Raw genomic sequence first — 144,179 nt, forward strand, 5'->3', positions numbered from 1 at the left:
TCAAGTAGAAATGGGGGCAGGAGCATTATGGCATCTTGCAAATCAGGGAAATACATCATACCATACATTTCCTAACATTTTCTCCTAGCAATTCTGGGCACAAAAAACACCTGTGCATTGCTGGTGTCCAGTGTTGCTAAAGGCCTCGGAAGAAGAATTTGAAATGTAAAACATCTGTGCAGAGTGATTTTGGAATATTAGCTGAAGTGAAATGGTGGAATTTTAAATTCCTTAAGTTTCCTTGGATTGACAAAGCAGGCCCACTTACACTGTGGCTGGGTCCCTCCTTCCTACCTGAAACTGATGCACCATCACTGTCATAAATGGCCTAGGCACCCATTATTAATATGGAAATACCTCAGCAACAGCAATTTGCATTTATATAGCACCTTTAACATAGAAAAGTGCTCCTCGGCACTTTGGGTCAAAGCCACACCCATGGGCCCACATGAGTTCAAGCTACAACTCCCTGGACCTTTGGGATTCCTGCCACTCAGTAAATTTGCACAGCCCTTTCATGTTGCCATTGGTTGTCCATGGGGAAGGAGAATAAATTGCTTGCTTGAGTAAACAAGGTCATTTGCTTTATAATTCTGTGTTCAGCCAATTGACTTATGCAGTTAACATCCACAGTAGTATTCTGCAACGAACCTGAAAAATAAAAGTTTAGAGCAGTTGTGTACCTAACAGTATCATGTCTTTGAAGAAGTTTCATTGCAGAGCTGCTTTGTGCCTGTGCTACAAAATCTGTCACAGCCTCATTTGTGAACTTGAACATAAGTAACAGGAACAGGAATACGTCATTCAGCCCTTTGAGCCTGCTCTACCATTCAATAAGATCATGGTTCATCTTCTACCTCAACTCCACTTTCCTGCTCCAGCCCCATATCCCTTAGTACCCAAAAATCTTTTGCACTCTATCCACAATATACTCAAGGACTGAGCAGCCTTCTGGCATAGAGAATTCCAAAGATTCACAAGCCTCCCTGTGAAATAATGTCTCCTCATCTGAGTCCTAAATGGCTGACCTCATATCCTGAGACTGTGACCCCCCCCCTAGTAGACACTGCTTTTCTGACCTTGGTGTGTGTGCTCTTGCCTGTAAATGTGGGTGAGGGTATCATTGGGTGGGCAAAATGTCATGTTACTATATTATTGTCTCATAATCTTTATTTGGGCATTGCCATTGTGATGCACAGTCACTCCTGCAGCTACACTCTTTTTCAGTAGATGGAGCATCATAAGCTGCAGATCCTCATACCCATGTTGACAACACCAATGTTCAGAGTGTCATATTTCCAGGATGTCGCCAACATTAAAAATCTGGAATAATAATTTTATTCATCCCCACTTTCAGTTCTACACTCCCCCACCCCACCCCATGTCTTTCTGTGTTAAAGGGCAACACCACAGGAAATTCACTAGTTGGAAAATAAATGTGAGTATTATTTTTAGCCTGAATGATATGGTCTTACAGGGTGACGCTTTTTAACATGGACAAGAAAATATGGTGGACAGTTACATTATATCACTGTTGCAAAATTATACCTATTAATACTGTGGCATGCTATCCAGTTTATGTGTCGCATACAGTTGCACTTTGAGAGAATAATTCACATTTCCTATTAAGGACAGCATGTCAATTGTTGCTAGACACATGAATGACTTCATGTACACAGTTACATACCAATGTTAAAAACTCTCATTGCCTCTGCATCTGTCCTGCTGATCTCTACTGAGGTGCATGTGTTCAAAACAAGTTTTAATGCCATTTCCATGCTTAATGTAGAAGTAGATGGTGCAACAACTGAGTCCTGCAATGTCGCTTGTGGTTGCTGGCCGTATGCTGAGGCACAAATGTTAAGGGCAACGCTAACATTTAACCGCAATGCTTCACAACCCAGGCACAACACTTCAACCACAGCACCCTTACTAAACCTGAGCCTCATTATGCACTGGTCTTCCATCATGCAAGATATTCGCTCCCTGGAATATCTCCAGTATTTTAAGCTCTTTTTGGCCACTATCTCCTGCTTATGAAGTATGATACAACTGTTATATTTTCACTGGTTTTACTGGATATTTATATATCTGATTTATCTCAGAGCAATGCCGATATCACACTTGTATTAAATCATCAACTGGTTTATTTACAGCACTTTAAAATATCTCAGTACTTACAAGATTTCAGTACAATGTCTCTATCAGAACACTCTTGTATTTACCAGAACATTGTAGCCTGTAGTTTCAGTTTCACACACTAGGCTTAAGTAATCAAATAATGAACACGGATCAGTAAACAGACTAATACAATCAAACCCAGATCAATCAAACACTACAACAATTTGCACTATTATAGTGCCTTCAACATCGTAGAATGTTCCAAGATGCTTCACAGAAGTGTTATCAAACAAAATAATAACATGGAGCCACATAAGGAGATTTTAGGGCAGATGATCAAAGCTTTGTCAAAGAGGTAGGTTTTAAGGAGCGTCTTAAAGGAGGAGAGAGAGGTAGAGAAGCAGAAAGGTTTAGGGAGGGAATTCCAGAACTTAGGGCCTGGGTGGCTGACTGCTAATCGTGGAATGATTAAAATTGGGGATGTGCAAGAAGACAGAATTGGAGGCGGAAAGCACTTAGAAGGTTCGAGGAGCGAAGCAATGGCGGGATTTGAAGACAAGAATGAGAATTTTAAAATCAAGGAGTTGCCGGACCCCGAGCCAGTTTGGTCGGCAAGCACAACAGTGATGGGAGAATGGGGCTTTATGCGAGTTAAGATACAGGAAGCAGGGCCTTACAAGTTTATGTGGAGTGGAAGATGGGAGGCCAGCCAGGAGAGCATTCGAATAGTCAAATCTAGAGATAACAAAGACAAGGATGAGGGTTTCTGCAGCGGATGAGCTGAACAAGGGTCAGAGTCAGGTGATGTTATGGAGTTGGAAGTAGGCGCTCTTGGTGATAGAGCCAACATGGCCACTGCAGCCATTCTGTAAGGGTGAAAAATTCTCTGTACAATTCAGTTCTAATATAGTTATGCTCGTATATCCAAATCTTAAGAGTAACTTCGGGATCTTGAGCTCTCAGCAAGAAGTCATGAGCCTAGAAAGCACAAGTCAGAGAATCAGAGTGACAATGTTTCAGCCTTAACTCTGACCTGCACTCCCTGCGGGAATGGTTTTCTTGATGGGGATTGAGGAATAACCTCATTACTCCATGATTTATTTAAGTAAATCGCATCCAGGATGAAATTTAAGTTGTGATCATTTCTTTTTACATTGCTCTATGAACCAAACCGAACACATTTCCAAAAACAACTTTTAACACACAGTAAATAAACCCGTATCAAGGCTGTTTTTTTATTATCCTCCTATACATTTTAGATTGTGAGCAAAAGTGAGATAAAGGCAGAAGAAAAGTCCATTATATCCTTTGCTCACAATTTAACTCCATCTCGTCTTTTGTTTATTTGCTTTCTGGCTAATAATAATTTTGGTTTGGTTTTTCTGTTGGGATTCTATGAAATGGAATATATTTCATTGGGTACAGTAGGTAAAATATAATGTAGAACATCATTTTAACTTCTGCTTCAGAGAGCCCCTCCACCATACCAGTGTACCAATTTGTTCTCCCATTCCATCTATTCTTTATGGCTTCCTGGAGGGAGAATGCTAAGTCAGCACCAATTACTGTTGAGTTATAGACAGTTTCCTGTGATAGACTTGTGCCCTCTGGGAATTGGATTAAGACTATGTAAAATCATTTCACTGTGGACTCTTTAACAGCCATCCAGATAGTGAAGATTTTTGAATTCTATCATTCTGATACAAATCCGCATTCCAAAGGTCAAAGATATTTTTCCCCTCCCAGTACCATTGTTATAACTAATTTACCAAGTCCACTGTTAGAGTCACAGTGTTGTAGAACAATGGCATTAAGAACTGAGTATGTGAACATCTACAAGCTTCAGCAAGCAGTACCATACAAAGTTAAATATTTTCATATATTGTAAAGATTAAAATTGATTAAATATTTGCAATGAGATTTGCAACATCTTACAACATCTTTATTATTTATTTATTTAGAGATACAGCTCTGAAACAGGCCCTTCGGCCCACCGAGTCTGTGCCGACCAACAACCACCCATTTATACTAACCCTACAGTAATCCCATATTCCCTACCACCCACCTACACTCTGGGCAATTTCCAATGGCCAATTTACCTATCACCTGCAAGTCTTTGGATGTGGGAGGAAACCGGAGCATCCTACGAAAACCCACGCAGACACAGGGAGAACTTGCAAACTCCGCACAGGCAGTACCCAGAATCGAACCCGGGTCCCTGGAGCTGTGAGGCTGCGGTGCTAACCACTGCACAGCTTGTACCATGCAAACACTTTTTTTAAACATGATTTAAATACTTCAGAAACTCACTCACAAATGTTTTACAGAATGTCATTCAGAGGGTTTTAAGGACAAAATCAATTCATGGAATCACTTTAAAAAAAACTGAAAAACAATTTTGATATGTTCAGACCAAACAAAATATTCTGATTGAAAAGGTACAAGTCTCAGTCCTGAATTTTATTTTGGCTGTTTTCATCCTATAATCAAATTCTATGTAAAGCAAATGAAGGGGAACTAATTGTGGTATTGCTTTAAGAGGTGTATTTGAAATGTCTATCCATCACAAAACAGAATATGCCATACAGACCCATGTGATCTATAAGCACTTTGTTGGAAGCAGCCACAAAAAGAAGACATGTAACCTACCTTCCCAGTATTGCTGTATATAAGTTAGTATTTTCAATAAAAGAACCCATCTTTTAGATTCGCCCATCTTGTCTGTGTGATTGGTGTGTTTGCGTCATGAAAGATGAAAAGTAACACTAATGATTGGGCTTTGCAGGTTCCAGGAGAAAAATGGCGAATTATAAAGTCATCATATAATTACATATTACACAAATGGTTAATCATTTAAAACAATCATTAATGCCACACTGAATTTACTGGAACGAACATTAACTTCATTGTTTTCTTTCAGTCTAGCAAACATTATCAGTAGTTAGTTAAACTGAATATGGACCAATATCCTTAATTTTTATCATCAGAACATGGCCTCGTTAAAATTCAGCAGACTTTTCTGAGAGTTTTTGATGCGAAGATCAATCCAAAGATTTCAAGAGCATGGTATTGGCATGTTGGTGCAACTGTATTAATAACACATGAATGGCAATTTCAGTGTGGGTTTAACTCATTTCCCATTATTTTAGCTTTAAGAGCTATCTAGTTTCCTGAAGAAAGTCAAGGTCATCAGCCTTCAGATTAATTACCAGAACTTGATGAAATTACTACTTGGTAAATATGCCCAGGATTATATTTGGACACTAAGGGGAATCAAGGGATATGAGGATAGAGCAGGAAAATAGACTTGAGGTAGAAGATCAGCCATGATATGGGGGAAAGCAGATATATGGAGGTAGGTCGCAGAGCAGCCATGATCCTAGTGAAGAGTGGAACTCGACCTACACCTGTTCTTATGTTCCTATCTTGTTGAATAGCAGAGCAGTCTCAAAGGGTTGTATGGGAAATTCCAGTTCTTATATCTCAAGTTTCTTATGTTTATGTACTTAACAGCGTAAGGACCCTTTTAATGACAAGGTTTATGTTCCTGCATTGCCACTCAACCTCTCCTGCCCAGAAAGGGAACATCTGAAACTGTGGAGCATCATTCATGCAGGTAGTAAATTGTTCTTCGAGATGTTTTAAATTTAAAATTTTACATTTTCTTTAATACTTTTCCTTTCTGACTCTGCATCTCTTAGTCAATCTTTCCTTCCCTCTCTTTATTTATCATTCTGTATCTATTTCATTCTCTGTCATTCCTCTGCTTCTTTCTTTATCCTTAAATCTTATTGACTAAGGAGATAGACTGTTCTCATCATTCACCAAGGTCACAGATGCCCTGTTGGCCCACTGCGTCATTACCAGCTTGCAATTCCAGCAATTTGCAACATGAGACATTTTCCAGCTGGAGAAGGAGAACATCTAACAGGGTGTGCCCTGCTCCAGCAAATGCTGGCCCATTATAAAAATTATTGCTGGTTTTTATACTTCAGCTTAAATCAGACTATAGTTTCAATATTTAGATTGAAATTGTATCAGAAGAGCTTAGAGGACATCACTACACCTCACTAAATATGCCCCAAAATGGTTTCACACATATAACATTCCTCACAGTCATCTGGTAATAGACTCATTACACAGTGTTTGCAAGGACTATGTAAAGTACAATGCAAGCAGTAAGCACATTAAGAATCTAACCAAACTCATGTCTAATCTTAAGTGAATGTTGAATTGAATCATTAAGACACAGTGGGTTAGAAATTGGATAGCCCCGTTTTTTGGGCAGAGTGGTTGTGATTCACAACATGCCCGCACTCATGAAGATCAAGGTGGCCACCATGAAAACGTGGTGTGCCCAGCTCATCTGCATGATTGAAGTATAGGGCTGAGCAGGTCCTGTGATGCTATCTATGATCTCACACAGTGGGGGTGGGGTAAGAGAATAGATGGTGGCGGGGGGGGGGCACCATCGTTGTTTACAGACGACGTGGTACAGCCAGGCTCTTCTTTTAAAAGGTAGGCTGCACCATAAAGGGAATTTGCACAGAAATATTACTGCAATGTAAATTATTGCAATGTGAACACCAGGAAATAGAGAAAGCTCCATACTGGCGGATACAGCACTGGAGGCATGTGGGCAAGACGCTATGGTTCCATGATGGACTAGCTTCTGAAGGGAGTTGGAGCAGTAAGCCAGGAAGGTCAATTCCCAGAGTCTGGATCTGAGGACCTGGGAGCCATTCCATAAGAAGTCCAATGTGCTTACACTGGTGGTCAACATTAGTGAATGAATCTTCATTTGATATCTCCAACCCACCAGAACACCAGCCTCTCACGCTGCTCAAGGCACCACCACCCATTACTTTGCCATCAGCACTCCCTGACACTCAGGACTCATGCCTAACATCCAGATACTCCCCTTACAAACTTATCAATGCCGTCAGCCTCAAACTCACCTCTCACCTCAACATAACTCCAACTATTCAGCTGTGCTAGGCACATCATCCATACACAACCACTGACATTCTGCCCTCTCTCTTGCAGGACAAGGTGGCATACAATAGAGGGGAGAAGAGCAGAACTAGCAGAGCGCAAGGCCATCTGTATCTATAGAAGAGATAGTTGTCCACATCATGTGGCCATCTGCGACAAGGCCCATGGCATCCGATGTCATTGCGAACACTGAAGATGATGACATGTTCCTACCTTATTCCCTTTCTCAGCTCCTAGCTCACTTTAATTTTGCTGTATGGCATGATGAGCAAGCTGCTGATGATGTGACATAGACCTCTTGCTTCACATCCCCTCACATCAACCTTCCCATTATGAGGTCCTGCTTTCAGACACCTAAGAACTGCTATCTACCCAGCCACAGCAACCCCAGGAAGAGGAGAGAAAGCACAGCACAGCGCTAATGAAGAGGCCCCAGCACTTAATCTGACACTTGCAGTCACCAGCTCAGATAGTACATGTACACTGGAGCTAGCACAGAGTTGGGATCTACACATGGTGACTCATCTGGGCATGAGTGGTCTGCAGCCAGTTCAGGGTTCATTTGCTAGCTCACCAGAGGACAAGGTGACAGCCAGGTAATGGAACAGAGGACTCAGATGAGGGCCTCGATGGGGAGGAATACAGGAAATGCTGGTGGACATGCACATCGAGATGCTGGATGAATTGTCTGGCCTGAAGACAGCCTTCTGCCACTGTCAAGGAGCCTGGAGGAGTCTGGCTCCAACTTGGCAGAGGGAATGCTAGTTAGCGTGCCCTCTCCACAGCCTATGCTCCATCTCTCTGACATCCTATGGACCCACCAGAGGCACAGCCACTCACTGCTGCTTCCATGCCTTTGTCTGAGCAGGTCACCAAATTCCCACCCACCACCAACATCCCCCCCCACCCCCCACCCCACAACTGTGAGGATGCAACAACACTCTTTGGCAAATCCAGGAACTCACCAAAATACCTCCAAGAACACCCCAGAGTACTTCCCGTCACTTTGCAATAGATACATTTTCAAAATATTACCTTACCTGCAAGTTGGTTGCCTGGCCCTTTAAATACAGAAATGCAAGGCCCATCTTGTAGCTTCATGCTCCTTGCTTGCAGAGTGAACAACAAAGAGGCTGCCTTCACATTCATAGAAATTTGGATTCCTGGCATCACATCATCCGTCAGGATCGCGTCGATTCAAGGCCTCCGATTCACGCGAGGCCGCACCTACATGTGCCCTTCTTACTCAGCAACACCATGCAGGCTGCACAGAAAGTGGCCAGCAGCAGACGTAGAGTGGTGCAAGGCCTCCACAGCACCATTACAAGTGGCACAACGCAAGGCAATTTCACACTGTGTCAAGTGACGTCCTGTGATAAATGATTATTTAAAATGTTTACCTTCCATGCTCAGAGGTGGTGGGAGGAGCAGGGAGGGGGTACACAGATGTCACCTGTGCTAATATTTGACTATTTGCTCTAAAATTGTAACCACATTTTTTTATAAATGCATTTACAGTTTTGCTACAGGTCTTTTATTCTTTCATGGGATGTGGGTATCACTGACAAGGCCAACATTTGTTGCCCATCTCTAATTGCCCTTGACAACTGAATTTAGAGGGCAGTTAAGAGTCAACCACATTGCTGTGGGTCACATGTAGGCCAGACCAGGTAAGTGCAGCAGATTTCCTCCCCTATAGGACAATAGTGAAACAGATGGGTTTTTAATCATCAATGAATGGCTTCATGGTGAAGTGATTTATGACTTTGACCCCTTATAGGGACTAAACCAAATCAGGAGTACATCCCAATGAATCTCCTTTAATTAAGTTCAAACCAGACAAACTCTTTTAGACACAAAAACAAGAAATGCTGGAATCACTCAGCAGGTCTGGCAGCATCTGTGGAAAGAGAAGCAGAGTTAACGTTTCGGGTCAGTGACCCTTCTTCGGAACTGACAAATATTAGAAAAGTCACAGATTATAAGCAAGTGAGGTGGGGGTGGCGCAAGAGATAACAAAGGAGAAGGTGCATTTTGGACCAGGCCACATAGCTGACCAAAAGGTCACGGAGCAAAGGCATTAACATATTGTTTGCCTTTGCTCCGTGACCTTTTGGTCAGCTATGTGGCCTGGTCCAATCTGCACCTTCTCCTTTGTTATCTCTTGCGCCACCCCCACCTCACTTGCTTATAATCTGTGACTTTTCTAATATTTGTCAGTTCCGAAGAAGGGTCACTGACCCGAAACATTAACTCTGCTTCTCTTTCCACAGATGCTGCCAGACCTGCTGAGTGATTCCAACATTTCTTGTTTTTGTTTCAGATTTCCAGCATCCGCAGTATTTTGCTTTTAAACTCTTTTAGACACTTATTTGGGTCCAAAGAATTGAACTAGCTTTCCCTCAAAGAAAGAAAACTAACAGAGAATATCACATCTTTCGGATAGACTATTTTGAATTAATTATGGCTAAGTCATAAATATCCCAGATATTATAAGGGTCTGGAAAAGTCTCTTCAATAAGTATCTATCCACTTAAAAAGACATAGAGAGGGGGTTCTTGTAGTTGTATACAGAATGCTACATGAGACGATTTATTAACTTTTATATATTTATTAAATAATTTAAGATGCAATACACTTTTAAGTGGATAAGTATATTACAATATCAAAGATTACTGAGAGATGTAAAACATAATCTTATTTCTAATATAGAATTCAAAAGTTCAACCTTGACAATCTTACAGCAAAATATCTTAGAATATCCATCAAAATTCAAAGTAAACTGTTACCTTAAATTCCCCAAGTAAGCCTCCTTCTTGACAAGACAAAACACTCTTGGTTAAGAGCAGAATTCTCTTGTCATGCAGTGAGCAGTTCTTACCAGAGGTTGAGAAGCATTGATGAGGAATTTCAAAACCTCTGACTTTTCGATTCAAAACGCTCATGTTTATACTGTTTCTAATCTATTAACTCATCTTTTGGAATGTCGGTGTTACCTTTCTGTATGTGTTTTTCGCGCTTTCATTATCCATACATGGTAATATCATTAGCTACTTATTCCCTATTAATTATCTGCTGAGAATTACCTTCTCATGAAGTTGTGAGCTTTTATCTGGTCAAAATGTTTGTAGTGTTTTATAGTAACACTAAGACTTAACTCTATAAATGTGTTTCATACTTAAAAGATTTTAAATTAAATTTGTGCAGTCACTGTTTTTATCCTTTTTGGGTTAAATTGGGTTTACGTGGCATCTGTTTTTGTAGGTAACATTCCATTTTGTGATTGATCATCTGTGATGGTTCTTTGATGCTACCTCGTACCATCTCCTTAAGTCAGTCTGTCTATATCATTAACATTATCAACTAATTAGGATTATAGTTATCAGAACGGACCATGCATAGCCTGTCTCATTTAACTTAAAAGGTGTTTCTGGTACACATTCCATTATAACAGGATGTTCATGGATTTTTAACTTTTTAAAAGGGAATTTCAGTGAGTCTTGAAAACTGACCATTTATTCAATCTTTAATTCTAAAAGGTATAATGTGTTAATTATATCTAAATTCTACCTAATTAAGCCTATTATACCTATATTTCATCACAATGGCAGCATTACTGAGACTAGCTTTCAATTCAGATTTTTATTAATTGGTTGATTTCAAGTTCCACCAACGGTCATGGTGGGATTTGCCTCAGGGTATTAGCCTGAGCCTGCTAGGTTACTAGTCCAGTGACATTACCACTACACCACCATCTATTTCCTCAGTATTTTAAGTTCTTCTCTATGTTGTTGCTAAAATGATCATTGAGGCTACACACATGATCTCACTAGAGAGGAATACAACTAGATCCCATGAGATTGATTTTACAAATGTACACTACCAGGGAAAGCCTCAACCACCAGGAGCACACAAAGGAAATTACAGAGACAGTTCAGACCATTTTCCATCCACTAATTTTCTATAAGTAATAAAATCATAAATGTGTTCTTTATAAAAACATTTAAAGATTTTGTTACATAGTGTGCACAGTGGAAATCTTCCCTCAGATGAGCAACCAATCCCTTTTGAAGGACATCATTAAGTAGTCTGGACATGCATTGTTAATGCTGATTTATGCTTTAACAGCGGGGAAATAGCACTCAGGTTTCTAAGTTGCTCTGAAGTGTCCACCTGTGGTGGAACCTTCATTCACTGCTAGTTAAAATGTGCTATTAATTACTATTTTCTGGCTTGGTTTCAAAAAGTGCTCCTGCAATAAAAATAGAAAAAAGAACTGTTTGGTCGAGCATATCCCCTCTGATACACAATAAACAAACTATTCATTATTCAATCCCACAACCCCGGACAGCCTGCTTCTACCTCCTTCCCAAAATCCACAAACAGGACTGTCCCAGCAGACCCATTGTTTCAGCCTGCTCCTGTCCCACTGAACTTATTTGTTCCTATCTTGACTCTATCTTTTCTCCCCAGTCCATTCTCTTCCCACCTACATCCGTGACTCTTCTGACGCCCTACGTCATTTTGACAATTTCCAGTTTCCTGGCCCCAACCGCCTCCTCTTCACTATGGACGTCCAATCTCTCTACACCTCCATCCCCCACCAGGATGGTTTGAGGGCTCTCCGCTTATTTCTTGAACAGAGGCCCAACCAGTCCCCATCCACCACCACACTCCTTCACCTGGCTGAACTTGTTCTCACATTGAACAACTTCTCCTTCAACTCCACTCACTTCCTTCAAGTAAAAGGTTTTGCTATGGGTACCCGTATGGGTCCTAGTTCTGAAGAAGGGTCACTGACCTGAAACGTTAACTCTGCTTCTCTCTCCACAGATGCTGCCAGACCTGCTGAGTATTTCCAGCATTTCTTGTTTTTATTATCCTAGTTATGCCTGTCTTTTTGTGGGATATGTCGAACATTCCTTGTTCCAGTCCTACTCAGGCCCCCTCCCCCAACTCTTTTTCCGGTACATTGATGACTGAATCGGTGCCGTTTCCTGCTTCTGCCGAGAACTAGAAAACTTTATCAACTTTGCTTCCAATTTCCAGCCTTCTCTTTACATGGTCCATCTCCGACACTTCCCTTCCCTTCCTTGACTTCTCTGTCTCCATATCTGGGGATAGGCTGTCCACTAATATTCATTATAAGCCCACCGACTCCCACAGCTACCTCGACTACACTTCTTCACACCTTGCCTCCTGTAAGGACTCCATTCCATTCTCCATCTCCGACGCATCTGCTCTGATGATGCTACCTTCCATGACGGTGCTTCTGATATATCATCCTTTTTCCTCAACTGAGGATTCCCCCCGCCGCCCCCCCCTCCCTCACTGTGGTTGACAGGGCCCTCAACCATGTCCGGCTTATTTCCCACACCTCTACCCTCACCCCTTCCCCTCCCTCCCAGAACCGTGACAGGGTTCCCCTTGTCCTTACCTTCCACCCCACCAGCCTCCACATCTAAAGGATCATCCTCCGCCATTTCTGCCACCTCTGGCGTGAAACCAAATGCATCTTCCCCTCCCTTCCTCTGTCAGCACTCCGAAGGGATCATTCCCTCTGCAACACCCTGGTCCACTCCTCCATTACCCCCACCACCTCGTCCCCTTCCTACGGCACTTTCCCCTGCAATCGCAGGAGGTGCAATACCTGCCCATTTACCCCCTCTCTCCTCACTATCCAAGGCCCCAAACACTCCTTTCGGGTGAAGCAGTGATTTACTTGTACTTCTTTCAATTTAATATAATGTATTCGCTGCTCACAATGTGGTCTCCTCTACACTGGGGAGACCAAACGCAGACTGGGTGACTGCTTTGCGAAACACCTCCGCTCAGTCCGAAAGCATGACTCCGAGCTTCCAGTTGCTGGCCATTTCAACACTCCCCCCTGCTCTCATGTTCACATCTCTGTCCTGGGATTGCTGCAGTGTTCCAGTGAACATCAACACAAGCTCGTGGAACAACACCTCATTTCCCAATTAGGCATACTACAGCCTGCCGGATTGAACATTGAGTTCAATAATTTCAGAGCATTGCAGGCCCCCTTTTTATTTTTATTTTTAGTAATTTTTTCTTGTTTCTTTTTTATGTGTTTGTTTCATTTTAGTTTGTTTAGTTTGTTTCTACTGTGCCTACCCAATTTTTTTTCATGTTTGTGCTTGGGGCCAGGCTGCTCAGTTTTCTGTCCATTATCACCCTCTCTGTACTAATGCTTTGTCTTTCAGCATACCATTAACATATCATTTGCCTTTGCTCCATGACCTTCTGGTCAGTTATTCTCTGTAACCTTGTCCTATCAACATCTTCTCTTTTGTTATCTCTTGCCCCACCCCCGCTTTACTTGCTCAAAACCTTTTACATTTCTAATATCTGCCAGTTCTGATGAAGGGTCACTGACCTGAAACATTAACTCTGCTTCTCTCTCCACAGATGCTGCCAGACCTGCTGAGTATTTCCAGCATTTCTTGTTTGTTTATTCATTATTCATTATTCATTTTGCACTTTTCGGATAACCTCATAGCTCCAGGATGCTGCCCACATTATTAACCTTCCTCATGAATAACAGTAAGTATGGGACAAATCCTCACCATTTCCTTCTTCGCTTGCTTCAATGTCCCTATCTCTTTAATCTCTTCCAGTGCCACAACCCTCCAAGATGCCTTCACTCGTCTAATTCTCACCTCTTGAGCGTCCCTGATTTTAATTGCTCCACTATTGGTAGTCGTGCCTTCAGCTGCCTAGGTTCTAAGCTCTGGAATTTCTTCCCGAAACCTTTCCTCCTCTCTACCTTTTTTTCCTCCTTTAAGGTGCTCCTTTAAGGTGCTCAGTAAAACCTACCTCTTTGAGCAAGCTTTTGCCCATCTGCCCTAATGTCGTCTTATGTGGGTCACTGTCAAATTTTGCTTTATAACGCTCCTGTGAAATGCCTTGTACATTTTATTATGTTAAAGGTGCTATATAAATACAAATTGTTGTTGTCCACATTTTATGTTTAACTAAATGAATCATGCTACTGTTCTGTATATAACTGTTTTCGACACAAACCCAACCCCAAAAGATGATAAGGATGGGAAGGAAGTTAGAAAGTTGAAGCTCCCCTTAAGTGAGCTAAGCAGGATGAGTTACCTGAAATGGAAAATGCGACTGTTGGGGTTGCTGTTCTGGGTTAGTCAGCCATGGTTGTTGCAGTTGGTGTGGCCTTCCAAGAAAGGAGCAGAGGAAAGCCATGGGCTCATTCAAGAGGAGTCTAAGCCTGGCCATGAATAGGACGGGCAGCAAGGCTGGGGAACGATGCCAAGGTGGGAGAGACTTTAACCATCAATCCCCCCCCATTAAAATTGAGACTGTGTTGCTGGAAGTTTTGCTGCAATTGTTGGTTCCTGATTGATAGCTTTGAAAAAAGGTTCAATGATCCAATTGGTAGATTTTGCGTGAGTTGGTTGTTTATGAGTGTGGCTTGTACTACCTGTCTATTGGTTTTTTGATTGCTATGTATATGTATCGATCTATATTTATGGAAGTCAGTATGGTTAACTTGACAGACAATAGTTACTCGAGACACTTCAGCTCAGCTACTGTAAACCATATTTCACAAAGGTTACAGATTCTGAGATTGAGACTGACTGTTGACTGAACATAAACTGCAACTTTCATTTTATTACCGTACCAGTCAGTAACATTCTGTTCTGTTTTGCAAAATAAAAGCATCCCCTCCAATGGGAGTAAAAGCAGTTTGAGTAACTAAGTTTAATATTCCTTGACTAGATATAAAGGAAGAAGAAACGACTTGATTTTTTTTTTGATGGGCGGCACAGTGGCGCAGTGGTTAGCACCGCAGCCTCACAGCTCCAGCGACCCGGGTTCAATTCTGGGTACAGCCTGTGTGGAGTTTGCAAGTTCTCCCTGTGTCTGCGTGGGTTTTCTCCGGGTGCTCCGGTTTCCTCCCACATGCCAAAGACTTGCAGGTTGGTAGGTTAATTGGCCATTATAAATTGCCCCTAGTATAGGTAGGTGGTAGGGAAATATAGGGACAGGTGGAGATGTGGTAAGAATATGGGATTAATGTAGGATTAGTATCAATGGGTGGTTGATGGTCGGCACAGACTCGGTGGGCTGAAGGGCCTGTTTCAGTGCTGTATCTCCAAACTAAACTAAACTAAAACTAAACTAAACTTGCAATTATAAAGTGCCTATCACAACCTCAGGATGTCTCAAAATGCTTTACAGCCAGTGCAGTAGATCTGAAGTGTAATCAATGTTGTAATGTAGGAAATGGGGCACAGGAAGATCTCAAACCAGCAGTTAGGTAATTACCAGATAATCTGTGTGAATAATTTTGGTTGACGGCCACTTGCTCTTCTTCAACATAATACCAGAAGATCTATTATGTCCATCTCAAAGGACAAACTGGGTCTCTGTTTAATGCCTCATCCAAAAGACAGTACCTCCAACTGTGTTATATTCCCTCAGTACTGCACTGGGGTATCAGCATGGATTTTGATCTCACGTCCTAGACTGTGACCTAAACCCACAACCTCTTGACTCAGGGGGCAAGAGTGCTACCCACTGAGCCACAGCTGACACAATTGGTCACTAAGACTATGAGGACAGATAATTAGAGAAACAGAAATTGCAGTTCATCAGAAAAATGTTCATCATTTATTTAAAGAATAATTAAGGTAGCACTAGATCTGATAACACAAAACTACACAAAGGGAAATGTTCCTGCGTTAGAATGGCCTCGACATGGCTATTATTTGAAAATCAGCTGGGTCGATGCATGCACCTGAACCTGATTTTTCTTCCATTAAACAGAGGTCAGACAGGCAGATTCTTTTATAGGCGAGTGCTCCGACCTGGTCAACATTCTCAATATTCACTGCATTTGGACAGTCCAGTGTGACTGGGAACAGATGCAGGAAGGACTTCCATCGTACCGATAGACAGGAACCACTGGAGTCTTCCCTTGTATCTGTTGACAGGAACCACTGGGAAAGGTAAAGCACAATGATCCTGTGAATTTTGACAGCCTAGCTGAGCTAAAATAAACTGCTGATTGCTTTCCACTCTTAGCTTTCTCTTCTGTTCCAGCTGACACAATAATAAATTAACTTTATTTGCTGAAGTCTTTATTTCCTGCAGTGAAGAATCAATGACTTGCTGATGTCATGCTGTGAAGTGCATCACCTTAAAGCAAAGAGTGCAGAAGAAAACTAAATAGCAGCCATCATGGAATAAAGCTGATCTCATTTATATGTCTGAATATTGAGAACAAATAAATAAGTAATTACATATATAAATATATAAAAATAACTTGAATAAATAAGAATGCTGCTGTAGAACCCATCAGATTAATGTTCATAAGCAGGAACAATTGTTTTCTGAATTACAGCAATTAATTTTAAACTGATTTATTGCAGTGTTATTATTTGTGAAGTTAAGAAAACTGTCAGTACTGTAATTAACTATTACTGACAAGCTTGGCGTGTAGGGAAACACATGTCATGTTGTTGATGGTTTGTTATACAACATATACAATAACACTAGCCTAATTTTTCACACTGTTTACCGTACTGATTCCATTAAAATGAGCTGTGTGCTGCACACAAACTGGCACCAAAGCAATAACAACCTGATGGAGTGCACAATTTGAATGTAGTTTTTGTTACAATAAAAGATGTCCTTGTGACAACAAATAATCCTGAGTTATGTAACAAACAAGCTCTTGATAATGATTAACACTCAGAATAAATGCCCCCCACAACCACCACTCCCACAGGTAAATGTAAAAATAATAGTGATAACAAAGTGCTTATATCTGTTTTGCCAATTTGATCAAAATCAATTTGTGCTCTCTACCCTCTTCTCATTTTACGTCCCAATGTATTTTTCACTCAGTTCAGCGTCAGAATACATTTCCAACGTATTAGGGCTGATTGTCTCTTTCAGCATGGGCATAAAACTGACTGTAGCTGATTGGCTTCCCGTTTACACCCTGCCAGAATATCCTTCCCATTGAAGTTAATTGATGGGTGTATTTCAGGTGGTCAATTGTTCAGGAAAACTCAACACGGGGATAGAAATTGGACCTTATTGTGCCCATTTTACAGGCCAAAACAAGGGCTAATTCTGGAGACTAACGTCCTGCATCCAAAGGATGCTTGAAGGACAGTGGTGATTTTTCAAGCATCCCTGGTGCCCATCCAAAATAGGTGTTTAGCCCCTTACATAAGTCCTAATGCTGGTTTAGGCCCTTTCGCTGATATTTGATGTCAGAGTGGAGCAGGAGCTAGGCCTGCTCTGTTTGAGATTCGCAAGTAGTTGCTGGGGGAATATGACCAAAAGGTATGTGATATTTAAAACAAAAAGTATTGCTGAGGTGCCAGGAGGAGCACGAGTGTTCCCCAACTCCACAGTTAACCTATCTCACCTCCTCCCTTGTTGCCATTCCACAGCCCTCTCCCAGGATTTATCTTCAAAGTTCTGCCTGTGAGGCAGGCAGTCCAAAATTCATTTCTTCAAACAAGCAAGCCACCTTTAAGAGTGATGTCCCTTTAAGATCTTCGTATGCTAATGAGCTAAGTACCAGGATGTAGTCATGTGACTCAAAGCCAGAGTCACTCTGCAACTGTAACACCTAGAGGAAGGTTCTGTAAATAGTTTGCTCTGTACTGTATATAATAGTTCAGCTGTAATAAACCTGTTTGAGATCTTCAACCAACTGGACTCCACGCATCTTATTTATGTTGCATTAGACAGCATAAATAACTCATTATATGGTGGCAGCTATGGTGAGAAAGAAAAGAAACATCTAAGGTGAAGACCATGGGTAAAACAGCTCTGAAAATGACCTTTCCTACAGCCAAAAAAGAGAAAATTCAAAAGAAATACTGGCCCAAAAGAGTAAAAAAAGAAAGAATTTACCTCCAGCTGTACAAAACAGAACAGAATGATAGGCTGCAATTAATTTGGGTGAGTCATTGTGCCCAACGGTCGAGGGTTAATGGTTTTACATAAACAAGCTTTGAAGGGTTTAAAAGATTGATTTTTTTCTAAAGACTCCATGAAAAAAAAAGGGAAGACCCGACTCTTCTCCCAGGCTGATTGGGGTCAGCGCCATTACAGGAGGCATCTGATTGCAAAAAGCACAGGAAAACCCTAATCACTTCAGAGCTTCCATCCATGCAGCCACAGCTATAAAATATCATTAAACCACTCCAGTGTGAAGAACATAAACAAACCCTAGCAAAAAAAGCAATTGAACTGCCTAGTGAACAGCTGTGTAAAAAGACAGGCTTAAGTGCTACAAGGAAGATAAACACAGAGCACTGTCAAACACCTGCTCCTCTCAATCCAAGCAGCTAGTCTAAATAACAGAGAGTTTCTTAAAGGGGAAAGAGTGCAGAGCCATAGAACAAGTCTGAAAGCAAGTTTTAAGCAAAAGAATAGCAGGAAGATAGGTACCACATTTCCGATGAATTGGAAGGCCACGGATATCCTATCCGAGTTCCAACTTTTAAAACAAAGAATGAAGTTATGCTTCATTAACTAAGCTGTTACAGAACCAGAGAAGCAGGCTGTAAAAATTCTGATGGCAGTTGGAAATAAAGGATTACACAGAATCAACAACTTTGGTTAATCTGAAGAGGGCCAGAAAGATCATGCAAAGATATGGAAAGTGCTAGAAGGTCAACTCTGATAAGAGTGAATTTAAGAATTCACCATCTGGAATTGATGTCCCAAAGGCAACAACCACAGGAATCAATAGACCAGTTCATCAGTAGATGCTGTAGCAAGGGCAACAAATTCAATTTATCAGAATCTGAGCTGTCAGAGAAACTAATAGAGTTGGTGATTGTCTCAACACTCATTGAAGCATTTCTGAAAGACCTCTTGGAGAAAAAGAAAGGTCACAGCATTGATGCTCTGCTAGAAGATGGCACGCAGGAAATATGAAGCCATTGTAGCTGGACAACACCACCTGCAAGCACTAGGAGCAGCCAACAGTATCAGCACCAAACCAGGTTGAAAAGAGCAATCAAACTGCGTGGTAAGTGTGGTTGGGCCCACTCACTGCAAAGTTGTCCTGCAGTTCAAGACCTGTGCAAGGCATGCAGTGCAAAAGGACACTGGGCCCACCTGTGCAAGAAATCTGGCTTCAAAGAAGCAGCCAGAAGTCACAGTAGGACGCAAGCAAGCAGAAGAGAGGTGCAGCAACAGGACAACAGTAGCAATGAGAACTCTAAAGACCTGTGCAAATGCAAGCCGATACACGAAGTGCACAGTGAAACAGACCTGAGACAAGACTCACAGCAATTCTCAGTCAAAAAATGAGAAAGCATTTCACATTGTGAACCTGACAGATCATGTTAATGAAGTCAAACAACTGGAAGCTTTTGCCACTATTAACATCACATGCTCAAGGAAAGCTGGCAAACACACACTCAGGGTTAAGATTGACACGGGCACTAGTGCAAATATCCTACCAGTCCGAATCCTGAAGGATATGTACCGGAGTTGCTGGAAATCAATGAAACAATCGACAACTGCAAAGTTATCTGCATACAATGGGTCACCCATCTCTTGCAGTGGCACACTAACAATGCAATGCAGCTATGGCAAGTTAGCAGATATTTTACTTGGTAGACACGAGCTGACCAGCAGTGACAGAACTACCAGCGTGTAAGGACCTCAACATCATAACGATCCACTAGGTCACTAAGCCACCCATTACAGCAGAAGAGACCAAGAGTACCCACATTGAGTCAATCCACAAACTACGACAAATGTAACCGGACAGGTTCGACACCATAGGAGATTTCAAAGGCGATGCCGTACTGCGCCTCAGGGAGGATACAATTCCATCAATCGACCCTCCAGGAATGCGCAGTGTGCACATACAAGAAAAGCATAAACGAGAGTTCAATGATATGGAATGCAATGGCATCATCCATCGTGTGCATCATCACACAAACTGGTGCAGCTTAATTACATGCATATTGAAGAAGGATGGAGCAATCAGGGTATGTCTAGATCTGAGGCCTCTAAACCTCTCCCTAAAGAGATTCCCCACAAGATGCCGACATTAGAGGAATTGAATCCCAAGTTCACAGGAGGCAAATTCTTCTCCAAGTTGGATGCTGAACATGAATAATGGTCGGTACACCTAGCTAAGTAATCTCAAGAAGTCACCACCTTCAGGATACCATTTGGTAGATATTGCTTCCAGAGACTACCCTTCCGCTTATCTTTCAGTCAAGATCTGTTTCAGCAGCATATGGACAAAATTATAGAAAACACGCTTGGCTGCGTAGGCATTGCCGAAGACATTGCGGTAATGGGCAAAACCAAAGAAGAACATGATTGAAATCTCCATTCACTGATGGCAGTAGCTAATTGCAAAGGGCTCGTTTTTAACAGAGGTAGTGCCAGGTGAATGTAAGTCAGATCAATTTCTTTGGCTCCATCTATTCAGGTTGCGGAATCCATCCTGACCAGGCAAAATCGAAGATATAAGGCATATGCCTATCTCACAGTGTCTGCAATACTCCAATTGCACACAGTGGATTCGAAAGAAGAAACTCCAATGATGAGGTTGTGACAGAACAAAAGAACAACAACCAACACATTGACAACATGCCTGTGAACCAAAAACAGCCAAGGGTGAAATCCACATCCCCAGAAGGTTATACCATAACCAGATCTGGAAGAGTTGTCAAACCAACGAAACGATATATGGACTCTTAAGCTTCTATACATGTGTGAATAATTTTGATGTTATCTAATTTTATGAGTTTTTTATTTGTAGCATACGAGACTCGTCTTTGGAAAGAAAGGTGTGATCACCTTTAAGAGTGATGTCTCTTTACGATTTTAGTATGCTAATGAGCTAAGTACAGGACATAGTCATGTGACTTGAACCCAGAGTCACTCTGCAACTGTGACACCTAGAGGAAAGTTCTGTAAATAGTTTTCTCTGTACTGTGTATAATAGTTTAGCTGTAATAAACCTGTTTGAGATATTCAGCAGCTGGACTCCAGGTATCTCATTTATGTTTCATTAGACAGCATAAAGAACTCATTACAGACATCAGGCCTTTTGTGTCAAGTGCAAGATGTGATGTGCACAAAGTTATACCCCAATTATTTTATTGGCCTTTATGAACATGTGCATCACCAAAGAATATGATTTTATCTAATGTAAGTGCTGTTGCTTAACTTGTCTTCCTTTCCCTTGGCCTTGAAACAAAATAGATTTGCAATTACTTTAAGGATACTCAAGGATTCCAACATCTCTCAGTTGCTTGTTCATTTCAAATTGGTTTTGTCTTCCAATCCTATGTGACATTTTTTGTTATTACTACAGACACCAACAATGCCAGTTAGGACTACTTCCAGCTGTCAGCTTTAATAGATGTTTTTGGAATTAGCAATAAAGCTCTCCCAGCAACATGATTTCAGATTAACCCACAGGGATGACACAACCTCAATGCATCAATTAATTTGCTGTCTCAAAGCACCGATATTTGCATCTTGGTGTGTATTAATTGGTCACCTGTATATGATGCTTCTTGTTCCTGTCATGAGTAAATATATTAACACTGTGTGTGACCTTTTACATTAATGTGAGATCACTGGGAAATGATACACAGTCAATTTAGGTCATTATCCACAATAATTAGATTTGAGGAAGCTAGAACAAAATAAAACCACCCACCAGTCCTGTGAAGGCCAATGTCAAAACTGCTGCCGTACACTTAATGCTACATCAATTAACTCTCTTAACAGGAATCTGACAAAACTGACAAATATGCAATTATAAAAGAGATTAGAAGTAAAACAAAATTTTAAAAAAACTTATATGATCAAATGTTGAGTCCTATCAAACATATGGAAATATTGGCCCCATAAATCTCAAAGGAGGTTAAGTGGAGGGATGCTGCTGCTGACTCTGCCAAAGACTGAGAATCAGAGTGCAGGAACTCCATCTTCTGAAGTTCACTTGCTTCCTAATGCTGAGCACTCCACTTTCATGGGACATCCCAGAATCCCTGTAAAATGTAGGCTGATATAGAGGTGGAATTTGTTGTGGGATGACCTTAACAGGACCACTTAAGAAGTTGTAAGTGAAGGTCACCAGAGGAATTGATGTCACATCACACATGACCAAAGAGTTGTGGGTGTAGACCAACAGAGTGAGGTGTGTGTAGATGTGCTCCTGCAGTAGCTGTATATCCATGTTCTAAAAAAACACTTTTTCTTTGGATATTAATTGTTGTCCTGTGAATCTTAAAACAGTTCACATACCAAAGGAACAAGTACTACAAGTACTACACGTTGACCACAGTGGGATATAATTTTTCTAAAGACCACCAAATATTATATCGTGGCAACATTTGATTTTTTTTTCTGAGTAACAACTAAGAGAAAATAAGGAACAGCTGATTGCCTACCTAGAGTGGCTGAAGATCTGGAAGGAGAGTAGTTGGCAGGAGACCCCACAATAGTGCAGTGAGATAGGACCACAGACAGGACCCCGGGAATTGTTGGAACTCTGTGAGTACAGTAGACAATTTACAGTGATTGGAACTTTCGACTAATCTAGCTGTGGGTCGAAATATTTGAAAAGTAGTACAGCCATAACTGCTTTAGTTTTTCCAGTTTTCTTTGCTTTGTGGGCAGGGCCTAAGCCAAAAAGAGCAGGAAGGGCTCAAGAGTGCCACTGGAAGTCCAGCACAAAGTAAAAGGCTGGTTGTGGCAGCTGCCAGTACTGTAAGCTGCAGCTATGCAGAAAACAAAACCGCTGTCAGTTTTTAAAAAATGAACCAGCCTGTGTAAGCAAAGAAAACTGCTTTCCCAATTTAAAGAAAACCAAACAAGCTGTGGAAACAAAGAAAGCAGTTGCTGTCCTCTCAATCTTAAAAGCGGCAGGCTTTTAGACAGTGGAACTGTCTAAAAATGGAAACAGAAAGCCTGTAAAATAAAAGACCTGTAAAGCAGAGAGACTGTGAAAGAAGTGTGCCTGTGAAAAAGAAAACCTGTGAAAAGTCCTATATCTATAAAAAAGCAGGATTATCCAGGTTTTCAGGCATTCATTTATGGATTGGAAGATGTCGAACATAGCGTTTGAATCTAAACTGTTTCGGCAATGAATGGAACTGTGTTGCTGGATCAAGAAGTGAGCAAACCAGCAAAACAAGCTGTGAAGATCAAGATAGCACTGGGCAACAAGGGGCTGCAATGGATGAACATATCAGGAGTGTCAGCTGAGGATCAGAAGGACACTAGCAAGCTATGGACATTCCTAGAGGAGCAACTCGAGATGAAGGTCAATTTCTGAGTACATAGGCTTGTGTTTATGACCTACCAGCAAAGGCAAGATGAGTCTATTGACCAGTTGTGATGGTTTACGACCAGCTTTAATCATACAAGGTCCAGACACCCAATGGTATGATTCTCAGATGGAATCAAAGTCAACTCAAGAGAGCTGTATGACAACACTACATGTGGCAACCCTGTGGCATCATGGACATGGTCAAAGACAAAGCCAGAAGATTGCTGTACAGAGGCTTTGAGCACAGAAGAATGAAGTGAATTATGACTTTAACCCCTTATAGGGACTAAACCAAATCAGGAGTGCATCCCAATGAATGTCCTTTAATTAAGTTCAAACCAGACAAATTCTTATAGACACTTATTTGGGTCCAAAGAATTGAACTAGCTTTCCCTCAAAGAAAGAAAACTAACAGAGAATATTACCATCTTTCAGATAGCCTATTAAAAAAAAATATTTATGGCTAAGTCATAAATATCCCAGATATTATAAGGGTCTGGGAAACTCTCTTCAATATGTATCTCTCCACATAAAGAGACACAGAGAGGGGGTTAGTTTAGTTTAGTTTAGTTTAGAGATACAGCACTGAAACAGGCCCTTCAGCTCACCGAGTCTGTGCTGACCATCAACCACCCATTTATACTAATCCTACACTAATCCCATATTCCTATCACATCCCCACCTGTCCCTATATATTTCCCTACCACCTACCTATACTAAGGGCAATTTATAATGGCCAATTAACCTATCAACCTGCAAGTCTTTGGCATGTGGGAGGAAACCGGAGCACCCGGAGGAAACCCACGCAGACACAGGGAGAACTTGCAAACTCCGCACAGGCAGTACCCAGAATCGAACCCGGGTCCCTGGAGCTGTTCTTGTAGTTGTATACAGAATGCTACATGAGATGCTTTATTAACTTTTATATATTTATTAAAGAATTTTGCATGCAATACACTTTTAGGTGGATAAATATATCACAATATCTAATATTACTGGGTGATATAACACATAATTTTATTTCTAACATAGAATCCAGAAGTTTATCCTTGCTAAAGCAAAATAGCTTAGAATATCCAGCAAAATTTAAAGTAAACTTTTACCTTAAATTCCCTGACTAAAACATGGGTTGAGAAGTATTGTTTGAGGAATTCAACACTTCTAATTTTTTGCTTCAGATAGCCTCATGTTTATACTGTTTCTAAGGTGTCATATGACCTTTTAGCATATTGGTGTTACCTTTCTGTGTGTGTTTTTCTTGCTTTCAAGATCCATATTTGGTAGTATCATGAACTAACATCTCCAATTAATGTTTTACTGGAATTCCCCTGTTTTTGAAGTTGTAAGCATTTATCTGGTCAAAATATTTACAATTGTACTTTATTGTAGGTTGAACTCTCTTTGTGGGTCAATTTGCCTACATTTACCAACACCGTCAATTAAGTTATTTTATGGCTACCTTTTACTGGTGTCACACAGGATATTTCACTGTGTGTGTTTATCCTCCAAGTCCTTGGCAACAGGAAGACTGAAATGGATTTCCCAACTAATTCTATTGTAACAGGGACTGAAATTTTTTAACTCTACCTTCTTAAAGGGGAATGTCAGTGTCTTGAAAACTGACCATTTATTCAATCTTTAATTCTAAAAGGTATAATATATTAACTATATCTAACTGCTACCTAATTAAGCCTATTATACCTATATTCCAGCACAGGAAGAGCAAGCTAATCAGAGTTCTGAGTTACCAGAGTTTCAGAGAAGTCGTCAAAATGAGTTCAGTTCTGGGAAGAGGTTTACTATAACAAGATTGGGATGAATAAGAAAACCTCCCCTACATTTTAGAGAACATTAAACTTGCGGACTTGTAAATAACATTTCCTTTTAATCATGCATAGTTAGTCTGACCTGCAACATCATTGCATATTGTACATATGTTTTTATCTTTGGAAAAAGAGGGATGTTGTGAGACAACCTTAAGAGGACCGCCTGGAGAAGCTGGTAATGAAGGTCACCATAGGAAGAGATGGTGCGTCACACATTATCAGGGAGTTGTGGGTGCAGCCCAACAGAATTACAGAATTGAGTGTCTTTGGCATTCATATAGAAGCTGATCATTGCCTACAGCTGATATTGCCAAGAGGCACCAAGGAGATAGAAAGGGACCAAGGATCAAACTTTGAAACTCGAAATGACCATGTGGAGGCAGGAATGTTCTTTCCTGGAAATGTGTTTGCTGCATTGCTCTAAGCCATTTGGTCCTGGTGCCCTCTGGACATTTAGTTACATACAATGTGTGTAATTAACCTCCACATTTTATCATATATTCCACTGACATTTTCACCAGGTCTGGGAATTGTCCACCATCTTCAACTGTGAAAACAAAGTAAAGAAATCATTTATCGCATTGCCATTTTCTGATTCCCATGAAGATATGCCCAAACATGTCTATTATAGGACCATTCTGGTCTTTAATAATCTATCTACTTGACACATAGCTAAAAAAAAAACTTACATTTCTATAAAGGTATTGAACAGAAGGAAATAATCCCCAAGGTCCTCCAGAACATAATCATGCACAGTACAAGCATGAATGACATCATTATACTCAGGGAGATCAACATAGAGAAATGAAAACTTTCCAATTTCTGACGCCATTATGTGCTTCCATGTTAAAGATGCCGCAGTTAGTTCCGCCCAATGTGGTTTGACGTCAACTTCATAAGAATCCCAAGAAGAATTTGATTTTTGTGAGTTCTAACTATTTGACGAATGAAAACCGCAAAAATTTTCAATCAATGAATAGACTTCTGTCAACTCAATCAGAGTTTGAAAATAATTCTGAAAGTGCCCTTGATGGCAATTTATTCCATTCCAACAAGAAATTAGACTTTCTCTGACTTTGACTGTTCTTTATAATGAAACCATTAAAAATTTAGTTGTGGGGATGCACAATAAAACTCATAATGGATTTCGGTTGCCCATTTTATGCTTCATTTGGGACATCAATGTTTCTATCCATGTGCATCCATTGTAAATGGAAATAATCAACCCATCAGGGCATAATAGCACAGTGGCTATGTTACTGGACTCGTAACCTGGAGGTCTGTACTAATGATCCATGTACATAAGTTCAAATCTGACCACTGAAGCTGAGGAATTTAAATTCAGCTAATTGAACAAGCCTGGAATTAAAAAGTATCAATAATGGAGACCATGAAACTACTGATTGTTAGAAAAACCCATCTGGTTCACCAATGTCCTTTTGGGAAGGAAATCTTCTGTCTGTACCCTGTCTGGTCTATAGGTGACTCCAGACTCACAGTAATGTGGTTGACTCTTAACTGCCCTCTGAACGGCCTAGCAAATCACTCAGTTGTGCCAAACTGCTATGACTACATATATAAGAACAAAACTGGACAGACAACTTGGCATCAATCTAGGCACCAGGCATAACAATGGTACACCCAGCACAGTCAACCCTGCAAAGTCCTCCTCATTAACACCTGGGGACTTGTGCTGAAATTTGGAGATGGAAAAACCTACTTGATCTCACCCTCACCAATCTACCTGTTGCAGATGTGCCTGTCCAAGAGAGTATTAGTAAGAGTGTGCAGCACAGGACTTGTGGAGATGAAGTCCCATCTTCAAATGGGCAGCACAGTGGTTAGCACCGCAGCCTCACAGCTCCAGCGACACGGGTTCAATTCTGGGTATTGCCTGCGTGGAGTTTGCAAGTTCTCCCTGTGACTGCGTGGGTTTTTGCCGGTTGCTCTAGTTTCCTCCCACAGCCAAAGACTTGCAGGTTGATAGGTAAATTGGCCATGATAAATTGCCCCTAGAATAGCTAGGGGATGTGGTAGGAATATGGGATTAATGTAGGATTAGCATAAATGGGTGGTTGATGGTCGGCACAGACTTGGTGGACCGAAGGGCCTGTTTCAGTGCTGTATCTCTAAATAAATAAATTGAGGACACCCTCCAACATGTTATGTAGCACTATATTGGGATAAATTTGGAACTGATCCAGCAGCTCAAAACTGGACATCCTTGAGGTGCTGCAGCCCATCAGCAGAATTGTATTAATTCACAATCTGTAACCCCATTGCATGACAAATTCCTCAGTCTACCATTACCATCAAGGCAGAGGAACAGCCTGGTTCACTGAATTTTGTAGAATATCATGTCAAGAACAGCATCGGATGTACCCAAAAGTGAGGTGCAAAGCTACAACATTGGATTACATGCATGCCATAGATAGCTAAGCGATCTCACAACCTGTCGGGCATGGTGGTGGATAACTGAACAACTAACAGAAGGAGCCGGCTCCATGAACATTCCTGTCTTCAATGATGGCGTAGCCCAGCATGTGAGTGCAAAAGACAGGGCTGAAGCATTCATAAGTATCTTCAGCCAGAAATGCTGAGTGAAGGATCCATCTTGTCCTCCTCCTGAGCTCCTCACCAGAAGTCAGTCTTCAGCCAATTCAATTCACTCCACGTTATATTAAGAAATGGCCGAGCACCTTGGGTACAGCAAAGGCTATGGCCCCGGCAACATCCCAGCTATTGTGCTGAAGCCTTGGGCTCCAAAGCTAACCATGTTTCTAGCCAAGTTGTTCCAGTTAAACTACAACACTTGACAAAGGGGAAAATTGCTCTGCCCACAAAGAGCAGGACAAATCCAATCCAATTATCATCCCTTCAGTCTTCACTCAATCATCAGCAAAGTGATGGAAGATCTCACCAACAGTGTTATCAAGCAGCATTTACTCACTAATAAAAAAAAGTCTGTGAACCATTTTAACCAAACCTCAGTACATTTTCAGGTCTAAACATAGGCATTTGCCAAATTAAAACTCCTTAGTGATATATTTCAGTTATTTAGACTTAACATTGGGATTATGAAGGCTTCATTACACCAACATATAAAATACAACAAAAGAATATTGACTTGCACATTTTCCACCATGTAAGTTCATATGGTTCATTTGGCATTTGAAATCTCCTTTCAATTTCCAACCATTGCATATGTTGTAAATTGTTTGATCATTGGTTTGTCAATAATTGTCTAATCTTCTCGAGAATCAATTAAATTAATTGAGCTGTTTTACAACTCTAACTATTCTATTTGTATTTCTATCTTATGTTCTGTAATATAATTGCAAAAGTAATGCAGAATATGTATGGCTTTGTACTGAGATTTGTTCTGCCTGTTGATTATCATCAGTAAGGCGTGCAGTCACTGGCTTGCATGTATGTTTGGGGAGCCAGATATTGGGCCTCTCTGACACCACATAAAGGCAACCATTATCTCTTAAGGGGGAGGTGCACTCTGGCTGCAGAAGCAAGCAAGCAGGTGGAAGGAACAATACAGCTGCTGGACCTGGGGTCCGTGCCTGCAGGTTCACCAATGCTGCCTTGGAGGCCCTGGTCCAGGCAATGAAAGAGAGGAGGGACATTGCCTTCAAGGGATAGGATGCCCTCAAAATAGCAACTCCACGACAACTCCTCAGATACTGAAGCAATCCGTGCCTGCCTGCAGCATGACCTGGATAACATTCAGGCTTGGGCTATAAGTGGCAAGTAACATTTGCGTCATACAAGTGCCAGAAAATGACTACCTCCAACAAGAGAGAATCTAACCATCTCCCCTTGACGTTCATAGAGACATAGAGTCATTTACGGCATAAAAGGAGAGGCCATTCAGCCCATCATGTCCATGCCGGCTCTCAGCGGATTAATCCATTCAGGCCCACACCCCACTCAACCCCCGTAGCCTACAAGTTTATTTCCTTTAAGTGCTCATCCAATTTCCTTTGAAGTCATTTATTGTCTCTGCTCCCACCATCCTCATGGGCAGCAAGTTCCAGGTCATTACCACTCACTGCATAAAAAAAGTTCTTCCTCACATTTTCCCTGCATCTTTTGCCCAAAACCTTCAATCTGTGTCCCCTAGTCCTTGTTGCATCCTCAATGTTTGTAACACCTCCAAGTTTGGTATCATTGGCAAATTTTGAAATTCTACTCTATATTCCAAGATCCAAGTCATTTATATATATTAATGGCATTGCCATCGCTGAATCACTGACCATCACCATACAGGGGTTTACCATTGACCATAAACTTAACTTGGCCAGCCATATAAATACTATGGCTACAAGAGCAGGACAGAGGCTGGATCCCCAAAGGCTGTCCACCATCTACAAGGCACAAGTAAGGAGTGTGATGAAATACTCTCCACTTGCCTGGATGAGTGCAGTTTCAACAACATTCAAGAAGCTTGGCACCATCCAGGACAAAGCAGCCCACTTGATCGGCACCCCATCCACAACCTTCAACATTCACTCCCTCCAGCACCGGTGCACAATGGCAGCAGTGTATACCATCCACAAGATGCACTGCAGCAACTCACCAAGGCTCCTTCAACAGCACCTTACAATTTTGTGACCTCTACCACCTAGAAGAACAAGGGCAGCAGATGCATGGGAACACCACCACCTGCAAGTTCCCCTCCACCCCTCACACCATCTGATTTGGAACTTTAATGCCATTCCTTCACTGCCACTAGGTCAAAATCCTGGAACTCCCTTCCTAACAGCATTGCATGTGCACCTACACCATATGAACTGCAGCGATTCAAGGTGGCAGCTCACCACCACCTTCTCAAGGGCAATTAGGGATGGGCAATAAATGTTGGTTTGGTCACCGATGCCTACATTCTATAAATGAATAAAAAAAGTGTTGACAGGGCAACTGAATGCCAGGAATGGCTACAATACTGAAAAAAGGTCAATGACCTCAGCAAGTTATCAAGGTAAGAATACTGCTTTCGTACTCTTTGCTCACACCACCACCACCTCCAGCCTCATCGCTCACAATACTCTGCTCCCCCTCTTCCCTTCACTGTTCTACAATTACTACATCATACTTCACGATACCTCCTTTCCTTCACAATCACTCACCACTATTGCAACCCTTAACTCAGATTTGACACACTACGTAACAGTTACTCTACCATAATATAAAAGCAAAATACTGCAGATGCTGAAAATCTGAAATAAAAACTAAAAGTGCTGGAAATACTCAGCAGGTCTGGCAGCATCTGTGAAGAGAGAAGCAGAGTTAACATTTCAGGTCTGTGACCTTTCATCAGAACTCACAAAGGCTAGAAAAGAATAAGGTTTCGAGCAAGTGAAGGGGAGGGGCGTAGGGGAGAGAACAAAGGGAAGGGCAGAGAGCAGGAGAGATTAAATAACAGAGCTGACCTGGGACAAAGGCAAAGAGTGTGTTAATGCTTGTGGTGAAAGACAAAGCATTAGTCCAGAGAGAATGTTACTAGCAGAATAATGATCAGCTCTGGCTACATGAAGAACAGGCACATGGTTAAAAAATAAAATATTAAAAAAGCTGTAGAGTGCCTAATTGAAAGATCAGGTGCTGCTCCTCGAGCTTGCGTTGATGTTCATTGGAACACTAGAGTGGGCCAAAGACAGATATGTTGGCATGAGAGCAGGGGGGAGTTTTGAAATGGCAAGCAACCGGAAGTTCAGGGTCAACTTTTGGACTGAGCGGAGGTGTTCCACAAAGCGATCACCCAATCTGCGTTTGGTCTTCCCAGTGTAGAGGAGACTGCATTGTGAACAGCGAATACAGTATATTAAATTGAAAGAAGTACAAGTAAATCCCTGCTTCACCTGAAAGGAGTATTTGGGGCCTTGGATAGTGAGGAAATAGGAGGTAAAAGGGCAGGTATTACACCTCCTGCGAATGCATGGGAGGGTGCCATGGGAAGGGGATGAGATGTCGGGGGTAATGGAGGAGTGAACCAGGATGTCGTGGAGGGAATGATCAATTCAGAATGCTGACAGGGGAAGGGAGGAGAAGATGCGTTTGGTGGTGGCATCACGCTGGAGGTGGCGGAAATGGCGGAGGATGATCCTTTGGATGTGGAGGCTGGTGGGGTGGAAAGTGAGGACAAGGGGAACCCTGTCACGGTTCTGGGAGGGAGGGGGAGGGGTAAGGGCAGAAGTGCGGGAAATGGGCTGGGCACGGTTGAGGGCCCTGTCAACCACAGTGGGGGGGAATCATTGGTTGAGGAAAAAGGAAGACATATCAGAAGCGCTGTCATGGAAGGTAGCATCATTAGAGCAAATGCACCGGAGACGGAGAAACTTGGAGAATGGAATGGAGTCCTGAGAGGAGGAAGGGTGTGAAGAAGTGTAGTTGAGATAGCTGTGGGAGTCAGTGGGCTTATAATGAATATTAGTGGACAGCCTATCCCTAGAGATGGAGACAGAGAAGTCGAGGAAGGGAAGGGAAGTGTCAGAGATGGACCATGTAAAGGTGAGAGAAGGGTGGAAATTGGAAGCAAAGTTGATAAAATTTCCCAGTTCCAGGCTGGAGCAGGAAATGACACTGATACAGTCATCAATGTACCGGAAAAAGAGTTGGGGGAGGGGGCCTGAGTAGGACTGGAACAAGGAATATTCGACATATCCCACAAAAAGACAGGCATAACTAGGACCTATGAGGGTACACATAGCAACACCTTTTACTTGAAAGAAGTGAGTGGACTTGAAGGAGAAGTTGTTCAATGTGAGAACAAGTTCAGCCAAGTGGAGGAGGGTGTTGCTGGACGGGGACTGGTTGGGCTTCTGTTCAAGGAAGAAGCGGAGAGTCCTCAAACCGTCCTGGTGGGAGATGGAGGTGTAGAGAAATTGGACATCCATAGTGAAGAGGAGGCGGTTAGGGCCAGGAAACTGGAAATTGTCAAAATGACGTAGGGCGTCAGAAGAGACACAAATGTTGGTAGGAATAGACTGGACCAGGGGAGAAAAGATAGAGTCGAGATAGGAAAAAATAAGTTCAGTGGGGCAGGAACAGACTAAAACGATGGGTCTGCCAAGACAGTCCTGTTTGGGGATTATAGGAAGGAGGTAGAAGCGGGCTGTTTGGGGTTGCGGGACTATGAGGTTGGAAGCTGTCTAGGGAAGATCTCCAGAGGAGATGAGGTCAGTGACAGTCCTGTGGACAGTAGCTTGATATTCAGTGGTGGGGTCATGGTCCAGGGGGAGGTAGGAAGAAGTGTCTGACAGATGGCGCTCAGCTTCTGCAAGGTAGAGGTCGGTACGCCAGACAACAATAGCACTACCCTTGTCAGCAGGTTTGATCACAATGTTGGGGTATGACCTGAGAAAACAGAGTGCAGCAAGTTCAGAGGGAGATAGGTTAGAGTGAGTGAGGGGAGCAGAGAAATTGAGACAGCCGATGTCTCGCCGACAGTTCTCAATGAAAAGATCAAGACTGGGTAAGAGGCCAGAGGGAGGGCTCCAGGTGGAGGGAGAATGCTGGAGGCAGGTGAATGGATCCTCTGGTCGGTGGGAGGATCCCTGGTCATAGAAGTGAGCACGGAGGCAAAGGTGATGGAAGAAGAGCTCAACATCATGCCGAGCGCGAAATTCATTCAGGTGGGGGCGTAAGGGAATAAAAGAACAAAGAACAAAGAACAAAGAAAATTACAGCACAGGAACAGGCCCTTCGGCCCTCCAAGCCTGTGCCGATCCAGATCCTCTATCTAAACATGTCGCCTATTTTCTAAGGGTCTGTATCTCTTTTCTTCCTGGCCATTCATGTATCTGTCTAGATATATCTTAAAAGACGCCATCGTGCCCGCATCTACCACCTCCGCTGGCAACGCGTTCCAGGCACCCACCACCCTCTGCGTAAAGAACGTTCCACGCATATCCCCCCTAAACTTTTCCCCTTTCACTTTGAACTCATGTCCTCTAGTAATTGAATCCCCCACTCTGGGAAAAAGCCTCTTGCTATCCACCCTGTCTATACCTCTCATGATTTTGTACACCTCAATCAGGTCCCCCCTCAACCTCCGTCTTTCTAATGAAAATAATCCTAATCTACTCAACCTCTCTTCATAGCTAGCGCCCTCCATACCAGGCAACATCCTGGTGAACCTCCTCTGCACCCTCTCCAAAGCATCCACATACTTTTGGTAATGTGGCGACCAGAACTGCACGCAGTATTCCAAATGTGGCCGAACCAAAGTCCTATACAACTGTAACATGACCTGCCAACTCTTGTACTCAATACCCCGTCCGATGAAGGAAAGCATGCCGTATGCCTTCTTGACCACTCTATTTACCTGCGTTGCCACCTTCAGGGAACAGTGGACCTGAACACCCAAATCTCTCTGGACATCAATTTTCCCCAGGACTTTTCCATTTACTGTATAGTTCACTCTTGAATTGGATCTTCCAAAACGCATCACCTCGCATTTGCCCTGATTGAACTCCATCTGCCATTTCTCTGCCCAACTCTCCAATCTATCTATGTTCTGCTGTATTCTCTGACAGTCCCCTTCACTATCTGCTACTCCACCAATCTTAGTGTCGTCTGCAAACTTGCTAATCAGTCCACCTATACTTTCCTCCAAATCATTAATGTATATCACAAACAACAGTGATCCCAGCACGGATCCCTGTGGAACACCACTGGTCACACGTCTCCATTTTGAGAAACTCCCTTCCACTGCTACTCTCTGTCTCCTGTTGCCCAGCCAGTTCTTTATCCATCTAGCTAGTACACCTTGGACCCCATGCGCCTTCACTTTCTCCGTCAGCCTGCCATGGGGAACCTTATCAAACGCCTTACTGAAGTCCATGTATATGACATCGACAGCCCTTCCCTCATCAATCAACTTTGTCACTTCCTCAAAGAATTCTATTAAGTTGGTAAGACATGACCTTCCCTGCACAAAACCATGTTGCCTATCACTGATAAGCCCATTTTCTTCCAGATGGGAATAGATCCTATCCCTCAGTATCTTCTCCAGCAGCTTCCCTACCACTGACGTCAGGCTCACCGGTCTATAATTACCTGGATTATCCCTGCTACCCTTCTTAAACAAGGGGACAACATTAGCAATTCTCCAGTCCTCCGGGACCTCACCCGTGTTTAAGGATGCTGCAAAGATATCTGTTAAGGCCCCAGCTATTTCCTCTCTCGCTTCCCTCAGTAACCTGGGATAGATCCCATCCGGACCTGGGGACTTGTCCACCTTAATGCCCTTTAGAATACCCAACACTTCCTCCCTCCTTATGCCGACTTGACCTAGAGTAATCAAACATCTGTTCCTAACCTCAACATCCGTCATGTCCCTCTCCTCGGTGAATACCGATGCAAAGTACTCGTTTAGAATCCTTTGCTGAGTACAGATTGCTCAGCATCAGAGAGGGGAAGGTCAGAGGGTATAGTGAATACTTTACAACTTGCGGACTCTACAGCTTTGCGGATTGAGCATTGAGTTCAATAACTTCAGAGCATGACCGGCCTTTTTTAATATTTTATTTTTTAACCATGTGCCTGTTTTCATGCAGTCAGAGCTGCTTATTATTCCGCTATTAACATTCTCTCTGGACTAATGCTTTGTCTTTCACCACAAGCATTAACACACTCTTTGCCTTTGTCGCCGTACAGCTATGTTATTTAATCTCTCCTGTCCTCTGCCCTATCAAACATCTGCCCCTTTGTTCTCTCCCCCATTCCCCTCCCCTTCACTTGCTTAAAACCTAATTCTTTTCCAATCTTTGCCAGTTCTGATGCAAGGTCACAGACCTGAAATGTTAACTCTGCTCATCTCTCCACAGATGCTGCCAGATCTGCTGCGTATTTCCAGCAATTTTTGTTTTACTTTCAGTTATTCTACCATGATAGGCACATTCTCTAAACACCTCACAGCACTGACATAAACACATTCTTTCATTTCTTGTAGAAGATCACGTGGAACTCCAGACAAGAAACTGCCACTGGAGGAGGCCAAGCCCACCTGCACACTCTCTCCCCTCTCGAATAAAGCATGCTGGCAATCATGGACAGGGATAGAGTCATGGCCATGGTGACTGGCAACAGCAGGAGAGATGCCAGATTGGCACAAAAAAGGACCCACTGTGGAGGGCAAAGGCTGCCTGAGAAAACAGGTAGATCTTTCAGAAGTTCTGATCTGGACAGTAGAATCATCAAAACAAATGCAACAACTTGAATTCTCAAGCACTCCATTGCTTGTGTGCTGTCTGAAAGTTTGCTTGACATTCAGTCTCAGCCGAGCTGTAACTTCCTCCAGGAACATTGGAAAGTCTCCATCGTCAGCACAAACTCAATCTCCATCCCCAATCACCATCTCAGGCTTAATCAGACCGGTTGTAGCCTTGGAGTCCTAATTCACCTGAGGTAAATTTCTGACCCCAGATCATCTCCATCACCAAGACTTCTGTAACATCTGACCCTGTCTTAGCCCATTCGCCACTGAAATGTTCATTGAAACCACAGTCATCTTCAGACGCGACTATTTCAACGCTCTTCTAGCTAGCCTCCTATTCTCCATAAATTTCTGCTCATTCAAAACTCTGTTGCTAATATCCTACCCCTCGCCAAATCTCACTTATCTATAACACCCATCCTTGCTGATCTATGTTGACTTCAGATTCCCCAATGCCTTAAAATTTCTCTATGTAATCTCGCTCCCTCCCTTCACCCACCACTGGTGACTGTCTTCAGCTGCCAACTTCCACTTTCTGGAATTATCTGGCTCAACACTTATATCCCTCTACCTTCTGTCGCCTCCATTAAGACCCCCTTAAAACCACCTCATTAGCCAAGCATTTGGTCACCGCTTATATTCTTTCCTTCCTTGGTTTCGCATCGATTTTCCTTGAGCCCCTTTGGAGTACCTTGGGATATTTCTTAAAGGCACTATATAATGCAAGTTGTACTCAATGAAATGCCCACTTGAATGAATCTTGAATGTATGAGTATTTAATATCGATTTGTCAGCCTCTTATTTTTAACTGCACTGCTATATTTCACAGGGAATGCAATTTGTTTTCAATTTTTATGAAATGAAAAGACTGACTCCTTGAAAATGAATGAGTGGCGAAACCATAGTATAGGTGTTGATGGCAGTAATACCATATCATTACCTTAAATAATATTGAGCTACATGCTTTTAAGCAAGTCAGTGGCTTTGTTCAGTATTTTGTGGAAGCAAGTAATTGCATTATATTTGCCTGGCTGGTTGATTTGTGGTATGAGTGTTTCCTGCACACATCGGATAAATACCATCTACACCACGGTCATACAAACCTATTGAGCTGGAAGCCCCAATTACTCAGTTAGGCAAAAAATTCAAATACCCCGAGAAAAAAAAATCATATGCCCCCAGAAAAAATTCAAATACCCCAGACACAAAATTCAAATCGCCCCCATACAAAAATTCAAATACCCCAGACACAAAATTCAAATCGCCCCCATACAAAAATTCGAATACCTCCAGACACAAAAATTCAGGTACCCCGAGATACAAAAACTCAAATGCCCCAGACACAAAATTCAAATACCCCCAAACACAAAAATTCAGTTACCCCCAGCACAAAATTCAAATATCCCCAAAACAAAAGTCCAAATACCCCCAGACACAAAATTCAAATACCCCCAGACACAAAATTCAAATACCCACAGACTCAAAAATTTAAGTATGCCCAGATACAAAAATGGCACACCAGAAAGAAAAACACAAAGCAGTACATATACTAAAAAGGAAATGTCCGCACAGAAAAATAAACACATGCAAACGTCAGATTCCATTCACAAAAATGTGACACCCCATACATTCATAAATGCCAGAACCCAAACAGAAAAAAGCAAAACTAACATCTACAAAAATGCACAAAAACTTGAAACCCTCCCCATTTTCCCAACGTCCTTCTCTCCCTCCTCTAGCCCATACCCTTCTCCTCTCCCCTTTTTCACTCCCATTATTTGTCAGCCCAAATGCTTCAGAATTGTGAAGTGAGTAACCCCAGGAGCTTGCTATAGGTGGTCCAGATTTAATGTCCTTTCTACAACATTCTTCTATTGGAGCATTTGGAATTTGTAACACGTAATCCTTTCGGGTGTAGGCATTTCAGTGGGCCCTGCACCATAATCATCGTTGTGTTTCAATGTTACTAAGGTTTCCCACTTACAATGGGCTCACAAATTCTGTCTCTCTTCCACTATCAGCAGTGACAATAATAGAATAATTTTTAGGGGCAATTTTGGCCTTGGGTGATAGAATAAAATGGGTGATATTGATTGAGCCTTTGTTATACATCTCTCCTAATTTTTATTTCACAGACTTCAATTGCAACCTTGCTATCCTATTCAAAGTTATATTCATCCACCAAAAAGACCAGCTTTCACTTCCATCATCTACCTCTGCTCCTACCTCAGCCCACCTGCTGCTTCTTCATCCTTTGACCATACCTGTATCAGCTCCAGATTCAACTATTCCAATACACTCCATGTTGATCTTCCATCTTCCACCTAAAGTAAACCTCAGTTGATCCAAAGCTCTGCTGCCTGTATCCTATCCTGCACCAAGTCCCATTTACCATTCACCAATTACCCCTGTATTTGCTGACCTACATTGATTCCTCGTTCTGCCAACACCTCAGATTTAAAATTCTTCTCTTTGTGTTTAAATCCCTTTCATTTCTCTGTAACCTCCTCCAGCCCTGAACCTACAACCTCTCCATTGGGCACTCTGTTCCTCTGGCTCTAGCCTCTTATGCATCCCCCACCCTTTGCCCCACAATTGGAAGCCATGCATCAACTGCCCCGGCCCCATACTTCACAATTCCCATCTGTAACCTCTGTACCTCCCTCTCCCTGTTTATGACTCTGCTTGAAACACACCTCTTTGATCTAACCTTTGGTCACCCCAGTAGCGTTGACTGGTGCATTGTCTTTGTCACTTACAGGCACTTACAGACATTGAAACAATTCTGGTTGTGCACTGAGCTAAAAGTCACCTTCTTTTACCAGCTATTGTCAAACTCCTTGTGACTTGTTTTGGTGTAAATTGTGTAGAAGTGACCGTTCAAAGAATTCTGTTTTCTCTAAGTCCATCGCTCCACCTTAACCCAAGATATGCAGCATCAGTACGTTTTTTCCATGAATCTGTCCTGAAGCTCTGTGGATCTGATGGCAGGTTTGCTTGGGATTTTGCTCTAGTTTAGTCTGTTTGAAGAAAAGATCCAACTTTTTATTGGGTCAGATCTTAAGTTGCTTGATGTTTCTGTGAGCAATGTTTTAATGAAGTCCCTCCTCCGTTCAGTTTTCAAAAAAATCAGCCTAGTGAGAGGTGTCATGGTCCTGTAGATTTTTTTCGGAATATACGGTTTGCCTTTAAGGCTTGCAAGCGATCAGTATTGCTTTAAGAACCAGCAAGCCTTAGGAGTTATAGGAAGGTACATTTTCATTGCCTTAGAAACAGCCATTTGGAGACTACAATTCAAAGGGTGCATTCTCGTAACCATAGAGATAGTCACTGGGAGTGAGCCGGATGCGATATATTTGTTACAATGCCGTTTGAACTGGCAGTTACTAAGACAGTTTGAAGACACAGACAGAGGACACAGAGACACAGAGGACACAGCCGTGATATGCACACCTGAAAAAGAGCTCTCTACCATTTAAACTGAAGGAAGAGGATTTTAGTCTGATTAATTATTATCTCTCGAAATTCAAAAAAGTCAAGCCAAGACAGAGATCTCTGGTGATTTAAATTGAAGAAAGAGAAGTTAGACTGTGACAATCTTTTATCCCTCAAAAACTCTAAAGTCAGATTGATTCTGTTGAAAGTGTTTGAAAGTCGTTCATTGTTGAAATTCGCTGGACTTCGAACAACATTCTGCGAGGGCTTTGAGCAACATTCTGCGAGGACTTCGAACAACATTCTGCGAGGACTTCAAACAACATTGGACTGTAAATTTGCAAGGACTCTAATTTTTCTATTTTTAAATGTTCACAGTGTTTAAGTATTTAGTTCTTCTAATTAAAGAGTTAATTTGTTGATTTAAAGACACCTCGTTTGGTTAGCCTCATTCGGGGGTTAATAGATGGTACAATTTGGTGGGTCTTTCTTTAATTTGAAAAGTTTTTAAATGATATCTTAGCTGATCTGTGGAACAACGGGATTGAATTAACAGTGTGTTGGTCCCACCACAATTAGAATCGTATATTTTGACTGGGGGCTTTGACAGGAGCGGTCGGTCGTAACACAGGTCAGGGCATCATTGTAGCCATATCAGCAGTATCCTCCTTCATTGCTACTGCTGTTTTAGTTGCTGCCATTAGTAATTTAGTCAGTTGCTTGCTGATCAACTCTTGGTCTTTAGGAGACTCATGACTATTGAATGCGTGATACTGCCTGAAAGATGCAGCCTGTAGGCAGCACAATCATATTTTTTGTAGTTCCAGCCTACTGTTCTGGTGATCAGAGGCAAATAGAGAATTTTAGTGTGAGCACATCTAGTCACTCCCCATATCCTTACAACCCTTAGTTCTGAGCACTTGCTCGCAACAGCTTATATCTTAATGGCAAGATCAGGCATTTCATGGCAGTGGAAGCCAATATGTAGACTCTGCAGGCTTCAAGTTACTATAATCCAGATCATCAGTTATGCCCAGCAGCTCTTTGCCTGAAGCAATACTAGACTGGCCGTTTCATGTGGAATATTTTACATTGAAGTACGCCAGAATCATGCGGGTTGTTTCCAAAACGGAGAATCCTTCTGAATATATCCTGTGGTGCTGTAGTCCCTGGTGGATGACTCACAGACACAACACTTAAAAACACTCCTCATTTCAGTTTAGCTTTAGCTGCTACAAACTCCAGTCCACAGGCAAGACCAGAGGCTTGAATTTGGCAGTACTCCAGGCCATTGTATATGAGAGTGCTCCTGCACCTCTTTTCCTGCCTGTATCCTATCCCCCACCAAGTCCATCTAACAATCTAACAATGCTGCAGTTCAACAGCCTAAATCAGTTTTTGCTGGAAAGTTAGGTCTCAATTACTGAGGCAATGAAGACATTGGAGTAAAAAATGGTTATGGTTTGTTTTCAGACACACAGACATCCAGAAGGCCCGAGCCTTGCCCAATTGTAATAATTTGAGAGAGCTGCCAGTGCTTATTGCACCTGCAAAGATGCCACACCTATTGTAAAAGTTTCAATTTCAGGCTGCCTGTCTCACTGACGGAGACCCTAATGTATGTCTTGGGGGAGGGACGGGGTTGGGGTTGGAAGGACGATGGGAGAGAGGATGGTCACGGACTGGCAGTGGCCCTCAAGAGTGCTGTGGATTCGGGAGGAGCACTTCTGCTTTTCCTGACTCCATAGGAACACTTTATTAAAAAGGCAACTTACATTTTTGGTGACAGACATTGCTTATGCTTCGCATGTGCTAAAGAATCCTGAGCAGAGCAGGCCTGGAACATGATCCACTCATCACTGAGCGATATTGTCCAGTGTCTGTGAACAGGTAACAGGTCCCTTGTTCACATAAGAAGCATAACATCTGTTCAGGCAGGCGATATGGGTGCCTGGGCATATGTAAATAAGCTGGCACCCGTGCCGATTGGACACAGGACGTCACTTCCCAGAAATTGTCTCTCATTATGCCTGTAAAATGATGCCCAATTTCTACTCCTTTGTTTATCTGTAGAGTCCTCAGCAGCTCTCCCTTGTTGCTTCAGATGTTTCTAATATTCACATGTAACATATTCATTCTCTTCACAAGCAACACTGGAGGGACTTGGTTTATGTAGCCAATTCATTGAAGCCATTAGTTGTTGCTATTGGGGTTCACTGGCAACTTACAGCTTTGTTTGATGGCTGCCGGCATATTCTTAGTATTATCACCATGTAGCTTGAAAATGCCTGAGGAAAAGTAAGCAGGTCAAAATCTGGATTGACAGAAAACAGGTTTGAGGATTTTAGTTGGTTTCCCTTCATCGCTGTTGTTGCTTTTTGCACTCATTGCCTTTATGGCCTCACAAAATACTGCATTAAATTTCTTTGATCCAGCTGCCTTTGTATAAGTCTTCCTTTCGGGTTTCTTTCTTGTTGAATTTGTCTTTGCCTTCCTTGCTGTTTCATGCACACCTTGGGCTGAATTTTATCAGCCCTCTAGGGATGGGCAGGGTGGCATGGGGGTCCATAAAATAGCGAAGGAAGGCAGAGGGTGGAGTGCCCCTGCATTTCGACTGTATTCAATTTTGTCAAAGCCAAGGACGGCCTTCCTACCCAGAGGCCAATTGAGACCCTTAAGTGGCTAAATAATGGTCCCTTAAGGGCCTCTTCGCACTGCCACATGGGGAGGCCGCCCATTAAAACTAGGCAGCCTACCTGTGGGCTGCGGTGAGTGGGATGGGGGTGTCCTCCTGCTTGGTCAGTCTGTGGATCACGGAGGACCACCGGTGGCAAACGCCCTTGATTTTCTTCCCTTCCTTTTCTGGAGTCTTAGCAACTGATCAATGCCTGTACCATTGTTCCCCACTATCAGTTAATCAAACCAGTTGAGCTAGTTGGATCTCTAATCTGATGGATCTCTCCTCAGTGATGATCTCCACATCCTCAATATTCTAGAATTTCCATCTCCTCATCAACCAAAACTAAAAAGTTTTGGCTACATTTGTGGCTACTTTCTAAAGTAGGAAGCATACATCAACATGAGGGTAGGTATATATCTTTTGTTGTAATTGAATGGTATAAAATTCTTTCTTGTACTTTGTCAAGAAAACCCATATGCCAAATGAGAAATATTAATTTCATTGGTTGGAAACTTACACTCGACTTTTAATGGGAAAAACCTCACAGTTAACCTTTTAAAAACTAGCAGCCAAGATGGTCACTGCAATTTGCATCTGAAATACCAGGAGATTAAACTGGAGACAAACGTCTAACAAGAAGCCCAGCCAAAACAATACTTTGATTAACTGAGTAGATTATGCTCGTCACCCTCATTAGCGGGACAGCCAAAGCTATCTTGAGGCATTCATAAATGGAGACATCCCTCCGGGGGTAAGCACATGGAGGTTTGGGGTTTTAGCCTTTGGACCTCATTAAAAACAAAGGGGATTGAGAGAACCATGTGACTGTCTGTCCATCTCTGAAAAAAACTGAGAGTTTTGTTACACTCACAGAAGATAAACAGTAACTGAGTGTGCAGCAGCAGAGAAGGCTGCGTGCTTCCCTTTCTCTCTCTCTCTCTCTCTCTTGTTATGACGGTGCTTCTATATTTTTTGTTAAGTTTTTTTTGAGGCCTCATATCTTTTAGAATTATGGACATTACTTTATTTGAGAAAACTGAAAAGGATTCCATTTTTTAACTGGGGTCATTGAAAGGACACTGAGAGGTCTTGTTTGAAAACAACATTTACTGGCTGTCACCTGTTTTCAGATAAATATCCAGCAGGGGCTTTTTGACTTGGGGGAGATGTTTACAGAGAAGTGACAGGTCAAGGTTTATAGCGGTCAGGAGGCTTGACTCTTGAGATATTGTTTTTGGTTTTGCTTTAGACAGTGTGTTGGTGTGTGAAGTGTTTTGAAGGCAGTTGGAGAAAGCCATCCAAGAGAGCAGTCACCATCAGCACCCTCTTCCATCTCTTTGAGAACTTCCTGAGAATCAAGTGTAAGAAATAAAAAAACTGATGCTTCGTTTCTCCTGAAAAGCCTGCCAAACTGATCTTCAATGTCGCCTGAAAAGAACTGTTCTAGAAAGATCCCAGTACCAGCCATTTACACATATTTGGGATGCCAAACCAAAAAGGGTCAACTGACATCTTTCCGTATCTTCTCTTTTTTCTTTAAAAATTAACAAATATTTGGCCAAAGTTTTTTTTTTGTCTTTTTTTTGTAACAGAACTCTAAAGAGAAAATCTCTATTTTTTTCAGTTAACTAGTGTGTGTATGTGTGTGTCTCTCTCTAAGGTAAAAAGGAATTTTCATATTTGACTCTGTGTGTTAATGCTTTGCTTCATTACTGGTTAAGACTTGTTTTATAATAAAATGATAATTTTGTTGTTTATTAAAGAAACTTGGTTGGTGGATTTTATTCTGGGATATAGAGTAGAGTCTATGATTGGCCTTATCGGTACCTGGGTAAACATTTAAATATATGTTGTGACGTGTGGAGAAGTGGAACGTCAAGTTGAAAACCGTCTGTGACTGTGGACCCTCCAAGCCTAAAGACTGCTACAGCCAGAGACCAGGGGAAGAGAGCCAACTACAATTCTGCCTTCAAGAAAACCCTGAGCAAAGCAGACCAGTCACAAAATGCACTTTGACCAATGAAGGACTTCAAGAGTACAACTCCAGCCGGACAATCACCAAATCATCCAACCTCAAACTATATATTTAACTTTTATTTATTCGTGACTTTAATCCAACCGAAAACCCTACTCTCCACTTTGTAATCTATTTGTGTGTGTGTGATTCTAGTGTGAATGTGTGCATGAATGTGTAGTGTATTTTTTATTATTTTTAAATCAGGGTTAGTGTGCTAACTATAATAAACTTACCTTTTTCTTGTTTAAAACCTGTCCAATTGGTTCTTTCATGATCACAGTAAAGGTAAAAGGTAAAACACTCACAGAGGTGGTAAGCACAATCACTGTTTAAAAGAAATAAACCCTTTGCGGTCCAATAAGAGGAAGTACAAGAGGGGTGACTGAGACCCCCTGCTCACCTGGCTGTTAGAACTTGAATGAGCTAAAGTTCTAGCATTTAGTCAAAGCCACAAAATAAATAAAACCAATTATTTTCTGCAAACAAAATTGGTGCAATGGAATGTTGCCTGTAGCCCATTAGCAAACTAAATCACTTTAATGCAGCAATCAGAGTGAAAGCTTTTATGTTTCATGAATTACTGAGATCTGAACATATCTCTATGACAGGATAATGAGCTGTAAATAAGGAAGCTTCTATTCTGAATAATAAAAGTAATCGTTCATCTCTAAAACCAACAGATAAACAGATTACATGGTGAATGCTCAGCCTCACCAACATTTGATTTTTGGTTGCAAAAATGAACTAATTCAGCAGGAGGTTAATAATACCTCTTTTACATATTAATTGCTCAAAAAACTATTCCCACAAATCACACTTTTCAAAGGTCTGCATTTTCACAATTTCATTAATGAGTTTTTAATTATGGAGAAAAATGTTACTGCTTTTTGGTTTGTTCAAAGAAGAATTTGGGGCCCTTGTTACTTTTCATTAATTATTTTACTGGTCCTCACAAAGGCACTTTAAGTGCATTTAATTTGTGTTACTATTACCACATTAACAGCATTAATGTCTTGTCTATTGGTGTTCTACAATTACTGTTTATATTGTAAGGCATATTCTCAAGCATGAACTGCAGTGCAAAAACAAAATTAAGCTTGCCCATGGCAATTGTTTAGAAGTTGGGATTGCAACTTTTATTTTCTGCTTACAGAGTTTCATCCTGTGTATGAGAGGTCATTGAGCAGCTGTGTGTCAGGATTTTGGACCAGCAAAAGCATGCCAGGGATGCTAGACCAACATCTGTGACTGCTGCTGCCCTGGGAGCTAGCCAAGCATGCCATGTCGGAAAGCACACAGGTAGCAACCAAGCACACCAGCTTCCAGTAAAACTCCATAGTATACTGGAAAAGAAACCCATCAGAAACACTAACACTACTTAGTATTATTGCTGCTATAGTTGATGTTCTTCCTGCTGTTACTACCCCAGTTGAGACTGTTAACTTTAAAACCAGAGATATGAACTCCCCGAACCAATTTAAAGAATTACATATCAAGATTTCACATTTTAAGCCTGTTACTATAACAACTAAACTAAAAATCAACATTAACAAAACAGTACTTTGTAAGTAATTAAAATACTGAATTATAGAGAAAGGTATTTCCCCTTAACTTATTGAAAACTCCACACCGCATTTATAGGTTACACTGTGCTCTCATTGAAGCAATATCCTTGGTGATCCCATTGGCCATTTTTCCTCTGCAAACCTCAGCTTCTGAATCGGGTTCAAGTCTTAGCAGCCTTTCACAGTATCAATGTTCTGAAAGCAGTTTTTTTTTCTCTCTCTCTCTTCTGAGGCTGCCACAGCTGGTCTTTGTGTCTTCCTTTTCTCCTTACAGCTTCCAGACTTAGGAAAGCCTGTTGAATTTATCCAGAATCAAAAGTCAATAGTCATTTGCCTTTTATAAAATATGCAGAGTCCACAAGTCTGGCCATAGCAGAACCACTTGGGCCTTCCTTTGTTTCCAGGTGTTAAAAAATTCAACTGCAGTTTGCATCTTCAGCGCCCCTGGCTCCCTGTTTATGATCTGAGAGTCTGGGACAGCAAAACCTATTGTCCTTCAGGTGTTACAGCCTTGTATTCTGCTTTCAAAAGGGTCTTTAATCTGGCTTCCTTGTTCGCATGGTAACCAAGATCTCTGTCTTGCCTCTAGGCAGAGTTGACGTAAGGTCACATGTCTCCTCTGAATCCTTTTTACACAACATTAAAAACCACAGTTTTTAAGACATAATCATACTACAAAGTCCAGCATTCATAACACTATTCCTTTTCATATGTCTCTCCAGCAGAAATAGCAAGGGATCATTGTTTGGAGATAGGACTCTCCCATCATTCACACTACAAGTAAAAGTACTTTATTAAGAGAGTAGAACAAGAGAGTCAACAGCATTAAATTGGATCGCTGCAGTTTCACATAGCCAGACCAGCCGTGACCAGAGATACAGACACAAATGCAAAGGCAAACCTCCTGAGTGCTTCAGAGGCAGGGAGACAGACGGCTACCAAATAGTACACATGGTCTATTATGAGTAATCTTCCCTTACACTTCCTTGCTCTGACTCATGTGCTGAATTGAGTAGTCAGTTCAGTTTATGAAACCATCAATTTAATGTTGCACTATTTTTGCATCATATCCCCAAAGTGTTTTTTTTTCCAGGAACCAATGTTGCTGGAAAATAATTCAAATCCATTTGCTTTACATTTAGGATACAGCATTTGAAGCATGGCTCAATTGTCTGCAGTGGACTTCCCTACAGTTGACTGAACAGAGCCCACTGATCCCATCCCCTTTTCCAGATATTTGTGTCCTGTGGCTGAATTGCAAGGGCCAATAAGTGGTCTGACCATATCATCTACATTTTTACAGTCAGAATAACATGCTGCCTGTAATAATTACCTTCTCAATGTCTGTTATAACAATGTCATCCTGCCTAAGGAAACAGAAGTATTATTGTCAGTGAAGGTTAACATTAAGAAATGCAGGACTCTTCCAGAAAGTTTAATAACCCAATACAAGGTGCCTTTAAACTATAAAGCTGTCTGCATTTCAGCTCAAAAGCAATTTATTTGATTTTGATAAATACTGGATTATTTCTGAGATTAAAGAGAAAGGAATATATAATGAATATCACCTTGAAGGCTGAACAAAAAAGGTAAGCTGGATAATACATTTCTGTCCAATAAAATTCTGAACATCATATTTCAAAGCCAGTTTTCAGCTGCAGTATCCTTGCTCGGAAGATTTAGCAGCTGTGTCAGCACTGTTATTATATGGTCCTAGTTAAAATAAACAGTTGCTTTGGTATGTCACCATATTGCTAAAGATTTACATTATCTTTTACTTAGTAGTGTAATTTCTCATCAAAAGAATTTTATGGAATTGAGTGTAGACATAAGGCATCAGGCGTGATTCTTATTCCCTCATTTTCCTCCTCACCCAACTCCTGACCACTCAGTTACCCTTCCTGGTGTTCAAGGTCATTCCTCAAAAGGCCACCCATCCTGTTCAAATACCACCCATCTCTAACCTCACATCTCTCCAAGATCTTTGACTGCGTGATTGCTTCCCAGCTCCATGCCTTTCACAATTATCACTCCTTTACCTATTTACACTATGATATTACCCTCCACCACATCTCCTCTGTGATTCAGCTCCAGGAAACTGCCTTCATGTGGTCCCACTCCTTTCTGTCCCAACGCAGCCAGAATATCTGTAGTAATGGATCTTTTTTCTCCCCCCTCCCCCAATCCCCCACATGATCATCTCCATAGTTTTGCAAAAAATCACCCTCAGCTCCCTTCTTATCCCTAAGTAATATCATGTTTAGGCACATCAGCTACAACATGTATGTTGATGCCACCCTTCTCTCCATCACTTTCCTAGATCCCTAGATACTCTTGTGGATGGAAAGCTGTTTCCAGTAGCGTTCCACAGGGCTCAGTGTTGAGTCCCTTGCTGTTTGTGGTATATATTAATGATTTGGACTTAAATGTGGGAAGCATGATTGGGAAATTTGCTGATGACACAAAAATTGGCCTTGTATTTGATAGGGAAGAGGATAGCCGTAGACTCCAGAAAGATATCAATGGTTTGGTTGAATGGGCGGAAAAGTGGCAAATGGAATTCAATCCAGATGAGTGTGAGATCATGCATTTGGGGAGGGCGAATAAAGCGAGGGAATACGCAATAAACGGGAGAATATTGAGATGGGTAGAAAAGATGAGAGACCTTGTCCACAGGTCCCTGAAGGTGGCTGGACAGGTAGACAGAGTGTTGAAGAAGGCATATGGAATGCTTTCCTTTATTAGCTGAAGTATAGAATACACAAGCAGGGATGTAATGCTGGAACTGTATAAAACACTGGTTAGGCCACAGTTGGAATATTGCGTACAGTTCTGATCATCACATTACAGAAAGAACATAATTGCTCTGGAGAGAGCATAGAGGAGATTTACAAGAATGTTGCCAGGGCTCGAAAGTTGCAGCTATGAGGAAAGATTGAATAGGCTAGGAATGTAATCCTTAGAACAGAAGAGGCTGAGGGGTGACTTAATTGAGGTGTACAAATTTATGAGGGGCCTAGATAGAGTAGACAGGAAGGACTTGTTTCCCCTAGCAGAGAGGTCAATTACTAGGGGCACAGATTTAAGGTGATTGGTAGAATGATTAGCGGGGACATGAGGAATAAATTTCACCCAGAGGGTGGTGGGTGTCTGGAATTCACTGCCCGGATTGGAGGTGGAGGCAGAAATTCTCAATTCTTTTAAAAGGTACCTGGACATGCACCTGAAGTGCTGCAAGGCTATGGACCAGGGGCTGGAAAGTGGGAATAGATTGGGCGGCTTTTTTTGGCCAGCACGGACACGACGGGCTGAATGGCCTCCTTTTGTGCCGTAATTTTTCTATGGTTCTATCCCGTGACCATTTCTGTGCTGTGAGACTGTCTGGCTCAGTATTAAGTCTAGTTTGAGCCAAACATTCCTCTAATTGAATATTAGGAAAGCCAAAGAAATTATTTTCAGCCCTCACCAAAACATCTGCTCCCTTGTCACTGCATGCATCGTAGCTTCTCATTCAAGCTGACTGTACTGTGAATAACCTTGGTGTCCTGTTTTACCCATCATTGAGTTGCAAACCCTATACTCTATCCATCACTAAAATTGCTTATTTCGACTTTCACAACCCTACCTGGCTCTGGTTCCTCCACAAATCTCAATTTGTGAAAAACTCCACCATTCATCTCACCATCCTGCACTAAATCCCTCATCCCTTGCTGACCTACATTGGTTCCCTGACGTCCAAGGGAACAATTTAAAATCCTGATTCGCTATACCCACACCCACCTTACCCTCCCTTGCTCTCCAATACTCTGACTTTGATTTTACAGGTCTCTCATCCTCCTCAAATTAATGGCTGAGTCTTCAGTTCCTTGGCACTATTCCCTCTCCGATTCCTCTCGATCTCTACTTCTCTCTGCATCTTTGGAAGATTCTTTAAAAGCCATTCCTTCAACGAAACTTCCTCTAACTCTGTCAAAAAAAATTGTTTCTTATTCCTCACTTCCTCTTTGAAGACCTCAAAGCATTTTTTAAAATTAAAGATGCTACATCAATTCACGTTACTGCTTTACCATCAGATTTCTACCCATCTGAACATACCACTCAGCACAATCTCAATGTCCTGGAAATATTGTATTCTATAATTGTTTTGTTTTGCTGACATACTAACACATTATGTCCGTTGCAGTATACTAAGAGAACTATTTTACACAATGTTAGTATTGTTTTCCTGAGCAGTGCCGACAGTGACATTTGGAATTAGGTCAAATGGTCCCCAGATGTTATTAATATTTTCTCAGGAAGTGTCAATACATACAAGGAATCCCCACACAGAAAAACTTCAAAAACACTAGTTTAAAATAGTTTTATGGACAACATTTTTTTGTATTATGTATCCGCCAAAACTAATTCCACTAATCAAGCTCTCTAGGGATAACACCAGCTGCAGGTTATAAGATAACGTTCTTTATTCTCTCTCAGGACTATATTGGGGTGACATAAAGGCAATGAAAACAGAGTGTAGATTAAACCTTAAAATCCTGGAAGAGGAATAGTAGCACATCAGTTCTAGTTTGCTGCTAAAATACTACGGCAAGAAGAAAAGCTCAAAATGTAAGCTCCACAGTTAAAGCCCTTGAGTTTCATAGGTTGATTGTTATCCTCGGCTACACCTTCTGGACACGTCCTAAAGTATGTGAAAGTTGGAAAATGATCTGCCATTCTTTAAATATAGTAATTTGGGCAATTCCTTTGAATTTAATCCATTTAATACCACCATTTACAAGTGTAGTGAATTCTTTATGTTGTCTGATGCAACATAAATGAGATGCGTGGACTCCAGTTGGTTGCAGATCACAAACTGGTTTATTACAGCTAAAATATTATATACAGTAGAGAGCAAACTATTTACAGAACCTTACTCTAGGTGTTACAGTTACCTTATTTGCATACTAAGATTTTAATGGGACATCACTCTTAAAGACAATCACACAACAAGAAGAGCAGGACAGATGCTGTGGACTCTGCAATGAGTGGCTCAGCTCCTGACTATCCCAAACCTCTCCACCATCTACAGAGACAAGTCAGCAGTTTGATGGATACTCACCACTCACCTGGATAGGTGCAGCTGCTACAACATTCAAGAAGCTCAGCACCATTCTGGACAGTGCAGTTTGCCACACTAGAATTCCTGTCACTGGACTGAATATCCACCACCACCACAACTGTGGCTGCAGGAAGTACTAGTAACAGGATACACGACACCAACTCCCCAAGCTTACTTTGCAGTTCTTCCTCCCTGCAACCTCTGCCATCAAGAAGGTGAAGAACAGCAAGATCATGAGAACACCAACACCTCCATTTCCCCTCCAAGACACACACCATCCTGGTTTGGACATAATGTTGGATCAAAATCCTGGAATTCCTTAACATGATCAGCACAAAGAATGCAGCAGTTCCATGAAAAGATCCACGATCACCTTCTCTAAGCAAGTCTGAATGAACGACAAATGCTTTAACAGCATTGCCTAAAAACATTGTTCAAAAGACTTTCCATTGATTCCAACAATGAGTAAGTTCCTACACCTCCTCTCATTTCTTGCATTAAGATATTTTTCTTATCTTGTAACAAGAGAGAGAGAGAGCTCTTGGGATGGAAACTAAAGGGAGAAAATATGGACAATAGTCCAATTAGCAAGTATAATGTAGTCTGACTAAACCATGATGAAAAGCCTTAGGCTCAGGACCCTTCTCTGCACGCTCAAAAATTATTCTACAGCACCAATCCACCAACTGTCAATCAGAAGTTACATCTGCAAAAGTGACGTTTCTGCCCAGTATGTGATCTCTTTATTACAGTCCTGGGATGGGGCTGTTAACTGGAGGCAGGTCACTTACCTCTAAGTAGCATTGGGTTCGAATCGATACAATGCCTTCTTATTTCTACTTGATTTCTGCTGTAGTTATATTAATCTAAATTACAGCCAACTCATTTACTACACCCAATTTTCATGTAATTTTCTATATTTGCTGCACTCAGTATTGCTGTTTGATACATATACTGCCGGATGGAAGGTGAAATCCTATCAAGTGAAAATTGGAAAATTAAGGGCTGACTCCCTATTAAACCCTGCCTGGACAGGAGCAATGATACACAGAGACTCCTGGTAGGAACATGGTAGGCCCACAACCCCTGATTTTTCATCCTTTCATTTAGAAAGACAGCTACAAGCGCATGATTTCCAATTCAGTGCTCCTTGCAAGTGTCACTTCTCCTCACCAGCAGTGCCTGATCGGGAATCAGTCCAATAAATTAAAACATGTGTGATAACTAGTCTTGTAATGAAAGGGGGAGCAGAAAGGAGATAAGTGCACTCCTGTTAAATGTAGAACTGATTTTTGACAATGTTTCTCACTTATCTGAAGAAGGCACTTAAGAGAAATACACGGTGATGTACAAAAAGCAATTGAGCTAGAGAAATAGCCTTCATTCCCAGCAGTACAACCATTTAGGAACGACTAAAGAACTTAAGTTTGTTATTTTTTGAAGCAGCGAAGACAGATGTCGACCCTGCAATTTCTCTGTAATGCTCCGCCTGTGATGCACCAGAGTGGAAATTTTACTCAAAGCCTGTGTTGTCTGCACCTTGAAATAATGCAGTAAGAAATCCTTGAATCATGATTTGTAGCAACATGGTCAATATGTTTGTGCAGGCATCCTGTGTTCAACATTGGCAATATTTTACCGCAATATTTTACCGCAATATTTTCCACAGGTTCAGTGCTACAGATCATCCCACCTATGAGGATTCCTTCACCTGTTTAATATCTAAGTAAATGTCACTGGCCCAAAGATTGAACGGAGAACCTGCATCATTGTGTTCCAGATCACTAAATATGCCACACGAAAGTAATTTATATGCATTTATATAGCCTCTTTCATGACCTCAGATCATCCCAAAGTGCTTTACAGCCAATTAAGTATTTTTTTGAAGCATAGTCACTCTTGTGATGTTGGAAACATGACATCCAATTTGCACACAGCAAGATCCCACAAACAGCAATGAGATAATGACCAGATAATCTGTTTTAGTGATGCTGGTTGAGGGATAAATATTGACCAAGACACTTTGGAAAACTCCCTGCTCTGCTTCGAATAGTGTTATGGGATCTTTGATGTCCAGAGAGGGCAGAAAGAGCCTTGGTTTAATGTCTCATCTGAAAGACAGCACCTGGAAACAGCGCAGAGCTCCCTCAGGACTGCACAGGCAGGGCGGAATTTAATGGTACCCTTGGGAGTGGGTTGCGAGGCAAGGGGTGCCGGAGAATCAGGAGAGGATGCGCTGCAGCGGAACCCCGGCAGCATGACACTGGGTCCACATTCTACCAGCAGTGGGAAATCTCCAAGGCGGTGTTGCCGTTGCAACATGGCAAGAAGGTAGTTGAGCTCATTGACAAGATCATTTGCTCTCATGTGCATGCTGTTGTTTGTGATTTAGTGCATGGTTTGGAATTCAAAAAGCAGCGTAGGGGGATCATGGCTGTCAGATCCCCTACCATTTAAAGGTGAAGGCACTGAGGCAAGGCCTTAGGTTCGCCTGTGGAAGTCAGCCATAGGATAGTTGCCTGCATTCGGTGTTCAAATTTAGCTGGAAGAGAAGGGAGAGGAGGCCATTGCTGGACAGCGGTGACAGGCCTCTAAGGGGGGTACAGTGCTCTGCTGTTGGGCTCACAGAAGCAGTGGGAGCAGATTGTGGTGATGGTCTCTCACCAAGGCACACAGAGGGTCATTGCTGCTGGGTCAAAAGGGAGTGACAAGGGCAGGGTCCCAGGAGAGTCAGACTTCAAAGGCAGCGTACGAGAAAGTGAGAGACCAAGGGCCATGGGGATCATACACCCAGTCTTCCTGGACCCCCATGTGGAGGAGGAGTAGCATAGAAGGAGGGAGAACCAGGCTGCTGAGGCACCTCTGCAGTAGGAGCAGCAAGCTGCAGAAGGACGCATAGTGAACCAGCAGCAGGCGGCCGCACCAAGAAGGGCCCAACCTCAGCCGTGAGTGCACTGGATCTGCCTGAACTTCCTGCAGATGTCAGAGCGGCAGTGTCAATGAAGACAACAGCTGTCAAGGGAGGCCATCACTGACTTATGCTGCAGAAAGAATTGACACCCAATACCCATGGTCCTGGGTTTTTACACATAAGGCTCTTTCCAAGGATCCACTGGGCTCTCCCAGGCAACAGTCCACTGCTGCATCTAGGAGGTGACCAAAGCCATGTTTAAGAGGGCCGGTGACTATGTGCATTACCGGACCGACCCTCACAGTCAGGCGGAGAGGGCCATCAGCTTCGGGGCCATTGCTGGAGTCCCCCCACTGCAAGGTGTCATCAATTGCACCCATGTGGCCATCCAGGCTCCCAGGGACCAGCCAGTTGCCTTCATAAACAGGAAAGGATTCCATTCCATTAATGTTCAACTGGCCTGTGACCACTGAAAGCTCATCCTGCAGGTGTGTACCCAATTCCCCGGGAGGATTCATGACATGTATATACTTTGATAGTCCCAGGTGCCATAGCTGTTCCATCCCCCATGTGTCTTTAGGGATCCTTGGGGTACACATTGAAGACATAGCTATGGAGCCCTTGCACTGCAGCTAAGGAAAGGTATAATGCCTGCCATGGTCCACCCGAGCGACCATTGAGCAGGCCATTGGCTTCCCAAAGGTGAGATTCCATTGCCCCAACCGATCTGGTGGAGCCCTGCAGTAAGCCCCAGCAAGAATCTCCCGTATAATTGTGGTCTGCTGTGCTCTGCATAACCTAGCACTGCAAAGGGTGGAGGCCTTGCATCAGGAGGGTGTAGATGAGCATCACGCCACATCTGATGAGGAGGATGTGGAGGAGGGGAAGACCAGGCGGGACCAGAGGCAAGGGCATTGAGAGGTGCACAAGGGAGGCTCAGTATAATCTTACTCACATCCACTTCCTGCAACCATGATACCCTTTCAATGCCTGTCTAAAAACTCTCCTCCACTTTGGCTAGATATCACCTCCCTCAAATCATAGTCCATCGTCTAGTGCCCCGTTTCACCACGCGCACTTAAACCTCTGAGCAGATGACCAAACCCGCCCCCCCTACACTCGGAGCCTACTGAGAGTGTCAGGTTGTTGGTGACATCGGACAAGGCAGCAATAATTCCATAAACAACCCATATCAGTAACTGTGACATACATTTATTGTAACTACATTATCAACTCTTAACATGTGCCAAGTCTAAACACTTGCGAACCCCTGGTGCATCTAGGTGCTCTTCTTAACGTTGGGTGACCCCTGCGCTTGCAGCTGGAGTAAAGGCAGGCTGCTGATTGGCTGCCTCATGGCCTGGGATGACCTTGGCAGCGTCCTCGGCTGCCTGAGGTCTGGAGGGTCCCGGCATGCTAAGGGCTCCTGCACTGGTGCAGGACGTCCCTCTGTCGGCATGTCTACTGGAGGTGCTGGGACCTCTGGCAGAGGGGCTGAGGAGCCGCTGTACACACCAAGAGTAGCCTGAGAGGAGCCCCCAGATCCAGATGGCAGTCACTCCTCCTCCGTTGTAAGGCACACTTGCACCTCCTTGCTTATCTGAAATGGACGCACACCTGAAGGAGACTCCAGACGCCTCATTCCCCTCTCACCTTGCCACTGCTGCATTGAGCTAATTGACAAGGCAATGGTATGTAGGTCTGTGCACATCTCTGGCATCCACTGACTGGTCACCAACCTGTCGATGGAGGAAGACATGCGAGCACATGCCTGAGACATGGCAGCACTCATGGCCTGGATGCATTCTTCCATCGTCCATACACGGCTCCGCATAGCTTCTGGCAGCTCCGCCAGATGTTCCCTTACTTCTTGCTGTAACTCCAGCAGGTCTCGTGTGGCTGACACCAGAGGCCCATCATCAGCCTGTGGTTCAGCCTGGCCTCCCACAGTCCTCCACCCACAAGTGGCCTCAGCTCTCACAGCATACATCGGCTGCTCGGGCGTGTCTGTGATGTGCTCACCAGATTATGACCCGGATTCTAATTGCGAGTGGATACCCACCAACCTGAGAGCATCGGCCCTTGTGGAGGGTGTGTGTGAATGATGTGATACTGCATCCTCTGATGAATCCTCCTGAGATGAGAGGTGGACAGCAGGCTCCTAGTCTCAGTGGCTGCCTGTCCTTGTGGAATGTGGAGACCTACGTGAGAGAAGATAAACAGTTAGGAATAAAAACAAGAAATGCTGGAACCACTAAGCAGGTCTGGCAGCATCTGTGGAAAGAGGAGCACAGTTAACGTTTCGGGTCAGTGACCCTTCTTCGAAGAAATGTTAACTCTGCTTCTCTTTCCACAGATGCTGCCAGACCTGCTGAGTGGTTCCAGCATTTCTTATTTTTATTTCAGATTTCCAGCATCCGCAGTATTTTGATTTTATAAACAGTTAGGAGTTAGGGTTTTACATCTCCTCCCAGCCATGCCTGCTGTGAATCCACTGACGGACACATGAACTCGATACCTCTGCCCACTTGGGTTGGCATTCCAGTTTTGCCATCTGCAATCGCTTGACCGCCCTGCGCTCCAGCCAGTTTGAGGGCCTCCTCCTCTGCTGTCGTCAATGTTCTAACGTTGGCAACTTCACCACTAGTCTTGCACATCTCCTTACTGTTGTGGGCCCGTTTCTCCTCCAGTTTGAAGGAGGGACACTGTGAGTTTCTGCACAATGACTAGCACAACACGTGTGGCTGGCATCCCTTTGGCCCATGATAGGGGATCCTGAATGCCTCCTTCATACGTCTGCTCTCAAGGGACAGTGCAGGGGGGTAAGCAAAGATAGATGTGTGGCTGTTGTCGAGATACAGTCGTGCATCATAAGGCAGCTGGTGCTGCCACTCCACCTTGCCAGTGCCCGGTTGGTCATTGCCTTCCCATGTGGCCATCCGTCCTGCACTGCCACATACAAGCCCCAATCATGACAGCAGTATGTAGTACTCACACTGACGGAGTGGACGCAGTCATTGAGCCATTTGTGGCACTGCACCCAGGACTGGGGGTCGGGAATGGGGGGGGCGGTGGTTGGTGGTGGCGGCGATCCTACTGTTGCTGACCTCCACTGCTATCTCTGTCCAGCCTTCTTGCCGACCCTTGGGAAGAAAGTAGCTCCCACCTTTCCAGTGCAGCCTGGAGGAGAACCTGCAGGGATGTATCGCTAAACCATGGGGCTTACCAGTATCTTCCCTCCAACATGTCTCCTGTTCCCTCGTTGCCATCTCCTTGACTGCCCAGTTGAGCCGCGATACTTGAGTTGAATTCAACACTTGTCAGCCTTCAGGTTCCTGGAGTCAGCACTGGTCAGCCATCAGGTTGGAGGGGTCCACTCTGGAGTGACTTCCCTCTCTCATGTGCTGCTTTGCTGTTTGTAGCGTTCAAGACAAGCTTGACTTCAGGTCGAGCAGACCTTTAAAAAGGTGCCAGCACCTACCTCTGCATCAGGTGAAGCCGAGTTCGGTGCCTTGGGACCCAGCCCTGGGACATCATTGGACGGCCTCCTGCCTACAGGTCGTTAATTGGCCAGCCAGCCACATTGCTTCCGTTCGGCAATGGCGCACGCTTCCAGGTCTGCTACACTGAAATCTGCACCGCCTGCCTTACATTTGACTCACAGTGTGAACCTGTTATGTGCTCAGGTTTCTGCACTGGGCCCCAAAGGCACAACCTTTTGGCTTAGAGGTGAGAGTGCTACCGGCTGAGCCATTTTCGTAATTTTTTGATGTGACAAAGGAAAAAGAAAAAAATATGATACACAATGATGCTTCATTTTTATTGCAATAAAGGATTCCTCTGTTTGGTATTCCTGGATAATTTTTAAATACACCATTTCGATGCTGTTTGTAACATCACTTGAAATACCAAACTGAGATCTTCATGAATTTTCTTTTTCGTGCCGCTTTTTCGGGCGGCACAGTGGCGCAGTGGTTAGCACTGCAGCCTCACAGCTGCAGGGACCCGGGTTCGATTCTGGGTACTGCCTGTGTGGAGTTTGCAAGTTCTCCCTGTGTCTGCGTGGGTTTTCTCCGGGTGCTCCGGTTTCCTCCCACAAGCCAAAAGACTTGCAGGTTGGTAGGTAAATTGGCCATTATAAATTGTCACTAGTTTAGGTAGGTGGTAGGGAAATATAGGGACAGGTGGGGATGTTTGGTAGGAATATGGGATTAGTGTAGGATTAGTATAAATGGGTGGTTGATGGTCGGCACAGACTCGGTGGGCCGAAGGGCCTGTTTCAGTGCTGTATCTCTAATCTAAAAAAAAATAGTGATTAGAGAAATGTTATTACTTTCACAGGAATCTGATCACCAAATTAGGAAAACCACACAATTAGATGAAAAAACCTCAGGTCAGCAAGATTGCTGATGTCTTGTGAATGATTTAGGATGATATGTTAGCGAAATATCTGAGGGATCTTCTCAAAAGTAGCATAAAGCCACATTCTCAGGGGGTGACAAAACATTCATCCTCAGCATTCCTGGCACAAAGCTCTGCATGTCGAATCAGGGATCCAAGCAAACAATGCCAAACATTTTCCAACTATTGTTACAAGCTGATGATGAATTTACACCTGTTTTTGTGGGGAGCTGGTCATCGAAATGCTGCAAAATTACTGTACACATCACTACAACAACACAGATATTTGTCTACAAAACAAATGTTACTGCACTTCAGAAAATAATCAATTGTGTACAATGCTTTAAGACATTTTATTATTGCAAGCATTAAATGTTATTACTGAGATAGAGAAGCATATTGTATAAATTTGGCAGTCTGATTCCTTAATGCTAATATTGGTGCAATTGTATTTAAGTGAATCGCTTTGAAATGGATGACTGGATTGATTTATGGGTAAACCCTCCAAATGGGATTGTTTTAATAATGAATGATTTTCCCTTCTCTACCCAAAGAGATGGTATTTATGTCAGGTAGGCACTATTCCAGATCTCTGCTGATGGATCAATGACAATACTGAACCATGAACACCATATAGGTTCCAAATTTAACTTCTATGTGATTAGTTGGTCTCTGTTGAAAAGGTGGCAGGGACTCCATAGGGTGAAATTAGTCTATGCCAGCACCGCGTAACAAGCTCGTAGCGAATCAGCAGCCTGTTATACACTGCATCAATTTTTATTTTCCATTGTGTTACGGTCAAGTGAGGAGGAGTCGAAGGGCTTCCCTCTTTTCCCTCTCCTTCTTTGAGTACAACAGGTTTAATTTTTTTCTAAAGTGGGATGTACTGGTCAATTCAAGGGGCTGAAATTCATACTTCTGCTGCCGTAATCTGTGGTGGACGTAGGCAATGGTGGTCCGCCCGCGCGGGGCCGCACGTCACAGAGCTGCCGCGATATTCAGCGCGGCGGCTCATCTAAATAGCCGGGGCAGAGCGCCCGCCCTGATAACGTGAAGGGGATGGGCTGTCCATCCCCGGCAATGGCGTCAGCAGCCTTTGCACAGGTGCTGAAGCTCTTTTTAAAGGGCTTTGAGCCCTACATTTCAACTTAAATATTTAAAGAAATACTGATGTTAAAAAATTAAAGACATTTATCCTGACCCTCTCCCACCCACCCCACCCCCCCCCCCCAATAACCATGGAATTAATTACCTGCCTTCTCCTCCCTGCAAAACACTTAGCTTGTGCTCCCAACCTCCCCCCCACAAACTTCATCAATTTTGAACTTTACCCCTTCCCACCATCCGCTACACCAATGAAATTACTTTGATGCCGTTCCCCCCTCCCGCACTGAAAAACATACCTGCTCCTCCCTCCCCAGCAGTGTTCTGCCTCGATCCCCAGACGGGAATCCAAAGACACAGGAGTGCCGGCCACCGCCACCAACATCGCAGTGGGACAGAAGGCAGAGGCGCAGGTTTGATTAATTCATTCATTTTAATGGATTTAAATATGTTAATGTGTGTCCCATCGCTGAGTGGCAGGGGTGCCGCCATGAGGCCTCACTGCCACTGGCAATATCGGGCCGGGCCTTCCCGGCACAAGGCCCTTGGCGGGCTTCTCCCGGAGATATTTTCCAGGCCCCCCTGCCACAACCCTCGACAACGGGGGGTCTGTAAAATTCAGCCCAGTAGGCATTTGATTACTTACTTGCTATGATCATAACAAGAATCAATCGGACAGGTTTTCTTGAGTTAACAAAGAAAATTGTACCTAAATTGAACTAATAAAAATAATAATCACGTGCCAACTTTCACTCACACAAACGCACACTAGAGGTTTACATGCACACAAATAAGTTATAGAGTGGGGAAAGGTAGATTGGTTGAGTTAAAGTCAATAGGGAAAAAAGGGGTACACAGTCTGTGGAATTTGGTGATTTGGCTAATTTCTAGTGGTCCTGAGGCTTTTAGTTTGAAGAGGTGGAGGACTGGTTCAGTCGGTCTTTTGGAGACAACGATGCGGATGATTTCCTCCAATGAAGTATGCAAAGGTGGTCAGTCAACTGGCAGGATTTGAAAGCTTTCAAGCTGGAATGGTGAGAGAGAGAGAAAGAGAGACCCCCACTTGGGTCTGCACGTGTCAGAGTCCAGTTGTTTCTCCTCTCTCTGCTGGAGAAAGACACAAGCTTAAAACCACAGATGGGGAGGGGCTTGTCACATGACAGTCACTCATTCATTCAAACATCACAGTTAGTAGTATTTCTCTGTTGCTAAAAAGGACAGGAAGTTCCTTTAAACTTCCTGGGTCTTGGTTCTTGTTGGGGCATAAGCAGACATTTCGTGTCCCTCCTCACAAGCATTGCAGTGTAGGATACGATGCTGAAAATTAGGTTGCCATCTTAAGCTGCCAGCAAAGTCATTCTTTTAGTTGGTCTTTTTAAAATGTATTTAAAAAAAATATAAATTCAGATCTCCAGTCAGTAGATTAAAGAAAATTATCATTCAACAAAGCACATTGGCATAACAATTGTCTTAGAAAATATTGCCAAGATTTTCATTTCAAACCAAGTAAAAGCAACAGTGAGACTAGGGAATGTGTCTCTTAAAAGAGTCTGAATTATCATTCTGTAAACTTCAGTGGAAAGCAGATTGGCAACAGTGAAAAATTGGCAGCTGATTCGCCATGAGCCCATTTTGCACTGCTGGCATAGACCAATTCTCACACCTTACAACTGTCTCAAGTGCCGGAGTGCCATGGAATGAATAGACCAGCTACAATTTCTGGTCCTGATGGACAACCAATAGCCCCTGCTGGAAAGTGCATATTGGCTGACATTGGGCAAAGATAGGAACTGAACTCGGTTATGCTGCCTTTCATGAAGAAAAGCCTACGATGACTATCACGCTGTCTAGTTGCAGATGAAGGAATGATCACATAGACAAGCAGAATAATACCCCAGAAAAGTCAATGCTTTTGTGAAAACAAAAAGAAAAATTAAAAATAAATTATACACCATTGCCGCTACATTAATTTCTTGATGCAGAAATCATTTTTACGAGGAGCCCTAGTGTAGCAGAGAAGCTCAAAATATATGTTTTACATATCAGTACAGGCTATAACATTCACAGTTCAGATCTGAATGGATGCTTTCTTCAAACAGGGAATGGCATTACATTTAACAGTTTCAGTTTTAAAAGGTATCATTGTCATTGCTGCTAATGGTTCAGAGAATAGCTTTATATTGTTAACATAAGTGAAATGGGATGTTCAGTTTGCATTATATAAAATATTTCATCACTTAAGTAAGCAGCAAAGAAAAATTTGATACATTTTTAGTTTTAAAAAGAAATAGATGAAATTGTTCTTAGTTCCCAAGTTGACAACAGCCACTAACTGGCTGTTGTATCTTGTCTGAATTTCTTTCAACCAGCACATGACTTCATTGCATGATCTAAGGGGTCTCCGCAAGGAAAAGAAATGGATGGCAGAATTTCCTATCTGATGTAGAGTCCAATCTGAAACAAGATTAGAAGAGTGCATTGACTTTAATATTCTTCATAGTATTTAGTAAGACTCTGCACTATAACATATATACTTACATAAATTATGTATCTCCAAGGTCCCAGGCTAAGATAATTCTTAAAATTAATTCTCTGTTCTTCATTCTGAAATCTCATGAGTGACTTTCTAAAGAACTACTGGAAAAATAGAGGTTTGTTAATAGGCAGCAATAGAAGTCTCATATATTAACAGACTTTAGACTTTTGACATATAATATCAAAAGGGATGCTGAAAAGAGCATAATAAATATAATTGTAATGTGTATCAGCCTTGCTTAAAACACTTTACATTCACACTCGAGTACGACCTGATGTGCATTAATCCTGCTTCTCATGTGTGGTTCCTGCTTCATTGGCTTACTTTTTCCTGCCACAAACATTATTTTACAAGCCAAACCTGCAATGTGATTATTTCATTAATTAGCCATTAATTTCCTGAAAGAAAGACATAGATTCAACATGGGTCATTGTTATGATCCTGTAGTTTTTTTTTCTGGGAAGAATGCAATGTGCCTTTAAGGCTGGAAAGGGAGCAGTACTGCTTTAAGGCAACAAGCTCCAGAGACTGAGTCAAAGAATGCATTCACGTTGCTGGGATACAGCCATTCAGAGAACAAGGACACGAGATACATTGGTGCCAATTGAAACTGGCTTTTGATGCACAGACAGATAGCTGGACCAGCATGTACTGAAGGAAAAGAGAGCTCTCTCTTGGTTTATTTAAACCCTATTTATTATACTCTCAGAATTCTGATGTCAAGCCAGATTAATTTCTTAAAAGAAAATAACCAATTCCGTTAACTACTGAATTGTTGAAATTCATCGCTGGAAAAGAAGAGCATCAATTCAACTGCTGAACTAGACTACGGACTGTTCTACTGTTGAAGAACCTTTTTTTCCCCATCGGACAGCTGTGAGGACTTCAAGCAACCTTGGACTATTCCACATTGGAAGATTTCACTTTGGTAGGAGCGTAAATATGCAAGAACACTATGTTTTTTCTATTTTCAATGCAGTTTATATCTTAGTAGTGTTTAAGAATTTAGTTTTTCTAATTAAACAGTTAATTTGAAAAACACCTGGTTTGGTTAGCCTCATTCGGGGGTTAATAGATGGTACAATTTGGCTGGGTCTTTCTTTAATTTGGAAAGTTTAAAATGATGTTAGGTGATCTATGGATGGATGGGACTGAATCACCAGTGCTTTTCTCCCACCGCAATCAGAATCATATATTTTGAGTGGGGGCTTTGACTTGAGCCGTCAGTCGTAACAAACCTGCAATGTGACTATTTCATTAAGTGGCCAATAATTTCCTTAGAGAAAGACATAGATTCAACATGGGTCATGCTTTCCCCCAGCTCATGAAAATGACCAATTCACTGCTAGGAATGCAGCATCATCAGTTGTTCATGGATTAATTCACATTGTGCCCTAGGACAAGTTGAATTATTAAAACTAGGATTTTGTTGAAGAAGCTGATGTTATGTTTGCAGGTATTTTTTGAAGAAGCGTTGCTATTTAGATACATTTTGCTTGGCGGATTTGTTTCTGTTGTGTAGAGCCTCAATTTTGCATATCCATTTTTTAAACAGTAATTTAGTGCACTATTATTGTTTGATGTTGCAACTGAACTTCCAGCAATCTAGATGCAGTGGACAGGAATTCTTTTAGTGTTTCCCATGGTGGGAATGTGGGTTCACACTATCTGCGTACCTCAATGTCTTGGGCTGTTTGTAGGATTTTCACCAGTTGAGTCAAAACAGCTTTCTGATGAATAGGGATGCATTATGAAGCAGGTGTAAGGCAAGGATGAGGAGCTGAAGGAACGTCTGAAGGTCAGTCATCTATGTCTTAATGGTCTGGGAGATATTGGCCTGTCACTGTCTTTATAGCAACAAAGTGGTTGGAAGATAGGGAGAAACTGTTCCCATTGGCAGAAGGGTCGGGAAGGAGAGGACACCAATTTAAGGTGAATGGCAAAAGAACCAAAGGCAACATGGGTAAAAACATTTTTATGCTGTGAGTGGTTAGGATCTGGAATGCACTGCCCGAGAGTGTGGTGAAGGCAGATTCAATTGTCGCTTTCAAAAGGGAATTGGATAATTATCTGAAGAGAAAAAATTTGCAAGGCTGTGGGGAAAAGGCAGGGTAGTGGGACTAGCTGAGTTGCTCTTGCAAGAGCCAGCATGGGTGTGACAGGCAGAATGGCCTCCTTCTGTGCTGTAACCATTCTATGATTCTACAAACTTAATTAGACCATATAACCATAGTAACAGAATGATTGAGAGAGACTGAGATGAGCTAAGTACATCTTCCTGGCTCCATGTTATTACTTCAATGCCACTTTTGTGTGTCTTTTGATGTATTGTAATTTAATGGTAATGTGTTTGAAATATAGAGATCAAAGGTAGAATTAGTATAAGAGTTGTGAGTAAACCATTGTATGTTGTAGTCATACTAGATTGTGGAGTGTGATGTACCTGAGTTCTTATAGTGAATCATGAGCTCAATAAAGAGTCATATTGGATTGTGGAGTGTAATATACCTGAGTATTAATATTGGATCGTGCGACATGAGTTCATTAAAAACCTGATTCTATAGTGTTACAATGTATGCCTATTTACTCCAGTGTTTAAAGTATAAAAAAAAATTAGAACAAGAGCAGTCCCAACACCCACAGCACTGCACGCTTTCAGTAAGGCATAAGTTCAGCAGGGTACACCAAATGCAGGTGCAATAACATTCAAGGGGTTTGGTCTGCACTCATTAGTACTGTAGGACACAAATTTATTGGGCCAGACAGTCTTTTCTGGGCAAGGCAGTGTTGGTCTATCTTTGTTGCCTAAGCTTCATAAAGGAGGCAGTTACATATGTGACATCACATAGCTGATGTAGAGTCTTGAGACTTTCAGAGAACATTCAATGAGGTGTCCCACAGGAAGTTTGTTAAAATAATTAATAATAATATGAGAAAATGTAATAGCATGTCCTAAATTACAACAGTGACTGCATTTCAAATGTACTTCATTGGGTGTAAAGAGCATTCCGAGATCATGAAAGGTGATGTATAAATGCAAGTCTTTCCTTTTATGCGTAGAAAGTTTGTTGATGGATGAGAAACTAAGGGTTAGTGTGAATGGTTGTTGCTCAGATTGGAAAACTCAGAGTGGTGTACCCCAGAGGTTAGTGTTGGGTCTGCTTTTGCTTTTGATATATAGATGATTCAGACTTGGACATTATTTATATTTGCTGACAATGTAAAAGTAGGTGTTTGGCAAACAGTGATGCTGACTATAAAAGCCTTTGGGTGGGACAGATTAGCAGAATGGGCAGAGGTGGCAAATGCAATTTACTGTCGGTGTAGGTGATGCATTTTAGGAGAGAAAACAAGGAATGGAAGCATATTAGTCAATGAAAGGCAATGAAAAGTTTGAATGGAGAGAGACATCTAGGGCTTCAAGCCACAATTCCTTACAATGAAATAACATTGCTTTTAAAATCCAAGAGGAGATTTAGTAAGGATTTTTAAAAAATTATGAATTGTACAAGTACATAAAAAAGTACTTGAATTTATATATAGTCTATCACGGCCTCAGGTTGTCTTAAAGCACTTTACAGCCAATGAAGTACTTTTGAAATGTAGTTACTATTGTAATGTAGAAAACATTATTGTACAGGTAAATAAAGACATAAAGGGCCAATAAATATGATCATAGGAGGTAAGAGCAAAGAGGTAATGATATGCTTGTACAAGGTAATGTTTAAACTACAGGTAGAGTACTGTTTGCAGTTTTGAAGCACCCCTTCATAAAAATGACATTTAAGCTAAAGACAACTCACAGCATTGAGTCACCAGGAGATTACCAAGGATTACCAATACTTATGAGCAAAGACTTGAAATGTTGTGATTAAGCCCTCATAAAAGCCAGCAGAGTTATAATGGACTGTATGGCCTACTTCTGATATGTCAATCTATATTGCACTTTAACTATGTCCATCTGCAAACAACTTCAACTTAAAGTAAGAAAAAATTCATGTAGTTCCTTTCATGAGCTCAGAACACACTGAAAGGTTTAGAAAGAGTAAATAAAGAGCAACTGTTTCCAATAGCTGTAGTGTCGATAATGAGAGGGCACACATTTAAGGTGATTGGGAAAAGAAATAGAAGCAATATGAGAAAAAAAAATTTACGCAATGAGTGGTTAAGATTTGGAATGCACTGCCTGATAGGTTGTTAGATACAGATTCAATAGCTGCTTTCAAAAGGGAATTGGATAAGTACAGGAAGGAAAAAGACATCCAGGGATCTGGGAAAAGAGCAGGGTAGTAGGACTAACTGGACTGCACTTCAAAAGAACTGGTGCAGACTTGATGGGCTGAATGGTCTCCTTCTGTGCTGCATTATTCTAAGGGTTGGATATTTAGTGTTCACTGCCGCGCGCGTGCAAGATGTGCGCCACTAAGCCACCGCGATATTTAGCGCGGCAGCTGATTTACACGGAGGGGGCAGACTGCCCATCCCTGATGATGTAGAGGGGGACGGACATTCCATCACCGGCAACAGCATCCAGCGCCATTGTGCAGCGCTGGCTCCATTTTTAAAGGGCTTCCAGTCCTTCATTTAAATTTAAATATTTAAATTAACATACCTACAAAAAAAGGGTGAAGTTAATTAAGAGTTTCAAGCTCCTCTCTCACCCCCTTTCCCAATGACTACACAATTTATTGATTGGCCTTTCCCTCCAAAACAAAACTTTTCTTCCGATCCTGATCTTACCCCCGAACGTTATTCACCTTAACCTTCAACCCCTTCCCACCACCCCTCCACCAATGGCAAGTGTTTTGCCCGCTCCCCCCGACCTGAAAACTTAATTCCGTCCCCCCCTCCCCACCAGTGTACCGTCTCGGATCTCCAAAAGGAGTTCCGATGGTGTGGGAGTTCCGGCAAATGGCCGAAATATGGCAGCGGGACGGCCATTGCGATGAGGTAAGTATTAATACTTTAATTTAAACATATTTTAATTAGGTTTCTGTCGCTGAGCAGAGGGGAGCCACCACAAGGCCTCACCACCGCTGGTAATATGGGGTGGGGCTTTCCTGGCCTTGAGGCCCACAGCGGGCCAGTCTCGGGAGTATTTTCTGGGCCCCACCGCCACGACCCCCGACGTTGGGGTGCTGGTAAAATCCAGCCCTATGATTCTGTGATTCTGAAGTGCTTTACAGATAATTAAATAGCTCTGAAGTGTAACTGCTGTTGTAATGTAGGGAAACACAGCAGATAATTTGTGCACAGCAAGTTCATAAAAAGCAATGTGATAATGACCAGATAATCTGCTTTGGTGACATTGGTTAAGGGATAAACGTTAGCCAGAACACGGGGAGGGATAATGGGCACTTTTAAAATAGTGCCACGGGGTCATTTACATCCACCTGAACGGGTAAACGGGGCCTTAGTTTAACCTCTCATCCAAAAGCCTGCACCTCTGACATTACAGCACTCCTTCAGTACTGCACTGGAGTGCCAACCTAGATTATGTGCTCAGGTCTTTGCAGCGGGATGTGAACCTGCAACCTTCTATCACCTGATTTCCATCTGGCAATAAAAGTTAAAATTATCCACTCATTCTCCTTACCTGCATGAGCCACAATACAAATAAATTTGGCCTGTATCTTTGCAAATGGAACAGGTCAGTAACATAATTCTTACCACTCTCATTTTGGGACATATGCAACTGGAACAAAAAAGTTCTGCAGAATGAAAATTTTTGTTTATTCCCCATTAGGAGTGTGAGAACAGTAGGTGATCCCTTCCCTTTACCAATCCATTTACTGGGACTTTTTTCTCCCACTAGCATTTTAACGATAGCCTTGTCAAAGTGTTGGCAGTTTTCCTGCACAATAATTGATTGAAAGACTCCAATTCACCAGTATTGTCAATGCTCCATTGATCATTATCAACCAGGTTGTTAACCTAGAATTTTGTCAGTAACAGAAAATATCATTGATTGATAAAAGACTGTGTACGTAACATTTACAGAGTACACAATCTTTGCTATTATTATAAACAGAAAATGCTGGAAATACGCAGCAGGTCACGCAGCCTCTGTGGAGAGAGAAACAGAATTAAATCATTTGAACTTCTTAATTAGATCATTGACTTGTAGTGATTCCCTGGTATTCATTTTTCTACCAAACAATACGACTGAAATTGAATTGTTCATCTTTCAGCTGCTATCTTGGACTTGGAAGAGCAAGATTTCTTGTAAAATCAAAATACTGCAAATCTGAAACAAAAAGACAAAATGTTGAAAATGCTCCACAAATCAGCTTTCATGATCAGTCAGCACTGGTAGATGCCACTAAAGAAAATAAAGTCTTGTATTTATATAGCACCTTTTGTGACCACCAGACATCCCAAAGCACTTTACAGTCAATTAAGTACTTTTGAAGTTTAGTCAATGTTGTAATGTAGGAAATGCAGCAGCCAATTTGTGCACAAGCTCCCACAAATAGTAATGTGATAATGACTAGGTAATCTGTTTTTGTGATGTAGATTGAGGAATAAATATTGGCCAGGGATACCTGCTCTGCTTCAAAATAGTGACATGGGATTTTTACGTCCACCCAAGAGAGCAGATGGGACCTCGGATTAATGTTTCATACAAAAGATGGAAACTACAACAGTGTAGCTCTCCCTCAGTACTGCACTGGAGTGTCAGCATTGATTAATATATATACTCTAATATACATTAAGATACATTAAATATACACTATATAATGATTTAGATTACTACTTCAGACTTATTACTTCAGACTACTAGAAAAGATTGGATGCCCACCAAAGCTACTAAGTATCATCACCTCATTCCATGACAATATGAAAGGCACAATTCAACATGATGGCTCCTCATCAGAGCCCTTTCCTATCCTGAGTGGCATGAAACAGGGCTGTGTTCTCGCACCCACACTTTTTGGATTTTCTTCTCCCTGCTGCTTTCACATGCGTTCAAGTCCTCTGAAGAAGAAATTTTCCTCCACACAAGATCAGGTGGCAGGTTGTTCAACCTTGCCCGTCTAAGAGTGAAGTCCAAAGTATGGAAAGTCCTCATCAGGGAACTCCTCTTTGCTGACGATGCTGCTTTAACATCTCACACTGAAGAGTGCCTGCAGAGTCTCATCGACAGGTTTGCAATGAATTTGGCCTAACCATCAGCCTCAAGAAAACGAACATCATGGGGCAGGACGTCAGAAATGCTCCATCCATCAATATTGGCGACCATGCTCTGGAAGTGGTTCAAGAGTTCACCTACCTAGGCTCAACTATCACCAGTAACCTGTCTCTAGATGCAGAAATCAACAAGCGCATGGGAAAGGCTTCCACTGATATGTCCAGACTGGCCAAGAGAGTGTGCGAAAATGGCGCACTGACACGGAACACAAAAGTCCGAGTGTATCAGGCCTGTGTCCTCAGTACCTTGCTCTATGGCAGCGAGGCCTGGACAATGTATGTCAGCCAAGAGCGACGTCTCAATTCATTCCATCTTCGCTGCCTCCGGAGAATACTTGGCATCAGGTGGCAGGACTGTATCTCCAACACAGAAATCCTCGAGGCGGCCAACATCCCCAGCTTATACACACTACTGAGTCAGCGGCGCTTGAGATGGCTTGGCCATGTGAGCCGCATGGAAGATGGCAGGATCCCCAAAGACACATTGTACAGCAAGCTCGCCATTGGTATCAGACCCACCGGCCGTCCATGTCTCCGCTTTAAAGACGTCAGCAAACGCGACATGAAATCCTGAGACATTGATCACAAGTCGTGGGAGTCAGTTGCCAGCGTTCGCCAGAGCTGGTGGGCAGCCATAAAGGCGGGGCTAAAGTGGAAGAGACTTAGTATTTGGCAGGAAAAAAGACAGAGGCGCAAGGGGAGAGCCAACTGTGTAACAGCCCCGACAAACAAATTTCTCTGCAGCACCTGTGGAAGAGACTGTCACTCTAGAATTGGCCTTTATGGTCACTCCAGGCGCTGCTTCACAAACCACTGACCACCTCCAGGCACTTATCCGTTGCCTCCCGAGATAAGGAGGCCAAAGAAGAAGAAGAAGAAGAAGAAGAAGAATGATTTAGATTATAAGTTTCCATTTGCTTCTGTTCAAATTGGCTTTATGTTTAAATTATTCAATTATTTATGCCTTCTTGCAAGGGAACACTTGCAAATATAATTCCCTGATAATGGCACTCAGTGTTTCCAGCGTTTCGTTTAGGTTTCAAAGTTATACTTCAGCCAAAGGTATAGTCTCATACCCGGTATCTTGCCAGTCTTCCATTCTTTGGCACAATTGATATCCTTTTTGTTTGTTCTTTTGTTTTGGAGTCCTGCTGAAAAAATTCCAGGCCGAAATCAATCACTCTTCCTGGGAAAAAAAGATGATGGAGTTTGAGGTAGCAGTTTGAAATGTTTATCAAATAGAAATGTAACACATGACATAAAAAAAACAGTGAGATGTCATTGATTGTTAGCTCTTTAAATATAATCACTTGTTTACTGTTGTTTGTGGTTAACAGCGGCATGCCAGACTGACGTAAATAAGACACTGACTTGCTTTAGTTCTTAATATAAATCAGTTCATCATGATTCATAGTAATTACTATATTAAAAGGTGAGTAATGAGAATTTTTTCCATTTTTAAACTATTATGCTACATAATTGAAAACATTAAGCACATGACAAGTGGTTTTCCAAATCCATCTAAAAGACTGCCTTTACAAATATAATCAAGGACACATCTATATAATTATATTTTACAGTCATAAATATTCAGTATGCAACATAATGAGCTGGCAGCACTACAAATATAATAATCAATGCAACTGCTAATAAGCTGTCATATGCGCTACCATGTTTAATAGGTAAAAGAATATCAAGTTTAATGTATTACAACATTGCAGCTTTTTCCAATAAATTATCATTAAACTTGGCTCAATTGCTGATGCTCTGGCCTCTGAATCAGAAGGTCATGGCTTTGAGCTGCACTCCATGACTTGAACATAATCAATGTTGACACTGTACAACATGGAGGGGGTGCTGCATTGTCAGAGATGCCATAGTTTGAATGAGATGTGTATCTGTAGTCCTGTCTTTCTATTTAGATAGATGAAATTAGGTGCTATTTGAAGAACAACAAGATTTCTCAGTGCCGTAGCCAACATTGATCTCAAAACCAACACCACCGAAGTAGGTTAACTCATCATTTATCTCAATGCTGCCTATTGGATCTTGTACAAAGTGTCTGCTGCTGCATAACAAGTACTACAATACAAAAATAATTTATTGACTGTGCCTGTGAAATGTTTTAGCGTGTTCTGAGGGTATAGACGTCACTATGTAAATGCAAGTTATTTCTTTCTATTTACATTTTCCAGGGAAATGTTGGCTGCTGTATACAATCAATTATTAATGGTTTGGACACCATTTTATCATCAGTGGGTTAAGTTCCTGGAATTCACCACCTAACAACATTGTGCGAGCACCATCACTACATAGAGAGCAGGAGTTCAAGGAGAAGGTTCACCATCACCCTCTCAGGGCAACTAGGGATGGGCAATAAATATAGCATCAAGCATCAAGAACAAATTTTTTAAAAACTCAATCTTCCCAAACTTTTAGATTCACCACTGGTATGAAATCATTGGAAGGAATTTTAATCTCAATTTTTTTATTATTATTCTTTCATGGGATGTGGGTGTCACTGGTTAGGACAGCATTGTTACCCATCTTTAATTGCCCTTGAGAAGGTGGTGGTGAGCTGTCTTCTTGAACCGCTGCAGTCTATGTAGTATCGGTACAAACACAGTGCCGTCAGGAAGGAAGTTCCAGGATCTTGACCCAATGACAGTGAAGTAATGGCGATACAGTTCCAAGTCAGGATGGTGTGTGGCTTGGAGAGGAATTTGCAGGTGGTGGTGTTCCCATGCATCTGCTGCCCTTGTCCTTCTGGGTGGTAGAGCTCATGGGTTTGGAAGGTGCTGGCTAAGAAGCCTTGGTGCATTGCTGCAGTGCATCTTGTAGATGGTACACACTGCTACCACTGTGTGTCGGTGGAGCGAGTGGATGCCTGATTGGGGTGACAATCAAGTGGGCTGCTTTGTTCTGGATGGTGTCGAACTTCTTGAGTGTTGTTGGAGCTGCACCCATCCAGGCAAGTGGAGAGTATTCCATCACACTCCTGACTTGTGCCTTGTAGATGGTGGACAGGCTTTGAGGAGTCAGGAGGCGAGTTACTCATCACAGGATTCCTAGCCTCTGACCTGCTCTTGTAGCCTTGGTATTTATATGGCTACTCCAGTTCAGTTTCTGGTCAATGGTAACCCCAGGTTGTTGATGATGGGGGATTCAGCGATGGTAATGCCATTGAACATCAAGGGGAGATGGTTAGATTCTTTCTTGTTTGAGATAGTCATTGCCTGGCACTTGTGTGGTGTGAATGTTACTTGCCACTTATCAGCCCAAGCCTAGATATTGTCCAGGTCTTGCTGCATTTCTACGTGGACTGCTTCATTATCTGAGGAGTCGCGAATAGTACTGAACATTATGCAATCATCAGCGAACATCCCTACTTCTGACCTTATGATGGAGGGAAGATCATTGATGAAGCAGCTGAAGATGGTTGGGCAAGTTTGGGTTTGGCAGGTTTGGGTTAGATGGGAGGTTAATGTGCTAAAAACCTGATTCATGACCCAAACCTGCCTACTTCTGGTTTTAACAAGTTGGGACCTTGTCGGGTGAGCAACTGAGGTAAAACTGGCAGCTAAATTCAGGTAAGGACTGCCGGATCCAGAACATGAGTGTCTTTTCACTTACCCATCCAGTGTGCCTACTTGGGCAAACCCCCATGATCAGGCACCTTCCCCCCCCCTGCCCCCCCACCCTTCCAATCTCCCGCCAGCCTTCCCTTCAAACCTCCAACCTTCCCCAAGGCATCCAATTCCATGCCCCCCACAAAACCTCTGATTATACCCTCACCCCCACCCCCCCCCCCACCCCCGAACCCTGGGATCAGTCCACCCTCAGCATTAACCCCTCCATGGGATCACCTCCCCACTTCAGGAGTGACCACCCCCACCACTCAGATCGACACCCATCTCCGAGTTCGTCCTCCCCCGGGCCCCAGATCACCCCCACCAGGGACTGAACCCCTCAGCGCTTATCTACCTTGTCCTGTGTACCAAAGTGTTCTCCACCTGACTGGAAACCAAGCCTGTCAATCAGGTTGGATTCTGGGTGAGGAATTGTTTGATGAGATCACACGCAGGCTATGGAGTTAAAACTCCACAGTACTTGGGGCTACCCTGACTTCTGGGTTCCCTGTGCCTTACTGACGCACCTCCCCCAATCCCAGGTAAGTTAAAATCCAGCTCATTATATATTTGAGCAGACTATAGTCATACACCTAGAATGACAAGAGCTGTGTTTATCAGTAGCTGGGAGCTTGCCCTAATAAAACAAGATTGGTGCTTGCTTCCTTATTTTGATTGATCCATCATTCTTAACTCATATATAAGGCCCATAATGAATACTTCAAAGATGCTGTTTTGTCACCAATTTACAATAAATCCATGTTTTCTCAGTCATTTCTCCTAATCATAAAAAAATCTATGATTCCGTCATAAGATTGTTTCTAATAAAGCATAGGGCAAGTGTTCTTTACTTGAACCCTAAAATAGACAGAAAAGTACCTTCAACGGAATCAATTGTCAGAATAATTTCATTTTCCTTTAGACACAGAGGCCATTCCAAGGCCAAAATTAGTTGATTAAAATTGGATTTTGAAAATTAATTAACGGGACATGGACGTCGTTGGCAAGACTAACATTTATTGTCCATCCCTAAATTGTACAATCCAAGGTAAGAAATAAATCCTGCTACCAGTGCAGTGCTCCTGTACAGTCCTCTGAGAAATGTTTGTCAGCAACTAGTGACCTGGACACAATATTTGTACTCAAGCTTCATTTACCTTAGATGAGAAAAACACAAAAAGGAACATATTTCAGATATCATCACACTGAAACATCTTTTTAGAAGGACGCACTTTTAATAAAGTATACAAAATGGTTATATTAAGGCCCGTAATAGAATTTTGTATTTGATAATTGCAAAGTAAACATTTCTAATTTATATTTGTTATGAACGCAGGACTTTGTAGTATGATTATGTTTTAAAAACTTTGATCTTTAATTCAGTGACCTCACACCAAGTCTGCCCAGAGGCAAGCCAGGGGTCTTGGTTACCATGCAAACAAGGGACTCAGATCAAAGACTCTTTTGAAAGCAGAGTACAAGGCTGTAACACCTGGCAGACAACGAGGGCTGGATTTTAAGGAGCCCTCGACATTGGGATCTGTGGTAGTGGGGGAAGGGGGGGCGGGGCCTGAAGATGGCTCCGGATGAGGCCCACCACGGACCTTGAAGCCGGCAGGGCCCAGCACCACTCGGCGACGGGACCACAATCAGCATATGCAAATTAATAGATTTATATATACTTATGCCTAATCTTGCTGGCCCGCTGCAACTTCAACCCGGCAGCTGGCACTCCCGTGCCTTCAGATCCCCGTCCGGGGAAACGAGGTGTGACACTGGTGGGGAGGGTGGAGGAGATAGTTTTATCAGTGCGGGAGTGGGAGGGAGGGGAATGGGGTCAAATAAACCACATGGGTGTAGGGGATGGTGAGAAGGGTTGCACTTTAAACTTTGTGCAGTTTAGGGGGAAAGGTCAGATGGTAAAGGTAAGTGTTTTGGGGGGGAAGGGCAAATAGTTAATGTAATTGTTATTGGGGTTGCGGGAGAGGGGTAAAATAATTGTATTTATTTAATTTTATTCAATATGTCTTTAAATATTTAAATTAGTCAGTAGGACTGACTGCCCTTTAAAAATGGTGTCAGCACCTGCACACAGGCAGCTGACGCCATTGCCAGGGACAAACAGCCCGCCCCCTCCAAGTGATTGGCGGGGTGGCTCACCCCGGCTATTTAAATGAGCCGCCATGCTTGAGATCGTGGCGGCTCTTTGGCGTGCAGCCCGCACAGGCAGGCCGCCACTTTTGGAGCTTGCCACCGAGATTGGCGGCGAGTTCATAAAATCCAGCCCTGAGTTTCACACTTCCAGACTCTCAGATTATAAAGAGGCAGCCAGGGTCTCTGAAAATGCAAATTCAAGTTGCAATTGCTAACACCTGGAAGCTGATTTTGAGATGGCCAGTCTTATGGACTCCTAATATTGTAGAAGGAGAATGACTATTGGCTTTGATTCTGGATAAACTCAACAGGTTTTCCTAAGTCTGGAGGTTGTAAGGAAGAAAGGGAGACATGAAGACCAGCAGCGGCAGCCTCAGAAGAGAGAGAGAGAAAACAACTGCTCTCAGAATAGTGACACAGCAAAAAGCTGCTAAAACTTGAAAGCAATTCAAAAGTTGAGGTTTGCAGAGGAGAAAAGACCAAATGTGCTTGGAAGAAGTGAGCAAACAGGACATTGGTTTTTGAGAAGCACAGGGAGATCCAACCCAATGCAACTGGGAGGAGTTTGGGACTTTTAATTGCACAGATACCGATTCGATGAGAACGCTGTTTAACGTTTAAATGCCAAACCACTGACCACCTCCAGGCGCGTATCCATTGTCTCTCGAGATAAGGAGGCCCAAAAGAAAGAAAGCAAGAAGAATAAGGGAACTATCTTCCTCTGCAATTTAGTGTATTAGATACCTACTGAGTATTTCTTAGTTAATGTTGATCTTTAGTTGTTATAGTAAACATCTTAAAACGTGAAATCTCATCGTGTAATTCTCTAATTAGTCTGGGGAGTTCATGGTTGAATTTTACTGGCCCCTCGACACCGCGGGTCGCACCGCGAGGGCCAGTAAAATGCAGCGGGAAGAGGCCCACCACGACCTGAACCATCGAGAAGGGCCTGCTGTATATTACCGGCGGTGGGGGGGGGGATCTTGCGTGGCACAACCCCACCCCCCCGCCCGGCCGCCTGGCAGCAGGCCCTTCATCTTAATATTCAAATTGACAATAAAGTGATGTAAATGAACTTACCTGCAGGCGGAGGGACGGTGGGAAGGGGTTGAGGGTCAAGGGGAACAAATTTTGGGGGGAAGTTCGGAATCCTATTAAAGGTTTATTATGGGGGAAGAGTGCGATTAATGTATAATCTACTCATTGGGGGGGGGGGGGGGGTGGGAGAAGTGATTTATGTTTGAAATGACATTTTATTGTAACATCCCGGAGATCGGGACCTTTAAATTTTAAAATGCTACTGAAGGGCTTAAACCCCTTTAAAAATGGCAGTGGTGTCGGACGCCGTTGCCGGGGACATGACGGCCGCCCTCTTATGTCATCGGGGGAGGCCACTCTGCCCCCTTTATTTAAATAAGACCTTGCGCGTAATATCGGGAATGGTGCATCCGCACGCGATGCTCGCCGCTTTTAGAGTGTGCCACCGCGAACTGCAACGCACTCATAAAATTCAGCCCCATATCTCTTGTTTTAAAGTTAATGGCCTGAACTGAGGTTGGAACACATTGCTAGCATTTACATTACAATTCCCCTCAATGCACCCTAATTTTTCAACCAACCCACCTCCAATAATCACTTCTTGCAAATGTGCTTCTTTATTTTGGTAGCAGATCAGGTCAAGTGTGTCAATCCCAATTTGTGATTGGCCAGTTAATTGTCTTTTTGCAGTTCTATCACCTTTTCCTCTCCTGATACGGCAAACTTTGCAGTTCTTCACAGTGGCACAGTTCAGGCTGGCAAACTTCACTGAATAAGGCCAAACAACTTTAAATATCATTCCAGGCTGATTTATAGATTGGCCGTCATTTAGTTGGGTGTCCTATATCTATATCTACATTGGTGCATGTCTGTCATAGATCCCACACAAACCTTTTTTTGAAAAGATATTTCCTGCGGGTTTTTGACTTTCATAACCTGGCGTCTCCCTAAGACAAACTGCTGAGGATTCATAAGCAGTCATCAGTTAGACAGGAACTTCCCTCAGCAATTAGCCTCCAATTGATTTTGGGAATACCTGAGCAGTGGCCTTAAAGGAAAAGGCAAGTTAAGATCAGCTCCATCTTAGCATTTCAGCATCACAGCCCCCAGTCTAGCCATGAACAGCGCTTTGGGAGATTTTTAAAAAATTCTTCCATTAATTAAGGCATGAAATAGTCACTGCTATGGATCTTTCCTGTTGCTCAGCTCCTGAAAGGGATAAAGAACAAGTAAAATGTCAGCAAAGACAACATTCTGCAAAAGTCTCTTCTGATTCCCATGAGAAATCAATCAGAAACACCAGAATATTAATCTGTAATAATGTACATTTTCAATCTAATCAGTTGCACCCACTCCCCAACATAATAATACCACACTTCCAAAAGGACCAAAATCCATGAACTCTTTACAGTAGTTGACCCAATGTGAATAATCAAATCTCTTTCCTGGCTTTAGGCTCTATGTACCAGATTGTGTTAGATCCTGATTGACTATGACACTGACAGAGACAAAAACCAGTTGCCAGTAATAGCTTTATTATTCAAAGCAATTTTAAACAAGCTGCCTTTACAATCTAAACAACATACATGGCACAAACACTCCATAAAACTAAACGCTTAAGACAATCTACAACATCTGGGCAATTCAAACCTGCTAAATGATCAAAGATATTGGTAATCCTATTTTCAGGCACAATGTAAGCATTTCCACATTATCTTCTCGTGTATACAACACAATGTACAAGCTTCCCTTTCTTTCTGCCTATTATCCACTATACTGGATGCTTTGGCCTAGCTTTCTGTTCAAGCCTTTAATCTCTATTCCCCGGGCAATTTTATGAAGTTGATACAATAGCTCTCTTCAGGATGTAAGGGGCTCTGTTACTATGACAACCTTTCCAGGAAGTGCCTAACCCTTTCTTGGTCACTTTACATTGGAATATGGAAGCTACTCCTTGCACTTTGATGTTTGCCTGATACAATAGGATGTTTTGCTTTAGATTTCTTTTTGGCTTTTTCAAACAAGGGTACTGAATTAAGGTCTATATCCCAGTTGCATTTGGCTCAGATTGTCAAAGAAATCTGCTGTTATTCACTGTAGCACGTGGATCATACCACTGTTGGCCATTTGGCAATTATCTTGTGAGTCTAACTGAGATAGATGGAGTTTGGAAATGTCATTGTTTATGAGAGGTGATTATTGTAAAATGGCATGTTATCATAGTGGTTCACTTATAGTCCTGTGCCTGCACCATTACTTCCTTTTCCATGACTATCCCATCTTCAATTAGGTCACTGTCACTTCCATCCTCGTCAACAGCTCCTTTTCCTGAGGGAATGTTCCTCACCCTTTTAACATTTACATAATCCCCCCACCCCATTTCTTAAAAACCTTACTCTCAACCTCTCCATCCTCATCAAATGCCCCTCCGCCACCACCTCCAATTTCTTCAAATCCCTTCAGTCTGATATATAACCTGCCACAGCACTGAGATTACTCTGTTCAAAATCCCCAGCGATATTCCGTGTGACAGGGCCTGCAGGCAGGAAAGTGGACTTGAGGCAGAAGATCAGCCATGTTCTCCTCAATCTCGCTGTAGCTTTTGTCACAACCGATTGCAGCATTCTCCTCCAATGCTTTTTCTGTTGATCCACTTCCATGTTACCACCTTCATGTTTTTCGTATGTATGTCAGTGATGCCCAGTTTTACTACTTCATCATAATTCTTGAACTCATCACTGTCTACCTACTTGTTCTACACCAAGTCATGAATAAGCTAGAACATTCTGCAGCTCAGCAGTGGCAAGACTGAAGCCATCCTGTTCACAGCCTGTTTGTACCTTATCCCATCTTCTTCCCGGTTTCCCCTTAAGGTCAATCTAATTGTGTGTAGCCTTGACGTCCTGCTTAACCTTCAACTGAGCTGCAAATTGCCAAGCCTGCATACTTACATCTCTGTAACATCAACCATTTCTATTTCTCTTTGATCACCATTGCTACAATTCTCATTGATGCATTTGTCACCTCCAGACTCAACTTTTTCAACATTCCCCTCACTGATCTTCCCAGCTTCTCTATAAATAAACTCCAAGTTATCCAGAATCCCATCATCCACATCCTATCCTGCACAAAGTCCCATTCCCCTATTCCCCTCCCCCCCCCCGCCACCTATCCTTGCTGACCTCAGCTGGCTCCCTGTTCCTCAAAACAAATCAAAATTTTCATCCTCATCTACAAATCCATTCATGGCCTCAACCCTCCTTTATTCTCCAGGGTTTCCCCCAATCTCCTGAAAAAGTAACAGTGGGAAATTGGGGGAGTCACCATGGAAGGTGCAGGCAAATATGTCAGGGGTTAAAAATTGGGAGGGGGTTCTATTGACATAATCTAGAGTGAGAGAATCAATGTTTCTTTAAACTGAGCTAGCTTTATTTTATGAAGTTCACCCTTTTCTAAAATTTCTTGCTGGAACAACTAATAACCACAACATTTAATAATTCATCATCTTTGATTAATTTGTCTATGTTTACATGTTCCCTTTCCAAACTTCTGCACCTTGCAGCTCCCCATTCAATGATTCCATTCTTCTCACACCAACTAAATACTGCTTTTTAGGACCTACATTAACTGAACAGGAAAATCCAACTCTCATTCCTATATGAAATAGAGTAAACTTTAGGGTTATAACATTTGCCCATTAGATTCAAAATTTGATGTCAGAAGCAAGAAATTGATCTTTTGACATTAAACTTTCATGTATGCAGTGTCAGATGGAGAGCTAAATTTCCTCCTTCATTGAAATGAATGGATTTTCTGTGGGAGTGGAAGAACTATGATCTGTGATAGGGGAAGTGTAACATTGCTGGGAAGAGCTAGGAGGTTTGCAAAAAGAGTGGATAAGCCACATAAAATAAAATACATTAATAATTTGGAGCAATGACTAATAATGAATAGATTCTCTCGGACTCCAAAGAGTTTGATCCACGAGAATCTCTTTCACTATTCTCCGCTACTTGCATGGCTGCCACTGAGACATATTTGGGATATGGTGCAATTCTATGCAGTTTGAATCTCAGAACTAGAGTACTTGAGTTGCATTTCATGAATTTATGTAAAAGAGTAGGCCTAATCTCTACCTTCATGTTCCTACATTACAACAATGATTAATTCATTGGCTGTAAAATGCTTTCAGATGTCCGGTGTTCGTGGAAAGTGCTAAATAATTGCAAGGCTTTCTTTCTTCTTTCTAGTCTGTAACTTCTCATTTGCCAAGCTGCTTTTGTTTTGCAACAAAGCCAGAATTCACATCAATGTAATATCCAGATAAGCCAAATTGAATGTAAATCCTTTGAAGGTAGCATGCTTGCTGAGACCACCTCATCACATGTGAAGGAGTCAGCTCTGGCAGTGTATATGATACAAAAGCTTTTTCCTCCATCGATAGCATTTTTACATTGTGAAACTGGGTGGTACAGTGAGCCAACACACTGAACCTTCAGGGTTATTTTTTCAATGAGAAAGATAGTTCCGTACAGGTAAATGTTATTTTGTTCAATAAAATTTTTAAAGGAAGCTGATGTCTTAATCCAAACAAAACAATCTCTAATTTTGACATACCTTTTTATATTCAGTTGTTTTTATTCTAATTGCTAATATTAAAATAGTCTATTTTTGTCAATCAATCAAAGATATTTTTCAGCAATTTAGAAATACTCTGTTCCTCCTTCAAAATATTCCACTGATTTCCAAATAAAATTGTAGCTTCACACAGAACTCGTAACTTTTTTTTTTACTCAGTGTACCTTTTCTGATGAAGTTTGGAATGAGTGATATCAATATTCAAATGTCTGAAACAGTATTTTTTTGTAATTAGGTTGAACAGACCATAAAAAGAGAATAAGTAAATGAAAATACATAATAGACTATTTCTATAATATAGCAAACTTACTCTACAGTGCTGCTGCAGACAGCCCGAAAACATACTGCCAAACAGGTAAGTTGTGGAAAGATATTTATGATGTTTTATATTAAAGGCATTAAACTGACATCACATCAGTGATCATAATAACAGGAATTCCACAGTACAGGCTAGAATTATTTCTGTTTTTAATTGGTTGTATGATAGCAAATAATTAGCAGTAAAATAAAGTATTATTGGTCCCACAGTGGGCATAAAAGCTCAAAACCAACTTATGGCTGTTGGCTTACTTGGTAGCACATTTCCCTGCATCAGAAAGTTATACGTTCAAGCCCAACTCTGAGACCATCTAGGTTGACACTCTAGTGTAGCACTGAGTCAGTGTTGCATTGCTGGAGGTATAATTGTTTAGATGGGAGGTTAAGATGAAGGGCCATGTATTCAGTTTTTAGAAATCCTATATCAATACCGGTTGTAGATCACACCAGATTTACATTCCACTGATACCATGGGTGGGTTCTGCAATTTTTTAATATTCTTTTATGGGGCATGTACATCATTGGCAAGGCCAGCATTTGTTGCCCATCCCTAATTGCCCTTGAACTGAGTGGCTCGCAAAGCCATTTCAGAGGACAGTTAAGAGTCAACCACATTGCTCTGGATCTGGAGTCACATGTAGGGCAGAGCCAGGAAAGGACAGCAGATTTCCTTTCCTGAAGGACATTAGTGAACCAACAATCGATGATAGTTTCATGGCATTATTACTGAAACTAGCTTTCAATTCCAGATTTTTAATTAATTGAATGTAAATTCCACCAGCTGCCGTGGTGGGATTTGGACCCATGTCCCCAGGGCATTAGCCTGGGCCTCTGGATTTCGAGCTCAGTGACATTGGCCGGAATTTTTCGTTGAGTGGGAGGCCCTGCCCACCGGCCGGAAAGTTGGTGGTGAGCCCACCTCCGCCAGGTCTTGGGAGCCAGGCTGGGATTTTATGCTCCCCAGGCCTTTAATTGGCTTGGGTGGGACTTCCAGCTCCATGAGGCAGGAAATCCAACCTAATGGAGCTGCCGGCCAATCAGTGGTCTGGCAGCTCTTAGTCCCAGCAGTGTCATCGGGAGCGGTGGCCACTGCTGGGACTACACCCAGCCATCACAAGTTAGAGGAAGGACGGCCCCAAAAGACAGGCAAGTTTTTAGGACCTCGGCGGGGATAATTGGTTGGGCCCCGGCGAGGCATGGATGGGCGGTTCTGGGGGTGGGGGCTGTGCTGTGTGTTGGGGGTGGTTGGGGCTTCAGGGGGGCCCTCCATAGGGCACAGGATGCCTAATCAGGAGGGCCCCCCATCAGCACGCACAAAGGCCTCCTGGTTTCACCAAGCAGGGTTTTTGAGGCTTCTACCGTCCAGCTACCGAGGGTAAAATACCCACGGTGGCGGGTAGAGGACCTTAAGTGTCAGTTTATTGGCCATTTAAGGGCCTTGGTTGGCTTTGGGCGGGCGGGCCATTTCTTGTCACCACCGCCCCGCGTAAAATTGCAGCGGGGGCAAGAGGAGGTTGGGAAGGACCCCCCCATCCCCCACCAGCCTCCCACTCAATTTTATGCCTCCCCCCACCACCAGGCCGCTCTTTTTGGGGGCGTAAAATTCCAGCCATTACCACTATGCAACTGTCTCCCCCCAAATTGTGGACGGTCCATTCTGCCCTATTGCTGCCTCAGCAGTGAAGACAAAAGTTTACCTCACAATGTCAAACAGAACACTGAACATGTTGGAGTTTGATACTGCAAGTGATCCCAGATGACTAAGAACTAATGAGTTATATATTTTTAATTAAAGTAAAACAATGGCTGGAAAGATATGAAATTAAAAAGAAATATTTAAAATGTGCCATACCTTTAACAGCAGTATCAGCTCCACCTCATGTAGGCCTGCTATCATTTATTTACAATGAAGGAAATTGTGAATTAATGATGATTGATAAATAAAAAATGAGTACCTCCTACAATCATTGCTTTTCAAGTGATTATCCAGTTTCAGCTTTCCAAATAATTATATCTTGTGGCTATCAATCAATGTCATATAACTGGTTGTGATTTATATTGCTAACCTACAGGGTTCAGTAAAGTTGCTACAGCTATATTTAAATTTGAATAAATGCATTCATTGTACCTCTAGGGTATCAATATTATGCGTAAGTACTGCGCGCTTGAATTCCCTTACCTGATATCTCTGGCCGAGAACTTTCACAGTGGAATCGTCATAACATTTCAAAATGAATTTTTCATGACTGGTCTTACTAACGGAGCATAAATTTATTTATTTCTTTATTGGTGGAATGACTGGCTCTTTTGCTTCTGAAGAACACAATTACATTTTAAAGTCAGCTGTGGTATTGCAGGCACATGCTTAGCAGCTGGAAAAGCAAGCCGTACCCTAATCTGTTTAGAAAACAATCAGGTTAGGGCTTGGATTAGTACCTGGGAGTATGATGTTATTGCTATTACTGAGACTTGGTTAAGGGAAGGGCATGATTGGCAACGAAATATCCCAGGATACCGATGCTTCAGGCGGGATAGAGAGGGAGGTAAAAGGGGTGGAGGAGTTGCATTACTGGTCAAAGAGGATATCACAGCTGTGCTGAAGGAAGGCACTATGGAGGACTCGAGCTGTGAGGCAATATGGGCAGAACTCAGAAATAGGAAGGGTGCGGTAACAATGTTGGGGCTGTACTACAGGCCTCCCAACAGCAAGCGTGAGATAGAGGTACAAATATGTAAACAGATTATGGAAAGCTGTAGGAGCAACAGGGTGGTGGTGATAGGAGATTTTAATTTTCCCAACATTGACTGGGATTCACTTAATGTTAGAGGTCCAGATGGAGCAGAATTTGTAAGGAGCATCCAGGAGGGTTTTCTAGAGCAGTATGTAAATAGTCCAACTCGGGAAGGGGCCATACTGGACCTGGTGTTGGGAAATGAGCCGGGCCAGGTGGTTGACGTTTCAGTAGGGGACTACTTTGGGAATAGTGATCACAATTCCGTAAGTTTTAGAATACTCATGGACAAAGACGAGAGTGGTCCTAAAGGAAGAGTGCTAAATTGCGGGAAGGCCAACTACATCAAAATTCGGCAGGAGCTGGGGAATGTAGATTGGGAGCAGCTGTTTGAAGGTAAATCCACTTTTGATATGTGGGAGGCTTTTAAAGAGAGGTTGATTGGCGTGCAGGAGAGACATGTTCCTGTGAAAATGAGGGGTAGAAATGGCAAGATTAGGAAACCATGGATGACAGGTGAAATTGTGAGACTAGCTAAGAGGAAAAAGGAAGCACACATAAGGTCTAGGCGGCTGAAGAAAGACGAAGCTTTGAAAGAATATCGGGATTGTAGGCGCAATCTGAAACGAGGAATGAAGAGGGCTAAAAGGGGTCATGAAATATCTTTAGCAAACAGGGTTAAGGAAAATCCCAAAGCCTTTTATTCATATATAAGGAGCAAGAGGGTAACTAGAGAAAGGATTGGCCCACTCAAGGACAAAGGAGGAAAGTTATGCGTGGAGTCAGAGAAAATGGGTGAGATTCTAAACGAGTACTTTGCTTCGGTATTCACCGAGGAGAGGGACATGACGGATGTTGAGGTTAGGGACAGATGTTTGATTACTCTAGGTCAAGTCGGCATAAGGAGGGAGGAAGTGTTGGGTATTCTAAAAGGCATTAAGGTGGACAAGTCCCCAGGTCCGGATGGGATCTATCCCAGGTTACTGTGGGAAGCGAGAGAGGAAATAGTTGGGGCCTTAACAGATATCTTTGCAACATCCTTAAACACGGGTGAGGTCCCGGAGGACTGGAGAATTGCTAATGTTGTCCCCTTGTTTAAGAAGGGTAGCAGGGAAAATCCAGGTAATTATAGACCGGTGAGCCTGACGTCAGTGGTAGGGAAGCTGCTGGAGAAGATACTGAGGGATAGGATCTATTCCCATCTGGAAGAAAATGGGCTTATCAGTGATAGGCAACATGGTTTTGTGCAGGGAAGGTCATGTCTTACCAACTTAATAGAATTCTTTGAGGAAGTGACAAAGTTGATTGATGAGGGAAGGGCTGTAGATGTCATATACATGGACTTCAGTAAGGCATTTAATAAGGTTCCCCATGGTAGGCTGATGGAGAAAGTGAAGGCGCATGGGGTCCAAGGTGTACTAGCTAGATGGATAAAGAACTGGCTGGGCAACAGGAGACAGAGAGTAGCAGTGGAAGGGAGTTTCTCAAAATGGAGACGTGTGACCAGTGGTGTTCCACAGGGATCCGTGCTGGGACCACTGTTGTTTGTGATATACCTTAATGATTTGGAGGAAAGTATAGGTGGTCTGATTAGCAAGTTAGCAGACGACACTAAGATTGGTGGAGTAGCAGATACTGACGGGGACTGTCAGAGAATACAGTAGAATATAGATAGACTGGAGAGTTGGGCAGAGAAATGGCAGATAGAGTTCAATCAGGGCAAATGCGAGGTGATGTATTTTGGAAGATCCAATTCAAGAGTGAACTATACAGTAAATGGAAAAGTCCTGGGGAAAATTGATGTGCAGAGAGATTTGGGTGTTCAGGTCCATTGTTCCCTGAAGGTGGCAACGCAGGTAAATAGAGTGGTCAAGAAGGCATACGGCATGCTTTCCTTCATCGGACGGGGTATTGAGTACAAGAGTTGGCAGGTCATGTTACAGTTGTATAGGACTTTGGTTCGGCCACATTTGGAATACTGCGTGCAGTTCTGGTCGCCACATTACCAAAAGGATGTGGATGCTTTGGAGAGGGTGCAGAGGAGGTTCACCAGGATGTTGCCTGGTATGGAGGGTGTTAGCTATGAAGAGAGGTTGAGTAGATTAGGATTATTTTCATTAGAAAGACGGAGGTTGAGGGGGGACCCGATTGAGGTGTACAAAATCATGAGAGGTATAGACAGGGTGGATAGCAAGAAGCTTTTTCCCCAGAGTGGGGGATTCAATTACAAGGGGACACGAGTTCTAAGTGAAAGGGGAAAAGTTTAAGGGGGATATGAGTGGAAAGTTCTTTACGCAGAGGGTGGTGGGTGCATGGAACGCATTACCAGCGGAGGTGGTAGACGCAGGCACGATAGCGTCTTTTAAGATGTATCTAGACAGATACATGAATGGGCAGGAAGTAAAGAGATACAGACCCTTAGAAAATAGGCGACAGGTTTAGATAGAGGATTTGGATCGGCGTAGTCTTGGAGGGCCGAAGGGCCTGTTCCTATGCTGTAATTTTCTTTGTTCTTTGTTCTTTGTTCTCGGTACAAAGTAATGCAAACGGCCTTCTGGAGGGCCCAAACTGCTAAAAAAAAACACAGCAGACTGTGTAGGCAAGGCAATATTACACTGCAGTGTTTTCAAACTTTATTTACCCAATGTAACTGGTATTTGGAGTAAAACAGTAATATGATATTGCTGAAATCAAGGGATGAAAGTAAGGGAGATGGTTAATGCGGTCTTCACAAAATATAAATATAAAATAGTCTAGTTTGTAATTCAGTAGCTTGAGACACAATGAATAATGCATTTCTTTTACTTATATCAATCAATTTTTGATACTGCGCTTAGTTAAAATGCATGCATGCAGCTGATTGATTTTAGCACTTTCTAATACAATCGCAACATATTCTGAAAGACTTACCCCGGAGCCATTTTAATCAGGATCCCACCGCAACATTACCGTCAGCCGTCAGTTCCATATTTTCAGCAGTAAATGAAGACAAGCTGAGGTGTTTCTCCAGTAGCTCAAGGGTATGCTGTGGCAGCTGGGTGGAAAATTGCGAAAGTCTGTAATAAATAATATAGTGCAGCCGAACAATGAAGCATCTATATCTATAGGCACAAACATTCTCAATTTAAGAGCCAGTTTACTCAGTGACAGCATCAAGTACTTCAATGAAAAGGACTGCAGATCTCTTTTCATTGACAGCTATGAAGGGTCGCAAGATATACCAACATTCTTTAAATGGTCTGCAGCACATGCAACAGATTTTGACACCTCATTTGGCCATTTAAGTTGGGTGTCTTTCTGAGATTGGAATTAAAGGGATATTAATTTGTCTTGTGGCACCACAAAATGGGCGATAGAGAAGTGGGGAACACCGTTGTACACCAACGGACTTCAATGGAAAAGGAAAATCAGGCCAAATGAAAAACGTTGGGTGGAATCTTGTCTCCTTTAAAAATAATTGAGGGGTGGGACCATTTCCAGGTCCCGAACCCTCAGTTGATGGCAACACGCCCGCTGGCGGTGGTGTCGTGGTAATGTCACTGGACTAGTGATCCAGAGCCCAGGCTAATGCCCTGGGGATACGAGTTCGAATCCCACCAAGGCAGGTGGTGAAATTTGAATTCAATTAATAAATCTGGAATTAAAAGTTAGTCTAATGATGATCATGAAACCATTGTCAATTGTTGTAAAAACCCATCTGGGTTCACTAATGTCCTTTAGGACAGGAAATCTGCTGTCCTTACCTGGTCTGGCCTCCATGTGACTCCAGGCCCACAGCGATGCGGTTGATTCTTTAATGCCTGCTAAAATGGCCTAGCAAGCCAGTCAGTTCAAAGGCAATTAGGGATGGGCAACAAATGCTGGGCTAGCCAGCGATGCCCACATTCCACAAAAAAAATTGAATCTTCCGGGAGGTGGCCCCCCCCAATTGGCAGCCACCCAGTGTGCCATCCAATTAAGGACACCAGGCAGGTTTCTGAAGCTGCAGGCCCAATCCTTGGAAGCCCCTCTACAGGTTGGCCAGCGGACGCAGCTATGGCCCACTGATTCATGCGATTGTGGTTGGGGGGTAAATATAGAAGGCCCCGCAGGACAGCACCACCACCACCCCCCCCACCCCCCCTCCCCCTCGTCCCACAAGCCGCCTCAGGGCACCTGCTGGGCTTTGGCCTCAGATGGGAGGCCCATCCGCTGCTGGGAAGATCCTGGTGACATCCCAAGTTGGCCCACAAATGGACTGTAAATTATTCAAATTGGCTACCCGCCACTGCCAGGTGGGTAGCCATTGCTGGTAATGACCTGGCTCTGGCAAGATTGCCCGGAAGTGGGAATGCATCAGACTGTTGGCTCCATGCCCCGATATCCAGTAATACTTCATTACAGCATTAAGAGAATTTAAATTAATAATTAAAATATTGGTGGCCATGTATTCAGCCACTTAGGCCTTAAGCTCTGGAACTCTCTCCCTAAATCTTTGCATTTCTCTCTTGTCCATTAAGGCCCTTCTTTGACCAAGCGTTTAGTCTCCCCTCCAAATATCTACTTCTTTTGCTTAGTGCCAATTTTTGTCTGGCTCTGCTTCTAGGAATCGCTTTGGGACATTTCCATCATTACAGGGACATATGTTTGTTGTTAAGAGAATGTAAACAAGTGGATACACATATGAAAGAAAAGGATTCTGATATATGTTGCCAATATGACAAGTTAATTATTTTTCTCACCTATTCCTACAGTAGGTTACTTTTTCAATATTCATCCTTTTATCTTTAGGTAGATCCCATGCAGCCCCAGATATAATGCTGCCCCTTCCAACCAACTGTGTCAGACAGTCTCACCAACAGATTTTGTACTTTTGCTTTAAAAAAAAACTTCAGAGTCTGTGATGTTGTTAGGAACATCTTTGGGTGCTCAGAATCTGAACCTGAATCCATCCGAATATTTACTCTTGTTGCATTTGCACTTTGGCACTGTGTAAAAGGGCCTTGGGCGAATCAAAGTAACAAGTCACATCTTGAATTAGACTCTCCTCTGGAATGTAAAGTACCAATGTTTGTCAGTACTTTTAATTTCTCATTCTTGTGAAATAGTGCATACTAACCACAAACCACAAATCACAGCTGGTATGGCCCCTAGAGGCAGAAATTATCTCACAGATAAATAAATGGAGAACCTGCTGTGTTGAAATGAACCTGGATTTCATCAAATGCATGGAGTTTATCCAAGAATCTGCCAGGATTGGCCATCTGTTGCTTGGCACCCTTTGACCAGGGCAGATCCATCTTGGGAGATTTCAGGATCATGTTTAATGCTGCCACCAGATCTTCGATGTCAACACCCGATTTCTGCATTGAAATGCATATAGGTGCACTGTCCATCTATAGTAAGAAACACCATTCAACAAAAACAGAAGAAAAGTTTTTTTGAAGAAAAGCCAAGTAGAAGGGATGTTTAAGGTGGCCGTATTCCCAGAACTATGGGGCTGAGACTTCTGCCATCTCCAATTTTAATGAAAAGTAAGGAATGAGCAATTTTAGTTATGTGAATAGATTGGAGAAATTGGCATTGTTCTCCTTTGAGAACAGAAGGTTGAGAGAAGATTTGATAGAGGTTTCAAAATCCTGAGGGGTCTGGACAGAGTAGATAGGGAGAAATTGTTCCCATTGGCAGAAGAGTCAAGAACCAGAGGACACCAATTTGAGGTGAATGGCAAAAGAACCAAAGGCAACATGAGGAAAAACCTTTTTATGCAAAGAGTGGTTAGAATCTGGAATGCACTACCTGAGAGGATGGTCGTGGCAGATTCAATTGTGGCTTTCAAAAGAGAATTGGATAAGCACCTGGACAGCAAAAAAAATTGCAAGACTATAGGGAAAGGGCTGGGGAGTGGGACTAGCTAACTTGTTCTTGCAGAGAGCCAGCACTGACTCGACAGGCCAAATGACCTCTCTGTGTTGTAACTATTCTATGATTCTATTCTGTGAAAACATAGGCAGCGTAAAACTTTTTTTTTCAAAATCCTTCTCAGGATATCAGCATCGCTAGCAAGGCCAGCATTTATTGCCTATCTTTAGTTGCCGTTGAGAAAGTGATGCTGAGCCTCCTTCTTGAACTATAGTCCATGTGGTGAAGGTACTCCTCCAATGTTTTTAGGTAGCAAGTTGCAGGATGATGAAGGAAGGCAACTCTCATGCAGCCCTTGGGTATATGTCCAAGTCAGGATAGTGTGTGACTTGGAGGGGAACTTGGACTTGATGGCATTCTCATTTTTGTCCTTCTAGATGGTGGAGATCGCGGGTTTGGGAGGTGCTGTTGAAGAAGTCTTGGTAAGTTGCTCCAGTGCATCCTGTCGATAGTGTAGAAAATGCAAACAGACTACTCGACTGTGACTAGAGCTACTCTGAGGAATCTACCCCACTAAAAAATGAATCAATGCCCATTATCAAAAGCAACAAAAAGTCAATTTTTTGCTTGTTAATGCCCAGTCACACCAGTAAAGATGGTCTTGTGCAGCACACTGCAACTGCAGATGCATTAGTGAGCTTACCCCGAGGGAGATTTTGAAGTACCACGACTGCAATGACAAAAGTAAAAAGGGGGTTGTTTTAATTAATCCACCCAGCAGGAACGTGATGCCATTGATTTACACCCCTCCCGATTTAACCTTACACTGACTGCAATGGAAAGTATAATTGGACCGGCTGTAAAATGGGTGAGTGATCCAACCTCATCATTTTCCAACCGGTGGGTTCAGTTAAAATTATCCACCAGGTTATTGGAAATACACAGAAGGTAAGTCAGCATCCGTGAAAGAAATAGACAGATTTGGGAGTGGGGGCACTACAAGGCCCTTAAGATTCCAAAATGGTATCCACTGTGCAGGTGCACATTTCTGATGCAAAGCACACTGGACGCCTTATTAGTTAAAGGGTTAGCATGTGCACACTTCATGTCCACTAGAAGAATGCAGAGCAGGCAGGTCATGACATCAGCTGATCTGATAAATACTGCCATTTTCGAACGCCACCCTCCAGCCACTTTACCTCATACAGCTGAACAAGACATTAAACAAATGAAGGGCCCTTCCACACCACAAGCGCTATTTAAAGGGACCCTGAAATATTGACATTAGTTGCTGACTTATTTCTTCTGGCTGTTGGTGCAATTGTAAATATTTTTGGAGCTTTTCTATACTTGGTTAAAGTTTGACTAGTCGCAGGCAGTGGTCTGGCTGGCGCTGAAGTACTTTTTCGCTGACTTTAAGGCTTCTGTACAGGCCAGGTGCTCCCAGGCCTGGGTGATCAGTACGCCTTCCTCTTGGCATTAAGCATGACTAGGAGAACGAGCAGAGATCATGCAGAGCAGGACAAGCTGCTAGAAGAGAGAGGAGGAAGAGTGGGAGATGGGTTCTCAGAAGGAGACCATGTCTGCAGAGGGTTTTTAGGGAGCGATGTGGAGTGCTGTGACAACCTGAAAGCCATTTTTCATGCTATTATCCAGAACTGTGAAGGCAGCAGTCTGAGCTTCCAGTCACACTCAGATGTTGGGTGGAAGCTGCTTGTGCTGCAATGAAATCTAAAACACGGCTACCAGATGCTGCATCATGGCTGGTTCCACTGCTGTGCTGCTCCATTTCGGAAAGGATAGGCTCAAGCTCTGTGCAAAGCCCTGTGCCAAGTTGGTGCTAGATTCCTCCATGCTCCTTGACATTGAGGGCAAGTTTTCTGTCAGGACTTCTGCAGGTCAAAACTACAGATTATTTTGCTTATTATTTGTTCTCAGGTCAAAACTTGGGAACGCTTGATTATCTGCCAATTTCCACTGAGCACTGGTTGGTGCAGGCAAAACATTCACTCCTTTTTGGGAGATAATGGAGGCTGCACTCTATAGTGGGGATTCTTCTATAGGCTGGCCCATCAAAGTCCTCATCTGAGTCTTCTGCAGCAGAACTAGTGTGTGACCTCGATCTCTAGTGAGCTAGCTGGCACCTGCCCTATCCTTGCCCCTGTAAGATCTGGCATTTGCTTTAATTTATTTGGAAGACATAGGTCAATTACAATTACAGACTAAGTTGGGAGAGCCAGTCTGAAAGGGACTTCCAGCTCAGACTAGCTACAAAACCACACAGGTTCAAGGGTGTTTTCACAAGCTTCACAGACTTTATTCAGTTTTCCACAATAAGCACGAAATTGTGCTACTTGGAAAAGGGCATTGGTCAGCAGTTGTGTTCACAATGGAACACTGGTCCTCAACCTCCAGTTAAGTGTGTGTCCGTTCTCTAGATTGAAGTTTATCTTCTGTCTTTTCTTCTTGATGATGATGTGCACTTAGTATTTTATAAATCTTAATTTTATACATCTTTCCCAGCTTGGCTGTGTGCCATATTAGGTGTAAATTCCTTTTCCAACCATCTGATTGGTCAGTAATTACCTAGCTGCTCTTCTATGATGGTACCTTGCTTGAGCCTGGCACATAATCCACAATTTTCCTGACCTCTTAGCACCTGGTTTATGCTTCCCTGATGCTATGAGCTCCGTCACAAAAGGTCATATCTTGATCTGATGCCCCCTGCTCTGGCTATTCATCCACAGTGACCACTTAATGGGATTGATATGTGCTTATCTCGTTTCACAGCTTTGTGACCAGGCAGGGTTGTTTGCAGTTTTCTGTTAAAAAGCTAACAGTCTACCTGGGGTAATCCACAGTCTGACGACTTTTAAATAAAGGGTCTTGACAAAGTCTGAATTAACCCGTTCCATTGTTTCTCAACATGTTATGACTTGTCCAGTAAGTAAACTTACTTCATGCTTTGTGGTTATGTTACCTACGGAACACAATTTTAACTGTTATACTTAAGGATACAACAACTAAGTTCCAACAGTTTTATAAAAAATAAACTCAATCCTACACCCCCTTGCCCTGGCTCCAGCGCTCTTGTGCCCCATGTCTCACCACGTGCAGATCCCACCTCTATGCTATCCTCTAAATTATGTGCAGTGTCAGTATCTGAGCTGGTAGCTGCGAGTGTGAAATCGAGTGATGGGTGTATCTTCATCATCGCTGGCTTCTTGCTGTTCCTCCATTGCCTGGGTGGATTGCAGTTCTTAGGTATCTAAAATGAAAAAGAGTCAAGGGAGGAGAGATGCTTATACCATCGACAGTTTCTAAATCAGAAAAGATTGTGGGATGAGGAGGAAGCGGGATGTGAGAAAGGGCATTAAGTATGAGGATACTGTTATCTTCAATGGATTCAGTCCCACTGATGGCCATGGACACAGAAAAGGCCCTTCCCATCTCCTTTATTTGGGTTAGAAAATGCAGACTGTAATGAACTGTGTGCGACGTTCATCTTTCTAAATGCATAAGAATGCTTGTGGTTTTACAGTTTAGTGTACTGCTGCCATATCAAAAGCTGACTGTGCTGCCCATTTACCATAGGCTCTGGGAGATTCCTGGGATGATCCCGAGGTGTAGAAGTTCAGCGCCACAGTGCCCTTCATTGCGACAGCATTGGGGACCTGCCCCTTCTCACAGGGCTCGGTGACCACCTCCCTGGAGAGGCAGAGGGCTGAATTTTTCCAGCAGTGGCTAGCTTCAAAGACAGTGCGGCACATGCGCGATATGTCTTTGGCGAACCATCTGCCCCTGATGACGTCGTCGGGGGCGGGTGCTCCATCCTCAGCAATGGCGTCTGGCGCCACTGCACAGGCACCTGCGCCATTTTTAAAGGGCTTGCAGCCCTTCATTTTAATTCAAATGTTTAAAGATACAGGACCTGTGAAATTGAAATGAAAAAGTTATTAAAAGTTTCAATCTCCTCTCCCACCCCCATGTCTATGATATAGGCATAAGGGGCCTGTTGCCAATTTGAGGTCCCACTGCAAGATTGGTTTGTCTGGAGACATTCAGGAAAACAGGTGTACATGTGGCCTAATAAGTGGTCTTTAATGGGATTGCTGTTAGACAGCAACCAACAAGGTAAGATTTAAAAATATACTTACTTGAATGTGGAGCTAGGAAACATAGGAATACTCATAAAAAACGCAGGCTACTGTTGCTTTTGCTAATAATTTATTTCCACTATCCGACTAGTGATCATCAAGAGGTTCTTTATCCTCAAAGGTGTTCAGAGGTGACAGAGAGAGACAGAGGGAAATGTCCCAACTCCAGAAAAGTATGCAAAATCTGCTCCGGCTGCAGTCGAGATGGGGGTCGAGATCAAGGAGGATCTCCAAGAGGTGAAGAGCCAGCAGGCCTTGCTGTTTGCCACGGAGGCCTCCAAGATCATCTTCCAGTCCAGAGTCCGCTCCGTTGAACAGGATGAGACGTGCTCACATTTCTTTTTCCAAAAGGTACACACAAAGAGCTCTGTGATCAACAGCCTAAAGGAAGAGGATGGCTCGGTAACGTCATCGCAGTCTGACATACTAAGGATTAGCAAATTCTTTTATGCTGGGCTGTACGACGTGAAGCTCACGAACAGCACAGCCTCCCAGTCCTTCCTGTCATCTATCATGGAGGTCTTAGATGACAGCATGAGGGAGAGACTGGACAAACCGCTAACCCTGGATGAGCTGACAAATGCCGTCAGGTCCTTCGAGACGAGTAAAACTCCCGGAAGTGATGGCTTTCCAGTTGAGTTGTTTTCAGCTCTGTGGGACTGGATTGGCCCAGACCTTCTGGAGGTATGCTTCTGGCCGGCAGCATGTCAGAATCCATTAGGAAAGGCATCATCCCCCTCATCTACAAGCGGAAGGGGGAGAGGGCGGAAATCAGAAATTGGCGTTCCATCTCACTGCTTAATGTAGACACAAGATTCTGTCCAAAGTCATCGCCAGTCGGGTCAAGTCTGCTCTGGAGTTGGTGATTCACAATGATCAGACCTGTACTGTACCGGGCAGGAAGATCTCTGATAGTCTCGCACAACTCAGGGAGATGATCGCCTATGTACAGGACAGGAGGGTGGACACCTGCCTCATCAGCTTAGACCAGGAGAAGGCATTTGACAGGATATCGCAATCATACATGATGGACGTGCTGTCCAAAATGGGGTTTGGGGAGGGAATCTGCAATTGGATCCAACTGCTCTACACGAACATCAGTAGTGCAGTCTCAATCAATGGGTGGGAATCAGAAAGTTTCCTGATTAAATCTGGAGTCAGACAGGGCTGTCCTCTCTCTCCTGTCTTGTTTGTTTGCTGTATCGAACCTTCAGCTGAGTCCATTACGAAGGATGCAGTCATAAGAAGAGTGACAATCCCAGGCAGTGAAGGTACTCAGGTCAAAGCCTTCCTATACATGGACAACATTGCCGTCTTCTGCTCGGACCCGCTGTCCATTCACAGGCTGATGAGCATCTGCGACCGGTTCGAACTGGCCTCGGGAGCCAAAGTAAATCACAGCAAGACTGAGGCCATGTTCTTTGGGTACTGGGTCGACTGATCCCTTGTCCCCTTCACCGTCAGCTCAGTCTACCTGAAGGTGCTAGGGATATGGTTTGGAAAGGCCGGGGCATGCGCCAAAACCTGGAAGGAGCGAGTAGCCAGGGTACACCATAAACTGAGCATGTGGGATCAGCAATCTCTCTCCATTGTTGGTAAGAACCTGGTCATCAGGTGTGAGGCGCTCACGTTGTTTTTGTATGTGGCGCAGGTCTGGCCCATACCCCACTCTTGCGCTGTGGCGGTCACCCGAGCCATTTCCACTTTATCTGGAGATGCAAAATGGACCGGGTCCAGAGGGAAACGATGTTCAAACCTCTAGATAAAGGGGGAAAAAACGTACCCAATGTCGCCCTCATCCTGATGACCACCTTTGTGTGCGGCTGCATCAAGGTGTGCGTAGACCCCCAGTACGCAAACACCAAGTGTCACTACGTGCTGAGGTTCCATCTGTCCCCAGTGTTGCAAAGGATGGGTCTGGCCGCATTGCTGCGGAATGCTCCATCCAGTTGGACCGTGCCGTACCACCTATCCTTCGTAGAAAAGTTTGTGCAGAAAAACACCTTTGACCACCAATCCATCTGGCAGTGGTCTGCACGGAATGTCCTCAAGGCCCTATGGGAAAAGGAGATGGTGGATCTTGTCAGATAGTTCCCTGAGCAGACCGCCAAAGACATTTGGTGGAATGCCTCATCACCAGAAACTTTCAAACAAGCACCATGACATAGCTTGACTGATGGTGAGAAGGGCCCTCCCCGTCAGACCCTACCTGCATGCCCGGAATCTCGCCGCCTCCACACGCTGCCCTCGAGGTGGCTGTGGTGGGGTAGAGACAGTTGCCCACCTCCTTCTGGAATGTGCCTTTGCAAAACAGGTGTGGAAAGAAATGCAGTGGTTTTTGTCGAGGTTCATCCCAAGCAGCTCTGTAACACAGGAGTCTGTGCTCTACGGGCTCTTCCCAGGGACGCACACCAAGATAAACATCAACTGCTGCTGGAAGACCATCAACTCGGTGAAAGACGTTCTTTGGTCTCCCCAAAACTTGCTGGTCTTCCAGTGCAAAGAGATGCTCACAAACGAGTGTTGCACACTGGCACATTCCAAGGTCCAGGACTACGTGCTGAGGGACAAAGTAAAGCTTGGGGCAGCCACCGCAAAGGCTCAATGAGGAAAAAGCACTGTGTAAGGTCCTTCTGCCGTAGAGAACTGAGGGGCTGGAGCTTGTGTAAAACCCCTCAGGCTGTATGCACCAAAATATGGTTTTGCTGTGTAATGCAAATGTGTATTGCATGTAAAATGGAATGGAAGGGTTGTGAGGCACCTCACGTTCTGTATTGAAGAAAACTGATTTCTTTTGCACTTTCTGGAATGTCAACTTGGAACTGTTTTGTAATGTATTTTTTACAGATTTTTATGAATAAAGTATATTTTTGGGAAAAAAAAAGTGATCACCCCAAGCCACCGCTGCCTGCTGATGTAGTCACTCCTACCCCCGCCCTCTCCTCACTTACCTGATGGTTTCTACTAGAAACACAGCAGCCTAATTTTCAGCAAAGCTTCGCAGGGCAAGCTGCCCCTTACACTCGGGCCTGACCTTTCAGGTGCTGGGACTGCACCTCATGCACTCAGTAATGGGTGCATCCAAATTTCTAGGCCTATGTTTTCATAATCACATATAAAATTTAGTTAAAATTTCTAGCTGTAACAATTTGTAAAAATTGTATAAATGTTCACAATCGCATGTTGGTGACAAAAAGGGTTTTCTCTGTAAAGGTTATACACAGGTTGGAGTGATAGCTGAACTGAAGTGGACTAAAGAAAACTGTTCAAGTAAAGAGAATTTTGTCCTCCTCAGTATAAATGTTAGGAATCTGGAAATTTAGAAAAGTGGGACTTCCATTATTCACACTCCAGTTTATCAGCATCCCAATTATCTGTCAGAACTTCTGCTGGTCAAAATTACAGAATATTTCCTTTGTTATTTGTTCTAAGTTCAAAAACTTGAAAACTCTTGATTATCTGGCAATTTCCACTGAGTTCGTGTAGGAAAACATCCACTCCTTTTTGGGAGATAATGGAGGGTATAGTGAGGGTTTTTCAAAAAAGGGAATATTTCTCATCATTTTCCAGTGATCTATGATGTGAACTGGCTGCCAGGAGAGAAGCTAATAGTGGTTCCAGATCAGCATCATACTTTTCCGGTATATCATGGGCACCATGGCAACGTGCAACAAATCAATAATCCTGGTACATGAAGACGCGGTCTACTGAGATAGAAAATAAATCTAACACTATACATTTTCACCCATCCATCCAGGCAAATTCACATATATATAATCTCAATCCAAAAGATTCTCACTGAAAGCCAGATAAGCCCTGTATTGTAATGAGGGTTGAATTAGATCCAAGGCATTCGGTTGGATTCCAGTGAAAATACTCGCTTAATCATTTTCCTAGTGCTATAATTAAGTCTGGTACTTTAAGGGCTAAACCTCGTACAACAGGGGAAGGAAATTTTATATCAGTCGAACAAATGCTAGCTCTGCTGGACTAATTTTCAGAAATAACAGTGTTATATTGCCATTCTAAAGGAAAATGATAGTATTTCTCATAAATACTATGATCCAGGATCTAAGATGTTATTAAGTGCCAGTACTGAAAATGCTGATTGCTAAGTGAGGGATGATGCCATATCAAGATCAGAACATTTCTTGTCACTTTGCCTCATGTATTTTACATCTATGTTTGGCCTTACTTTCCTATATAATTTAGTTACCAACTTGGGTGCAAACACATCAGAGGGAATTGATTTTTTTTACCCAGTGGAAGGTTTTGGGACACGCTGCTCAAGCAATGATATGAGGGTACATTTTGCTGACACCCTACTTGCACATTGCTCAATTTCATGGGGGTTCTTTAATGTAGGCACACAATGGCCAGGATTTGATCCGAGCGATGGGGTTATCGACCTCCGGCAAAAGTACTGGCAAGAACCCCGCATCGCCCCTTCTGTGTAAGGCTTGCCGAATCAAGGGCCAATTAAGCATTTAAATGGACAGCGGTGGGCCTTCCATGGGATCAAGCACTCTGGCAATGGAAGTCTCACCCTGAGAGTTACTGGCCAATCAGAGGCCAGCAGCTCTTTAACTGAGCAGTGCCACTGCAGAGGCGGTGGCTGCTGCTGGGCCCCCCCCTCCTCTTGCCGGGTCCCATGTTAAGTGCCTTTTAATGAGGGCCCCCGCCTCCGGAGCCAGCAAGCAACCCGCACAGTTTTTCTTGCAATGCTCCCCATGCGGCGACAGGTCTGCCTGTCGCCGGGCTAATTGCGGCAGCGGTGGGATGAGGCCCTTAATTGGGCATTATTGCCCACTTAAGGGCCTCAATTGGTGGTGTGACGGGAAGGCTTTTCACAGGCCTTCCTGCCTCAGACTTAATTTTTTAATGGAGGCAGGAAGGTGGCGGTGTCCCCCCTCACCCCACCCCTGCCCCCTAAAGGCCTGCTTGGGTCTGCAAAAAAAACCCGACCTGAGCCCGACAAAACCACATCCGACCCGAGCCTGACCCGGCCCCAGTCCTTCCTTTTTTGCCGCGCCCGACCCGACCAAACCCGACCATCAGTTAACTTACCTTCCTTTTTCACTTTGTTGCTGATCTGCACAAGATTAAAATAACTGCAACAAAACCACATTTCTAGTCCAAAAATTAAATTAACAGTGGATCCACTTACCTGTGATAGAGCGCGTCTGACCCGGCCCGACCCGAGCCCGAATGCCAGACCCGGTAGTGCAACCCGACCTGACCCGAACCCGATTGTCAGGTCCAGTCAGGTTCGGGTTGGGTAACAGGCCTTTACCGCCACCGTCCCACCTGATTACATGCTCTCCACGCCTCCAAACCCGCCACGGGGAGAGCATAAAATTCCCCCACCCCCGCCTGACATGTGGCAAATTTTCCTTCCTGGCCATGTCATAAGAGAAAGTTGCTGAGTGTAATTTAGGTGAAAAGCAATAAAAAAAACTTGAATGGCATTTAACCTAGGCCTCTCACATACCCGATTGTCACGCTCATGCAATACAAACTTATGAGATATAAATACGAACTTATGAAGAATACTTTCCTGTAAAATAAAAGGAGTTGAGAGTTCAGGTGACATTTTCTTTCCTGCCAGTACACGTGGAACTGCAAGAACCCCAAGCTAAATTCCATGTCTGGACAAGTCTTGGTGAAGTCATTAAAATGCAAATGACTTTTCTGGACATATTTTTGAGAAGTCATTAAAATGTAAATGACCCTTCCTGTGGTAATAGCTGCAATCCTCCAACTAATTAAAAAAACAACCGGGCTCACAATACTATGGCAAACTCTTCGACTCCAAAATTGAAATTCAGAAAATTGTTGTGAAAAGCTCTGTTTTATCAAGATGGTATGTGGATGAGTGATACCGGACTCCATTGTCTGACAATGGCCTAACCATCAGAAACTATTTATAAGGACAATGGAAAGAGATGCTCTGGTCACATGATAGAAACTAGGGCCTGGATTTTGTTAAGCTCCCAATGTTGAGCTCTGTGGCAGGAGTGGGGGGGAGGAAAGTCGCACCAGCAGCGGCCGCTGGGATTCCCAAACCCGTTCTTCCCAGTGGCAGTGAGGTTCCATGGAACACCCCCCATCTGCGCCCGCCCTCCCCACCGCTCAGCAATGGGACCCAACTTTAAATATTGAAATAAACTCTATGCATACTTTTAAATCCAATTCCCCGCGATCTTACCTTCGGACCCGGATCTTCTGTGTGACCTGCGGCACTCATGCGCCTTCACTTTCCCGTCAGGGAAAAATGGTGTCATTGAGGTGGGGAAATGAGGATCAGAGCATTTTTAGTGTAGTGGGTTTGGGGGGTGGGGAAACGGGGTCAACTCTGCATTGTTAGTGTGGGGGGAAGGGGCGACTTCTGCACTTTGTACAAGTTCAGTGTATTGGTGGGGGTGGGGGGGGGGGGGGGGGGGGGGAGGAGGGAAGCGGGCCAAACATTTCTTTTTAGTGTAGTGGAGGCAGGGAAATGGGGGCAACTCTTCATTCTCCAAGCAGGGCTGGCAGCCCTTTAAAATTGCTGCCTGTGCAGAGACAGCTGACGCTGTTGACGGCGTCACCGAGGCCGCCCACACCATGTAATTGGGCGAGGTTGGGGGGGGGGAGGTGGGTCAGCTGCCATGCATATTAAAATGAGCTGCCACACTCAAGATCGCGGTGGTGTGGTGGTGAGTGGCCCTCACATACAGGCTGCCACTTGTTTCACCCGCCACCGCTCCCAGTGGCGGGAAAATAAAATCCAGCCCTAGGTTTCTGATAAAGGGTTCTAATAAGGCACATTCTGGGCAGACAGAGATAGAAAAACATCTATGTCAATGAAGGGAAACGACCCTGCCTAAGACCACCAGCTTTAAGCCACATGTAGGCAGAGACTTGGGTTGACCTTGAACTCTCCACCTGAAGAAACGTAATAGGGCTTCACCATTGAACCGTGACTGGAATATAACAACAGAAATCTGCTCCTGCAAACATAAAACAACTGTGAATCTGTCTTCCTAAACCTCCTGAGCTTTGCTTCAGTGGAGAGAAAAGGATTACAGGCCTGCATCATTTCAAGTCTTCACCCCAGAGTAAAGCAAGTGTAACAGAGAACTCCAGAAATCATAAGACCTAAACGCATTCTACTTTTATAATCACAATCTTTCTTTTGTGTGTGTATCTGTATGAGTGAGAGAGTGGGCGTAGTTGCATATATTTAGGTGTTGAACAATAACCATTTATCTTTCTTTTAAAACTTACAAGAAAACCTGTCATTTGTCTGTTCCTGACAATTAAAGCACTCAGGAGCTGAACACTTTTTTGAAAACGCGCTGTCTTCAGTCAGTCGAGAGGTGAAAAGGGGCAGCCATCCCTATCGTCTCTCCCCTGTCTGTAATATTATCTAGATGCCAGCATGAGGTTATCACTGGTAGAGCCTAGTCTACCTAGAAATTCATCTCAGGCAGTGGCACAAAACAGGCGTTACTGGATTGGCTGGCCTTTATGTGTATGCCTAATATTTAATTCAATTGACTGCAACGGACTGAATACCAGGTGCTGCATAGAACAGGCAGCCGTGCAATACCATTACCACTTGAGATGAATTTCTATCACCTACTGGGGAATAATGTGCAGCACAAAGAGAATTAAAAGGGAAGAAAAGCTTAAATAATCCAATAAACTGAAAATACGTCGGTCACATCAGCATCAATCTTACTTAAAGTTCACAAAACAATTCAGCAACGATAGCACATTACCATGGAGGCCACCTTCATGATATAAGTTCCTTGTTTCTCAACTCCAATATTGGTTAAGAAATAATTATAGGGCCGAAATTTATGTTGCCGCCGCTGTGCTCGACAGCGGCTGTGAACAATGGTGGCCCGCACGCATGGGCCAAGCTTCATGGAGCTGCTGCAATATTAAACGCGGCAGCTCATTTAAATGGCTGGGCATACCCCCCACCCCCCACCCCTGATGATGTGGAGGGGGCAGGCAGTCCATTCCCGGCAATGGCGCCAGATGTCACTGCGCTGGCTCCGACACCATTTTTAAAGGGCTTCGAGCCCTACATTGCTTTTTACATTTTTAAAGGAAAATGTGTTGTAAAAACTAACATTTATTGATCTAGACCCTCTCTCACCATCCCCGCCCAACAACCATACATTTAATTCCTTGCCCTCTCCCCCACAAAAATTCTTATCTTGTGCACCTGACCTCACTGCCACCCCAAGTTCACAAACTTTAATCTTTACCCTGTCCCTCCATCCCCTGCACCAATTGCCCCGCCACAACCCCCAATGTCAGGGAGCTGTAAAATCCAGCCCATAGTCTTTATTTGTTTTCCCTTTTACTATTCTTCCAATTTTAATTATATTTTCATATAAATTTGGCGAGACTTTGAGAAGCAAGGTGAAATAGTACCTTTGGTGCTTTGTACTTTTTCCAATACAAAGAACTACAATTGTAGTGATGTGAGGGCTGGAGAATTAGACTGACATGAGTCACACAGGAGAATAAATAATCTGCATCTCAAAGGAAAGCTTGTCAAACCAATCACAACCTTCTGACAGATATGATAGCAATATGCTAACAATGTGACTTCACAACACAAATTAAATCTAATTCTGTCAAACACTTGTAGGAAAAAGATAGAAAGAATGCTCCAAGGCAGCTTGCTGCATGTGAGGATTGCTGTGGAAATGAAAATGTACTTATCAGTCTGGCAAATATCTCAACGTTTCCAAGATCTGGATAATTACATTGCGGAGTAAATAATTTAAAGTTTAATATTGGCAGCTTGTTGTGCCATGAACTAAATGGAGCAACTATTATTTGTTTCCTTTTATAATCACAAATCCAAATTACGGCATAAATATGCATTGAGTACCAAATCTCCAATGTGTCTCTGATGTTGGATTTAGGCAAGGTATGCAATGTTAATGAAGATTATTTAAATAAATTGTACATGGTTTAAAGTGTAACTTCAACCCTTGCCTGGCTCTGTGTATGCAATGGAAAGAAATCATTGTAGGAGGATATTTCATGGCCTTGCCCATGGACGCTTTCTTTGTTTGAATAAAATATAACCTGGATGAGTAAGCTCAACATTGCTATGAGTCCTGTTGTTGGCATGTTTTGTATTTGAAGGATTTTGACCTAACAAGGACAGAATGAGAAAAAGCCATGTGGCCCATTAAGTTTTCTCTTCCCAAATGTCATTTAAAAGATGCTCAATTATGGAATATATGATGTCTACTTATCTCTGCAACATTTCTCCCCGATTCCCAAAGGGAATCTAGCAAAATTCCAGAAAACTTATCCCTCATCACACCTCCACTGTCCAACCCTGACCTTTTGCAATATTCACAGACAATAACTCCTTTACTTACCCAGACCTAATGATGTGAGACCATCATGCGCTGTGAGGGTTTTGATCCTCTCAATTGATATCTATGCCTATTAATTAAAATCCCAACCAAATTGCCAACCAAATACTTATCAGGTCATTCTTGAAGGAGTTAATTGGCACACACTGTATCAAATACTCTATTGGACGTCACTGAGGAAGGATCTTGAAATTTCTAATCTTGCTGGAGGCTTGTTAATGTTACCCACCATTTTCAGGCTTAGAAACCAAGTCACACAACTTGTTTTTTCTACCTTTGCCTTTCTGGATGTTAAAGAAGATCATGTGGCCCTTCAACCTTTTTTTCTCCAATACATGTAAATCCAGCTGTCCAAGTGCTTCCTTATAGTCACTGTCATGGGTTTTGATGTGTTATCTTAAGCAACACAATGAGGTATGTGGATTCCAGTCCGTTGAAGATCTCTAGAAGGTTTATTAACAGCTAAACTAGCATATATAATACAAAGCAAACTATTTACAGAACCTTTGTCTGGGGTGTTACAGTTGAGAGTGACCATGTCTAGTCACATGACTACATCCTGGTACTTAGCTCATTAGCATACTAAGTTCTTAAAGGGACATCACTCTTAAGGCGATCAAAAAACATCCCCTTTCTTTCCAAAGATAAGTCTCGTATGCTACAAGTCAGAGCACATAAAATTGGATAATATCAAAATTAGTTATATGGGATAGAGATGATAAAATTTACAGGTATAAGGATAGGAATTGTGACATTTATGAGTGTAGAAGTTTAAGAGTCCATATATTGTTTTGGTGGTTTGACAACTCTTCCAGATCTTGTTATGGTATAACCTTCTGGGGATGTGGATTTCACCCTTGGCTGTTTTTGGTTTGCAGACGTGTTGTCAATGTGCTGGTTTTTGTCCTGTTGTTCCGTCACACCCTTATCATTGAAGTGTGTTCTTTCGAGTCCACATTGCGTAATTGGAGTATTGCACACTTCTCTTAATTGGCTTCGGTTCCTTCTCAACACTGCTCCGTTAGATGTAACCTCGTAGGACGTAAGCCCACTGCATACTTTGGATACCTCTGGGGCGAACCATGTTTACATTGTAGGGTGTATGACCCTGACCTTTTGTCCTAGGTGTAGTTGAGGTAGTTCCACCCCTGCATGTCGGTCATGCACCATCTTCATTCTCCCTTGTTTTTCAAGCAATGTCTACTGCATCTTGGAGAATTTGGACAGACGATGGTTTGGCAGAGTCGTTCGTACTTGTCTGCAAAACATGACCTCCGCTGGTGACGGTAAACCCGTATCCATAGATGTAGCTCTGAGGTGTAACATTGCAACATAAAATCTTGCTTCGTTGTCCTATACTTCAGGATAAGTGAATTAACTGTGTGAACCTTTCGCTCGGCAAGACCATTAGATCTAGGGTAATGTGGTGAGGACATCACATGGTTTACACTCCATTTGGCTCACATAACCCTGAAAGGTCTGTCTGTATACTGAGGCCCATTGTCAGAAATGATTTCTTCAGGTGTACCAAATAGACGGAACATGGCACTCAATGTGGCTGCAACAACAGCGCTTGAAGTGTCTTTTACCTGACCATTGGAAATTTGGAGAAATAATCGGTGACTGAGATAAAGTCGTCTCCATTAACGGAAAATAGATCAGTGGCGATTTTGGACCAAGGGACTGACGGAACCTCATGAGGGTGTAGAGGTTCTTTACATTGTTGTAGCTGGTTGCTTTGGCATGCCTCCCACATCCTCACTAACTTTTCAATGTCACCATTGACCCCTGGCCAATAAACAGTGTCTCATGCCAGTCATTTCGTTCTCTCTATGCCCATATGGCCTTGGTGAAGTTGTGACAAGATGTCCTGTCAGAGAGCTTTGGGCACAATCACTTGTTTTCCTTTGAAGGTGATGCCTCTTGAGATACCAAGTTCATCTCTATAAGGCCAAAAGCGTCTGAGGGTTTCTGGCACCTCTTTTACCATGTCAGGCCAACCTTCTATGATGACTCTCCATAGTGCCTTCAGTTGTGGCTCATTGGCTGTTTCTGATTGCAGTTGGTCACATTTATGCTGACCAAAATGCAAAAACTCAATTTTGAGCACATCTTCCACCTCAATGTCCATGCTGTCTACTTGTAGATCCAGTGGAACTTCTGCATTCTTGTTTGGGTTTGGCAAACTGCTCAACATATCCGAGGTGACCATTTTGGTATCTGGTTTGTATTCAGACGTCGAAGTCGTACCCCTGTACTTTCACTAAGAGCTGCTGTAGTTGAGGTGGTGCACTTGTCAATGGTTTGCATCAGATCATCTCCAGTGGTTTGTGGTCAGTTTCCACAATGAACTGCTGACCGAACAGGTAGATGTGGAACCTTGTGATCTCAAACACCAGAGCAAGTGTTTCACGCTCTATGTTTGAGTAATTGGATTGTGCTGAGGATAAACATTTGCATCTGAATGCATTTGGTTTGCCATCCTGCAGGAAGCACGCTCCTAGCCCTTTCTGTGAAGCGTCGACTTCCAGGATTGTCTTCTTCCTTGGACCATTGCACTGCAGGGTACAGGTTTCTGCTGACAATGCTTGTTTGAGAGACTCAAACATATGTTGATGGTCCCAGTGCCATACAAGTGGTACGTCTTTCTTTAAGAGCTCTCTCAGCGATGATGAGTTGTCAGAAAAATTTGGAATGTACGGTGCCAAGAGGTTGCAAAATCCAAGACATCTCTGTAGGTCTTCCTTATCTTGTGGGGTAGGCATATGCCTTACATTTTCGACTTTGTTTCTGTCACAATGGAATCCGCAACCTGAGTAGATGGAGCCAAAGAAATTGATCTGACTCACATTCACCTGGCACTATTTACTGTTAAAAAAAAAAGCCCTTTGCGACAAGCTACTGCCATCAGTGAATGTAGATTTCGATCATGTTCTTCTTTGGTTTTGCCCATTACTGCAATATCATCAGCAATGCATATACTTCCAGGCACGTTTTGTCCATATTCTGTTGATTCTGTTCATATGCTGTTGAAACCGATCTTGACTGACAGATAAGCCGAAGGGTAGTCACTGGAAGTAATATCTTCCAAATGGTGTCCTGAAAGTGGTGACTTCTTGAGATTCCTGAGCTAGGTGTACCGACCAATATCCATGTTTAGCATCCAACTTGGAGAAGAATTTGCCTCCTGTGAACTTGGGATTCAATTCCTCTAGTCTTGGAATCTTGTGAGGGGATCTCTTTAGGGAGTGGCTTAGACGCCTCGGATCTAGGCATACCCTGATTGCTCCATCCTTCTTTAGTACGCACATCATTGAGCTGCACCAGTCTGTGTGATGATGCACACAACGGATGGTGCCTTTGTTTTCCATGTCATCCAACTTATGCTTAAGCTTTTCTTGCACTTTCTGGGAGGGTCGATTGATGGAATTGCATCCTCTTTGAGGTGCAGTACGGCATCACCTTTGAAATCTCCTCTGGCATCGAACCTGTTGCAAGTCGTGGACTGACTCAATGTGGGTGCCCTTGGTCTCTTCTGTTGTAATGGGTACCTTGGTGACATCATAGATAATCACAATGTTGAGGCCCTTACACACTGCTGGCCTGCCACCGCTGGTCTACTCGTGCCTACTAGGTAAAATATTTGTGGTTTCCATGCCGACTTGCCAAAGCTGCACTGCATTGTTAATGTGCCCCTGCAAGGGATGGGTGACCTGCAAGGGATATGCAGTTAACTTTGCGGTCGTTGGTTATATCATTAATTTCCAACGACCCCAGTACATACCCTTCAGGATTCAGACTGGTAAGATATTTGCACCAGCTCCGGTGTCAATCTTAATCCTGAGTGTATGTTTGCCAACTTTATTTGGACACATAATGTTAATAATAGCAAAAGCTTCCAGTTGTTTGACTTTATCAACACAATGTGTCAGGTTCACAATGTGAAACACCTGCTCGTCTTCTGGCTGAGAATCGCTCCACTCTGAGCTTTGTTTCAAGTCTATTTCGCTGTGGACTTTGTATATCGGCTTGCATTTATGCAGGTCTATAGCACTGTACTTTCTGCTGTTGCCCTGTTGCTGCGCCAGTCTTATGTTTGTTTGTGTCCTATTGTGACTTCTGGCTGCATCTTTGGAGTCAGATTTCTTGCATATGTGGATCCAAAGTCCTTTTGCACTGCACATCTTGCACAGATCTTGAAATGCAAGACAACTTTGTGGTGAGTGGAACAAACCACACTTACCACACAGCTTGCTTGCTTTTTGCAACCTGGTTACCATGCTGATACTGTCAGCTGCTTCTAGTGCTTGCAGATGCTGTTGTCCAGCTACAATGGCTTTGTATTTCCTGCCACCTTCTGGCAGCGCATCAATGCTGTGACCTTTTTTTCCCCCCAAGAGGTCTTTTTGAAATGCTTCTGTAGTTGTTGAGACAAGCATCAGCTCCATTATTCACTCCGACAGCTCAATTTCTGAAAAATCCTATTCATTGCCCTTACTGCAGCATCTACTGATGAACTGACCTATTGATTCCTGTGCCTGTTGCCTGTGGACATTCATTCCATGCAATGAATTCTAAAATTCACTCTTACCCGGAGCTGATCTTCTATCACTTTGCATATATTTGTGGGATCTTTCTTGTCCTCTTCAGATAAGCCAGAGGTATTGATTCTGTAACCCCTAATTTCCAACTGCTATCAATATTTTCACAGCCTGTTTCTCTGGTTCTACAACTGCTTGGTCTGTGAAGCATAATTGTATTCTTTGTTTAAAAAGTTTGAACTCAGATAGGATATCAATAGCCTTCCAGTTCATGCTGAGAAATTTGATATCTATCTTTCTGCCATTCCTTTGCTTTCTGCTCTATATTTAACTTTGTTCAGCTCTGTGTGTGCCTTCAGCACTGTACTTAATATGATTTTTCTATTTGTGTTTGAAACTGGTTTTAAAACTTGTTCTATTAACTCTGCACTGTTCCTCCTTTAAGAAATTCTCTTTTATTTAGATCAGCTGCTTTGATGGAGAGTAACAGGTGCTTGACAGTGTTCTCTGTTTATTTTGTTTTCAGCACTTCAGCTTGAATGTTTATGCAGCTGTTCAATGGGCAGTTCAAGGGTCTTCATTTTTTTGGCTAGATTTTATTTATGTTCTGCATGCTTAACTGGTTTAATAATGTTTTTCATCTTTGGCTGCGTGAATTAATATTCTGTTGTGTTCGGGGGTTTTCCACACGTTTTTTGGACACCTCCTATAATGGCACCGACCTCGATCAGCCTGAGAGAGGAATTGGGTTTCCCCGTTTTTCTTCTCTCTCATGGAGCCTTTAAAAAAAATCAATTTTTTTAAGCACTTCAAAGCTTTTTTTTTTAAACCAGGATTCCTCAGCCATCAGCACAATGACTCACCCGATTACAGGAATTAACTTGCAGCCTGTCATTCAGTGCTCTGTTTCCCACAGCTGGAGGCAAGTTTTTTTTCTTCTTCCCGCTGTTTGGGCCAGTATTTCTTTAGAACTTTCTCCCTTTTGGCTATAGGAAGGGTCACTTTAAGACATGGTCTTAAAGCTTAGATCTTGTCTTTTCACCACCACTGCCACCATGTCAAGGGTTTTGTTGTGTTACCTTAAGCAACACAATGAGGTATGTGGACTTCAGTTCATTGAAGATCTCTAGAAGGTTTATTAACAGCTAAACTAGTGTATAAGTACAGAGCGAAATATTTACAGAATCTTTGTTTAGGGTGTTACAGTTGCAGAGTGACTATGGCTTCTAGACACATGACTACAACCTGGTACTTACCTCATTAGCATGCTGAGTTCTTAAAGGGACATCACTCTTAAGGCAATCATACAACAATCACAGCGATCTTTATTTTTTTTGTGTGTACCCGTAGCACACTTCTGAAGGTAGGGAATACAGAATTGCACTTGATATTCCAAAGGTAATCTCACTCACGAGCACCTTAGATCATGATATTCTCAGTTCTAACTTACACACCCGCAAAAGCCACAAGGTAATATTTCAAAACGTCAGCGAGATGGGTGAATGGTAATTTTGATTTCCATATTTTAATTTGTATATTTGAACTGCATGTGCTGAGGTACACAAGGTAGTGCTGCGTACTGTCTTAGATAGCACTGCAGATATAAACCAATAATGAACAAAATGGCAAGAAAAAAATCAAGAGAAAGTGTGAGTGAGAATTAGCAAATCACAAATGCATTCCTATGTGTATGGAAATAATTGGCCCATGTATTGCCTCACAAAGGGATGATATGATTCTCTTAATAGCTTTGAACAGATCAATGAAATCATTGCTGTAATGTAAATATTTACTCACAATAGACTGTGGTCTACCATAACCATTTTAGTTAAGTTATATCAATATTTCAATGCTCATATATAAGATCCCTCCTGAAAATCCTACAATTGGAATATTTTATTCAAAAACATATCCATACTAACAATTGCAGGAGAGTTAATTCTGCTTTGGAGTATGGCTTGAAAATTACAGGACATAGGAATAAAATTTGAAGATCTTATAATTCCTTGTGGCTTTCTAGGACTGTGACCAAGTTTTGCAATTGGCATCACTCTGCTTTGTGTTTGTTTGTTTCAAATTCTAAAGACCCTCCTTAGTCCACTGTTAAATTACACTGGTGGTGAAATTGCTTATTTTACTTCCCTCACTACAAATTACATTCGTAATATTGGCCTATTTCTCAAAAGGTGAGCAATTGAGTTATAGAGTTTGATGCAATTCTTTCAGTGACATGCACAAATATAGCTTCTTCCATCTCAGCTTCTGTCAAAGGGAAAAACACTTTGTGCCTCTTCATCAGGAAAAGAAATGAAGGATTAATAAAAAGCACCTAAATATCATGGAAGTATAGTTCTAGTTCATGCTGTGAGTACAATATTAATCAAGTCACTATGCAATATGCTTTAGCCCAACAGAATCCTTATACAGCTTAACACTGATTTGTGTCTGTTTCATTATATTCCATATCATAAGAAATTTACAGTATGTCTTAGAGTTTCAATATTATTACTGTGTTTGACCACTCACTGCCATGAATATGTTTCCAGCAAAGAAGCTGTATAATTATATCCTTCCATTGCTGACTAGCAAATGATGCAATCAGATTATGGTGGAAGAGAAATTGGCTAACCCCAAAAACAAACGTGGAGATCATGTATTGCGATTAACTCACACCGTTCACGGCATTGCAGGCAGCACATTAAATTGATGCACCTTCTCTTTTAAATGATTGCTGTATGCAGCCAGTGATTCCCACTCTGTTCGTTGGCTGCATGCATCAGCAAGAGGCCCAAAATTGTGAGTGGCTAGCACTTCTTAAAGGCAGCCTGTACTTCTTAAATGGGAGGCACATTGTGGCTGCACAAAGGAGTAGTTTTTTTCAAAAATCAATCTGGGCTGTGATACTTTGAGAAATGGCTGAACATGCAACTGTTCACTAAGGTTTTCAGACAGTGCAGAGGAAGTCTTGGTGGAAAAGGTGGAAAAAAGGAGAGACATTCTGTATCTGGATGGGACAGGAGACCTTCCAGACAAGAAGCAGTAGGAACGAGTAATGGAGGAGGTTAATGCCAGGTGTGTTGCTCCAAGAACATAGATGCAGTACAAGAAGAAGTTTAACAATCTGACACAAGGGGCTGGATTCAATAGAGGCCTCAACATCAGGATCCGTGGCGGAGGGTGGCGGGGGGGTGCCTGAAGATAGCCCTGGATGAGGCCCGCCATGGATCTTGACGCTGGCAGGGCCCGGCTCAATATTGCCGGCGGCAGCACGGCCTCGTGGTGGCCACCCCGCCACTCGGCGATGGGACCACAATTTAAATGTTTAAATAAATTAAAATGCCTACATTAATTACTCTCCCTTCGCCTCCTGAAGTCCCACCATGATCTTCACCCCAGCGGCCGATCCCCATCCGGGGAAACGAGGCACAACACGGGTGGGGAGGGAGGAGGAAATAAGTTTGTCAAGTTGGGGGGGGGGGCTGGGGAATGGGGTCAAATTAACGTCATGGGTGTAGGGGATGGTGGAAAGGGTTACAGTTTAAAGTTGTTTAGGGGGAAGGGCAGATAATAATGGTAAATGTTTTGGGGGGAAAGGGGAAATAATTAATTTAATTGTTATTCGGGAGTGGAAGAGGGGCAAAGGAAATGTATTTACTTTTTTAATGCCATTTAACTTTAAATATTTAACTTTGTTGGTAGGGCTAACAGCCCTTTAAGGTAGTGGACAGGGGAGTGTCCATGGATGTTATTTATATGGACTTCCAGAAGGCATTTGATAAAGTCCCACATAAGAGACTGTTAACTAAGGTAGAAGCCCATGGAGTTAAGGGCAAATTATTGACATGGTTAGAAAGTTGGTTGAGTGGTAGGTGACAGAGAGTGGGGATAATGGGTAAGTACTCCAATTGGCAGGATGTAACTAGTGGTGTCCCGCAGGGATCTGTGTTGGGTCCTCAATTATTCATATTATTCATTAACGACTTGGATGATGGCATAGTAAGTCATATCAAAATTTGCTGATGATACAAAGTTAGGTGGCATTGTAGACGGTCTAGATGATAGCATAAAATTGCAAAGTGATATTGACAGACTAGGTGAGTGGGCAAAACTGTGGCAGATGGATTTCAATGCAGGCAAGTGTGAGATTATCCATTTTGGACCAAAAAAGGATAGAGCAGGGTACTTTCTAAATGGGAAGTGGTTAAGTACAGTGGATGTCCAAAGAGACTTGAGGATTCAGGTGCATAGATCTTTAAAATGCCACGAGCAAGTGCGGAAAATAATCAAAAAGGCTAATGGAATGCTAGCCTTTATATCTAGAGGATTCGAGTATAAAGACACAGAGGTTATGCTGCAACTGTACAAAACCCTGGTTAGACCCCACTTGGAGTACTGTGAGCAGTTCTGGGCACCACACCTTAGGAAGGATATATTGGCCTTGGAGGGAGTGCAACGTAGGTTTACGAGAATGATAGCTGGACTACAGGAGTTAGGTTACGAGGAAAGAGTACACAAATTAGGCCTGTTTTCACTAGAATTTAGAAGGTTAAGGGGTGATCTGATTGAACTCTTCAAGATATTAACAGGAAAAGACAGGCTAGATAAAGATAAACTATTTCCACTGGTTGGAGATTCTAAAACTAGGGGGCATAGTCTAAAAATTAGGACCAGACCATTCAGGAGAGATGTTAGGAAGCATTTCTTCATGCAAAGGGTGGTAGAGGTTTGGAACTCGTTCCCACAAACAGCAGTAGAAGCTAGAACAGTTGTTAATTTTAAATCTGAGGTAGATAGATTTTTGTTAAGCAAAGATATTAAGGGATATGGGCCAAAGGCAGGTATATGGAGTTAGGCCGTGGATCAGCCATGATCTCAATGAATAGCAGGACAGGTTCGAGGGGCTGAATGGCCTACTCCTGTTCCTATCTTCCTATGTTCCTATGTTCCTAGTCGTAATCGGGGATAGTATAGCTGGGGCATAGATACTGTTCTCTGTGACCAGGATCGAGAATCCCGAAGACTGTGTTACCTACCTGGTGCCAGGGTTCAGGATATCTCATCTGGGCTGCAGAGGAACTTGGAGTGGGAGGGGAAAGATCCAGTTGTCGTGGTCCACGTAGGTACCAACAATATAGGTAGAATGAGGATAGAGGTTCTGCTGAGGGAATATGAGCAGTTAGGGGCTAAATTAAAAAGCAGAACCAAAAAGGTAATAATCTCCGGATTACTACCTGAGCCAGGAGTTAATTGGCACAGGGTCAATAAGATTAAAGAGGTAAATCTGTGGCTCAAAGATTGGTGTGGGAGAAATGGGTTTGTATTCATGGGACACTGGCACCAGTACTGGGGAAGGAGGGAGCTGTTCCAATGGGATGGGCTCCACCTGAATCATGCTGGGACCAGAGTCCTGGCGAATCGCATAACTAGGGCTGTAGATAAGGCTTTAAACTAAATAGTGGCGGGGAGGGTTCAGTTGCATGGAAAATTAGGAAGTCAAAGTTAAAGGAGAAGGTAGGAGTGTGGGTTAGTGACGAGGCTGATTGTGACCAGAAAATAAAAGGAAGGGACAGAACGTGTGAACGTCATATTGCACCAAGGAATAATACAAGAGTAGGGAAATTTGATAATAATATTGATAAACTTAAAGGCTTTGTATCTAAATGCACGAAGCATTCAGAATAAAATAAATGAGTTAACAGAGCAAATAGAGACAAATGAGAATGATTTAGTGGTGATTACTGAGACGTGGTTGCAGGGAAACCAGGTTTGCGAATTGACTATCCAAGGGTACTCAGTATTTCGGAAGGATAGCAGGAAGGAATTGGAAGTGGTGTAGCTTTGTTAGTAAAGGAAGAGATCAGTGCTGTAGTGAGAAATTATATAGGCACTGGAGATCAAGACGTAAAATCAGTCTGGGTAGAAATAAGAAATAGCAAGGGAAAGAAGTCCCTGGTGGGAGTAATCTATAGGTCCCCAAACAGTAGTTCCGCAGTGGGGCACAGTATAAACCAAGAAATACTGGGGGTTTGTAAGAAAGGTATGGCAATAATCATGGGTGATTTTAATATGCATATAGACTCGATTAATCAAACTGGCAAGGGTAGATGCGAGGGAGAGTTCATTGAATGTATTAGAGATTGATTTTTGGAGCAATATGTTGTGGAACCAACCAGGGAGCAGGCTATTCTAGATTTGGTATTGTGTAATGAGGTGGGATTAATTAATGATCTCATAGTTAAGGATCCTCTAGGGAAGAGTGATCATAGCATGCTAGAATTTCAAATTCAGTTTGAGGGCGAGAAACTGGAGTCCCACACTAGCGTTCTGGAGTTAAACAAAGGTAATTACATTGGCATGAGGACAGTTTTGGCCCTAGTGGACTGGGCAGGAAGACTAAAAGGTAGGACAGTTGATGAGCAGTGGCAGATGTTTAAGGAGATATTCAATTCCTCCCAACTAAAATATATTTCAGAGAGGAAGAAAGATTCTAAGAGAGGGAAAAAACATCCATGGCTAAGCAAGGAAGTTAAGGATAACATAAAGACAAAAACTAAGGCATACCATATTGCAAAGGCCAGTGGCAGGCTGGAAGATTGGGAAACTTTTAAAGATCAACAAAGGGTTACTAAAAAAGTAATAAAAAGAGCAAAGGTAAATTATGGAAGGAAATTAGCACAAAATATAAAAACGGATAGCAAAAGCTTCTATAAGTACATAAAAGGAAAGACAGTAGCTAAAGTGAATGTTGGTCCCTTGGAGTATGAGACTGGGGAGTTAATAGTGGGGAACACAGAAATGGTGGAGACACTAAATCAGTATTTTGCCTCAGTTTTCACCGGGGAGGACACTAGTACCATCCCAATAGTAACAGGTAATGCAGAGGTTATAGAAAGGGAGGAACTTAGAACAATCATCATCACTAGGAAAAAAATACTAAGCTAACTATTGGGATTGAAAGCAGACAAGTCCCCAGGGCCTGATGACCTACATCCTAGGGTCTTAAAGGAAGTGGCAGTGGAGATAGTGGATCCATTGGTTATAATATTCCAAAATTCCCTGGATGCAGGAAAGGTTCTAATGGATTGGAAAAAAGCTAATATAATGCCCTTATTCAAAAAGGAGGGAGGCAGAAAGTAGGAAACTATAGACCAGTTAGTTTAACATCTGTTATTGGGAAATTGTTAGAATCCATTATAAAGGAAGTAATAGCAGGATATTTAGAATGTCAAAACGCAATCCATCAGAGTCAGCATGGTTTTATGAAAGGTAAATCGTGTTTAACTAATTTGCTAAAGTTCTTCAAAGCTGTAACAAGCAAAGTGGATAATGGGGATCCTGTAGATGTAGTACACTGGACTTCCAGAAGGCACTTGATAAGGTGCCGCACAAAAGGTTAATACACAAGGTAAGATCACATGGGGTTAGGGAAATTTATTAGCTTGGATAGAGGATTGTCTAACCAACAGAAAACAGAGAGTTGGGATAAATGGGCCTTTTTCTGGTTGGCAAGATGTAACTAGTGGGGTGTCACAGGGTTCAGTCCTCGGACCCCAACTATTTACAATTTATATTAATGACTTGGTGCAGGGAAAGAAGGTACTATAGCCAAATTTGCAGATGACACTAAAATAGGTGGGATTCTAAGTTGCAATAAAGAAAAAAGAAATTTACAAATGGATATGGATAGGTTAGGTGAATGGGCCAAAATTTGGCAGATGGAGTTTAATGTGGATAAGTGTGAGGTTATCCATTTTGGTCAGAAGAATAGAAAGGCAAATGATTATCTAAATGGAGAGAAACCAGTGTGCTTTGGTGCAGAGGAATCTGGGTATTCTCGTGTATGAATCGCAGAAAACTAGTATGCAGGTACAGCAGGTAATAAGGAAGGCAAATGGAATTTTGATATTTATTGCTAAACGAATAGAGTATAAAAGTAGGGAGGTGTTGCTGCAACTGTACAAGGCATTAGTGAGACCGCACCTAGAGTATTGCGTACAGTTTTGGTCCCCTTACTTGAGGAAGGATGTAGTTGCTTTGGAGGCAGTTCAAAGGAGGTTCACTAGATTGATTCCAGAGATGAGGGGTTTGTCTTATGAAGAGAGATTGAGCAGTTTAGGCATTTACTCTCTAGAGTTTAGAAGAATGAGAGGAGATTTAATTGAGGTATATAAGATGATTAAGGGGATTGACAAGGTAGACGTAGAGAGGATGTTTTCTCTTGTGGGGCAATCTAGAACAAGAGGTCATGGTTTTAGGATAAGGGGTAGCAGATGTAAAACAGAAATGAGGAGAAATTTCTTCTCTCAAAGGGTCGTGAGTCTGTGGAATTTGTTACCCCAGAGTGTGGTGAATGCTGGGACATTGAATAAATTTCAAGAGGAGATAGATTTTTAATTAGTAATGGGTTGAAGGGTTATGGAGAACGGGCAGGAAAGTGGAGTTGAGGCCGAGATGTGATTAGCCATGCTCGTATTGAATGGTGGAGCGGGCTCGAGGGGCTGCATTGCCTACTCCTGCTCCTAGTTCTTATGTTCTCCTCACGTGACCGTAATGATAGGTATTAAAATTATCAAAAGATCATTAGCATTTTAGGTTATATAAATAGGGCACAGAGTATAAGAGCAATGAGGTAATGATACATTTGTGCAAACACTGGTTAAGATGCATTTTGTTACTATCAAGGCGGGAGGAGTGCACTGTTTATTCTAGTTCCTCTTCTCCACGGGTCACCACATATTTTTACATTTTTTCTCACTTACCAGTATGGTCAATCATAGACTCTATTTTTATGCCAGAATGAGACACATCCACCAGGTTTCTTTAATAAACTCAAAATTATCAGTTTATCAGTGGCGCAGTGGTTAGCACCGCAGCCTCAGGGTACTGCCTGTGTGGAGTTTGCAAGTTCTCCCTGTGTCTGCGTGGGTTTCCTCCGGGTGCTCCGGTTTCCTCCCACATGCCAAAGACTTGCAGGTTGATAGGTTAATTGGCCATGATAAATTGCCCCTAGTATAGGTAGCTGGTAGGGAAATATAGGGACAGGTGGGGATGTGGTAGGGATATGGGATTAGTGTAGGATTATTATAAAATGGGTGGTTGATGTTCGGCTCAGACTCGGTGGGCCGAAGGGCCTGTTTCAGTGCTGTATCTCTAAACTAAAACTAAACTTATAGAAACAAGTCTTAACCAGTAATGAAATAAAGCATAAAAGCACAGACTGAGATATTAAAGTTCCCTTTTTACCTTAGCCACTCACATTCACACAGAGACACATACACCAGTTAACTGGAAAAATAAAGGGATTTGTATTTTAGCACTCTATTACAAAATAAATAACAAAAACACTTGCGTTAAATACTTGCTAATTCTTGAAGAAGAAAGAGAAGATATGGAATGATGTCCTTTGTTTTGTTTTGGTGTCCCAAATATTTATAGACAGTTGTCACTGGGATCTTCCTAGAACGGTTCATTTCAGGCGACGTTGAAGATCAGTTTGGGTTGGCTTCCAGGATATGCAGCAACAGAGGTTTCAGACACAGGCCTTACAGGAGAAATGCAGCAACGGTTCATTCTGCTTCTTACACTTGCTTCTCAACTTCTCGAGAAATGGAAAACTGGCATTTTTTTCAAGGAGCTCGAACAGACTGAGTTGGGGTGATTTGTTCTTCTTGCCAAGGTGACCCTTTAGCTCCTTTTCAAACCACTGTTCATCCCCAACTGCCTTTTGTAACAATTCAAAGTGAAATCAAAAACATTCCAGAAGTCAAGCCTCCTGACCTGTATAAATCTTGACCTGTCACTTCTTTGTAAACACCTCCCCAAGCCAAAAACCACCCCTGCTAGGTAATTATTTGAAGACAGGTGCCTTCCAGTGTAAGAAATTCTGAGATTTTTTACCCGGGATGGATTGAATTTTATCTTTATTATTTTCTAAATACTTGTACCTTCAATACCATGTGTCATTCTATTTCTGTAATTAATGTTCTCATACATAAATTTGACGATAGCATTTACCACCTTTTGGAGCAAACATTGGAACATGGCATGCTTCCAATATGGTCTCTAATGAGGTCTACCTTAATGAAGAGATAATTCTTTGTTTTGTTGCATACCATCCTACTATTGGCATGTATAGGAGGTACAAGCTTTGATTCTACTCATGGGAACTGTCTTCTTACTGTGAATATGGATTAAAAATTCAAATTGTAACAATCACCATGTCACATGATTTTTATTGATCATTGTTATCTTTTCATAAGATTTGTATTGGTGCTGCCATGATCTTGTAAAAGTTATAATGGAAGGCCAGGTAAATTGTTTCTTACCTGTAGGACAGTCGCTGCCTTGGGTTTGTGGCTTCTTATTTGGATAGTTGCTGGTAGGAATTGTTACTTATGGGCATGGCTAATCTTTGTTTCTACTTGCATAAACAGAATTAAGCTGACCTCTTTGTTTTCTATGCTATAGTTACTTTTTAAGTGACTAATGAATTTGAATGGCTCGCAAACAATTTGCTGAAACCAATTTTATGGTAATGTGTAAATCAACGGGAATATTTTGTATTTACTCATACAACTCCTCATACCAGATCCTATAACTCAGAAATAACATCAGTTATTATTTATACAGAATACTATCCTCATCCTGCAACTCACTTCATCCTCACTGGAAAATGTTGTCTTCAGTGCTGTCTATTTGTACCTGTCATCATCCACAGAACAAACCATTCTACTTCCATACACGCCATCACACTCAAAGATACAGTAGGTTTTCATGAGATCAATTTGAAGCCAGTGATGGGCAGAGATTCATATAAATGATAGAATGTGACAAATTTTAAATATTAATCAAATAAACATAATTTTTAAATTCAATTTAGTCTTCACTTTTCTCCTATGATGATGTAGTGATCAATCTTAATATTTTGCCTAATCTTAAAATATCTAACAATCCAGTCTTAATTCAAAGTAATTTAATTAAAATGGCACAATTGTTCAATTTTTAAGCACTAAATTCCTACTTTCATGTTATATCTGTTCTTAAATCAGATCATTGTATTTTTTTAAATTTCTACAAAAACAAACTGAATTGTCAGTAGATTATAAACTTATAGGCATGTTACCTTCATAAGATATTGCTTATCAAGTCTCCCATGCAAATCAAGAAGATTTATATTCAAACGCTGACCTAAAATGAAAATAATTCATCAACAATAGGCATTGCACTAAGAGCAAAGAACTGTACATGTAGAGATGATGCATCCCCCAAAAAGAAAATCCATTTGACAGATGACACACTCACCTGGATAGTAAATACATCAGATGCTATTGATGAGTAAATAAAGATGATTTATCAAATCTGATGCAACAGTAGAACAGACTTGGGAAGTTTGTAAATAGGTAACCACAGCACTCAAAACGTTATGTATGTGGGTCATTTCAATCAGGCACTGTGACACGAGCAACATCACCCAGCTCGCTGCGAGGACCTGCATTCACCAGATCACAGATGCTATATTTCATAGGGCTTCTGAGTGCATCAACCTCAGCATGTTCCCAGTGCATCAAAGGACGAGATCTATCACATTCCATAGGATTGTCGGCTTTCTCAAAGTGCTTGGAACTGTTGACAGAACCCACATCTCATCGAAAGTATCGAAAGATTCACCCTTCACATCTGTCAACAGGAAAGAGTTTCATTTATTAAATATGATGATCCTTTGTGATGCCCATCTGCAGATCCTAAATGTCAATGCAGATCCCTGGGGAAGTGTTCATAACACTTTTGTCCTCCGGCACTCAGACTTACATGGCACCCACAATAGAGGATGGATAATAGAGGACAAGGGCTACCAGCTGAAGCTGTGGCTGATGACACACTACCTCAGGACCAATAGTGAAGCACAGCAAAGGTACAACTATGCACATGTATGCATGTGTCAAGTGGTGGAGAGGGCAATCGGGGTGCTGAAATCTCACTCCCATTGACTGGACAGGTCAGGGGAACTTTGCAGTATTCACATGTCAAAGTGGGAAGGATTATGGTGGTCTGTTGTGCACTGCACAGCTTTACCCTAAGGTAAGAACTAACCTTCACCCTGGCAGACACAACTCCAGTTGGAATGGACAACATGGAGGAACCCAACCCAGATGTTGCTGGGCCCATGTTTCATAGACCACCCAAGGAACCCATGGCTGCAGCCGACAGGACAGCTAAAGAGCAGCTAGTGACTGGTGCATTTGGACAGTGATGAGAGTGACGAGGTGCCTCCTCCTCTCCCCCTCCCTCAGGAGCACACAAATGAACAGGCAAGATTGAACGTGAAACAGTAAACTTTTATTGAAGCAACAAACACTCATTTTAAGACTTTTGAGGTAGCTATTGCTAAACTTTACATAAATATTGAGGTGCTTAGTGCACAACAAAATAAAAATTGAGCTAACTAGCTACTTTAAAAACAGTTGTGATGTTAAAATGGTTGATAAAGTTTAAAAAGTTTAACATGACTTCAGACTAAAACTTAAGGACAGCAGCAACAAAATCAATTACAACACAATCGTAACATAAATATAAATCCCAATAAATAACACAACACAAACATTCCAAGAATAACACAGATCAAAAATTAACACGTGCCACCTCATATCCACGCCTAAGGATCACTGTGACAAGGTGTGAGTAAAAGAAGGTGGACTCTGCAAGAGGTGACACCCTACGATCTCCTGCACCTTGCTCATCCCTTTGACCTGACCCCTCTTGTGCCAAGGGCATGACTACTGCAGGCTGTATGGCTTCCCAGTCCTTCCGGTCATCTATCATGGAGGTCTTAGACAACAGTACGCAGGAGGGTCTGAACAAACTGCTAACTCTGGATGTTCTGACGAAGGCTGTTAGTTCCTTTGAGAGGAGCAAAACTCCCCAAAGCGATGGCTTACTGGCAGAGTTGTAATCAATTCTGTGGCACTGGATCAGCCCAGACCTGCTGCAAGTGTACGAGAGTATGCTTCTGGCCAGCAGTATGTCAGAATCTCTAGGAAAGGCATCATTACCCTTATCCACAAGCGGAAGGGGGAGAGGAAGGAAAAATGAAATTGGTGGCCCAATTCATTGCTTAATGTGCACGACAAAATTCTATCCAAGGTCATCGCCAATCGGGTCAAGTCTGCTCTGGAGTCGGTGGTCCACCCTGCACTGTACGCAGCAGGAAGATCTCTGATGGCTACACACTTCTCAAGGATACAATCACCTATGTACGGGACAGGGAGGAGTGCCTCATTAGCTTGGATCAGGAGAAGGCCTTTGATAGAATATCACACACCTACATGAAGGAAGTGCTCTCCAAAATGGGGTTTAGGAAGGGAATCCACATTTGGATCCAACTGCTCTGCATAAATATCTGTAGCGCAGTTTCAATCAATAGATGGGAATCGGATGGTTTTCTGATTAAATCTGGAGTCAGGATGGGCTGTCCTCTCTCCCGTGTCTTGTTCATTTGCAGCATCAAACTCTTGGCCAAGTCCATCAGGACGAATGCGGGCATAAGAGGGTTGACAATCCCAGACAGCAGAGGCACTCTGGTCAAAGCCTCCCTGTACATGGACAATGTCATCATCTTCTGCCCAGATCCACTGTTAGTTCACAGACATATGAGCATCTGCGACCAGTTTGAACTGGCCTCAGGAGCCAAACTAAATTGCAGCAAGAGTGAGGCCATGTTCTTTTGGAACTGGGCCAACCGATCCTTTTTTGCTGCACCATCAGGTCAGACTACCTGAAGGTGCTGGGGATATGGTTCGGAGGGGCTGGGGCATACAACAGAAACTAGAAGGAGCGAGTAGCCATGGTGAAACAGAAACTGGGCATGTGGGAGCAACGCTCCCTCTCAATTACGGGTAAGAACCTGGTCATTAGGTGCGAGGTGCTCTCAGTGTTGCTGTACATGGCACAGGTCTGGCCCATATCCCACTCCTGAACCATGGTGGTCACCCAAGCCATCTTCCACTTTATCTGGAGATCAAAAATTGGCACCAAGACACTATGTACAAATCTCTAGATAAAGTGGGAAAAAACATATCCAAATTCACCCTCACCTTGTAGGCCACCTTTGTGTGCGGCTGTGCATAGAAACTTGGTACGCAAACACCAAGGGTTGACTTTTACTCGCCCTCCGGCATCAGGGGTTGCAGCGAGGGGCCCGAAAAATTCTTCCAGGAGAGGCCCACCACGACCCCCAACGCGAGAAAGCCCCGCCACATTTTACCAGCGGAGGCGAGGCCTCGGTGTGGTCCCAGCGGTGGGGCCTTCATTTTAATATTATAATTAAGTTAAAATCATTCAAATTAACCTACTTGGTCCCGGTGGCCATCCCACAACGATATTACAGCTGCCGGCCGCAACTCCCGTGCTTTCAGAACTCTGTTTGGAGTTCCAAGGAGCGACACCGGTGGGGAGGGGTCAGGAGTGAAATTTTCAGATCAGGAGGGGTGTGGGAGCAGGGAAAACTGCTCCGATTGGTTTTGGGGATGGTGGGTAGGGGTTGAGGGTCAAAGGTTCTGAAGGTGGGGGGGGGTGAAAGTTTGGCATATTCAAAAGTGTTTTTTTGGGGGGATATGTCCATTTTTATTTTAGAGATACAGCACTGAAACAGGCCCTTCGGCCCACCGAGTCTGTGCCGACCGTCAACCACCCATTTATACTAACCCTACACTAATTCCATATTCCTACCACATTCCCACCTGTCCCAATATTTCCTACCACCTACCTATACTAGGGGCAATTTATAATGGCCAATTTACCTATCAACCTGCAAATCTTTGGCATGTGGAAAGAAACCGGAGCACCCGGAGGAAACCCATGCAGACACAGGGAGAACTTGCAAACTCCATACAGGCAGTACCCAGAATTGAACCCGGGTCGCTGGAGCTGTGAGGCTGCGGTGCTAACCACTGCACCACTGTGCCACTCCTTGCGCAACTGTGCCGCTCCATTTATTAAATGAGAACTCGAGGGGGGTGGGGGAAGTGGGGAATCAACTAGAAATTAAAATTTTGCTGCAGTTTGTATGCACCTTTAAAAATGTAAGTGAAAATGAAGGGCCTGAAGCCCTTTAAAAATGGCGCCGGCACCTGCATGGTGGCGCTGGACGCCATTGTCTGGACAGAGCAGCCGCCCCCTCTACATCATGGGGGGGGGCTGCCACTCCGCCCCTTCCATTTAAGTGAGCCCCGCGCAAAATATTGCGGGGGCTCAGCAACAGTGTATCCACGCCTGAAGACTGCTGAAATCAGATTTGCAGCGCGGTCCTAAAATTCAGGCCCAAGTTTCACTGCATGCTGATGATCTATCTATCTCCCCGGTGTTACAAAGATGGGTCTGGTTCCATTGCCATGGAATATCCCATTCAGTTGGACCATGCCGTATCACCTGTCTCTCATGGAAAAGTTTGTTCAGAGAAACACCTTTGACCACAAGTCCATCAGATAGTCATCCACACTTAATGTCCCTGAAACCCTGCGGGAAAAGGAGATGGTGGATCCTGTCAGATGGTTCCCTGAGCAGACTGACAATCTCATTTGGCAGAACTTCCAAACAAGCACCAAGATGTAGCTTGGCTGGTGGTGAGAAGGGCCCTCACCATCAGATCTTTCCTGCACGCCCGGAGTCTCATTGCCAATGCACACTGTACTCCAGGCGGCTGCGGTGGAGAAGAGACTATCGCCCAACTACTTCTGGAATGCGCCTTTGCGAAGCAAATCTGGAAAGAGGTGCAATGGTTTTTGTCAAGGTTCATCCCAAGTAGCTCCGTAACGCAGGACTCAGTGCTCAATGAGCTGTTCCCAGGCATGCACATTGAGGTAAACATGAAATGCTGCTGGAGGACCTTCAACTCATTGAAGACACTCCTTGCTCTGCCCAGATCTTGCTCGTCTTCCAGTTGTCATTATCCTGTTGTTTTTCTTTCAGGAAATATGCGGTGTGTCTTTAAGACAACAAAGGATCAGTACTGCTTTAAGACAGCAAGATCAGAAGTTACCAAGGAAAGTGCATCTTACTTGCCCTGGATACAACCATACAGAGAGGGAGAACAAGCCAGCCTCAGACATTACCAAGGAAAGTGCATCTTGGTTGTCCAGGATACAACCATTCAGAGACAGAGAACGGGATATACAATGTTGCTGTTTAACTTTGAAACTAGCTGAAAAACTGGCTTTTGGCAGAGACAGTTGAGAGACAGACATAGACACAGCTGGGCCAGCATGAACTGAAGAAGAGATCTCTGTCAATTTAAACTGAAGGAAGTGAATTTAAACTGTTATTTTTACCTCTCAAAATTCTAAAAGTTAAGCCAGATTGATTCTTTTGAAAGTGGTTGCGAATTGTTGATTTGCTGTGGTCATCGCTGGACAGAAGAAGAGTTTGATACTTCAGCTATTGAACTGAATTGCCTATCAATGAAGAACTGTTTTCCTTTCCTCATTGGACCCTGGAAGATTGCGAGTGGATTTTGAATCAGAGGACTGTTTTGTCAGGAAGCATAAATCTGAAAGGATTTTATTGTTATTCCTATTTTTTAAATGTTGTTTTATCTCAGTAGTGTTTAAGATTTTATTTTTTTTCTAATAAACAGTTAATTTGTTGATATCTAACGATACCTGGTTTGGTTTGCCTCATTCGGCTGTGGCTTTCTTTAATTTAGGAAAGCTTAAAGAGACATGTTGTGCGATCTGCGGAGTGACAGGACTGAATTGACAGTGCGTTGCTCCCACCGCAATCAGAATCATATATTTTGATTGGGGGCTTTGTCTTGAGCGGCCGTGTCATAACACATTGCAAGTAGCTGTCAATGACTGAGTGTTGCAGACTGGCACATTCCAAAGGTCCAAGACTATGTGCGAGGGGTGCACTAAAGCTTTGTCAGCTGCTGCAAAGGCTCAATGGGGAAAGGTCACAGTCTAAGATCTGCCTGCCATACAATACAGAAGGACTGGAAACCAGGTAAAACCCTTCAGACTGTATGCACCAGAAAATGTTTGACATGAAATGTGAATGTACATTGTATATATAACCTGTAATGGCTAGTGTAGTGAGGCACCTCATGTACTGTATTGAAAGAAACTGATCTGTATTGCAATTTATGTAATGTCAAATTTGAACTGTTATGGAATGTACTTTTACAAATTTTATGAATACAGTTTTGGAAAAAAAAAAGGACCACTGTTTCATACCTATTGACCATCAGTAGGGAACTTGGAGCAGCTGCTCAAAGGCGACATTGTGAGAAGTTGCATTCATTGGAGACACAGCTACTGCTCATGTGGCTCATGTGCCTGTGCTGTGATCTGGCAAGGGACTGTCACTGTTACAGCTGTACATGATATGTGCACCTCAAATGCTTATATAATTAAGTTTAAATTATTCTCAATATGGTCAGATTGAAAATGATCTGATGATTAAAGGCCAACTGATCACCAATAAACTGGGTAATTACAGCCAACTGATGACAAAGATTAATGCCAAAGTCCTTTATCTCCTATCTCATGGAGGTAAGAGAGTCAAAGGGCTGAATTTTCCTCGATGGGTCGCAATCCCAAGGTGGGCCTGAATTTTGGGAGCCCTATCCAATTAGGGATGGCAGCCGGTTCCCAGCACAGGAGGTCAGTTCTGGGTGGCCTGTGGATAGGGAACTGGCCTCCTTTGCAGTATGGTCGCTGCTGAGAGGCCAGCAACAGGAGGGGCAGAAGCACCATGGAGGTGCTTTCAGTAGGAGTGCAGTGGCTGCCATTGCAGCAAAAGCTACCTTAGCGGAGACATCAGTCTCCATGAAGTCGGTGAGACGTCGTGCCTTCTACTTAGGGAGATCTGAGCACTGTGATTTTATGCTGGCAAGTTAATAAAAGGCCAGACATGGTTTGTGCTCTGACCTCCTGCTGTGAAGCTGCCTCTGCTCCATTTCCAGGCTCCTCACACAGTGGGAAGGGTCCCTTGGAAATATTTCTCTCCATTTCCACAACAGGGGTTAATTGCTCTATGAAGTGCCCTAATCGGCTACCTGCTGCTGCCTAAGGAGTAACTGATGCTGCTGGGAGCCTGCCTCCAGGAAAAGCACTCGGAGGCGGGAACATGTCGCGCAGCTGGTCCGACACCATTCAATCTAATTTTCCTCTCTCCCACCACCTCCAAAGCTACTTGCACTGGGCTGGGAAAATACAGCCCAAGGTGTCGGTCATGCTGATCCACCAATGTTCACCCCCAATCATTCCTCCAATAATTAAGTTCTCTTCCAACTCATGATTAACATGGGGCTAATGGCCTCCCTGTTTTATTGGTAACTTGGGTGCATCTACTACAACTAATTGAGGTTCCTCACTCCTGGCAAGTTAGACTGATCTATTACATTTCCTCTCACTGGCTCTCCCACATCAGCCTGGCAGCTGCTTGAGAGAGTGCAGTCATATGTGTCTCACACAGAGCCAGAGGGTCCAGGAGATGGAGAGGCTGAAGTTTGCCACATCTCCCCCCACGTTTGCACCCTGAAGATGCAACATGGACAAGAGTGATGACTGCACTTCACCTGCCCTCCAGCCAGGGTGAACACCCCCTTTTTTTTATTATTCGTTCATGGGATGTGGGCATCGCTGGCCAGGCCAGCATTTATTGCCCATCTGTAATTGCCCTTGAGAAGGTAGTGATGAGCTGCAAAGGTAGCTTTTGCTGCAATGACAGCCACTGCACTCCTACTGAAGGCACCTCCATGGTGCTGCTGCCCCTCCTGTTGCTGGCCTTTCAGCAGCAACCACGCTGCAGTTCATCTGGGGTAGGTACACCCACAGTGCTGTTAAGAAGGGAGTTCCAGGATTTTGACCCAGCGACAGTGAAGGAACGGTGATATAGTTCCAAGTCAGGATGGTGTGTGGCTTGGAGGGGAACTTGCAGGTGGTGGTGTTCCAATACATCTGCTGCCCTTGTCCTTCTACACGGTAGAGGTCGCGGGTTTGGAAGGTACTGTCCAAGGAGCCTTGGTGAGTTGCTGCAGTGCATCTTGTAGATGGTACACACTGTTGCCACTGTGCCAGTAGTGAAGGGACTGAATGTTGAAGGTGGTGGTTGAGGTGCCAATCAAGTGGGCTGCTTTGTCCTGAATGGTGTTGGAGTTGCACCCATCCAGGCAAGTGGAGAGTATTCCATCATACTCCTGACTTGTGCCTTGCAGATGGTGGACAGGCTTTGGGGAGTCAGGAGGTGAATTACTCACCACAGGATTCCTAGCCTCTGACCTGATCTTGTAGCCACAGTATTTATATGGCTACTCCAGTTCAGTTTCTGGTCAATGGTAACCCCCAGGATGTTGATAGTGGGGGATTTAGTGATTGTAATGTCAGTGAATGTCAAGGCGAGATGGTCATTGCCCAACACTTGTGTGGCACGAATGTCTCTTGCCACTTATCAGCCCAAGCCTGGATATTGTCCAGGTATTGCTGCATTTCTGCATGGACTGCTTCAGTATCTGAGGTGTCACGAATGGTGCTAAACATTGTGCAGTGAACATCCCCATTTCTGACCTTATAATTGAAGGAAGTTCATTGATGAAGCAGCTGAAGATGGTTGGGCCTAGGACACTACCCTGAGGAACTCATGTAGTGATGTCCTGGAGCTGAGATGATTGACCAACAACCACAGCCATCTTCCTTTGTGCTAAGTACAACTCGAGCAGCGAAGAGTTTTCTCCCGATTCCCATTGACACAAGTTTTGCTCAGGCTCTTTGATGCCATACTCTGTCAATTGCTGCCTTGATGTCAAGGGCAGTCACTCTCACCTCACCTCTTGAGTTTAGCTCTTTGGTCCATGTTTGAGCCAAGGCTGTTATGAGGTCAGGACCTGAGTGGCCCTGGCGGAACCCAAACTGAGCATCACTGAGCAGGTTATTGCTGAGCAAGTGCCACTTGATAGCACAGTTGACTACATCTTCCATCACTTTACTGATGACTGAGAGTAGACTGATGGGGCGATAATTGGTTGGGTTGGACTTGACCTGCTTTTTGTGTACAGGACATACCTGGGCAATTTTCCACATTGCCGGGTAGATGCTAGTGTTGCAGCTGTACTGGAACAGCTTGGCTAATGGCGCAAGTTCTGGAGCACAGGTCTTCAGTACTATTGCCGGAATGCCAGAATGCTGTCAGGGCCCATAGCCTTTGCAGTATCCAGTGCCTTCAGTCGTTTCTTGATATCACTTGGAGTGAATCGAATTGGCTGAAGACTGGCATCTGTGATGCTGGGGACCTCAGGAGGAGGTCGAGATGGATCATCCGCTTGGCATTTCTGGCTGAAGACGGTTACTTGCCCTTGTTTGACCTAATGCCATGAGACTTCATGGGGTCTGGAGTCGATTTTGAGGATTCCCAGGGCAACTCCCTCCTGACTGTATACTACTGTGCCGCCACCTCTGCTGGATCTGGCCTGCCGGTGGGACAGGACATACCCAGGGATGGTGATGCCAGTGTCTGGGACATTGTCTGTAAGGAATGACTCAGTGAGTATGACTATGTCAGGCTGTTGCTTGACTAGTTTGTGGGACAGCTCTCCCAACTTTGGCACAAGTCCCCAGATGTTAGTAAGGAGGAGGACTTTGCCGGGTTGACAGGGCTGGGTTTGCCACTGTTATTTCCAGTGCCTAGTTTGATGCCGGATGGTCCGTCCTGTTTCATGCCTTATTAACTTCGTAGCGGTGAGATCAACTGAGTGACTTGCTAGGTCATTTCAGAGGGCATTTAAGAGGCAACCGCATTACTGTGGGTCTGGAGTCACATGTTGGCCAGACCAGGTAAGGACAGCAGATTTCCTTCCCTAAAGGACATTAGTGAACCAGATGGGTTTTTACAGCAATCGACAATGGTTTCATGGCCATCACTAGACTAGCTTTAATTCCAGATTTATTAATTGAATTCAAATTCCACCTGCTACTGTGGTGGGATTCAAACCCATGTCCCCACAGCAATACCCTGGTTCTCTGGGTTACTAGTCCAGTGACAATACCACTACGCCAACGCCTCCTCTTCCTTCTCCTTCCATTCCTCCTCCTCCATGTCAACTTCCTGTCAATGGTCTCTCAAGGCCTGGTGTCAACACCCTCTTCAGTTACTGACACATTGCCCATCTGCAGCCTCTACATCCAAAGACAGCTGTCCATCTCTGGGATGGAAAAAATAAACTTTTTAATGGTAAGCATGTCTATCTGGCACATCTCATATGCTGCAAGTGTACATTCAATATTTTATCCTCTTTATACACGTTACAGCTAACAAACTTGTTTTAAACATGCAGCTAGTCAAAGCAACAATGTGACACTCACTTTTCCTCACTCCAATATCTGTTTGGGCACCAATCGCTGAACTGATGTCCACCAGCTGACTGGCTCTTTCTTCATGCACTCAGAGCCTATGCCACCTCCTTCCATACCAACTTGCTAATTTTTCATGGTGCCCTATGTTGTATTATTTCCTAAAGAGTGATGTCCCATTAAGAACTCAGTATGCTAATGAGCTAAATACCAGGATGTAGTCTTGTGACGAGAAGCCATAGTCACTCTGCAACTGTAACACCCTAGGCAAAGGATAAAGGATCTGTAAATAGTTTTCTCTGTATTGTATATACTAGTTTAGCTGTTAATAAACCTTCCAGAGATCTTCAACAAACTGGAGTCCACGTACCTCATTGTGTTGCTTAAGATAACACAACGAAACCCATGACACCTTATACTTCTTGTTCCCCAGAAGTCACCGCACCATGCCTCCACTTCATTGAGCAGTGTGTTGTGTCTTCATCACTAAAGTTGTAACACTTCTCATCTATCTTTTGCTCTGCCGTGGTAAATACCTGGATGGATTTTTTTAAATAGTTACTTTGCACGCCTTTTTTAAAACTATTGATTTTACTTTGATCAGCTGTTTATAAACTGTTCATTTTACTTTGCCATTTTAGTAAAAGTTTTTTAAAAGTTTCTCTGTAATTAACCTAAGCTTAAGATGCCATTTAAAGACAACTCCACTTTCTGATAGTCCTGGCTGAATTTCTGCATGTGTCTTCTCCTGCTGTTTTGTCTGATTTTGAGGGTGTGTCTTGTCTTGACAGCCTCATGTGCTCAGGCACTTTCAGACACATTAAGGAACGCTGCTCAGCTCCGTGGGAGAGAATGCTGTGTAGAAGTCACTCATCTGTTATCCCAAGTTTTTTCGTGAGCAGCAGTTCATTCGCTGCTGACAGCAAAATCCAGGCCCTTATTTAAGAACACAAGAAATAGGAACAGGCGTAGGCCATTCAGCCCATCGAGCCTGCTCCACCATTCAATAAGATCATGACTAATCTAATTGTTGCCTTAACCTCACTTTCCTGTGGGGCCCCCACAACTATTGATTCCCTTGTCAATCGAAAATCTGTCTAATTCAGCCTTGAATATGTTCAATGACTCAGCCTCCACTGCTCGCTGGAGAAGAGAATTCCAAACACTAATGACCCTCTGAGAGAAGAAATTTCTCCTCATCTGTCTTAAATGGGAGACCCCTTAATTTGAATCTGTGCCTCATATTTCTAGATTCCCCCACGAGGGGAAACATCATCTCAGCATCTACCCTGTCAAGCCTCCTCAGAACCTTATGCATTTCCACAAGATCACCTTTCAATCTTCTAACATCCAGGAGTATAGGCCCAACCTGCTCAAACTTTTCTCTTAAGACAAACCCCTCATCCCAGGAATCAGCCTAGTGAACCTTCTCTGAACAGCTTCCAATGAAAGTATGCCCCTCCTTAAATAAGGTGACCAAAACTGTAAGCAGTACTCTAGGTGAGGACTCAGCAATGCCCTGTACAGTTGGAGGAAGACGTCCCTACTTTTAGACTCCATCCCCCTTGCAATAAAGGCCAACATTACATTTCCCTTCCTAATTATTTGCTCGTACATGCTGGCCTTTTGTGATTCATGTACAAAGACACCCAGGTGTTCTGTACTACAGCATTCTGCAGTCTCTCTCCATTTAAATAATGTTCTGCTTTTCTATTCTTCTTGCCAAAATGGACAATCTCACATTTTCCACATTATACTCCATCTGTCAAATTTTTGCCCACACACATAACCTATCTATGACCAGAATTTTGCAGTAGGCTGACGGGAGATGGCCACCGACTCAGAAGTCGGTGGCGAACCCGTTTCCACCTCGCCTGGGGACCCAACCTGTATTTTGCGGGTTTCCGGGCTTCAAATGGTGTGAGGCGGGACTTCCACCCGCTTGAGGTAGGAAGTCCCGCCTAATAGATCTGCTGGCCAATCAGCGGGCCGGCAGCTCTTAGTCCTAGCAGCGCCCCCGGAGCGTTGTCCACTGCTGGGACGACAGCCCAGCATGAAGACATGATGCCTGGGAGCTGGGAGGGAAGGTAAGTTTTGGTTGCCTCATCGGGGGTAATCGGTGGGGCCCCGGTGAGGCAAGGGTGGTCGATTGGGGGGAAGGGGGCGATCATGAGGGCCACCCTGGACGCTCGGAAGCCACTTGCTTTTGTTAGGTGGCTTTTCCCAGCTCCAGGACGCCCGCTTGCCACGCGTAAATTGTAAATTCCTTGTGGAGGCGGGCGACGGCACTGTGGCCGTAAAGTGGCCACTAAAGGCCCTTGACTGGCCTGGGGCGGGCGGGCTGTTTGTCGGCCCTGCTGCCCTGCGTAAAGTGACGACAGAGGTGGGAACGGGTCAGGAAGGGCTCCCGCTGCCTGCCACTCCATTTTACGCCACCTCCCCGCCACCATCCCACTCGTCGGGATGGCGTATAATTCCGGCCTATATCCCTTTGCAGACTCTTTGTATCATCCTCAACTTGCTTTCCCCGTTGTCTTCGTATTGTCAGCAAATTTGGCTACAATACACTCAGTCCCTTCATCCAAGGTATAAATATAGATCATAAATAGTTAAGACCCCAGCACTGATCCCTGTGGCACTCCACTAGTTACAGTTTGCCAACCTGAAAATGACCCATTTATCCCGACTCTGTTTCCTGTTAATTAGTTAGTCTTCTGTCCATGCTAATATATCACTCTGAACACCATGAGCTATTATCTTGTGTAGTAACCTTTTATGTTGCACCTTATCAAATGCCTTTTGAAAATCCAAATATACTACATCGACTGGTTCCTCTTTATCCACCCTGCTTGATACATCCTCAAAGAACTCTAATAATTTTTTCAAACATGATTTCCCTTTCATAAAACCATGTTGACTCTTCCTGATTGTATTATGATTTTCTAGATGTCCTGCTGCCAGCTCTTTAATAATGGATTCTAGTATTTTCCCCAATGACATGTTAGGCTAACTGCCTATAGTTTTGTACTTTCTGTCTCCCTCCTTTTCTAAACAGAGATGTTACATTTGCGGTTTTCCAATCTGCGGGGACCTTTCCAGAATCTAGAGAATTTTGAAAGATTACAATCAATGCATCCACTATCTGCAACCACTTCCTTTAAGACCCTCGGATGCAGGTCATCAGGTCCAGGGGACTTGTTATCATTTAGTCCAATAGTATTCCCATTATTTTTTGTCTAGTGATAGTGTTTAAGTTCCTCCCTCCCATTTGCCTCCTGATTTTCTACTCTTCTTGGGATGCTTTTGTGTCTTCTTCTATGACGACGGATACTAACTATTGTTCAAAGCCTCTGCCATTTCCTCATTTCCCATTATTAATTCCCCATTCTCACCATCTAAGAGACCATGCTCACTTTAGCTACACTTCTCTTTCTTATATATTTGTAGAAGTTTTTACTGTCTGTTTTTATATTTCTTGCTAGTTTTCTCTCATACTCAAATTTCTCCCTTTTTTTAAGTCATCCTTTGCTGGTTTCTAAAGTTTTCCCAATCTTCTGGCCTACCACTAATCTTTGCAGCATTGTACACTTTTTCTTTCAATTAGCGACTACCCTTTACTTCCTTAGTTAGTTACAGATGGTGCATCCTTCTGGTAGTGTGTTTCTTCCTCAATGGAATATATCTTTGTTGAGAATAATGAAATATCTCCTTAAATGTCTGCCACTGCTTCTCTACTGTCTAACCTTTTAACATATTTTCCCAGTCCACATTAGCCAACTCTGTCTTCATACCCTTGTAATTGTCTTTATTTAAGTTAAAGACACTAGTTATGGACTCATATTTCTTACCCTCAAACTGAATGTGAAATTCTATCATGATATGATCACTCTTGCCTAGAGGATCCATTACCACACATTACCACATCCAAAATAGCCTGGTCCCTGGTAGGTTCTAGAAAATATTGTTCCAAGAAACTGTCCTGAATACACTATATGAACTCATCGTCCAGACTACTGTTGCGACCAAGTGAGGAAGGGGTCGAGGGCTCCCCTCTCAGACTTTTCCTGGTTTGGCCGTAACAGTGTTTAACTTTTAAAACAGTGTTTTTAGATTCCCCTCAGTGAGTCCTTGCTCACTGCTCTCTAATTGTAATTGTAAAGAAATCAACCAGACAGGTTTTTTCAGATTTAAACAAGAAAGGTGTAAGTTTATTAATCTTAAAACTCTAACTCAGTTAAAACTACTAATAATATGTGACGCTACCATGCTAGCACGCATACACGATAAACACACACACAAATAGATACAGAGGAGGAGAAAGTATTAAAGGGGGGGGAAGGTTTGAAGTAGTAGATGGAATTCAGTTACTGGTTTTGGGTCGGATGTAAAGTCTTTGATTGAAGTTAAGTCTTGCAGTTCTTGTTGGGGCCCAATGCACACTTTCAAATTTGTTTCACTGGTACCAGAAGGCTGCAGGATCTTCTGTCTTGAAGCTTAAGTTACTTCCATGGGTCTCTGGAGCTTTGTGTAAGAGAGAGACAGAGAGAAAGAGAGATAGGCCTTGCTTCTCTTTGGTCTTCAAAAAGCAGTCTGCCCAAAACTTTACTGTGAGCACAATTTAATCAATTCCCAGGTTGGCCAGCAGGTTTGTCATGCGACTAGCTCTTCGTTTGAAACAGCATTGCCTTTAAAGTTTGTTGATTCTTTCAAGCTTACCAGACATGCTCAATGGGGTGGGGGAAGTGGGGGTTGGGGGTGGAATGCTGACTCTTAGGCATTCGATGACTGTCAATGTCTCTAGATCATCACTATTGACAAAACCAATCTGGCTAATTGAATCCAGGAATGCTTCCATTGTCTCTCTGGCAACTGTCTCTCAGAATACAAATGTGCAGCCATGTTTTTAGCCACTGCTCTGTGGTCTTTTTAAACAAGTTATTTCAATGTCCAGTCGTCTTTGGCCTCCTTATCTCGAGAGACAATGGGTAAGTGCCTGGAGATGGTCAGTGGTGTGTGGAGCAGCGCCTGGAGTGGCTATAAAGGCCAATTCTAGAGTGACAGGCTCTTCCACAGATGCTTCAGAAAAAATTGTTTGTCGGGGCTCTCCCCTTGCACTTCTGTCTTTTTTCTGCCAACTGCTAAGTCTCTTCGACTCGCCACACTTTAGCCCCGCCTTTATGGCTGCCCGCCAGCTCTGGCAAACGCTGGCAACTGACTCCCACGACTTGTGATCAATGTCACAGGACTTCATGTCGCGTTTACAGACGTCTTTAAAGCGGAGACATGGACGGCGGTGGGTCTGATACCAGTGGTGAGCTCGCTGTACAATGTGTCTTTGGGGATCCTGCCATCTTCCATGCGGCTCACATGGCCAAGCCATCTCAAGCGCCGCTGACTCAGTAGTGTGTATAAGCTGGGGACGTTGGCCGCCTCGAGGACTTCTGTGTTGGAGATATGGCCCTGCCACCTGATGCCAAGTAGTCTCCGGAGGCAGCGAAGCTGGAATGAATTGAGACGTCGCTCTTGGCTGACATACATTGTCCAGGCCTTGCTGCCATAGAGCAAGGTACTGAGGACACAGGCTTGATACACTCGGACTTTTGTGTTCCGTGTCAGTGCGCCATTTTCCCACACTCTCTTGGCCAGTCTGGACATGGCAGTGGAAGCCTTTCCCATGCGCTTGTTGATTTCTGCATCGAGAGACAGGTTACTGGTGATAGTTAAGCCTAGGTAGGTGAACTCTTGAACCACTTCCAGAGCGTGGTCGCCAATATTGATGGATGGAGCATTTCTGACGTCCTGTCCCATGATGTTCGTTTTCTTGAGGCTGATTGTTAGGCCAAATTCGTTGCAGGCAGCCGCAAACCTGTCGATGAGACTCTGCATACACTCTTCAGTGTGATATGTTAATGCAGCATCGTCAGCAAAGAGGAGTTCCCTGATGAGGACTTTCCATACTTTGGTCTTCGCTCCTAGACGGGCAAGGTTGAACAACCTGCCACCTGATCTTGTGTGGAGGAAAATTCCTTCTTCTGAAGAGTTGAACGCATGTGAGAGCAGCAGGGAGAAAAAAATCCCAAAAAATGTGGGTGCGAGAACACAGCCCTGTTTCGTGCCACTCAGGATGAGGTGCCGCTATGTTGAATTGTGCCTTTCATATTGTCATGGAATGAGGTGATGATACTTAGTAGCTTTGGTGGACATCCAATCTTTTCTAGTCGTCTGAAGAGACCACATCTGCTGACGAGGTCAAAGGCTTTGGTGAGATTAATGAAAGCAATGTAGAGGGGCATCTGTTGTTCGCGGCATTTCTCCTGTATCTGACGAAGGGAGAACAGCATGTCAATGGTCGATCTCTCTGCACGAAAGCCACACTGTGCCTCAGGGTAGACGCGCTCGGCCAGCTTTTGGAGCCTGTTTAAAGCGACTCGAGCGAAGACTTTCCCCACTATGCTGAGCAGGGAGATTCCACGGTAGTTGTTGCAGTCACCGCGGTCACCTTTGTTTTTATAGAGGGTGATGATATTGGCATCGCGCATGTCCAGTAAACGTTCAAGTAATGCTCCATATGACGAAATTAATATGTTTTCATTTGGCAGGTGTGGTTTTCCGTCACACTACCTTTGCCAATTTGATTTGTCCAATTGATGTGAAGATTAAAATCATTCGCGATTATTACTGTACCTTTCTTGCAAGCCCTGAATATTTCTCAATGTATACTCTGTCGTACTTTGTACCTACTTCTTTCCTTTGGTGTTTCTTATCTCCACCCAAACTGATTCAACAGCTTGATCTTCTGAAACAAGATAATTTCTGACTACTGTACTGATCTCACCCTTTTTTAATAGAGCTACTCCACCTCCTTTTCCTTTCATCCTGTCCTTCTGAAATGTCAAATACCCTTCATTATTCAGGTCCCAGTCTTGGTCACCTTGCAACCATGTCTCTGTAATGGCTATCATATCAGACTCATTTATTTCTATTTGTGCTATCAATTCATCCACCTTGTTATGAATGTTGTGAGCATTCAGATAAGGAGCCTTTAATTCTGTCTTCTTTCAATTTTTTCCTACTCTGACCTTAATTGCTGTTGCGCTCTTATGTTTGCATGCTCTGTTCCTTCCTGTCAAACTGCGGTTCTCATTACCCGTATCATTACCCTACACTATTTCCTTGTTGTTTTTCTTTAACTTTCCAAATCTCCCCTCATGTAAACCCTCTTTTCCACCCCCCAACCCCCCTTCTACCGCTCTACTATTTAGTTTAAAGCTCTCTTTACCACCCTAGTTATATGACTACAGGCACTTACTGCAGATATGGTTGCTGTGTGTCATACAGGTGCCAGCAGCTCCCACGTGCGACAGCTGCTACACATCACCTGCCCTGCCATCTTTACTGTGTTTTGTTTAACAAATTAGGGTTAGAAATATCACTCAACAATTATCTGTAGTTATCCATTGGTTTAATTAGTTCAGTTATGAAATTAATGCAATACTTATATCTCCCTAGTACCAGTTTAAACTACTGTCCCAGTTTAGAGAGAAACAAAAGAAAACGCTCACCGAATTAATGCTTCTGGGCTTCAGCTCTCATGTCTTGCTGCTGGTCTCCGGCTCCCTTTCACAGGCCACTCCTTTTTTTTTAAAAAAAGGTCAGGACAGCACCTCCTCCCTCACTGCACCAAACTCCCTCACTTACCAAATTCTCAAGTGCACACTTCGTCTTGAGCTGCACTCAATCACAAGCTGCTACCTTCGTGCCTGTTTCCTTTGTGTGCTCAAGACTACCTGTATTTATGCTAGCTGAAATTCTACAGAGTTGAGTCATGCACTGCTGGCTAGAGACACCAGTTCTAACCAGCTACCTAATTAACGAGTTATAGCTGCCTCTCCAGCAGGGGGCTTGTTTATCCCTGACTAAGACTGAAAGAAAGTTAACTTAAGCAGTAAATTGCTGTTAAATGCTAAATGCAAACTTGACTAGCTTTTCAAAATATCAGCCCTTAAAACACTTACCAAACCCTCAAGCTCACACTCCATCTGGAGCTGCACTCTCAGTCATGAGCTGCTACCTTTGTGCCTGCTTTTTTTGCTGCATCTAGCAAGATAGGAATAAACTAGCTGTTTCTCCAGGGATATAAAGGAAAGGAGCATGAACATTAAAATAAATCAAGTATTGATCCAACATGCTTACCCATCAGTCATGGGAAAGTTATTGTACATGTGAATGAATTATAGTTTATCTTTATTAAGCAAACAATTCTGCTTCAAGAACAGATAGCTGCAGTTATGCTTTTGGGAAACAGGCATAAAATGGACAGGACGCCTCTTCATTTTCAAATCTTTTTTACAAAAATAATATATACCAATTTGAATTTTCCTTTCAATTTACCTGAATACTTTAGTGAGGTTATGGAGTATGAATATATAATGGCAGCACTGTGAGGTACTGAAAAACATAGTCTTCAGGTGGTCCTGTGTTTCTATAGTGACAGAAGTAATGGCTGCAAGCTGGTCTCTAAGGTGATCATTATTTGAGGCCTGCAAATTGCTGGCATAGGATTAAAAAAAACAACTAGAACAGTATAGTAGGGATCTTCATTCTTATCCTTACAAACTAGGAAAGTATCAAGCATTATATTTGATATATGCAAATTGTGATCTCAAGTCTACTTATTTCTTTCTATCAATCATGCATTACCAGACAGAATATGAATAAAGTAAAAACAGTACAGAACATTCAAACCAAATGAGTGCTCAGACCACTGAATCCATTTAGAAATATGATGGGCTTACTTATAGTAATGATATCCTTCATAATTATCACTCCAAAGCTAGGCAATGGCACAGAAACAAGTACTCTACATTTAACAGGGCCAATGTTGAAAGGTACCGATAGGAAAACTAATTTTATAACAACTTTGCTCAAAAGCTATTTGCATTCTGAAGTTCCTTTTGAAAAGCTGTTCTTCCCATTTCATCAGATGTGGGCCCACACCATTAATGTTGTACTTTTGTAGAGAATATGTAAAATATGATCTACTGAAAGGTACATTGCAGTCCAATGAAAGTTAATATCTGAAAAACAGATCATCAAAAACCTACCTCAGCCTTTTGCAGCAATCAAACAGCTTCTTTTGGATGTACAAACAATTCAGTGCAGTCAGAATATAGCATTTATGAATGTTGATCTGTTAAAGACAATATTTTTCACTATGCTTTCAAATTTCAGTTGGGATATATTTTTCTTTAAAATACTGAATACAATTTTTTTTATTTTCAATGGGAAAGGGCAAAATTATACTGTTACCTCCAGCTCAGTTATGGAGCTACCAGGCTGATACTTAAGTGAGGTGGCAAATGTATGCTGCCCAGCAGGCTGTAGGAAGTGAGTGCTTAGCAATACACTGAAAATCACATGCTGCTCACTGGGTCTGAAAAAAAATTAAAACAGAAAATGTCAAGCAGTATAATTAACTCAGCCATAAACTGGAGTATAATAATAACCACTTGTCAAATACTAGTTAAGTGCTATGTATTCAAATGAAATAACTACTTAGCAATTAACAGATGCTTAGGATGAATTATAGATATGCACACAATTCTGATTTGCTATCCAAATGCCTGAAGAAGTTAAAGCCAATGAGGGACATTATAAGCATCTTAAATTTATTGAAAGGTCATCGGCCTGAAACATTAACTCTGCTTCTCTCTCCACAGATGCAGCCTGACCTACTGAGTGTTCCCAGCATTTTCGGTTTTTATTTTGGATTCCCAGTATTTGCAGTATTTTACTTTTGGTAAATTCATTGCTGATCAACTTCTACTTCGTATAATTTTTTCAAAGCATTTTTCTCTCTTGTTTTCATTAAGGTAAAATAAATCCTGGGACTTTATGTATGGAGCTAATAGTCAATACTTGAGAGATACTGCTGACATAAGATTAATGTAGAATACAAAATTATAAACTAACATATGGTGTACAAGCTGCTTATTTATATCTGAGACTTCATGGCCTAGTTTGTGATGTATTACATTTGTTGCATTTAGTCCCATACTCATGATCTACACAGGATAAAGACAGTGAAGGACACTGAAATGTCTGAGCAGACATCTGTTCGCTTCAGAACAGCTGCAGTAGTATTTGTCTTGCAATTGTTAAGTAGGTGTTAAGAGTGTTTCCATTTTTTGTTAAATTTTGAGAATTTGTGTTAAAAATCGAAAGGATTCCATAGATTCCAGAACTTTGGGTGTTTATTTATTAAAGGAGGTCACTAGAAGGTTTGGACTGAGTTTGAACTGTAAACAGTTATTGGAAGGCACCTGTATTCAAATAAAAACCAAGCAGGGATTGTTTTTGACTTGCAGAGATGTTTACAAAGGAGTGACAGGCCAAGGTTATAGGCAGCAGGAAACTTGGTTTCTGGAAAGTTTTGGTTTCAATTTGAACTGTTAAAAAGCCAGTTGCTTCTTGCAGGAGAAGACAGCTCATCTCTCATTCTTGAAAAGAAACTCTATTTCCAATGTGGCAGATTCCTATTTCCTCCTCTATTTGAAGGAACCTTGCATCTTTGAAGGAACCTTGCATCGAATGTGTGGACACTGAAACTTATGCTGCTTTCCTGCTGTGAGACTTATTTGGAGCCTCTGTAGCTGCACCACTTGGAAAACCTACCCAAACTGATCATCAACATCACCTGGACAGAACTGTTCTAGGAAGATCCCATTGACAGTCGTCAACATGCATTTGGGATGCCAAACCAAAACATAGGACATCTTTCCGTACTTCTTTTCAGCCTAAGTATTTTTTTTTATTATTCCTACTATTGCTTTGTAACAGTTATAAACAAAAATCCCTTTTATTTTTCCTGATTAACCAGTGTCTTTGTGTGTGTGTGTGAGGGCTATGATAAATAAGGGGCTTTAATATTTCAATTTGTGTGTATGTTTTACTTCATTATTGGTTAAAGCTTGTTTTATAATAAACTGATAATTTTGTTGTTCATTAAATAAACTTGATTAGTGTGTTCTATTTTGGGAAAAATAGAGTATATGTTTGACTGTATCAGTAAGTGGGAAAATTTAAAATATATGTTGTGACCTTTGGAGAAGTGGGACTAGAATAAACAGTGCACTCTTCCCACCTCGGTCGTAACATAGGTGACATTCTCAACTTCCTCCTCTTGAATAAATGTGGCTTAAATATATCCCTGTGGTCCAGAGGTTGATTAGAACATTAGAACATTACAGCGCAGTACAGGCCCTTCGGCCCTCGATGTTGCGCCGACCATCTGACCTACACTATTCCATTTCCATCCATATGTCTATCCAATGACCACTTAAATGCCCTTAAAGTTGGCGAGTCTACTACTGTTGCAAGCAGGGCGTTCCACGCCCCTACTACTCTCTGCGTAAAGAAACTATCTCTGACATCTGTCCTATATCTTTCACCCCTCAACTTAAAGCTATGTCCCCTCCTGTTTGCCATGATCCGAGGAAAAAGACTCTCACTATCCACCCTATCTAACCCTCTGATTATCTTGTATGTCTCTATTAAGTCACCTCTCCTCCTCCTTCTCTCTAACGAAAACAACCCCAAGTCCCTCAGCCTTTCCTCGTAAGACCTTCCTTCCATACCAGGCAACATCCTAGTAAATCTCCTCTGCACCCTTTCCAAAGCTTCCACATCCTTCCTATAATGCAGTGACCAGAACTGCACGCAATACTCAAGGTGCGGCCTCACCAGAGTTTTGTACAGCTGCATCATGACCTCGTGGCTCCGAAACTCGATCCCCCTACTAATAAAAGCTAACACACCATATGCCTTCTTAACAGCCCTATTAACCTGGGTAGCAACTTTCAGGGATTTATGTACCTGGACACCAAGATCTCTCTGCTCATCTACTCTACCAAGAATCTTCCCATTAGCCCAGTACTCTGCATTGCTGTTACTCCTTCCAAAGTGAATCACCTCACACTTCTCCGCATTAAACTCCATTTGCCATCTCTCAGCCCAGCTCTGCAGCCTATCTATGTCCCTCTGTACCCTACAACACCCTTCGACACTATCCACAACTCCACCGACCTTCGTGTCATCCGCAAATTTACTAACCCACCCTTCTACACCCTCATCCAGGTCATTTATAAAAATGACAAACAGCAGTGGCCCCAAAACAGAACCTTGCGGTACACCACTAGTAACTAAACTCCAGGATGAACATTTGCCATCAACCACCACCCTCTGTCTTCTTTCAGCTAGCCAATTTCTGATCCAAAGCTCTAAATCACCTTCAACCCCATACTTCCGTATTTTCTGCAATAGCCTACCGTGGGGAACCTTACCAAACGCCTTACTGAAATCCATATACACCACATCCACGGCTTTACCCTCATCCACCTGTTTGGTCACCTTCTCGAAAAACTCAATAAGGTTTGTGAGGCACGACCTACCCTTCACAAAACCGTGCTGACTATCGCAAATGAACTTATTCTTTTCAAGATGATTATAAATCCTATCTCTTATAACCCTTTCCAACATTTTACCCACAACCGAAGTAAGGCTCACAGGTCTATAATTACCAGGGCTGTCTCTACTCCCCTTCTTGAACAAGGGGACAACATTTGCTATCCTCCATTCCTCCGGCACTACTCCTGTCGATAATGACGACATAAAGATCAACAACAACGGCTCTGCAATCTCCTCCCTGGCTTCCCAGAGAATCCTAGGATAAATCCCATCTGGCCCAGGGGACTTATCTATTTTCACTCTTTCCAAAATTGCTAACACCTCCTCCTTGTGAATCTCAATCCCATCCAGCCTAGTAGGCTGTATCTCAGTAATCTCCTCGGCAACATTTTCTTTCTCTACTGTAAATACTGACGAAAAATATTCATTTAACGCTTCCCCTATCTCCTCTGATTCCGCACACAACTTCCCACTACTATCCTTGATTGGCCCTGTTCTAACTCTTATCATTCTTTTATTCCTGATATACCTATAGAAAGCCTTAGGGTTTTCTTTGATCCTATCCGCCAATGACTTCTCGTGTCCTCTCCTTGCTCTTCTTAGCCCTCCCTTTAGATCCTTCCTGGCTAGTTTGTAACTCTCAAGCGCCCTAACTGAGCCTTCACGTCTCATCCTAACATAAGCCGCCCTCTTCCTCTTGACAAGCGCTTCAACTTCTTTAGTAAACCACGGCTCCCTCGCTCGACAACTTCCTCCCTGCCTGACAGATACATACTTATCAAGGACACGCATTAGCTGCTCCTTGAATAAGCTCCACATTTCGTTTGTGCCCATCCAAGGTTGATGGGCAAACACAGTACTGGTTGACAACCACGTAAATTAACCTTAAAAAACACAACATGAAAAGTTAAAAAGAACTGTTCAAAACTTGCGCTTAACCTTTGTACAGAAACATAGGGGCTCATTTTAACCCAATGCGCCAAGCGGGAAACCCACAGGATTAGGTTTTTACACTCTGTCCAATATTACTGTCAATGGGGAGTAAAATCAGGAGGGGTTTAAAACCAGCATTGAACGCAATTCCATCAAGTTAAAAATGCTCCTCATAGTATTCAGACCTTCTTTACAAAACTGTCCCAGATCAACAACCTACAGCCATATCCTTGCTGGGAAGTAACACTTTGGGTAGATCACTGCAGTCATATCTTACTGTTCTGTTCAGCTGTGAGAAGAGTAGTCCACTCTCAAATAATTATGCCAAAGCATTTTTAAAGTGCATGTAATAGAGAGCAGGATCAATGGAGTGAATCTGGATGATGAAATTGAATTAATTCTCAGTGAAATGTCCAGATTAACTTTTCATTTGAAAGAAAAAAACATTAGCACTCTTAAAATCCACTTTCCTTTTAAATAATAACTAACTCAACATTCATGTGAATTAATTGACTTAATTCTAAGCGCATAATGTTAGTATTGCAACAGAAAATGAAAAATAAATTGTGCCATAAGGGACCAATTTTATTTAGTAGCTTGATTTCAAATAATAAAGACAGTAATTGGTGAATTCACACCAAAAGTAAGAATTGGGGAGAGAAACAGAGACACAAGCAGGAAAGAAGTCACTTCCTGTGGACAACATAAACAAATTTTCCAACCCATGTATACATCTTACAGTCAAGTATCAGAATGTATTAAGAATACTCAGTCAGTCTCTTAGCTGGGCTCCCATCCTCTGTAAACGTCAGCTTGTCTAAAGTTCTGCTGCCTGTATCCTATCTCATGTCAGGAGTGAGGAGGGGGGATGCGGTTAAGAACAGGGGATGCTGGGGAGAGAGGGATGGGATTGTGCTGCATTTCCACTGCATTCCCAACCACCACCATTTCAACATGCCTGCTGTCAGGCATGAGATGGCCACCCATCCCAAAGGAGGAGGAGCTTAATTAAAAGTCAAACTTGCATCCAGATGGCATTCTGGGCCAACTAAAAGCGTAAGGTAAGTGAGTTTTTTGAAAAAGGAAACTATTCAAAGTTTCCTTCTGGGCCAAGAGAAGTGCAGTGAGAAGCTTTTCATGGTGTCTGATGCCAACAGAAATTAGATACGTGGAGTTCAGTCGATTGAAGATCTCAAGCAGGTTTATTAATAGCTAACAAGTATATACAGTGCAGAGCTAACTATTTACAGGACTTGCCTCTTGGTGTTACAGTTACAGAGTGAAACTGGCATGTAGTCACATGTCTACATCCTGGCCCTTAGCTCATTAGCATACTAAGATCTTAAAGGTACATTACTCTTAAAGGCAATCACACAACAAGAAGCAGATTATGCCACAGGGTTCTTCCAAGCCTCTGGAGGCGATGTCTCCTGTCCATCGATACCATAGCCCCAATTTTAACTCTGGGTGAGTATTGTGTGTGTGTGTATATGGGCCGGGGGGGTGGGGTTGGTGGTTGATTCTTTGGTCCTCCACCATCTTCAAGCAAGAGTTTGAATTGTAAATGAGGACCAGGAGTTAAATTCTTCTGGGCTTCCTGCTCCGGGCTCGGGGCCAGATGATTTACTGTCTGCTTCAGTCCCCATGCTAACACCCCCCCCCCCCCAAAACACACACACACACACACACACACAATACCCACCCAGAGTTAGAATTAGGGCTATGGTATCAATGGATGGGAGTTATCACCTCCAGAGGCTTGGAAGAACCTGTGGCATAACCTTCCTGACTATAGGGAGTGTATCCCAGTTCTTGAAATTGCCTGCAAATCAGCAGATAGCATCACTCGGTCACAGCCTCCCTAGTAACATAAAAGCAGCTAAGGCCTCCTCAGATGTATCCAGATATCTTCATAAAATGATATAGCACAGAACACCATTCTGCCCATTATGCCTCTGCTGGCTCTTTGATAAAACTGTCAAAATAATCTAACTCTCCTACTCTTTCCTCATAGCCCTGTAAATTTTTTCCCTTCCAGTATTTGTCCAATTCTCTTTTGAATATTACTGCTGAATCTGCTTCTGCCACAATTTCAGGCAAAGCATTCCAGATCATAATTCATTGTGTAAAAAAATGTTTCCTCATGATCTTTTGCTAATCACCTTAAATCTGTGTCTTCTGGTACCAAATCTTCTGCCACTGGAAACAGTTTCTCCTTAATTACTTTTCAAAACCATTCACCCACTAAACCTTTTCTGCTCCAAGGAGAACAACCCCAGCTTCTCCATTCTCTCCACATAACTGAAATCTCACATTCCTGGTAACATTTTCGACAAATCTCTCTGCACCCTTTCCCAGGCCTTGACATCCTTTGTAAAGTGCGATGTCCAGAATTGAACATAATATTCCATCTGAGGCCTAACCAGTGTTTTACAAAGATTTACCATAATTTCTTGCTTTTGTACTCTATGCCTCTATTAATAAAGCCAAAGATCACATATGCTTTTTTAACACTCTTAACTTCTCTTGCCACCTTCAAAAATTAGTAGATATACA

Source organism: Heterodontus francisci, chromosome 30, assembly GCF_036365525.1.
Source record: "Heterodontus francisci isolate sHetFra1 chromosome 30, sHetFra1.hap1, whole genome shotgun sequence".
NCBI lineage: Eukaryota > Metazoa > Chordata > Chondrichthyes > Heterodontiformes > Heterodontidae > Heterodontus > Heterodontus francisci.